The 110,935-nt window shown below is 42.9% G+C and overlaps 15 protein-coding genes across 38 annotated transcripts; 9 read left to right on the top strand and 6 right to left on the bottom strand.

The window, feature by feature from the left end:
• The first annotated feature begins 1,031 nt into the window (after positions 1-1,031).
• On the top strand, positions 1,032-14,790 carry LOC108140704 (F-box/LRR-repeat protein 7). Its single transcript, XM_017263659.2, has 5 exons — positions 1,032-1,459; positions 11,163-12,025; positions 12,358-13,152; positions 13,634-13,813; positions 13,882-14,790. The coding sequence occupies exons 2-5, from the start codon at positions 11,224-11,226 to the stop codon at positions 14,415-14,417; spliced, it is 2,313 nt and encodes a 770-aa protein (XP_017119148.1). The 5' UTR covers positions 1,032-1,459; positions 11,163-11,223; the 3' UTR covers positions 14,418-14,790.
• Positions 6,089-7,241, top strand: LOC108140706 (PI-actitoxin-Afv2a). The gene is given in 4 exon segments (XM_017263662.2): positions 6,089-6,195; positions 6,262-6,885; positions 6,954-6,968; positions 6,971-7,241. Coding segments are annotated over 3 exon segments (312 nt in total). The 5' UTR covers positions 6,089-6,195; positions 6,262-6,788; the 3' UTR covers positions 7,171-7,241.
• LOC108140705 lies at positions 14,791-15,637 on the bottom strand. The gene has a single exon (XM_017263661.2). The coding sequence runs from the start codon at positions 15,585-15,587 to the stop codon at positions 14,796-14,798; it is 792 nt and encodes a 263-aa protein (XP_017119150.1). The 5' UTR covers positions 15,588-15,637; the 3' UTR covers positions 14,791-14,795.
• A 336-nt stretch (positions 15,638-15,973) lies between these two features.
• On the top strand, positions 15,974-16,878 carry LOC108140413 (mitochondrial import inner membrane translocase subunit Tim16). Its single transcript, XM_017263131.1, has 2 exons — positions 15,974-16,446; positions 16,504-16,878. The coding sequence occupies exons 1-2, from the start codon at positions 16,284-16,286 to the stop codon at positions 16,764-16,766; spliced, it is 426 nt and encodes a 141-aa protein (XP_017118620.1). The 5' UTR covers positions 15,974-16,283; the 3' UTR covers positions 16,767-16,878.
• Positions 16,879-17,292: 414 nt separating this feature from the next.
• On the top strand, positions 17,293-42,964 carry LOC108140533 (synapse-associated protein of 47 kDa). 17 transcript variants are annotated; one of them, XM_017263342.2, is made up of 12 exons: positions 17,294-17,739; positions 18,009-18,079; positions 18,148-18,553; positions 27,234-27,281; positions 34,321-34,569; positions 36,882-36,979; positions 37,286-37,386; positions 37,462-37,736; positions 37,800-37,918; positions 38,708-39,010; positions 41,946-42,177; positions 42,340-42,964. In XM_017263342.2, the coding sequence occupies exons 3-12, from the start codon at positions 18,342-18,344 to the stop codon at positions 42,380-42,382; spliced, it is 1,680 nt and encodes a 559-aa protein (XP_017118831.1). In that variant the 5' UTR covers positions 17,294-17,739; positions 18,009-18,079; positions 18,148-18,341; the 3' UTR covers positions 42,383-42,964. The 17 variants fall into 17 exon arrangements, 15 of the variants coding, with proteins under 15 accessions (XP_017118836.1, XP_017118835.1, XP_017118842.1 ...); XM_017263344.2 differs by lacking the exon at positions 18,009-18,079; XM_017263347.2 differs by having other exon boundaries at positions 17,293-18,553; positions 34,321-34,560; positions 36,882-36,958.
• Positions 28,433-32,995, bottom strand: LOC121467610 (the record flags this gene model as incomplete). The annotated part of the gene is given in 1 exon segment (XM_041709527.1): positions 28,433-32,995. A coding segment is annotated over 1 exon segment (165 nt), but the record flags the coding sequence as incomplete, so codon positions are not given.
• On the bottom strand, positions 33,131-33,767 carry LOC108140535 (RING finger protein 151). The gene is made up of 2 exons (XM_017263358.2): positions 33,391-33,767; positions 33,131-33,316 (listed from the first exon to the last, which is right to left on the bottom strand). Exons 1-2 carry the CDS (start codon positions 33,547-33,549, stop codon positions 33,275-33,277), a joined length of 201 nt encoding a protein of 66 aa, XP_017118847.1. The 5' UTR covers positions 33,550-33,767; the 3' UTR covers positions 33,131-33,274.
• Positions 42,965-44,707: 1,743 nt separating the features above from the next.
• On the bottom strand, positions 44,708-46,416 carry LOC108140536. The gene is made up of 2 exons (XM_017263360.2): positions 46,152-46,416; positions 44,708-46,100 (listed from the first exon to the last, which is right to left on the bottom strand). Exon 2 carries the CDS (start codon positions 46,079-46,081, stop codon positions 45,095-45,097), a length of 987 nt encoding a protein of 328 aa, XP_017118849.1. The 5' UTR covers positions 46,082-46,100; positions 46,152-46,416; the 3' UTR covers positions 44,708-45,094.
• Positions 46,417-46,451: 35 nt separating this feature from the next.
• On the top strand, positions 46,452-47,401 carry LOC108140410 (zinc finger CCHC domain-containing protein 10). The gene is made up of 2 exons (XM_017263127.2): positions 46,452-46,648; positions 46,716-47,401. Exons 1-2 carry the CDS (start codon positions 46,602-46,604, stop codon positions 47,206-47,208), a joined length of 540 nt encoding a protein of 179 aa, XP_017118616.1. The 5' UTR covers positions 46,452-46,601; the 3' UTR covers positions 47,209-47,401.
• Positions 47,301-47,816, bottom strand: LOC108140411. The gene is made up of 2 exons (XM_017263128.2): positions 47,652-47,816; positions 47,301-47,597 (listed from the first exon to the last, which is right to left on the bottom strand). The coding sequence occupies exons 1-2, from the start codon at positions 47,760-47,762 to the stop codon at positions 47,388-47,390; spliced, it is 321 nt and encodes a 106-aa protein (XP_017118617.1). The 5' UTR covers positions 47,763-47,816; the 3' UTR covers positions 47,301-47,387.
• A 337-nt stretch (positions 47,817-48,153) lies between these two features.
• LOC108140632 (retinoblastoma family protein) lies at positions 48,154-50,846 on the top strand. Its single transcript, XM_017263552.2, has one exon. It carries the CDS (start codon positions 48,274-48,276, stop codon positions 50,632-50,634), a length of 2,361 nt encoding a protein of 786 aa, XP_017119041.1. The 5' UTR covers positions 48,154-48,273; the 3' UTR covers positions 50,635-50,846.
• Positions 50,847-51,254: 408 nt separating this feature from the next.
• LOC108140631 (SWI/SNF complex subunit SMARCC2) lies at positions 51,255-56,108 on the bottom strand. Of its 2 annotated transcripts, none has more exons than XM_017263550.2 (8): positions 55,889-56,108; positions 55,673-55,798; positions 54,509-55,433; positions 54,126-54,456; positions 53,284-54,061; positions 53,014-53,224; positions 51,702-52,715; positions 51,255-51,643 (listed from the first exon to the last, which is right to left on the bottom strand). In XM_017263550.2, exons 1-8 carry the CDS (start codon positions 56,003-56,005, stop codon positions 51,513-51,515), a joined length of 3,633 nt encoding a protein of 1,210 aa, XP_017119039.1. In that variant the 5' UTR covers positions 56,006-56,108; the 3' UTR covers positions 51,255-51,512. The 2 variants fall into 2 exon arrangements, with proteins under 2 accessions (XP_017119039.1, XP_017119040.1); XM_017263551.2 differs by having other exon boundaries at positions 51,702-52,523.
• A 448-nt stretch (positions 56,109-56,556) lies between these two features.
• On the top strand, positions 56,557-66,678 carry LOC108140602 (TATA-binding protein-associated factor 172). Its single transcript, XM_017263511.2, has 7 exons — positions 56,557-57,066; positions 60,188-60,266; positions 60,333-61,246; positions 61,471-63,605; positions 63,668-65,718; positions 65,776-66,016; positions 66,074-66,678. The coding sequence occupies exons 2-7, from the start codon at positions 60,256-60,258 to the stop codon at positions 66,506-66,508; spliced, it is 5,787 nt and encodes a 1,928-aa protein (XP_017119000.1). The 5' UTR covers positions 56,557-57,066; positions 60,188-60,255; the 3' UTR covers positions 66,509-66,678.
• A 3,130-nt stretch (positions 66,679-69,808) lies between these two features.
• LOC108140577 (box A-binding factor) lies at positions 69,809-88,624 on the top strand. Of its 6 annotated transcripts, none has more exons than XM_017263453.2 (8): positions 69,809-70,044; positions 77,634-79,975; positions 83,768-84,248; positions 84,312-84,531; positions 85,658-85,881; positions 86,204-86,368; positions 86,653-86,809; positions 86,898-88,624. In XM_017263453.2, exons 2-8 carry the CDS (start codon positions 78,561-78,563, stop codon positions 87,995-87,997), a joined length of 3,762 nt encoding a protein of 1,253 aa, XP_017118942.1. In that variant the 5' UTR covers positions 69,809-70,044; positions 77,634-78,560; the 3' UTR covers positions 87,998-88,624. The 6 variants fall into 6 exon arrangements, with proteins under 6 accessions (XP_017118942.1, XP_017118943.1, XP_041565416.1 ...); XM_017263454.2 differs by having other exon boundaries at positions 69,809-70,347; XM_041709482.1 differs by lacking the exon at positions 69,809-70,044 and having other exon boundaries at positions 77,280-79,975.
• A 2,939-nt stretch (positions 88,625-91,563) lies between these two features.
• LOC108140636 (box A-binding factor) lies at positions 91,564-107,686 on the top strand. Of its 2 annotated transcripts, none has more exons than XM_041709483.1 (6): positions 91,564-91,814; positions 103,084-103,403; positions 103,913-104,864; positions 105,681-106,176; positions 106,835-107,153; positions 107,217-107,686. In XM_041709483.1, exons 2-6 carry the CDS (start codon positions 103,084-103,086, stop codon positions 107,311-107,313), a joined length of 2,184 nt encoding a protein of 727 aa, XP_041565417.1. In that variant the 5' UTR covers positions 91,564-91,814; the 3' UTR covers positions 107,314-107,686. The 2 variants fall into 2 exon arrangements, with proteins under 2 accessions (XP_041565417.1, XP_017119044.1); XM_017263555.2 differs by lacking the exon at positions 91,564-91,814 and adding an exon at positions 98,048-98,541.
• The last annotated feature ends 3,249 nt before the right edge of the window (positions 107,687-110,935 follow it).

The following is a 110,935-nucleotide window of genomic DNA, read 5'->3' as shown; positions in this document are numbered from 1 at the left end:
GCGCTGAACTTGTTTCATGCCACTTGGGCTTAGTGTGTGCCCGATCCCCTCCATACCAAGGCCCCCCTCCCTTGGCCTCTTAAATGCTGTAATAAGCCAACAACAGCGGCCAGAAAACATGTTTATGAAAAGAAAGAAATTCCATTGCAAACAAAAGCGGGAGGGAGAGGGCAAGAGGCGTGCGCTGCGCATGCGCGCCTGTAATCCAGCTCACACACACACACACACACACACACACACACACACAGGCGCACCCGTGCGTGCTCTTAAGCCTCTTTTTTCAACTTTGCTAGCTGGGATCTTAATGGCTCTCCCATTGCGCCTCTCTTCTCGTATGCCAGTTTAGCCCACAGGCATATTTAGTTATGCCATGGTGGAAAAATGTTTGCAAGCAACGCAGTTAAGCAACAAGAACGTAAAAGTAGCACAACATGTTCAACAGGCGGTGGATTTTAATGGGGGTGGGGGGAAGCCAGGAGTTTTAATTTAAGGTGAAATAACTTAAAACTGTGGTGAAGTAGGTTCTTCATTTTGAAATATTTAAGAACCTCACAACTTTTAATATTTAAATCTCCATCTCTCAGATCCTCTTAAACTTAAGCAACTACTTTGATTTGCTTGACTTACGGTTGAAGGAGAATTATAGAAAAGCAGCCAAATTCATTAACACTTTTTACTATATTACTGGGTAAACAAGGTTTTTTTTAACTCAAAGCCACTTAGTAGAATTCCCCCGCCTTTAGGTATGCAACACTTTGTTTAACAAGGAATCTCAAGCTATTGTGGGTTTTCTTACATAAATATATTTTCTGTTCTATTTTTATAATTCATTAGTTTTTCAATATTTAGATTTTCAGAATTCAATTTTCAACTTTTAAATTCAACAAGTTCGTTACCTAAGTTTTTTGATTTTTTCGCCTGGCAATGCCAAACATATGTATGGTGGGTTACTCTGGTGGATTTGTACCGTGACCAAGAGAGCAGCTAGCTCTCTTTGCGGTCGGTAGGCTATGAAGACTCTGCAGCACGACTCGCACAGTCAATTGCCATTTACCTGTCGACGGATCCGGATCCAGTGCCCGCGTCCAGGTGTCGTCGAAGCGGACCAAATCGAACCTCAAGGCGCCGCTCTGCGTTGCGTGCCTACGTGTCCTAGGTGTGCGTGTGTGTGGGACAGAGTGCGCGAGTGTTGGTGCCGTGAGTCAGTGAGCAGGGAGCGCTAAAAAAGATAACACAAAGAGTAGAGCCACAGTAAAAGATCGAAGCGCACACACTCTCATGCGACCTGCAATGAAAATAAAGTAGAGAAAAGAGTGTGCCAGTGTCAGTGTGTGTGAGTGGTGGAATAACAGAGAAAATAAATGACAATTAAATGAAGCTGCAAAAACTGCCAAATAAACAAAGTGCTATGCGATGCATAAATGAAAACCCGAATGGAGTTACCTGTATAATCATCAAGGTAGAGCAGGCGATCACAACTTATTAAATTGCAATTCGAGATTCTGGTTTTCAGGCCTCTCTTTCGATCTTTCCCTCTTTTTCTCTCCTGCTCTCTCTCTACTCTGTATGGCTTCAAAGGCATATATTTTTTAGTTTTCTTTATTAATATTGCACGATCGTAAAACTTTAATGGAATTATTCGTACGCCCATTCCCCGTGACACCACGAAAAAAAGGAGGAAAACTCTCGACCCCAAACCAGTTACAAAAGTTGTCACATTAAAATCACACCTTTGGAGATATATATATTTATTGTTGTTGCTGCTGCACCACTTTGGCATATAACTCGTTCGCGATACAACCACCGATGCAGCCTCAGATTCAGATTCAGATGCACATGCAGATGCAGATACACCCTCTCGGCCAGCGGTTGCATGCAAATTATACATGTTGAGGAAGTCGGGATCTCTCGACTGGTCATTAACTCAACTAGGAGTTGCTGCAACGGATATGTTTATGGCCAACTGATTGAATTTCATCCTCACACAAACACACACAGACACAAACACGGACGGCATCTATCGCCTGGCAATTATCCGCGGAACGACTTTCCTTTTTCCCCCGCTAAAATGCCCATATTCATATTTTTCCCGGAATTCTACAGTACATAAATAGATAATTCCTAGCTCTTTGGCACACATGTTGGCCAAATGTTTTCGGCTCTTCACATCATTAGCAAAGTGCCCGAGGGTTTGCCCCTGTAGTTCGGTTAGCTGGAAACCATATTCCGAAAACAGAAACCGAAACAAGCAGACAAATTTATTATGTCTGGCTTCACCCTTGTAATTTCTGCATGTTAAATGATTACAAATTGGTCATTTGATATCACAACATTTTGGCATTCGTGTTGGGGTCGCACTTTCCCAGCCAGCGGCGAATCGAAAGCGGCCAAAGATCGCCCGTTTACTCGTGCATTTACCAACAATTTCAAATATTTCCTCCATAAAATGTCAACATATGCGCATTGCAATGACAGGCCAGCAAGACAGCAAGCGAGCCACTTGGCCATTTGGAGAGGCAATGCAATCCACAATCCAGCAGTCAGCCATGGCCCGCAGCCCAAATCAAAGCCAAAAAGCTTTCAAGCCAAAAGGCTGCCGCCATCGCCGCCGCACCATGGAAAAGCCACTCGCCGATTTCATGAGGTTTTCAACATTTTTTTCCTTGTTTATTTCGTATTTTTATATTTTTAACTCCCCGGCTGGGATCCATTAACTGCGCAGAGGACCTTGGACAAACCATTTTAAATATTTAAAACATGAAACATTGCTTAGGAAATCATTAAAACTCTGTATTTAAATGTAAATCTTAAATTACATTTATCTTTAAGTTATTTATACTCACGATATTTATATTTTTTTATTAAATAACATTTGTTTATGATTATTTCGTTCAGAGACTAATGACCCCAGATTGCGACATATACTTGTAGTTCAAACTATCTCTATATTTATCACATGTTGCTTTTATGAAAGCGACTGAAATGGGCTAGAAAACCAACCAAATATAAAGCATTTAAATATTTTTGACATATAATATTACCAAAGAATTTATAAAGAAATAGATTGGTTAACTATTAACTTGGTTTATATAATTTTGACTGTCTTACAGCTGAATATTACTTTATGTTTTCCTAGGTCAAACAGTTCAACCTGTCATATATATGTTTGGATCTAAATGTACCCAAGATGTAACCCATTTGAAGATTGATAACATATTATATTACCAAAGAATTTAAACAGCAATGTGTTGGTTAAGTTGATTGAAAGGTTGTAGTTGCTGACTGGCCTTAAGCAGAAGTAATTACATTCTTATGTTGCTAGATAATCTGATGTAGTTAACAAAGTTTATAGTATTCAATCTGTTAATTAATCTTTTATTTTTATTGCAACAGAAAACAGAGGTTTTGTATATAGTTAGTCCCCCCTACTTTGACCTAGCTTCCACAGAGTATTTCCAGTTCGATGTAAACCTCAGGCTAATCGACTTTCCTTTCTTGTCCGCAACTCTTGTTGTATGTCTCCCTCCGCTGTGTGAGTACGGGTATTTATGTGTCTGTTTGTATGATTTCATAGCTCTTGCAACAGTGCAATCAGCAAATACTAAAATGCAATGCGACGTATTTTTTATTATTTATTTTTTCCTTTATTTTCATTTTTTTTGCGTTTTGTTGTTTTTGTTGTTGTTGTTGTTACTGTTATATTGTTTTGAAGCCATAGCTCGCCGCGAATCGTGGCCAAGAGAGCTGGGTTGTCGCAGTCGCAGTCTCTCACGCCACAAGCGACAGTTTTGTATTAGAAACGGCAACTTGTAGCTGCAGCTAGTTACGAGCTTGACGATTACCTGGCTGCGGGGGGAAAGGGTGGTGTGCGGGAAGGTGGAGCGATACAGGTGGGCAGGGGGCGGCGGGAGGCACTGGAATGTTGTTTCTGCTGCTAGTTGGCAATGTTGCCGAGTGACTGACATAGTTGCTGCTTCAGTTGTAGTTTCAATTGCTGCTGTTGCTGTTGTAGCAGGGCATTGCAGGCTGAACTTTAAAATTAAATTTGTCAAACAATTTATGTGTAGCATATTATATGGCAAAAACAGCTGAAGTTGTCTATGCGGGCGTCTTTTGGCTTTTTGCTTTTGGTTATGCGGGCCACCAGAGATATAACCTGTTTCGCTCTCTTTCTCGCCGGATTCCCGAGTGAAAAGTGGCCAATACTCAGAGACAAAACGGTGCTTTTCTCTTGCACTTATCACTTGATCAACGCTATCCCTCTCTCTCTCTCTGTCTCTCTATCTGTCTCTCTTTAATGAAATGTAATTTGAAAAATTGCGCGCGGCAAATTGTTGGCTTCTTGTTAGAGAGATCTCGTTGTCTTGCACAGAATCTCAAATATTTTGTCTTAATTAAAATTTTCCGATCTCCCTGTCTCTTTTTGGCAGCGCACCAGGTCCGTCTCTTTTCGAAAAGTCGGGCAACGCTTTTAGATAAATTAACTCTGACATTTGGTCCGTCAAGCATTTGTCGCTTTTTGCATTTGCCCGACATTTTTATTGGACTTTGACTTGGATTTGGCCTGGATTTATGTGTTTCTGATTCGGGTATCTCGACTGTGGGGATCTGGAGATTAGCCGTGCCATCATTCACGTCCGCAATTGTGTTGGCCCCGTCAACGTCAGCGCTGCCCCTGGAACAGCATGTAATTTGCAATGAGCTCGCTTCGTTTCTGGGTTTCATTTTGTGATTTATTTTGCCTCCGCTGGATGTTTAAATTTGGCTTAAGCCTCGCTTTACCTACAGTTGCTGCCAAAAGTTATTTTCGGGACCATGGGCAGAACCAAAGACTCAGGCAACGAACTGGCTCGCCTGGAATTTGAATTATTCTTGAGTCGGCTGGGAAACTGGCCAAGAATCTGTCTTTGATTGATGACAGTCTCAATGTTTCAATCGTCGGTGCTCCTCTTCACGGTTGTTATGTTCACGGCCCATTATATAAGATTCGGTTTAATTAGTTCGACTAAAATCGGCGCGTTCTACTTTAATGGCTTGGGTGAAATTTTAGTTACAGATAATGACGAAAGAAATGGCACAAAGCCATTAAATAAATTTCACAAAAAATAAAGAGCAGCCAAGTTTAATTTTGATGGATAGAGCGTAGTAGTCGCGAAATCAATTTATATAAATATTAACCATTTTTTTTCACTATCAGATCAATCAGCGCTCAACAAAAATGAGCGATGGCAAATTGGAAATCTAAACGAGTTTTTCCACAGTCACTGAGCACTGAGCAGCTTCCTGAGAAAGTTTTTTGCCTAAGTAATTGAGATTGCAGAATCTACAAATTGAAACTAAATTCCAATAATTTACAGTTACCGGGGCTGAGATATATCCTCAGATATCGCATAACTTTGAGTCAAGCTCAATGCTCTAATTAATTCCGCTACCACAATGAATGTTCATTCGTTCCATTCAATACTTTCTACCAGATCAATCTCTTTCCCCAACTCCGCATCTACGGCCTATTCAAATGGAACCTTTATAATGAATGCCTATTTATACATGCATTGGTAAATATATAGCCCATTTCAAAACGCCGCCCATACATATTTAATAATACAAAACACATTCTCCTCTCTTTCTTTTTGCAAAAATTTCAAATTCTTTGTGAACTGTGTCAACTTTCAATTCTTTTCATCTTTTAACATTTGCATAGAGACAACAGAAACACGAGGAGGAGCCACAGAAGTGGAGTTCATTTAACTTAAGTGAACGGTTAACCAAATTCAGCTGCTGCTGTTGTTGCGCCAAATTAAATGTGTTAAAATAAATATTTAGGCAACGCTTAATTGCTGCAGAATGCCATAAAATAAATAAAATGCAGACTTTTTATAGGTAGTAAGTGGGTAAGCCAGTTTTTAAATGATGTTAACTCTGCTTAATATTATTAATTGCAAAATATTCGCCGATAAATTTACTTGATGAATAAAACAATGTTTAATACAAATACATTGTATACGCTTTGTGGTTTATTTATACGGTATTTAAGTTAAGACTTTTATTTGGTTTATTAATTCACCTATAAAAGCTGGTTGATATTCTTACCTTTTGCATTTATCAAGTAACAAGCGAGTCCCACATAAATCATGCTGTTAAAATGGCTATATCTGGGTCTGATCTTAATCGTTTTTACTCCTCACATCAGCAGTCGTTAGTAGAGCTTCAAAAAATATCCTAAAAATTTTTCTAATCTGTAATTTTTTAACTTAAATTTAGGTAAAGCAATCTGTTTTTTGCCGAAAAAAACTGGCATTGGTAAAACTTCTAAGATAAAATGGTACTATGACACCAATTGGGAAACTTGTCGGAGATTTAGGTTTTTTGGAAACCGAGCTAATAGAAATGCAAATAACTTTAGTACATGGAGAATATGCAGGTTGAATTGTATGTAAAGTGTAATTAGAGGAAAAAAATATTCAAATCGTAATATTTAACATCTTCTTATATTTTAAGCTAATATTCATTGTGATTTAAACAAGTTTTCCTGATAACTTCTGTTAAAGAGTTATTTTTTTACCTATAGTTGTAACACTCTGTTAACAGTTTTTGTAATAAATTTTCTTTTTCTAAAAGCCGAAAATGTAAGATCAAATAAATAGCAGATGATATCGAACGACAAAGTATCAAAATATTTGTTTATGATTAGCACTCCGAAACGAACAGTTAAGTTTGTTTATAGCACCTGATTTAATATCGGCTGGTAGTTTGGAAGCAAACGTTGATGGTATAAAAGCCATTAATAAATGTTTGTTCATGTTGGTTTCAATTGTTTCACCATGCTGTTGAAGTTTTCGTACCTTGTTATGCTTTTGGTGTTCTATTTTCACCTGACTCATTCGAGTAAGTGTGTTCTTTGCTCAAAATTATAGAAATGGTATTTCTTAGGCTGATCTCAAATGTGGTTTTAGTTAAGCGAAGATGCCTTAGCCGCTGGGAGAGGGCACAGGAAAAGCCTACCTGCGCAATTGGTTCTACAACTCCACATCGCATAGGTGTTCAAGGTTCATCTTCTTTGGCGGTGCGAGTAATGGCAACAACGTTGATACCCAAGCTCGGTGTCGCAAAATGTGCCTAGCCCAACTGCCTATGTCACTTAATATTTCAGCCAGTGATGATGGAGCTTAAAAAGAACAAAGATTCGAATCAAGTACAAAATAATAAATGAGACTTAAATAAAAGTTAAAAGTTAAGGCGAAGCCGGCTAATTGCATTTTGTGTGAAATCGCTGAGAAAATGGCTTTGAAGCTGCGCCCATATTTTTTTACTGGCATGCGCAACAAATATTTTTTATGTCTTTTGCTTGTTTTTTTTTTTGTATCGTAAAACTTGTCAGCGCCACCCACTTTCTAAGCAGCGCCGGCTAGTCCCAGAGTGGGTGTCTATTTGCCTAGAAGGTGTTAGGCGGGTGCGCTGACAACCCAATGGAACCGCATCGGCAACTTCAACTGCAACAGCAACCGCAACACCAATAGCAATAGGAACCACAGCAGCAACATCAACGTTTTGCTAAATCAAAATTGACACTATGCAAAAAGCCAACCCACAGAGCGGCACTCGCTGCAGCAAACGGTAGCCACACACACAGAAACTCACCGAAGCACATGGCTTTGGGCCAAGACTTCGGGCCAGGCGCTCAGCATGCCGAGCCATGGAGGCCAAAAGGTGCCCGCTGTCCGTGGCGCCAAGATGTGGCTGCTGCCTTTTGTTGTTGCCTTTCGGCGTTAGATTTCAACCATGTGCAGACAACGGTCGCCACACACAAACGCTGAAAATAGCAGTTATTAGCTTGACACAGCGCACAGTGTGCCGAATGGGGTTTACGAAGAGATTGGCTCGAAAATGTAATCACAGCGGTGGAGAAAATCGATATATTCAATGAATTTATTACAAAACTGGCCAAGAAAGAATTTACATACTCTTGTTATATGCATTCTTTATTCAATGAAATTATTATTAAAATAAGACTAAAACCATTTACAAAGTTGAGAACTTTTTTAACCATAAGTAGCCAGTCTGGCATTGGGTTGAACATAATAATATTCATAATTGACCTGATTATAAAGGCTTAAAACCTAAATGAGGACTATTAATACTTTTTATTTCTCTTACTAATTTGACTTAATAACTTATCCACTTCTTAACCAATGTGCCGAAGCAGTCTTGCCATGTTCGAGTGCACCGTGGGCACCAGCATGGCGACATTTGCTCATTAAGCATATTAAATAATTAGTACTTGTTGTTGTCATATTTTATGTGCTCGTTTGTGTGCTCGCTGAGCTTACTTGAAGAGGCTTGGCTTGGCTTGGACAGGGGAGTATGGACAAGCACGTAAAGATGGAGATAGGAACATCGACACAGATCGAGATAGATACAGATACAGAAACAGATACAGACCTAGACCAGTTTCCAATAGATGTCCGCCGGGAGCTTGGCCTTTGCTGAATTTTTTAATTTTTATTTGGCCCATAAAGATTGTGAAATATATATGCGGCTTAATTGAATGGCAATTGACTGAGCGACTTGACAGATATAAAGGTAATCCGTGATATTAAATTAATTGTGAGGACATGCAAATGTAATGGTTAATAAAATATAAACGGTAATGTTATTGTAATTAATTTAAATAAAATGTATAGAAATAAATTCACGCATCGTAAAGTCTCAGTCATTAATTAAATAATAAATGTAAAGGCAATCTGGGATATTAATTTAGTTGTGAAAACATGGAATTCAAAGTGGCCATAAGCCTATAATTTTATTTATATTTAATTTGGATTAAATGTTTGGGATTGCATTTAAGCATCGTAAATGATCGTTCAATAAAATTAAAATGTATTTCTTTCTCCTTAGGGCAACTTTCTTCTTTAGCCGAAGTCCTAATCTTAGCCCAAAGTGTTCATCAACAAGAACTTTACAAACTCCGTGGGTTGTTTACAACACCTAATGCGTTACTAATGATATTTCAGCCCTTCGGACCCGATGACAAAGAATAAAACAAACAAAACGAATTACATTTGCATGTAGATTTATAGATTTATGCAAATTCCATGCTGTGTTGCCCAATGAACCATTTGACACTTTTGTCCACACACCGAGCGTGCTTTATTAATTATTTATTGTCCAGCTATTGTGAATTATGGCAACGGCTGGCCGTGGTCTAGGAAAAAATCAAATGCTTCTCGAGTGGAGTGGAGTGGAGTGGAGAGGAGTGAAGTGATCTCTGGTTCGGAGCACATTTTCCTTTCTTTCTTCGGAGATTTTCGTAGGGGTTTCGAACCAGTTGAGCGACATTCCATATGAGGCGCGACAGGCGACAGGCGGCGGCTCCACTTCACATCGGATTCGGATTTGGAATCAGTTTTGGTTTTAGTTTTCGTTTGGGCTTGGTTTCGGTTTTGGTTTTTGGTTTCGGTTTCGGAGATGCTAAGATTAATCAGCTGCCATAAGCCAAATGACAAGACATATTTCTGTCGGCTCTCCAAATGTGCTAGAGCCCCGTGTTATTATTGCTGCCTATTTGTGTTTATTTATGGCGAGGCCAGAAATGATACAACACAAAAATCGAAATTAATTTCAAATTTGATTACAATAAAAATAAAAATCAAGCCCAGCTCGCAGCTCCACTTGTGAGTAGTTTTTGATTTACTCGTCCCAAAGTATACCAGCCCCTGCCCCTTCCCCTTCCCCGTTTTCCGTAGGTGTGCCCCAAAACGCGGCCCCACCCAGAAATGCCACGAAAATTTGAAATACATTTATAGTTTTCTATTTAGATAGCTTGGCTTGAACGAGTTAAATATGTAAAGCCCCCCTTATGACAGAGAACGGTTATGGCTTCTGCCGCCAGATCTCTTGTTTCCGACTTGCCGAATTGGGTTACTTTCGGCTTAATTTAAGGTCTTAAGGTTAGGCCAAATTGCGGATGGCCACAAGCCAGCCCACGCCTTCTGCAGCCTCTTCCTCATACCATATCCCAAAAGCCAAACTGGTTCCGGGACAACAACAATGAATGGAGGCAGCCAGCCGCGACTCAATGGAAATGACAGCATACGTGTGGCCAAATAAAAGATATATTTTGCCCGTACACATATAAGGCGGCCGAAAAAAAGCTAACCAATGATTTGTTCGGAGCGTGGGCGATCCCCTTATTAATTGTGAAAATATGTACGTGCGCAGAACGATTTGTTTGCCAGCATAACCGATAATTCCAACAATCCCCAGCTCATTTCACCCACAAGCCGTATGCTGGATTTGAAAGGTCAACTGCACTAAAGATTCGGAGGAGTGGTTCGCGTATAAAAATATATACATTTTATGACTCCCAGTTATGACTCTCCATCGCCGCCGTTTCCCCTAATAATTGAGATTGGCATGCAGACCCACAAAAGGCTACCCACACACATCCAAAAGGCATTCCGTGTTCCCATGGCCATCGCAGATTTGAATTCCATTTGCCAAGCTGCGACAGAGACGTTGGCTCGATTAATGATTCTTTGACTCGGTTTGGCAAACTGATATTATGCCAATCTATAATTCATATAATTTAATTACAAATGTCCATTTAATTTATTGTAAACTTTCTGGGAATGTTAAATATTAAAATCGTGCTTTAGGGTGTGTCATTTGGAGCGAAGTATACTTACTTATATAAAATATATAAGAAATGCTTTTAAAGTTTGTCATTACTTTTCACACATTGAAAACCATTTCAATTTTAAAAGTTAATCAACATATATGGGCTATATATTTTCTATAGGTGCAATCAAAAAAAAAAATAAAAAGTTTAGTTTTAATTAGCGTGTCTTGAAAATAAACTACAGACAGTATTAAAGTATAAGTATTAATTCAATATTAAAAAATATGTAGTAACACCCTTATTTTTTAGTTTCATTTCTATACCAAAGAGTCTAAAACTGTAGTCTAAGGCCTTAAGTTATATTTTGATAATTAAGAATGAAACAATAGTTCAGTTTTTGGCTTTTGGTGTGCTTAGTAAATGGAGATACAACTAAAGATGCCAAACAAAACTTCCCTTATTACTTGCCTCTTCTAGTTATAGTATAATTAAACTTAAACGAATCATTGAATACCTTGACTAATATCTCCTTTTTATTTTCCAGACTTCTACGCCATTCTAGAGGCTTCTAGCTGAGAGATATATCCCGGAAAGAGGATCTAACCATGTCGCACAAGACGAGCAGCCGTCGCAGCAGCGACCTGGAGTGTCCACTAGCCTCATTGGGCCGCAACAGCAATGCGGTGCGCGACCACTACCACCACCCGCATCCGCTGAGCTCCAGTCCGCTGGATCCGCAGGCCTACAAGATGATGTCCCGCAAGTCGCCCAATCCCGGCATGGATGTGGGCGAGACGCAAGGCGACCAGGTTGCAGCCTCCTCGACGGCAGCTGCTGCTGCGGTGCTCCACATGGTGCAACAAAAGGCGGCGACCTTCGAGCTCAGAGGTCGCCACTCGCGACCGGATCAGGCCAACTATGGAGCCCATTCCACGGCCTCTGTGGGCAGGCATGCGAAGAAATCACCCGAACTTCCGGCTCCGGCCTCCAGAAATGTGGCGCCCGTGCCGCAGCCACGGAACTTCCTCACCCTGGAGCATGTCCTGCAGTTCGGAGCCCAGCGACCCAGTTGGATGCACAGCAACAGTGCGGACACGGAGGATTCGAGTGACAACAATGCGGGTGGCGTTGGCGGTGGCGGTGGAGCGGGTGGCAATGGCAGTGGTGGTGGTGGGGCAGGAGGACGAAGACGCGTCCAAGGCGGAAGATGCAGTGTGCCCACTGTGCTGAGCAGCAATGGCAGCGGCAGCAACGGAGCCCAGTACCTGCTGGACAAGAAGATGGAGTCACTCTATCTGGGCAACGCCCTGCGAGCCCTTCCCTTGGGCGCCGAGGCGAGTCAGTACCAAAACGAGCGCTACTACCTGGAGGACTACAGCAGCGGCAGCGGGAACGAGCGACTGCCAGGTTGGTGAACATTACACTAAACCCTTCAAAATTTAAAACGAATAACATTTGTTTCTGTTTTAAACGTCTCAGTAACAAGCGAAGATGATCTAATTTTTTTTGATATTTTCCTTTTTATAATTAATTAAATATTTCAATTACTTTAACTTGCCAATGATGCTTACTTAATAATCACACTTGTCCTGAAAATTAAACTAAATACTTTGGCGATAACATAGCGCCTAAAAATTTAGGAAGGGTTTTTTTTTCAAAAGAACATACCTAGATAATAAACTTGTTCCTTTAATTTGAATTCCAATTTAACCCTTCTGTACCTTCCTATTTTTCCCCAGAACGCCTGCACCATCCGCGCACCTCCAGTCCCAGCGAGACGAGTGGATCGGACCGCTATCTTCTGAACCGGAGCTCCAACTCCAACCACCTGCACTCCAAAGGCCAGAGCCTGTCGGATGGCCTGTGCAACCTGGGCCGCTTTTCGCCCAGTCTGGACCAGGGCTATGCCACGCTGGTCTCGCCCTCGCCCACGGGTCACCACTCGAGTGGTGGGGCGGGTAACGTGACCAATAGCACCACCGCCAGTGGGTCGGGGATCATGGCCAGCAGTACGCCAGCCACAACGCCACGTAGAGGCGTCTCCAGTAACGGAGTCGGCGGAGGAGGAGCTGGCACGGCCATCGGACCGCCGCCCTGGAACCGCAAGGGTCCCTTCCGATGCGGCCCGCTCTTCGATCGCCTGCCCGACGAGGCCGTCGTCCGCATCTTCTCCTGGCTGGACAGCTGCGAGCTGTGCAACGTGGCCAGGGTCTGCCGGCGATTCGAACACCTCGCCTGGCGGCCCGTCCTGTGGAAGGTGATCTCGCTGCGGGGCGAGCACCTCAACGGCGACAAGACGCTGAAAATGATCTTCCGTCAGCTGTGCGGCCAGAGCTGCAACGGCGCCTGTCCGGAGGTGGAGCGCGTGATGCTCGCCGATGGCTGCCGCCTTTCGGACAAGGGCCTCCAGCTGCTGACGCGTCGCTGCCCGGAACTGACCCACCTCCAGCTGCAGACCTGCGTAGGCGTCTCAAATCAGGCGCTCGTCGAGGCGCTCACCAAGTGCAGTAACCTGCAGCATCTGGATGTGACGGGTAAGTGGGGATATCTAATTAAACCCGGAATATTTAAATAAATTGAAAAAGGATTATGTTTATATTAATTAACTACTAATTAACTAGCACCTATGTTCAAATGATTTTTGTCCTTTTAATAGGATTAAATAGAGCGTAGCATTTTTAGCGTTAGGAATAATTTGAAAAGATCCATGATTAATATATTGGATTTCATATACATCGCAAATTGTTGGTATTAAAGTTATTTTTGGAACATTTAAGCCATTATCTAAAATGTAAGCAAAATTTAATTGTCATTGGTCATTTCAAGATGAAACAAAATATGTAGTATTCAACTAGAATTATTTAATTAAATAACACAAGTTACTTCTTAAGATTGAATGCATAATACAAATATACAAAGACTGGGTAACTTTAGTCTGTAAATTATTAATACTCTACTGTATTCAAATTAAAAATCGAAAGTTAACTAACTCTCTTTAAATGTGACATTCCGCAGGCTGCAGCCAGGTGAGCAGCATCAGTCCGAATCCCCACGTGGAGCCAGCGCGTCGCCTTTTGCTGCAGTACCTGGACCTCACGGACTGCATGGCCATCGACGACATGGGCCTGAAGATCGTGGTCAAGAACTGTCCCCAGCTAGTGTATCTGTATCTGCGTCGCTGCATACAAATCACGGGTAAGCTGGTTTTGGGTTTGAGTTGAAACCAAATAAGTGAATAACCTTTGCTTTCCTCACCTTTACAGATGCGGGTCTTAAGTTCGTGCCCAGTTTTTGCGTGTCGCTGAAGGAGCTGAGTGTGTCCGACTGCCTGAACATCACCGACTTTGGCCTATACGAGCTGGCCAAGTTGGGAGCGGCGCTGCGCTACCTTTCCGTGGCCAAGTGCGAACGCGTTTCGGATGCTGGACTGAAGGTGATTGCCAGGCGGTGCTATAAGCTGCGGTATTTGAACGCCCGTGGGTGTGAGGCTGTGAGTGATGACTCCATTACGGTCCTGGCCCGATCTTGTCCGCGGCTTAGAGCCCTGGACATTGGAAAGTGCGATGTGAGCGACGCTGGACTGCGAGCCCTGGCCGAGAGCTGCCCGAACCTGAAGAAGCTGAGTCTGCGCAGCTGCGACATGATCACGGACCGCGGGGTGCAGTGCATCGCTTACTATTGCCGTGGCCTGCAGCAGCTGAATATCCAGGACTGCCCGGTGTCCATCGAGGGCTACCGGGCGGTCAAGAAGTACTGCAAGCGCTGCATCATCGAACACACCAATCCGGGATTCTGTTGAGATGCCCCTTTGGCGGCAGCCACCACAAAGCACAGAGGCAGGCCATACGTGAAGTAGAGTCCAGTTGGGAGACACCAAAATGAAAAAGTGCCACGCAAATGTAAGTCCTCCCACTGGGACTGTCGGGAACCAAGCTCAAGAGTTTTAGTTCAAGGATCATCCAGCAAGGGGTGGGAACTTCACAGAGTTTCAAGCTATTCTCCATAAAATTGCCATCACCTTGCTTAAAGATGATCATCGAGTTTAGTTGTTATTGTAAATTGTAAATACCGAAAGGAAGTTGGACAGGATTGGCGTAGCATAGAACATGTTCAAGTAGACTATGTTTAAGTAGACTAATTCTTGGCGTAATAAATTATTGTCCCCACCAGAAGTGGTCTAGTGCTGTTTCCTAGACTTCGTTTTCAGGAAGTCAAAGATGTTGGGTCTCAGCTGCGGAACATGGTCGAGGATATATGGTGGACGCACATCCATGAGTTCCCGGGTGTAATGGGTTTTGTGTTTGGTCCTTCGCATGCGATCCAATTCGATGGTGGCCTTCTTAGCCTTCGAAGGGTCTTGTTTGGACTCCACATATGGAGTGATCTTTATATTCGTGCAACGGCCCCGCTGCAAATAGTTGTTGGTGGCCATTATAGAACGTATATCTCCGATGACGTCCATGGTCTGCTCGTTTATGTGTCGCAGGGTTTGCAGATCGGCTTTAATCCTGGCAAGCCGCTTGTCCACTGTGGATTGAGTCTTGGCATCACATGGCTTCTGGAGCGGCACGGAGTACCTTGGCATATTCTGGATTTCTTTTGCCTTCGCAACGGGGCCGTCGGTACACGGTTTGGACACCAACTTCTCCGACAACTCCATCAGTCGCACCCGCTCCTTCAACGTGTTCATGGGCAATTTCCGTATCATCTGGCGAAGCTGCTTGTTTTTTTTGGGTGTGAGCAGGTGCTTGTGTTTCTGAAAGCGCTCCAGTCCGCGACGCAGACGTTCCATCATGTCCATCCAGACGTCCATGCCCTTGCTCTCCTCCTCGATTTCCTTCTGAAGGCGTTTCCGCTTGGACCGAAAGTGCCGCAGTTGGCTCTGCAGCAGGAGCACCTGCTTTTGGTCCTCGTAGTGCTCACGAACCAGTCGGTCGTAAGCCTTTTTCCATTTTGGGTCTTGAGACATCTAAGCTAAATTTTGAATTTTAAGAAACGATAACTCACAAAAGCATGACTCTTGTTAGGTTCAAGTCTAAGCTATGCTATCGATTACCAAAAATAACTAATACTTTGATGTAATAAAGCTAAAAATATATAAATGCGAAGTTATCTACCAATCGACTACAAATACATACTACATAAAAAGACAATTGATACCGATAACTAAAAATTGAACGAATGAAAACTATCAAAAGTAAACCAATTTTGGGATTGTACAATATAACAAAATAATACAAAGTAAATAAGAATTTCATATAAGTTAAATATTAACTGTAACAAAAACTAGCTAGATATATTATGAAAATACTCCAGAAAACCTATCGATAGCAATCGATAGAGACTTGTACCATCCCCAGCCAAACAGCTGTTTCGCCCGCTTTTCGGCGCTAGCAAGCTTCATAAATTACCTGGCGAAAGTAATAACTTAAATTTACCTGGTACTAGACTAACATTTTTACAATTAAATCAAAATTATGTGTTAAACGCGCGGTACTCGGTTCGTTAGAAAAGCACCTTTTTAATAATACAATTGGAACAACCGAGGCCAATCAGCTGTTGCGTAATTTAAGCGACACGTTTTTTAAGACTCAAAATTGGGGTGTAATCACAGAGTGCCACACATTTTACGTTCGTACCAAGGAGCAGGAAAAGGAACCAAACCATGGCCAAGTACATCGCCCAGATCATCGTCCTGGGCGCCCAAGCGGTGGGAAGGGCCTTCACCAAGGCGCTGCGCCAGGAGATTGCCGCCTCGCAGGAAGCGGCACGTCGAGCGGGAGGTGGTCAGCAGGGCGACAAGAGCGCCGAGTCCAACCTTCGTACAGGTGAGTCCTGCCTCTTACCATTCCAAAGTCCAATTTTTATTTCCCTCCTCTTAATAGGCATGACACTGGAGGAAGCCAAGCAAATCCTGAACGTGGAGGACCCAAAGAACGTGGACGCCATCATCAAGAACTACGAGCACCTTTTCAAGGTGAACGAACGCTCCAACGGCGGCTCCTTCTACATCCAGTCGAAGGTCTTCCGGGCCAAGGAGCGACTTGACCACGAGCTTAAAGCCCAGCAGACGCGACAGCCGCCAAAGCAGGAGGCGGCAGAAGCGACGGAGGAAGAGCCTCAAAGTAGGGCGAGGCAGCGGCGCTGAGAACCCATTTTGCCTCGCATCGAACTAATTAGCTGATAATTGATTTAAAAACTATTTGTTAAGTACAAAAACCGAAAGTCTGTTGATGTAAATAGAGATTTACGAACATGAAGTCCAGTTTAATTCAATTTAAAAGTGTTATTAGGAGGTTTCAGGAACAGTTATCTTTTAAAAACTTAAGCGGACCCTAAAAAGTATCACAAGCTCAGCTACATGTTACAAAGTTGTTTGATTCCTAAGATGCCTTTTTTTATCAGCTCTCGCTTACAATTTGGAAATACTTTCTAGATGATAATTATTTATTGTTGAGTTTTAGGTTTCTTCAGATATAAAAATGGTGCTTCTAGTAATTTTCTGTACTAATATTGTTGAAATGTTGAAATTGCTTTATCAATTGGGAAATTAGAACTGAAATAATTTGATAATAGTTTTCAAATCAAACAAGTCGATAGATATCGATAGGCAGGGCGGCACTGTAATCGGCCGGCTGCAGTCAGCTGTTCGATGGGCAGCACTGGCTAAGAAAACCAGCCGAGAATAATCGTTATTGCTGCGCAGTTGTTGTTTTTTCAGACGTGTCAATTGTTTGTCTAATTGTACCAGCCAACGACGCCGAAACGCCATCAAATTGCGAAATCTAAATAAGTAAATTATGCGCACATGCGCAGAAATCGAGAAAAGTCATCATTCCAGCGCACAAAGGAGAACCCACCACCAACGAAAATCGCAATATTAAGCTGCGGCGGAGGAGGGGCTGGACTCCACTTTTCCAGGGAGAAAGCGAGAATCCGAGAGAGAAGACTCCAGCTCGGTATTTGAGCCATTGCCATTCCGCTGCTCCGTCAGTTTTCAGAGGACCTTCGAAGTGGGCAGCCGAGAATCCAAAGTCTCCTGGCGACCAAATACCAAATAACAAAAAAGAACCCAATAAAGCAAAAAATCCAGTTGGCAGAGAAAATCAAAAGCTCAAGTGGTAATTGGCACCGAATCAAATTACTTTAGTTGTGCAAAAGGCAAAAAAGGAGAAAAGCCAATAAAACAAACTCGAGAGTGGCAGTGGCGTGTGTCCATGTGGAAAATCGATCGAATCGTAGAGTATTTATCGTGTAATTGTGCCCAATAGTCAGGCAATTCGCAGACCGTTTTATTGATTTTCCCCACCGCCGCCTCGCCAAGTTGCAAATTAAACCCATATTTTCCATTCCCACTTGACGACGCATCATCTTCCATGCCATCTTGCAGCGCGTGCAAATTGCAAGTTAAATGCGAGAATTTACATAACGCCGAGCGTTGTTGAAAGTGAAACTTCTGTGGTGCGAACGAAACACTGAAAGAAAGAAAAACCTATTACAAAATACCATACATATCTGCCTCTGTCCAGTGTAGTAAAACTTGGAGCGCAAGGAGCGGGAGAGCAGCAGTAGCGAGAGAGAGCGAGAGAGCCGAACGTGCGCACGTCTTCCTGGTCAGGACACACACACACATCGACTCCCACAACCACAACCACACCACTAATCCTTGACAGCGAAGGGAGCCAAAGGAGCAGCAGAAGCAGCAGGAGCAGAAGCAGCCAACATGTTTTCGGGGCTAACAAATCAATTTACCTCGCTGGTGGGCGCCGTGAAGGGCGGCGCTGGCGACGAGGATGTGCCCGCGCCCACAGGAGAGGCGGCCGCTCCAGCAGCCGCCTCCACATCCTTGGAGGCCACCTCGTCGGCAGCCGTGGATCCGGAGGCAGCTGCCGCCGCCGGTGCTGAAGGACTGGAGGGCGAGGAAGCTGGCAAGAGGTGAGTGCCAATCGTAACATTTCCCCCGGGTAATCCTCTCCTGCTTCGCCCCATCTTTCCAGTCTTCCGTGACGAGAACGCCAAAGGCAAAGGCAAAGCCAGATCCTGACATGGCGTGCGGATGTGACCTTGCAATTTGTACCTTTTAACATTTCGACCGGCGGTGCACCTCCTGCCCTCCAGTTGATCACAGTTGGCACACTCCGGTTCTCCTGCATATTTCATTGCATTCCGCACGTGCTGACGTGACTAAACATAATTGCTTAAACTGCAAACTAAATTCCCGATAATTTCGTCTCGCTATATAAGTATCTTTATACGACTTCGTTTCTGCACGGTGGGAGTTGATTTATTGCCCTCAACTTTTATGGCTAGCAATTTCAATTTTCAAATGCTTGGAAAATTGGCTAGAATGCATTGCGATTGATGATTTGTGGAATGGAATCTCAAGAGTGCAGAGCCGTGCTCCAATTGCAGAATTCTATGGTTTAAATTCAAGGATTATGTTGAGCTTTGAATAGTTGATTTTCTTTTATTTGAATGTATCCTTTTTAGTAAAGGGCTTATACCAATTACTATTTAAATTCTTTAAGCTCCTAGAATTAAGTATGCATACCTTTCGAACATTCATTTCTTATAACCTTTTGTGTTAGATGCATTGATTTTCCTTGTTTAAAAACTAGGTTGGTTAACCACAAGACAACCCTTGAACTGTCCAAAAAAGGAAAAGAAAAGCTTTATGTCTGCAAGTTCCCGACATCGTTCATGGTTTCCTTCTTTCAAAATGAATGATTGCGTTGCCCTATTTCTTTTCGACCTCTCCGCATCATTTGACCTTCTTCTTCATGCCTTTTCCTGGGCACTTCATCAATCTCTAACACCCAAAAAGTCCGCACCCAAAATTTAAGTTACACTCGTAAGAGTGTTAATGCAACCTGAGGTTCCAGTATTTCGCTTCCCACAAAGACATAACATTTATCAGCGACAAGTGAAAGGAAAATCCAATTATTGGACTGATTTTTCGACAAGTTAAGCCCGGGGTGTCGGATGACCTGCTAATGCCACAAGTTGCTGGCTAATCCTTTAGACAAGCCAAATACAACTAATGCCCTTGTTTTTCACTTAATTTCGCGCATTAATATTTAATTGTGCGAGAGTGCACTGGGCCAAGATGTCGATCCGTGGCACGTTTTGCCAACCAGCTGCCAACAGCTGGTGTCGCTGTCTTTGAAATTTAAGTCCGTGATGTGTCACGCCGATTCAACGGATGCCGATGCCCCTTTCTCCTTTCCCCGCTGTACGGTCGTCCTTTCACTGTCAATTGACATTGACGACTTGGCCCAGCTTCGTGTGTCTTTTTGTATCTTGCACTTTGTTTTTTCTGTGGGTTCCAATGAAAATAATTTGCACGTGGCTCCTGCATAACCACAAAATGTTGAGTCATTCGAGCTAGTTGCTGTCCCTTCGCCTTCCTCCGCTTTGACCACTGGTAGACTCGGTTTTTTGACCAGCTTTTGCTGTGTGCGAAAAAGTGTCACCAATGTCGGCAAGGAGGGGGCTGTAGCAGGAGGATTCAGATTCGGGGGGTGGTGGTTTGGGGGCAGGCAGGATGTGTTTCTTTTGGTGGTTGCTTTCCAGTTTCCAGTTGACTTTTGCTCGTTTTGCGGATCGATACGAGAGAGACCGAAACGAAACGCTATGCCTTACGCTCTCTGCGAAATGTGCACATGTGATGTGGCCAAAACGAGTAAAAACGACGACATGTCGACCGCCTACTAGCATTCACCACGCCTCCACTCCTCCACCCACCACGACCCCTTGTTGTCCTTTTGTCAGCCTATTTAATAATTGTGCATTCAGAAAACGTGTGCGCTGGTTTGTTGCCTGTCTTTTCGCCTTTTCTCCTGTCATTTCCTCTCCAGAGCTCGACAATCAGCGCTAAATCTCTATAATTTCCAATGAATTAATTTATTCAATTTTCAATTTCGCTGTCATGCATACGAGTTGCTTATTATGGCAAGGGAACTTAGCCCCGATTGTGGCCAAAAATCGATCGAATATTACCCGAAAATGGGGCTATGCTGGAGTAATTACCAAATGCAATATTCCCAGTTGTTAGCCCTGCAAAACCCCACCTGAACATGCGTTTGTGTTCTGTGTGTGTGTTTTTTTTCGCCAGCGCCAGGGCCATAGTTGTTGGCGGTTTCAAGGACATTTACGCTATTTGCACTTGCCCTGCTCTCTGGCAGTGTGTTTGTATACGTGTCCTTGCCTTTGTTACTAAAATTATGCCAACAAAAAAGAAAGCAGGGCGAAGTAACTGAGTAAGAACTGTTTCATCTTGCGCCCAAATGGCTTGACAAATAAGCAGGACAAACAAGGTGCGCTCCTAATAAGTGCGCAATGCATTTTTAACGCCGCTTGACACAATTTGCTCGCCAACAATAACAGCAACTTTTGATTGCGGACAAAAAGTTACCATTCTGCATTCTGAATTCCATTCGGGTCATCATTAACAAAACAAAACGAGGGCAAACAAAAGTTAAGAAACAAATATTTGCACATGTTGCTGAGTCTTGGGTCTGATTGAAATACGCCTTTCAAATGCAAATAGAAATTTCTTCTGAAAAAATATAAATATTACATTTGGCCCAAATCTCAACGAAAAGCCGTTCCGCCCACCTGAAGATGGCAAACAGAATAAAAGTCAAAGCAATGGCCTCAAAATAAATAAATATATCGGGGCTAGCCAAAAGTGGGCTAAAGCCACAGAAATTTATCGACACGACATTTGGCCTCCTGAACACACATTTCCCAAGGATATAAAAATATAAATAAGAGACGAACCACCATAGACCGGCGGGAATCCAATTGAAACGCTGCCAAGCCGAATGCAAAATCCTCGCAGGCTACTTAAATTTAAAGGCGGCATTAAAATTTCATGTCAAGGCAGGACTCAGCCGGACATATCGCCTGTGCCATCGCCATCGCCAGGACATAGCGTGGGTGCTAACGACGCCTCGTCCAACCGCCCGCCATTTGACATTTGCCGGCCAAATTAACATTCTGGCCCCGAAAGCAACAATCTCTGTGGTCAGCACTGCACGAAAATGGCTGGGCTCCTCCTTCTTCCACTCAGTGCAATTTCATTTCGGCAGAACCTTCCTTCGGCAGGACCTTAATTGCCGTCTGCGATGTGGGTGGTCTCCACCCGGCCAAAACTATTTGTTTTGTGTATTTTTTCAGCTGTCGCATTTAATTCAATTTATGCTGTCCATTCTCTGTGCTTGAGTCTTTTCTGAAGCGGCTTTGTGTGTTTATTGTTTGCACCACAAATTAATTTTTATACCCTTGGCATTTTGTTTCGTGCTAAATCGTTCGGCCCATATAAATAGTAATTTTTATGCAAATTAAGTGTTTGTCCAGAATTTTTCATTACCTAATTGTTGGCCAGGGAATTTCACACGCGCACACAAAACGAGTAAAATAAAACTTTACGGAAAGTTTGATTTATTTGGCGGGTCGTGTTTCACGTTATGTTAGTTCCTGGGTTTCAGATAGATTAAGTCAGTGGAAATACAATTTGTACAAAAAAGTCCCTGTGTCCCAACTTTAAGCTTTTGAAAATATTGTAATTTAATAATATTTGTAATTGGCTACCCAGTACTGCCTCCATTGCTAATCAAAGGCCATCAAAATGCCCAATCAACTTAACACCGATTTTATACATACACCTTTTCGACCTCGACACGTCGATGCTGTCCGTGCCACTTCTGCCACACCAATTGGCGGTCAATTATGCCCGAAAGTAAAGTGGGTCAAAGGATTTTTATGGCCCTACACACAAGAGCAGAAAAATCGAAAAAGTGTATTAAATTTAATGCTGCTCGTAAAGTGACCCCAGGCTGGCTAAGGTGCGAACGATGCAGATGCTCGACCCACTCGGTTTAAAGCCCAATGAAAATCAGGACACGGCTGAAACATATGGAAATTGAGCATGCCGGAGAGGGGGGAAACATATGTTAGCAGCTTGCCTTTTGCTCGAATAAAGATAAATTGAATGTCCGCAGGACAGGAAAGTGCTCGGCCGGTAGTCAACTAAAGCGAGGGCACCGGAATGCCAGTCACAACTTTCTGTTCTGTTTGAGGCCTTCGCGATAATGTTGCCATGATGCCACTGCAGACGCAGACGATGATAAAGTTGTGTTAAGAGCCAAGACAAGCGTTGGCAAAACATAAATATTAACGGAGCGCGGAAGTGACAGGCCAGGCGGGTAATGGCAACAAACGATGCAACAGACAGGGAGGGCCGGGTACTGTGTGTGTGTGGGTGTGTGTTTGTGTGGGCCGCATCACGCACACACATAAAAGCGACTCCCAGGACTTGCGTCAAAGTAGCAAATTACGGCGTATCATAAAAACGGCAGCCAGACTACGTGCTTTGTTTCTATTTCCCGCTGTCCTCGCAGCATGAGAAATGCTCTGCCAAAAACTTTTGCGAATGTCATCATGGTATCCTTATTTATATGAAATGTAGTGTGCAACTGGCAAGTCTAAACTTTAATAACTTAGTTCCTTCTTGTTCAGCGCACCTAATAAGTGTGCCTGCATACTATCGGGGTTGCCACGGAACTCTCTTACTGCCAAATTACTATTTGGAAATGGTATATATGGCTTTGTTTTGGAAAATTCCCTTAACGAATCGAGCTAAAAATTTACAAATAAGTTAAACAGAACCTATATGTTCACAACCAATCAACAACTAGTTGCTGGCAAATGTACTTTTTTTTTTTAATCTTTTATTAAATAATAATACCAATCGTTTTACAAAGTCAAAACCACAATGAAGATACACGAACTGATTACAAATACGTGTATATTTGCAACTCCCAGGATTATCTGTTGAAGCTCACGTCGGCTATCTGCGGTATTTGGTATCTCATTAAGTACACGTTCACAGTGCTTATCCAACTATGCAAATGGCGGTAGATATCACACATCATTCCCCCCGATTTGCTTTGGGGCCCTGTCAGTCACAATCATAAAGCCAATGGTTCCAGCAAATAAACCGCCTCTTGAGTAATATTTAAAATTTACATAAAACTGGCACGCTCTATAAAATGCCAAAAAAGAAAAGTAATAATACAGAAAAGCGAAAGTAGAAAACATCACTGTTGATAAGCTACCCACCAAAGAGGGGGTAAATCGAGAGCTGTGTGGGTGGCTGGGGGGTTCTATTTGCATTGCGTTAATGGCAGCTCAGTTGCCGGTTTTAAAAGCCAGTCCCAATTGCTCATGTGTCTGGTTATGCCCTTCTGATGGGGTGTGTGATGATTTGGTCGAGTGTAAAACACATAGCCCCAAGCTTTCAGGACGGCCATTTTGTTTTGTGCTGTGGCTCATAAATTTCTGCCTGGCTCTGCAGTTGAAATTTATGGCTGGGCTTTTTCGGGCTCCTGCCTAATCACAATGACGGGGCGTATACGCAATGCCGAGTGTAGGTGGCAGGGACGAGCCATCTGGTTCGACATTCATAGCGACAGGACAATTCATTGTCTCCGTCTCCGAGCATCAATTCCGACCCCTTATTGGCGAACCTAACTCTGTGGCTTTTGTTTCCCGTTGGCCTAATGCAATTCCTTGGCTGAAAGAGGCATAAATGTGTTTAGAGCTGGTATGAAACAAACACGCGTAATTCGATTTCAGCTTCAGATGCTGCAGCATCCTGCTGGCTCCTTCGACAGCCACGTCGCCACCAATTCAATTTTCGGTTTCGCCTGCCACGAGGCGACGCTAACGTGCGCAATTAATTCTGTCAACAACAGGCACCAACAGCCTAGGAAAATGGCTCATGGCCACGTTTTTCTACGTCGCACAATTTGCAATTTAAAAGGCCCCAACAGCCAGCGCCCAAAACTTGCATTTCAACTCTTTTGGGTTAGCCCGTCCAGCCGACAGCGATTTTAATCCAATTTTGTGGGGGACCTTTTTCGGGGAATAATATAACTTTTAATGAGCATGGCTTGTGTTTTGGACGATTGTTGTCATCAAGTTTCTAGGGATAAAGTATCCTTGAAAGTTTCCCTCGCAGCTTTTCAATAAACAAAATTACTTGACTTTACTGCTAATGACATTATCCAATGTAATGTTGCCTCTCGCAGCTTTCAACGACCGATAACACAATCCTTTAAGTGAAAATTCACTTATTCCATGGCTGTACGTGACAGGAAAACCTTTTACTTTACAAAGTTTCGTGCCCAACAGCCTTCTTAAAAGGTTTCTGACTTTATCTACAAATGGCTATCAAAGTTGCCACAGCGAAATTAAAGTCTTGCCGTCTTCTAATTTGCCCTGAACAGCTATATGGTTATATGGAATATCGATTTGACTGTATGTACTCCACAGAGAAGTACATAAATAGTAGGTATTCCCACTTGTTGGTTTGACAGCAGTGACCGCATACCGGAGTCAAAGCATTTCTTAATTAAATGACGACCTCAGGTTGTGGCCCTTTTGCATTAGATCAACTCATGCTGCCATACTGCATCTTTCATTAAATCGGTTTGGTTTTGGTATTGGTATTGGTGTTGGTATTGGTGTGGGTGTGGGTGCTGCCATTCATTCTGCCAGCGATTCATTCATTCATCTGTGACTCAGCACGACACACGCTGTGTGTTGTGCAACTTGGCCGTTAATTGAAAATTGCAAACGGCTTAGTCCTTCCATTTGACTCTGGCTCTTCAAACAGTTTGCTTTGTAATTGAGTAATGAAATATGCCAAGTCACACAACAAAACCAGCACTGTTTCGCTTGCATAAGAATTAAGATAATAGAGCGACAGTGAGAGGGATTGCTGCTGAAAGTGTGCTAAAGGTCAATACGTTGCTGCATCGTGGCGCAGTCATTGGATGCTTCATTGCATGGTGCGCGTGTGGGACTACGCGGCGTATGAGCAACATCGCTGCCAAGTCAAAAATCACCAAAGATGGCGCCAAAACTGTTGCCTACTTACTGAGTTTTATTTTAAGAAAGACTTTCGTTTCTTTTTGTGGGTAAAACGCTTTTAGCTGAATACCAAGTTGGAATTTTGGAAAGTTCTTTTTTTTCTAACACAAGTTCTGTCCTAACAAACCACGTTAAGATGTTGAAACCAATATAGTATTGACTTTCATCACTCTTAGACTTTCCATATTTCTTTCAAACACTAATTTAGCCAGATGTTGCAATCAACTTTATCCTTGTTTCCACTTGAAGGACGAGCTTGTTTTGCTTTATTTATCAAGCGCCATAAACCATTATTATCTCATCAGTTTCAGGCGTACCCTCGTCAAAACTAACGTTGCTGCCATATGTTCCCAAGTATTGGTTTTGCCACGAGAGCAGCAACCAAATGCAAACAGTGCAGAATGCATTAAGTGCCATGGCCCACAACATGGCGTATACTTAATTAGCCATATAATGAACGCCGAGTTATGTAAAAGGACGCAGCAAGAAATGTGATGAAGGCAAATGGCTGTGGCTGACTATTTGCCATAAACAAGTTGGGTGGCTGGCGAAAAAGGGTGGGCTGTGGATGAAACGAAGACCTTTGCTTAATTGAATATAATTTTCAGTTGCCACTGTTGTTGTTTTGCATCGGTTGGCATAAATTACGCATGGCCACTCCTTAACATTGTCGCTCCACTGCCAGCACTGCCAACACCGCCCACCCAACTTCCATGCCGCTGTCCTTGCTGCATGCATTTTGTTGCATTACGTATACGCGACGTGTGCCAGCTTAGACTTTTATCTTGGTTGCCCTTTGTAAGTTGTACGCTATTGCGAATACTGTTGTTTTGCTACTCAGGGCTTGTATCACAGGACCTTGTGGCATTTTCATTGGGTCAAGGTCAGAAACCGATTTGCATTACATTTCGATCTGACAACCTCCCCCGCCCCCACCTACCTGCAATTCAATTCGATTCGATTCGATTTGTTTTGTTTATCAATACGTGCCTGCCCTTGTCGGCAAATTGCTACATAAATATCCGCGAAACATCTACTCACAATTCCCCCGTTGAGTTGATTTATGTTAAGAAATTGTTTTTCTCCTCTCAGCTGGAGATTTACGAGTCTATATACGTACGAATGGCCCACTGGGTCCGCTTGAGCATGAACTTTGGACTTATATTTCACTTTCACGCTGCGCCCCGGCCCTGTTTCGCATTTGTAATAATATCCTTTTCTTAATTAGAGGGTCAGGTCAGGAAGCATTTTAGTTTGGTTGGGCGTTTCGCCAGCCTTTTCTGCTATGTTGGCCCAACACGAAATTATCTAATTAATTTCCCTAATACATTCAAAATCGCTGGCGATATACATCTTCATTAACTTTGGGAACTTTTCATTCTCTTTGCAGGTAATTATGCCGATGACGTACAAACTCAGACGAAAATATAGTGAAAAGTGCAGGAAAGATATAAAAAAAAAATTAAAAAAAAAACTTTTCAGGTTTAAAATTGAGAATAACATTTGTTTGGTCTTTTTTCGTTTAATCTTAATAATATTTGTTTGTTTGTCTTTTAATTTACTATATTGAAATCATTTCAATTAATTTTTTGTAGGCTCTTTGATTTAATTTGAAACTCTTTTGTTATTTTATATTTTTATTTATTTGGTTTTGTACTTATATAATTTCTTTTAGACTTCCCAAATCCGTCTCCCTGGTTGATTCATTAGTATCCGAAGCCACGTAAGTTCATATTGTTTGTAATATTTTATTATTATTACGTTTATTCTTTCCAATTAAACCTAATTAGAAGCCATTATCCAACTCTTTGGCCCTAACACAAAACTATTTACCTTTCCTCTCGAAGTAAGAGGAAAACTTTTTCTCGCAGTCGGAAAATCATTAACACAGAAACTTTTTCTCAAACTCGGCCGCCCATTTAAGCCACCAAATGGCGTACAACTTTGGGTAGAAAACATCATAGGGACTGCAATCGTTGAGTAACCCCCTTCATAATCGCCTAGGAAAGTCAAATACTCATACAAATTGTTGCCCGCTGGCTCTGAAAGTTTAAGTGCGTCAAAGTGGTAGTTCTCACACTCAAATGTGTAGTGACACTTTTTCAAGGACTCGTGCTAACTTGGTTTAACCGCCTGCAGGTTGGCGAAGCTCTCCCAATCGCCGTGAGAAACTCGAGTCGCAACTCTAAACGCTCGCCCACGTGTCGAGCATTAAGTTACCTTGCTGAGGCCCCTTCCTTTGATATTTATTTCAAGTTAATTCATCTCAATCAGCTTAAATATCAAGCTAAATAATTCATTTGCATTTTAAGGGCGTGCTGACTGCGTATAATTAATGCGCATAAAATTCCCAACACTTTGCACCTTTTTGCTACCAGTTTATTTCCGCCGTGCACCTTTGGGCCGCCCTCTGGACTCATGACCACACACACTCATCCGCCATTCAGCTTTTGATTGAGCGAGAGGACCCACAGTCCAGGAGCCAAAGTCCCTTGGCAACAATTGTCCCAACCTTTGCCTTGGGATGTTTATCATTTCGGGGACTGTGTCGCCGTCATTCCCATTAAACTCGGAGCGGGTCAGCGAAGGCTATAACTAAATGTGTGTAAAACCCGAAATTTGTTGCATGAAACAGTTAATCAAAGGGGATATCGTACTATTGTGAAAGGACAGTTGTTGGACGTTTTTATATTTATAAAGTTTTCAATCACAGCCAACCGAATGCTAACCTATTGACAGAAAAGGGGAACAGCATTAAATACTTACAAAGAAAAAACATAAAATAACAGCCAAGCCAAGCCAAGTTTTGATTTTATTTGTTTATCAGAATTTAGTTTAATATTTCTTAAAGTTTATTATATATAAAACGGATTATATGCAAAATTACTTTTTAAAAATTGTTTTAATGTAGTTAAATTTGACTACATCAAACAATTTGTATAAAACAAATTAATATAGAGATAAGGTTTTCTTAGAATAAAATGATCAGAGTATGGATTTGCAAATCTGATGACTGATAGTCATAAAATTAAAACAGTATTACAAATTCGTTGTTAAAATGATTTTTGGCTCCATTTCCAAATACATAAGAGGGTAGAGAAGGAATCGTATTGAAATGTTTATTTAGCATTGCTATGGTTTATTCTCCGCACTCGTTTCCATCAAAAAACCAATACCCTTTGTTGTGGGCATCAGAATGGAATCCAGAGTGGCCACAATTGGCATTCGCCGCAGGTGAGCGTGTTCCTGCAAATGCGAGATGTCTTGCCAATCCAAAAACCAGAACGGAATGAAAAAGGTTTCGATGAGATGGGTATACTTTAGTAAACATGCCTGTCGTTCCACCTGTCAGTTGCATGCAGAACGGTATTTTTCTTTCCGCTTTTCTATTTTTAGACAGTGCCGTCAACTTTTGGTCTAATTAACCTTGCTCATCTTTATTAGGTGAGACTTCCCTGGGAGTGGGACCAAAAACAATCTCCTAATTCTACTTAAATTGTTCAAGTGTTCAATCTCTCACCTTTTTAAAGCTTAGCTGCCAAGTCGTAATATTTTTACGGCACTCGACTTGCTTTGACGATTATGTTTCTTTGTCGTATTTGGGAGCTTATCGCTGTCGTCCTGTTAAATGGATATGGCTTAGGTGCTCGTTTCCTTTAATGCTTAAGCCTCGGTAGCTGCGAAAGTCGTTAGGCAATCATATTAAGTGGTTTAGACATGGGGATTTCGGACAACGAGCTTAATTATGCAAGTATGATTATGTCCAAACGGTGGCAACTATTAGTTGTGGTGGCGTGCAATTACCAACGAGATTCCTGTGGAAAGTACATGTAATTATCGTACTTAAACAAAGCTTAGTTCGAGCAGCTCCAGCAAAAAGGTCAGACTTTATAATCGAAGTTGGTTTATTTTTGCCGGCTTTGTGAGCAAACGGATTTCGAAATGAATTACCAAGCTCCCATCCTGCTCGACTTTGTTGATTGGCCCAATTGGCAGCGGTGCAAAGAGTTTCAATCTCTGTTGGCCAGTTTGTTCATCAATTCTCACTCTGAATAATTTAGGCTCGGCATTTTGCCTCGGCTTGGTTTCCCCTTCTCTGCATTTCCCATGAATATTTAATAGCACACTTTCGCCAGATATTTATGTTTGTGCAGCTCACTCTAATTGAAAATAAAAGCAAATAAAAAACACAGAAAGTAAGTAAAGAAACGCAAAGCCAGGGGATGAGCGGACGAAAAATAAAAACTTAAATGCGGTATGAAAATAGAAATCTGCCAGGCATGAAAAGTCAAATGTCACATGGCCAAATCGTAAATAAAGCGAGGAGGATGGCAATCGTGTCGATGGATGGATGACTCACATTTATGCAGGCGTTTAATGTTGCGTTCATCTTTTATTAATAGCCACACATGGCCATGATTATGTAGATGGTCCTGCATCCCTGCTGCTCCCCAATTTCCTGCTTGTGGTTCTTTTCCTGTCTCGTTTTACAGGGCTGGGCTTATCCGCTTTCTGTTTACCTGCTCGCTGGTAATTTGTCAAATGTGTACTTTTCTCGGCATTACTTTGCTGGCTGTTGCGCCTGTGACAGAGTGTGGCATTTGCTAAATGGCGAGGGTAGCTTCAACAGTATTTTACAAATATATTTTGTCTCAAAGTTCAGGACCAACAAAAAGAAACATACGATTTTTTGTTTATCTGTCGAATTTTTAACTTGATCGTCCCAAAAAATATGCAATGCTTTTTTAAAGTTAAGTGACAAATATTGAAAAGGAATCTTTCTTATACTAAATGACAATTCCTCAAAATATCTTTCTAAAATCTAGCTAAATCAGTAAAGTAAAATCTGCAGAGTATTTCGGACGCACAAAATTAAATTGCTCGAAATGTTATAAGTTTATACTTGCCATGTTAATATAAAAGAAAAAGTTAACTCTACTACTGTCGTAGCTACCCAAAAAACAAGAATGCCTGGTTGGGGCTTACTGATGAAAATGATGATGGCGGAGATTCTTTGGCAACAACTGGAAAGAGGGATGGGAAAGGGAAGCTCAGCAGGTGCCTTCAGCCGGGTATTATTTATTTCTGCTTTATACACGCATTTAGCTTTACTTTCTTTTCGCTTTCGCTGTGGGGCAAATGTAATAAATTTCCTACAAGCATTATCTTTAAATGCAGGCCCATTGTGAGGCGGCAAAACGAAGGGAAGAGGAGATGGAGGGCTCAGAATGACAAGGAATGGTGTTGCCATGGTCTTTAATTATTGGACCTTCAGCTTTGCTTGTCTGGATCCGATTTAGACTCTTTAAAACTGGATAAATCTCGGCTCGATGCCAACAAAATCTCAATCCAATTAGTAGAGCAAGTAGAGGGAGAATATTGTACATACTTCATAGTACTCCAATTAATGGCTTCAGCAATTAAAATGGCCAATTCGCCAGAAAAGAGTGAACGAACTAATGGAGCAACTGCAACCGTTGACGCCATCCTAAGCTGACAATGCAATTTTCGCATCATAGCATTGGGGATCAAGGGAACTTCAGAGTGGGGCGAAGTGTCAAGCTTGGAGGCAAGCACACAAAACACCCAAATCCCCTGCCCTTTTTGCCACACTTGCACTTCTCCCATTGCAGTTGCGATTGCAGTTGTCGTTGATTTTCCTTCGCTGGTTGTTTTCCCCAGCCCAAAAACCCCACTTTTCGCTTTTCCCAGGCAGACTGCAATTTACATAAGTGCCATGTGCGCTTTTCGTTGTTTTGTCATTCACTTGTTCGAAAAGTATAACGCAATGACTCCATGAAAATTTTGAAAAGGGAAAATTGTGTGGACTATTCTACAAAATTCAGATGGGAAAATAATGCAGCAATTTATGGGCAAATATGTTTCAAAAGGTCCGGTGTTTTGTATAAATGTTTTTAGGTTTTTCCTTACAATACAGCGCTGGAATTGAACGCATTTCAATTTCATTGAAAAATCAATAGTTTAGTTTACTACAAGCAAAGTTTCATAATTCTGTGCAGTGTTTATCTTCTGGAAACTTCTGCAATGGATCGCCAGCGCCAGTAAGGCCAATTAATTAGTTTTTACCGGTCTTGTTTACCCCTCGGATTTATGATGAAGATGTCTAGAGAATTGAGGTCAGATTCCGCTGTAGAAAATTCAATTCACTCCTTCTGCTGATTTCTGGCATTGCGGCATGTCGTATTTCTTGTTCTATGTGCTTGCCGCAGCGTTTGCACCAAACTTTTATAATTAAAACTTTTCACGGGAGAAATCTGGTTGTAAGGCAAAAAAAAGTTGGCTGAAAAGAATGGTTTAAAAAACAGCAGAATGTCGATATGAATGCGTACCAAATAATGGATGAAGATCGAAATTTATGATTTCTACTAGGGAGAGGTTTTGGTAATTCCTCAGGAACTGTGAGTGAGCCACTTAAAGAAGCCATCCCTCAAGTGAATGACCAACCACTTATCGGGTTTTCTCGGACTAAGTTATGCAATGCCCAAATGGGAAACCTTGGAGCCATAAATAAGAGCGGAAACTGTTGCCGCCGCTGTCAGTTCAGCAAAACTGCGTAAAAGCCAGCCTCAACCCACTGCTTTCTGTTAGCCAATGACGAAGACATAAATCACAAAGGGAAAACCCAGGGAAAAAGAAAGGAAAATAGAGGAATGGTTCACTTGGAGGCTGGCCAATTGCTTATGATAAGGCGATAGTAGATAGTATATAGATATGCAATATCTTTTCCGGTGTGTTTATCGAGTTGGTCCCCTAATTGGACTGGACCACAGAGCGTATTCAGGCTATTGTTCGACATATGCTTCTTTAATCTCTTGACCCATTTCTGCAAAATTTAATTTGCCGCCACAATTAAGTGCAGTCTTAAAAAGTGTAATAGGGTTTGCTGCTGTTTTATTCGATTTGCGGCAGTGATTTTTTGTTCCAGCTGCTCTGATTTCGCATCGTTGGGCACTCGTTCAACGCGGCGTATGCGCAATGCCTGTCCAGTCGATTACTGGCCTTGCCCCGTCATAATGAAGCATAATGCATATGGATCAGAGGATATATATATATATGGAAGCCGCATTACCCGAGTCGCATAACGATTGAAATCCTTTGCTTGTCATTGTGAGTTTTATTCTATTTTCCCTTATAGTTCAGCTCGCTTTTCTGTGTGGAATGTGCGCGTGCTGTATGTGCACCACCATCCCTTACATCCCCCATCCCCACATCCTAGGCACAGAAGAGGCGTGTCCTTCCTCTCATTCCGCGTCAATTCCCTTCTCCTTGTACCGCCGCAAGCCGAGCATTCAATATTGCAATATGTGCATGGAATATCTGAGCGGCGAAGCAAAATAAGTGAAATAGAAGGAGGAGGGGTCCCCAATCGATTGTTGTACTTGGCTGAATAAGACCCTGAAGGCTTAAGTCAAGTTATTTTATCGCAGTTCCAGGGTTTTTTGAATTCCTTATACTTAAAACAGGGTTTGTCAATTCAAATTTGAACGTTTTAAGATATTTTCAGGTGCTTAAAGAATGTTGCTTTAAAAATGAATTACCATTATTGTTCAATTAACCTTGAGCGGGGATTTATTCAACACTCGTTTGAATCACTTTATAAAGTGCAAGCATAAATCAAACAAATCAACTAACAGATTTTTAAACACTTGTTAACAATTTAAAACAGTCAACAGAACAGAATATAACAATTCGATTTTATGAAAAGAACACAAGTTTTAGGGTGTTGTTCCTCTGGATCTGTGAAGTAGTCAGAGAAAGCGGTCCTTTTATTAGACAGATTCCGATTATTGGGCCAAAATGATTGAACTTACGATGTAGTACTCTAAGGGCGCCCGACAGAGGGGACACGCTTTACTGGGGCTCCGATCGTAGACCTTGCAGAGACAATTCTTGCAGAATGTGTGTTTGCACGGGGTGTTCACCTGCCGACGAAGTTTGCCAAGGCAAACGGCGCAAAATTCATGCATCATGTTTGTTTTTTTTTTTTTTTCAGCTTCAGTTTCTCAGTTTTCAGGTGATTCCTGTGTTGTTTTAGTGACTGACACAGTGTCACAGCCTGGGGCGAACTGTTTGTCAAAGCCATCTCGAGCGGCATTCTGGACACATTGCCTTCCCCACACGCACAACCACACACATGTAGTCGGGCTGTCACGTTTCCTATGGGCTTGTCAGCTGGATTTTATTTATGACTGTGTGAAAATGGTTCAATGAATCGCGCAGGACGATTAACGCAATAGCAACGCGCCTTCAAACAGGGTGCTTCCCTAAGACAGTAGCTAATATAACAAAAAACTATTACACAAGACACACCCTTAAATCCCAACAAAATTTGTAAATGAGCTCTTAAATCTCCGAAAACTATCAGACTTTAGGAAACAATTATATGAATATTTATATATATAATATATATTGTTTCTTCAAGACGAGTATATCGATACAAAAATGTTGCCTTACCTAAATATTATATAGATCATATCAATTAGTTTTCACCCTGTATGCGAACTTATATAGGCACAAGCTGCTGACAAGTGGAAGAGCCTGCTTATTGTTTGACTCAGTACATAATAGATTTTTATCAGGCCCTTATCCAGCGCCACCCACATGCAAGCATTGAATATTGTCAAATTAGGGCAAAGATTGATTGTCATTTTGTCAGTCAGTCTCACTCAATCGCCGAGGATTAAGGACCCGAACTCAGACCCCCGACTAATGCTCCTTTTTTTCTGCCTGCCTCTTTTCAGCGGATGGTTGGGCAGTGCCAAGGGTTGGCTGGGAAACGCCTCGATACCGTCGATGCCAGCCATGCCGTCGATGCCATCGATGCCAGCTATGCCAGCCATGCCGTCGATACCATCGATTCCGGGACTGCGCAAAGCCGGAGGCGCCGAGGGGGCCGAGGGCGCCGAGGGAGCTGCAGCCGGAGAGGGCGGGGCCGCCGCCGGTGGAGCCGTGAGTGGTGGCGAGGATGACGACAAGTCGAGGTATATTAGGTATGGGTGCCAGCTTGACAATGACGGAATTATATACGAAGCAGCCGCTGAAAAGCTGAAAACAAACCAATGCCAAAAATTTTATGAAATGAAGATGAGAAGCGCGTTTGTACTTTAGTTCCTTGGTTTCGTCTTCGGTTAATCTCGGTTTAAGCCATCCCAAGTTTATAGCCTTTTGTTCCAATTTTGCGGGTACCTTTTGTTTGAAGTCGTTGCCGAAAAGTTTTTTTTTCCTTCAAAAGAACCGAAAGAATATGAGCTGAGGTTTAAGTTTTTTTGGTTTTGTTTACAATTAGTTTGCTTAACCAACGGCTGAAGCCTTTTCCACACAATTTACTTATATACTTATCAATATACACACAAGTTTCTCTCGAACTATATAATAACTATTTACTATTTACGATTTGCCTATATACTCCACATCAAAGAGAACTCGCTCTCTTTCACACATTTAGTTGAGATATTGTTGCGAATTTTCACCTAACCAATATATTTATAATTACCTATTGATTTATTCTACACGATTTATCTTGTGCTGGTTCCAGTTTCACTTTTTCACATATTTAATAACTTTTTGTACAAATCGAAATACGATCTCTGTCTCTCTATAAATCTCTTTATCTCTAACCCTATCTTTCTTCCCCATCTGTAAAACAACATTTACAAATTGTTTCCACGTTTTTGTATATAAAACTAAATAATTGAAGAAAAACAACCTGAAATTGGAAATACAACATTTTGTCCCTTTACGAAAGTTTAGAAATTTTTAAAAAATGTTTGAATATGGATAAGTTAATAACTTATTTACAAGCTTTCTTTACTACTTAGTATCTATAATATATTTATAAAATGATAAGTTTGTTATTACTCCAACTTTAAAAATGGACACAATTTTCGGAAAAAAAATGTTGTATTTCAAGAACTGAAATTACCATAACTCATTTCATTCAGCTCATGTTCAAAAACGATTTTCATTTGTCTAAGTCGTGCAACTAGTTTTTCTTCTTCAACACAAAACATTAAACACACATTTGGCAGTCCCATCTTTTCTGTTCTTTCAAACCATTTCATTTAAATTTATTTTTCAACGCGTCGAAGCCAAAAAAAAAAGTATTCTATCTTAATTTTTCGACTTTGATAAATGCCCAAAGTATCAGATTCCATCATTATTGAGCGGCCCATCGAACCAGGTCAAGGAAACCGAATCAAAACCCAGAAACCTATCTGGAACCAAGTCCTATGGCTACGTACAGTAGATAAAAGAAACAAAGCTCAACCCTAATTGTTGTTGGTAGATGTGTATCATTGTCATTATTCCGATCATTATCAGTACCATTATCATTGTCCTTTTATTTCCTTGTCTTCAATGCAAGCCCATCTCGTTGTATTGCTGTGTAGCTCTACCTTCTGTGTATTATTTTGGTGCATTATTTTTATTTCTCCTGGTCTCTTTTTTTTTGAGTAGCAACTAAAAATCCTTCTATCGCTATGTGTTTGTGTTTCTCCGGTGAGAATTCTTTAAAAAGAAAAAAAAAAAAGAAAGTTGCATTCATGAAAATGCTAACTAGTCCTTGCATGACTTCTCAGTGTGCTCCCCATTTTTTAATCATCCTTGTTTTTCTTACGTTAATTTGTCCCCTTGTAGTCTCTGTTTTTGGCATCGTTCATCCTGACATTCATATGAGATTCCGTCATTCCATTTGCATTCACGAATCAAACTGAAAAATACAATATAAATGAATAGCTGTATACAAAAACATGAATACGTGTAAATATACATAAGCGTTATAAAGTAAACCAATATTAAGCTTGTGGATAAATAAAAACAAAATTTTATTGAATTCCTAAATGCCACAAAAGATAATAATATTTCGGGAAACGTAAAAGTAATTTTTACTAATATGTGGGCATTTCTTAGAAAAAAACCAAAGTAAATGTTTAAAGGAATGAAAACAAAAATGATATCCCTATAGTTGGCTAAGAGAGACAGAACCCAACTGATAATCTTACCTATATAAAATACAGCACGTTTAATAAGTGTTGTTGCATGATGATGTATCTAGTTTTTTGTACAAACTATGTTTCAGTTCTTTTTTTTTTTTTTTTGTTTATTGAGAATTCTCAGAATATAAAGTGGGTTACCTTTTACATTTTACTTAAGTTTATTTGGCTTTGCTGTCTGCTGCATGAATTAATCTTGGAGCTTAACACACTATCGTTAAGACTACACGAACACTATTTAATTAAAAAATATTTATATGTCCTTTTTCCATCTCTTTCGTTTCTTCCCTGCCGAAATTGCGTAATCGCAGCGCTACGGAGGGCGCCGACTCGCATCCTGCATCGGGCGGTGGCACGCCCACCGGCGACGAGGGTCAAATCGGACAGGGTAAGGGCGATGAAGTCAAAAGTACGTGTCACACTTTGATTGGTAACCAAATTACAAGAGACAACTTCAAACACATTGTGCTAAATGTCGAATCAATGTCAACTCGACTGGCCAATTCAAAAAGATTGAGATAGAAAGCGGTGACAGGTTACTAACCCCGAGTTACAAGTAGTTTGAACCACCCACCCAGATAACCCGCTCCCCTAGTGAAACATTTACTTTGTAGTCTAGTTTAGTTTAGTTTAGTTGGTAGCAGTCCCTTTTCTTGGGCTGATTGCAGTGAACGGCCTGAAACTTACCGCATTCTGATTTGAATCTGTCCGACAGTTACCACAAAAGTAACACAGCAGGCCAAACACTTTGGATCCTTCTTGTCATCGGCCATCAGCAAGGCTGGCACCAAAATTAAGGAAACAGTCAAGGATAATGTGAGTGCCTGCTAGTGCCTTTTGGGAATGAAAAAGAAAAAGTATTTAAATTGCATTTGACGACTGTTTTCCCAGACCATTCTCGACTCGTTCAATAAGGAGCAGGAGGCCTTCATCAAGGGCCAGGGCGGCGTGGGCAATGGGGCAGCACCCTGGATCGGGCACGCCAACGAGGCCAAGATCAAGGAGGAGATCCTGGGCCTGTCGCAGGATCGCCGCAACTTCGTGCGCGCTCCGCCCGCCGGCGTGGACTTTGAGTTTAGCTACGACACCGCCTATCCCACGGCCATAGCCATTATGGCCGAGGACAAGGCGCTCGAGACGATGCGATTCGAGCTGGTGCCCAAGATGTGAGTATAGCAGGTATATGGTCAGCAACAGAGACGTTACCAAAGACACTACACTATCCACAGCATCACTGAGGAGAACTTCTGGCGGAATTACTTCTACCGCGTCTCACTGATCATCCAAGCCGCCGAGCTGGGAACCCTGGGCGCCGATGGCGTGGGCCAGGCTTCCAGCGGCGAAGATGGTAAGTCGGCTGCAGCTCCTCCTCGCCCCTCGCCGTTGAAAACTCTGGAAAATAGTTAATGCAATGAAATGCAGGTTGAACAGACTGTCTCGCTCACCAAACACTCACACTCGTTACTCGCGCGCTCTCTATCTATCTACCTATCTATCTATCTATCTATCTATCTATACCTTTATCTGTATCTATATCAGTACTTGTATCTATCTGCCCACAAACTCTGTCTATCTTTCTCTAGGTCTAAGTCTTTTGTTTTTGGTTCACCTTATCCACACGCGCCTGTTTAACTTATGATTTCTTCTTAGTCCTTTTCACACACGCTAGCTATCCAAAGTTTTACGTTTTCTCGCTCTCTCTATCTACCTTTTTGAAAGTATTACAACCTCGAGTCCCGAAATAACTAACTTGGCTAGCGTCTGTACTAACCGCCTAAGAGTTTGCTCAAGTCTTAAGTTGAATTAAGCCCTTTGATTTGTATCTGTCCCTCCACCACCTCCACTGGCTTGTGTCGTCGAGGACTCGAGTCCCGGTTTTCGGTTTTACCTCACTCCCCCACTCCGCTCATCTCAATCGCGTCTCGAGATCAATTGAAACTCGCTCCACGAACGTCGCCAGCCGCCCAGCGCCTCACCTCAAATCGATTAACTTTACTTAGTTTTCCTCTTTTTGGTTTTGATTTATTTATGTTTTCTTTTCTTTATTTTCTTTAATTTATTATGATGTATTCCAACACGAAATTACACTGTGAAAACGAACATGACCGTCAAAATCTCAACTGTGTTAAACGATCAGCCAACGAAGTGGCCAATAAAGAGAGCACAACCAAGACTGTCGAACCAGCCAAGAGCGATACCAGTCTGAAAGCCATAGCCGAGCAGCCGAAGGCCGTGATAGAGCCGGAGGTTCAGGAACCCCATGGGGCAGCCAAGTCGAAGGCTCGTGCTGGCAAAGAGCTGGGCCAGAAGATCTCCGAATCGGAATTCGTTTCGGACGACTTTCAGGCCTCCAGCGAATCGGACTTGGCTGAAATCCAAGACGGCATGCGCAAATTGGGCATTGATAGCATGACCCAACTGGCACTAGGCACGACTGATGGTAAGATTTTGTGTTATTTTACTTTCCCTTCTCAGTTTCTTTCTTATTGTTACTGCAGTTTAAGTTACTTTAGTTTGAGACTAACATTATTTGTACATACATTGGTCCCATGAAATCGATCGAACTGAATTTCATTGGTGTTCTGGTAAACACAACACATTCATTCATACACATGCCACTCTTAAAACATCCAAAAATATTACGTGTAGCTGTCAGCTAGTTATATTGCTTAGCCGGCGAGCTTTAGCTCTGTTTTCATCTAGACTTTAGGGAGTTAGCAGACACTCTCATTGCCATTTGAGCACAAAAATGTCTCTTGTCTGAGTCGCGTATTTTGTTTTCCCAGCATACACCATATTCTATTTTGCAAACAAAGCCACACATTAAAATATATATTTTTGTTGTACAAATACAAAATAAACAGAACAAACATTCTAAAACAAACAAAAATGTGTGTACAAATCAAGTGTAAAAACCGAACAATTCTCTTTTTTCTCCTCTGCTCTGTTTCTTTCTTTTGTGTAAATTACATTTTGTATGAAAATCGTTTTTACTTATTATATGACGACCAACTCAAGCTCTGGCATTTAATTACTAAAGCGAATCTATCAATTGAAAGTAACATTAAACCAATAAATATAAACGAAATCACATTATAAACATAGAAATAATGCAACAAAAATATAACAAGAGTATTATATAAACACATATAAATATATTTACTGGATTAAATCGAACTCGACTCAAAAGTTTCGTTTGCCATTTAGCAAATAAAAAAATAAAATATATACATACATTTGTATCATATGGTATAAAATTTGATTTCAAGTATCAAGCAACAGTTTGAGAAAGAGTTAAGCCACAAACCAAATTTCGAACAAGTTGAGTATGACCAAACTGATCAAAACAATCTTATATACTACATATATCCTACTGATACAACTTTCGCTCTCTCTTTGCAATTTCGTGCTCCTTTTTATTCAATTTGCAATTCAAGTTCATTTACAAAAATTAGCTAGATGTAATTTTCGTTATCTCCTCCGTTTCTTCCGATCCAATTCTCATTTTGCCTTTTACTTTTACACATTTCTCCACATTGTTTAAACCAAAAAATATATTCTTAACTGGCCGCGACACAAAAATTAACCTCCTCTCCTAGCAATACACAAAATTTTCCAAAAGTATCTTACCAAGAATATTTGATGATGAATTTGTATGGAAAAACATTTTTAACAAAACATTTATTTTTCTTCATGTATTTCTTGATTTATTTACAAATCATCTTGCAGAAGATTGAATGGATTAAAACCAAAAGACAAAACAAAATGCTAAATCTAAATTTCAAAAAGCAAAAAAATACAACTAACAAAATAAACAAAACAAAATTATACAAAAAAAAATACTACAAAATTGCCCACAAGAAAGAAAAGAAATTGTTAAGCGAAACAAAAAAAGTACTACAACAAACCAAATTATATAAATACTTATACAAATATTCACTTGACAACAATGAACATTTGAGTTGAACCCAGAAAACGCATTATTTATATAAACCGATGAAAGAAAATCCAAAAAATGTTACTAAAAAGACAAAAAACCGAAACCAAATTTTGTGTGGTAAGTTAGAAATTGTTGGTTGAATAAGAGCAAAACAAAAAACAAAAAGTCAAATATATACAAATTGCAACACATTTTAGTTGTGATAATTATCGTTTCCATGTTGGTTTTCAATTGCATAATGTTTCTGTTCAGCAATATTATATGTAAATATTATCCTACAATTCAACGTAGTTGCAATTTCCATCATTTCCCTCAACGCTCCTGTCTATATAATCGTTGCGTATGTTTTAGTATGTATGTGTGTGTAAATTGATTCGTAGTTTTAGCCAAACAATGCTTTATTTTTAGTTTAGCATTTCCATTATCGTTTTCATCAATGTGCGTGAAAGACCTGTTGAGGGCAAGAAGAAAGAAACCTTTAACAATAACTTGATGCTTCTTTAAAAACCGATACGCTTTTTATACTGCACCAATATAAACTCAATCGGGTTTCACTTTCTGAACCAATAAAATCGTACGTGTTTTTTGACCAACTCACCACACAAAATCTATGAAAATAAGTTGAATACGTTAGAAATGTTCTGGAAAAAATTGAATTAAAACCCGAAGAAGCCGCAGATGACTCAGTTTCTTTCCCCTGTTTCTCTCTATCTTTACATGGCATTTTAAGTTAATTGATATTACCACATTTTGTTTGCCAGCTGATTAACCAGTGTGTAAATAAATAATAAATAAAATGTTCAGTTCGCTTGCTTTTTATGCGTAAATGCTGTAAATACACACAAATATTATTTTTGTTGTAAACATTTTTGGTTAACTGCGGAGTGTGAAACAAGAATATATCACACACAAAGTGGTGTTTTGGGACTACAAGCAAGTCATGGACTGGGGAACTTTTGGGTGCACGCTATCCGTCAATTAGTGCTAGATCGAATATATTGTTCAGCCAAACCCTTAATGTTAACCATACTATTTGTCTGACTTTCTCAATTGACTAAGTACAAAAATAAATATAAATTTCCAACTATTTGTAGACGGCTATTATTCAGTCACGGTGCGCATACCCAAACGTATAACAGTGTGTGAAAATCTATGTCTTAGCTATATCCCCAGAGACTAGCCGAAGGTAAACGTAAGCGATGATTGAAATGAGAACAACCATGTACTTGCTTGGGATGGTCACCTAACCACAATTCAATTGCTTGCCTAGACACCTTTGATACTAAACCTATATACCTATATACCAATATACGATATGTGTAAACCATGTATGCTAAAACCTATTATATCCTTACATAAGCAGATATCTGTTACCGAGCTGCTAAGCCACGCATATTCTAATCGATATTCTGCTTGTTGCTCCGTCTTTTGCCAGAGGAACAATGGGAAAAGGATCTGGAAGCTGAACTCAAGGACTACGAGGTGGTCGACGAAGGCGGCACTGACGGCGGCGGAGGAGGACGCAGAAAAGGCAAAAAGGATGCCCAGGACGAGGCAGGGGCGGAGGCGGAGGAGGACGAACCGACAATATCAAACTTGCGCACACGCTCGACTAACAACGATTGGGAGGAGTACGCAGATTTAATTGAGGATACCGATGATTTAAAGTAATTAAGAGCTTATATCGTAGTTTCTTCTAAGTTGGCTCTAAGTTTATAACAATCTTTACTTTATCTTTCTTTTCCTTCCTTTCCACCCTTGTTTCGTCCTTGATTGATTACCCCAATATTGTTAACCCTATCAAAATACAAACATATTTGAAACCACAGAACTTTGAAGTGCCTAAAGCGCACGATGTTGGGCTATCCATGAGACGAGGCAGTCCCCCCAGCGCTCTTCTAGTGCCAGTGGTCCCCAGACATATCACTGGGGGCTTGCCTTGGGGTGGCCTATTGGAAAAGTTGGTTAAGATACTACCCCTTCACACCCACTCAATTATTGGCCCCAGAGCAAGACGTTTTATTCAGTTACCTTCAGACATGATATAAGACACTAAAGCAAAAGAAAACGATTTTATTCAATCTTAACGTTTTAAAGAAATCAACCAAGCCCAGCCCAAGCCCAAGCCCAAGCCAATCTGGTATTCAAATATATCTACTATATTCTCTTTTATTTGGTTGACACAACACCGAGTGGCAGCGGTAGAGGGAGTCGTCGGTATTACTTGCCAATTGTTCAGCACACGAAATCCGAAATGTGGCAGTCAGTAACCTATCAATAAGTACTTATATAGACACACAACTATGAATGCAGGCTAAACGAGAAACTAGCTAATGCTATAAATGCAGATCATATTTCAATATAGTGACTAAAAATTGAGTAAACAGAACAAGCTTCAAAGGGAAAATTTTGTTATTTATATTTATAAATAAATTATATATAAATATATATAAACATATATATATATATATATATATATATATATATATACAGATAAATTAATGCATTTGAATTTAATGTGTAAAAATTATTATAATAAAAGTATAGATATAAAATATGTAAAGATACGAGAGACCCAAAATAAAAGTTGAAAATTTGAGTTGGAAAATTCTCAATAATGCTCTTTTCTTTAGAAAACTTGCAGTTGAAAAACAAGCGAAATAAAACCTAGTAATTCATTATTTGAGAGCAAGAAAATAACATTCAAGAGTATTATTTCTCCCTCAAATAGTTTAGTCAAACAAAAATATTAATTATCATTGATTAATGCTTAAACACGTTGAAAAATAAATAGCAATGCATATAAATAAAAAATAATTGTTTAGCTCAATTTAAGGCGCGCCAACAAGTTTTCTTTTCCGAACATTTTTAGTTCGAATCAAACTTCTTTAGGATTTTTTCTATACAACTCTCACTATGCTGTTCCACTAACAAGTCACGAAACTTCCTTGAACGTAACTAAAAACAAAATGCCAAAACAATAACATACTGAATTGGACTTGAAAGATCAAGAAACTAAAAACGCAATTAACAAATTACAAATAACAAATGAAAAGTAAATGCAATTATAAACAATAAGCAGTTCAAAACCTTTGAAACAAATATATACACATATATATTTATATATTTCACTAGACAAATTTTTATGCATAACTAAAAACAAAACAAATTCTATATTATCAATGTTTTTGCTCTAAATGTCTAACTAATTGTTAATAAAACCAGAAATCGAATTATTTTCTGCAGACAAACGTTATATGATAATGCTATGAATGTGTAATTATTTGTTAGCAGTGACGAAATATATTAAAAGCAAGCGGACAAAACGGAAAAGTAAAAGTTATGACATTAAACTGTATATTGTACATTTACTTTTAAACAAATGAAATGTATTTACACGAAACGGCATGGAATATGATAAACTAAAGAAATTTTAAAATTTATATTTACTTTGTGCGTTTTTAAACATGTTGGCGACACAATGACAGGCAAATTAGTGCATAATAATAACAATAAATATTAACAATTAATGATAAATGATAAATAATGTAAAGATGTTGACAACATATGTATTTTACAAAGCAGAATAACCCAACTCCCAGACCCGATCCTCACCGATTCCCAAAATATATATCAAGTCCCTGCATTGAACCTCTTACACATTTTTTATTGTCTGCAAACAGTTTATTATTAACCCGAACATAACGAAAAACAATTAAATTAATGTTTATGAGCAAAGTTTGTTGGGCAGCATTCCATTAATATAACATTGCAAAATGAAATAAAATATATGTATATGTACTAATTAAAGTATATCACCCCCGATACGGAAAATAATTTAGTTGTTTAATGATTCATAATATTTAGACACGTGAGGATGCCCCGTAGCAGCCTCCGAATACAAAAATAGTCAGCAGAAAGCAGAGACACTCCTTGAAATGCCATAGAACATTTTCCACTCCAATGTAAAACCAAGCGCAGAACGTGGAGTTTCTCTGACGAGAGCACCCTGAAAACTAAGCACAGCAAACGGAAAATAAATAAAACATTTTGTGTAAAGTTTGTTGACAGACCGATGAACACATACGAGTATATACATAATAAATATATATGAGAACAATTTAACGAGATTAAAATCAACTAAAGTAATAAAGGGAAAGTGTATAACTATTAAAACTAAAGAAACAACCCCAGCTCTTTTATTTCAATTTTCGCATATTGCATTCAATTTATTCAAAATAATTTTCGACACATAAATTACAGGACCTAACACTAAACGGATTAGACAAATAACAAATTTTTGGACAATGCACATTGAATTAACAGCGGGAGTTAATAAGCATGCGATTGTGTGCCAATGGCAGGCCAATCAAATAATTTACAATATTACATTTGGCTAAAATCTGGAAATCTCATAGGTGCCCCCGTATTTGCGGCGCAAATACCTTCAAACGCGAAGCGGGGATAGAAATTGGCTTCGATTGACTTACGGCTAGTAACACAATTTTAATGATTTATCGTTGCCCTTTCACCCTGGACTAATTTACACACATTTTGCTAGACAAAATTGCCTCTGGCTGCGGGTCACCAGCGCGGACTTCGACGGTGCGGCTCGGAACGTTCATATTCTATGCTCTTAAGACGGCTGCTCGCCTCCAGCTGCTGCACCGGAGCCGGTCGGCCACGATGTACAATGTCTTTCCATATCATGGCCAAGAGTATGAAGAAAGCCCCCACAATCTTGTTCAGAAACTCGATCAGCTTGAACACAATGGGAGTGGCTGTGTGGGTGAAGCGACTCAGCTCGAACAGGAAGCGAACAGCGAATACGCCCAGGAATCGTAGGGCCAGCGCTGCTCCACCCAGGGCAGAGAAGATGAGCAGCCCCAGAAACCGAATGGTGCCCAGTATGTTCCTCTTGTTGACATCGTTGGCCATGAAATCGTACACGGTCTGTTTGACTCCATCGCCCCACTGTTGCAGCACAGCCAGGAAGTCGTTGAGACCCAGTTGAATTTGCTCCGCCATCTCGTCTGCCTTGGAGGAGTCTTCCCCCGCTGTGATCGCATTGGAGGCGTTTCTCCTATTGGACACAACAGATCTCCGCGGTGTCATTAGTGGCTCGGGCTCCACGGGCCGCACCATCTTGAGTTTCAGCTGGACCTCCTGGTCCCTGAAGCGCAGTGTCTTGATGCTGAACCAGTACTCCCCAAAAGCCAGGTCGCTAATCTCCGTCCAGATGCAGGTCTCCAGTTGACCCGGATACGGCGTGTGCTTGTAGCTGCCACAACTTCCGCTTGTGATGCCCACCCACATGTTGGGCACGAAGCGCTGGTAGAACCTCTGCAGCTGACCGGCGCTAGAGTGCAACAGCTTCTCCAGCTCCCGCTCGCTGCGCTGCAGCACCACCACGTCTCGGTAGCCGCCCACCTGCTCCACAAAGCAGCGCTCCAGGTAGTGTCCACGGAAGAGCCGGGATTTGAACAACTGTTTGGTGAGCTGCTGCATGGCGAGCTCCTCGGGCGGCATGGGGCGCCCGTCCGCCTGGGTCACCACGGCACTGGTGTCCATGGTGTCCAATGGGAAGCGACTGTAGAAACCTCTGATTAATGACCAGCAATTAGCCTGCAGCGACCCTTACCGAGTGGTAGTAATTGGACTTTGCTGCAACCACTTTCGCCGCTTAGTCAGCGCACCGTTCTTTGTTATTGTTTGGCTAGGCAATGTGTGCCAGTCGATTCAGGGTTAAAATAGAAGTCAGCTGGTGTTTTTTTTTTATAGCTTTAGCACCGTGCATAATTGCACGGCGGTATAGGCTTAATTAAGTCAAAATTTACTCATTTAAACAATAAACAGGTAGACAAAAATTCAGCAAGCAGCTGCTGGGTGTCGATTAACGATAACAATTAGGGTTGCCTCCCCAATCGATTGGCCGAGCAATCATTTCACAGTTGCCCATCGCTAATGTGACGAAAAAAATTATAAAAAACATTTTTGATACTCATTTTTCCCAGCTTTTCCACCCGACCACTTTGGTTTTTCACCCCACCTCAAGATTTCCTCCCAACACCGACTGCGCGAGTGCTTCAGGATGACCTTGGTGGGACTAGCAGCCCGCAAACTGGCGCAGAAGAAGAGGTAATGCCCATTATGGAGGATCCCAGCCGGCTTCTGGTACTAACCTTGCTTTTATTTCGCATCACAGGTCCGCGAAACAGGCAGCCGACTTTCCCAATGGCATCCGCTGCCAAAAGTGCCTGCAGATAGGCCATTGGAGCTACGAGTGCAAGGAGAAGCGCAAGTTCGTCCACCGTAGTTCACGCACCAAGCAGTTGAGCAAGCATTTGGCCCAAAAGGAGGCCGAGGCGCCCAAGAAACCGGCGGAGGGGAACCTGGAAGAAGCGTCCGCTGGCGGAAAGAAGGTCCGGCGCAAACGAAAGCCCAGCAAGAGCTCCTCGTCCTCTTCCTCTAGCTCGTCGGACAGCTCGGATAGCAGCAGTGAATCGGACTCGTCCTCCGGATCGGATTCAAGCAGCTCTAGCTCAGACTCGGACGACGACGATGGCAGCTCCTTAGCTTCCAGTGGCAGTGATTCCTCTTCCGACAGCGACAGCAGCGAGGATCAAAAGCAAGGAGCGCCCGAGAAGAAGAAAAAGCGAGCCGAAAGTTCAGCGGAATCCTCCGAAGATCAGGAATAATTTAGCGACCAGTTTTGGTACCGTAGCGTATAGCTTTAGTAGTTTAGTTTTCCCCAGCACCCTCTCCCTAAGACATGGATCTTTTAACCGAATATACTGTATTGTGTTTACTATTTAAGTCCTCTAAATGTACGTGGTTTGGTGAAGTTCTAGCCAAGTTGCTGTCTATAATAAACGTTTTAGTCCGAGTCGATTTCCTCGTCGAACTGTCTCATTTGGCTGAACATGTTCAGATCAATTTTCTGGCTATTGATGTGCTGGGATTCCATTATCGGTGGGATTTGAGGTTGTTCTGCCAGATCTAAGCCCAGCGGATCTCTTGCGGGATTGCATTCCATTTGAGTGTTCTGCAGACCCACGACCTGCGTCTTAAGATGCAGTTCATCCACCTGTGGAACATTTCATTGTGTTTAAGTTCACAAAAACATGGTAATCGTTAATACCTTTAATGAGTTTAGAGCCTCCTGGATGACGGGAAGCACTTGCTCCAACTTTTTTTGGATGGCAAACAGTTCAGTTTGCTCTTTTTGAAGAACTCGATTTGTTTGCAGCATTTTACAAACAAACTTTTAACCCACTGATGACCGATGAGTGTGAAAGATAGATATCGCGTTACGTTGATAATAGGTTCGGTATTTTTAAACCTATGAGATTTTCAATCTATGAGATTTTAAAAAGCTATTTTAAATAAAAATATAATTGTCACCCCGTAATGCAAAAGTAAAAAATAAAAATGGTAAATTTATGTTATTAATATTATATTAAATTAATATCCTTAAAATTGTTTTAGTTGAAGAGGGTTAAAAAATATTAACAGAGTTAATAGTCCACAGGAACAATGGTTTAAGTTTCAGCTTTGGTGTGCTATCGATTACCTAATGCGAATGCGTCTCTGCGCAGGGCTGGACTTCGATAGCAATGCCGGAAAAGTATACAGCAATCGAAATCATTCGCGCCTTTCAGAAATTTGCATTTGTACAGTCAAAACAGAGATTCGCATAAACTCCGCTGAAATATAAACAAAGAAAAGAAAGCAGAGAAGTAAATATAAACAATTCTTCCCCAATGAACACCTGTGAAGCGGATGGAGAGGCGGAGGCGCTGGTGAGGCGCTTCTCTGCCAGCTGCGAGCAGTTGGAGCTGTATCCGTGGATTCAACAGAGCGCCCTGGCCACCTACCGACGTTTCGATGCCGCCGGCGGACTGTCCACCAGCGAGGGTGAGGTCCAGGAGTGGCTATGCTGCGCCGTCTACAGCGAACTGCAGCGGGTGAAGATTCGGGACATCCGACGGGAATCTCAGAACGCCACAACCAAAGGGAACGAGCCCCTGGCCAAGAACAACTGCTGGAACCTGTCACTAACCCGACTGCTGCGCGGCTTCAAGGTGAACGTGTCTCAGTTCCTGCGCCGCATGGAGCACTGGAACTGGCTGGCCCAGAACGAAAACACATTCCAGCTGGAGGTGGAGGATCTGCGTCGCCGGCTGGGCATCACCTTGACCCTGTTGCGGCACTACAAGAACATCTTCAAGTGCATATTTGTGCGACCCGCAGAGGATGCGGATCCGGACTCCCTGGCTCTTTACCATTCGCTCTACGAATTCGGCTGGCTGCTCTTCCTGGTCATCCGCAACGAGTTGCCCGGCTTTGCCACCACCAATCTGGTCAACGGCTGCCAAGTGCTCGTCTGCAGCATGGACCTGCTGTTTGTGAACGCTCTGGAGATGCCGCTATCCGAAGTAATACGCCGTGACTTTGCCGGAGTGCCCAAAAAATGGGCAAGCAAGGACTTCGACGCTTCTGTTCTTAACAAATATAGCGCCCTGAAGGCATTGGGAGCACTGATTCCTGAGCTTCCCCTGAAGGGGGTGCAGCAGATGAAGAACGCCTTCTTCCACAAAGCCCTCATGCTGCTGTTCATGGAGCAAAGTCTGGTGGGCGACGACACCCACATGCGGGAGGTCATCAAGGAGGGAATGCTGGACATTAATTTGGGCACCCTAAATCGGAAATACTCCGGCCATGTAGCCGACATCAGCGAGATGGACGAGCGGGTGCTGCTATGCTTCAATGAAGCGAAAGAGCGCAAGAAGGTGTCGCACAATGCCTCGTTGCCCGCATACCAATCCAGTTCCTCCTCACCTTTGTACAAAAAACTGCTGGCGCAGGACCTGCCACAATGCCTTTCTGCCGTTATAAGAAAAGCGTTGCACAAGGGCGAAAACGGAGAAAATGTGGTACAATATATAGAGCAGACTGTTAAAAAAATGGATCAGACCTTTGCAGCTGCCGCCAAGAATTACCTGAATGCTGAGGCGGCCGGAGCACGTTTCCGCCTGGCCAGAGGTCTTTACTCCAAGTTTTTAGTAAAGATTGTGGCCTCGGAGCTAGCGCTGAAACCCCAGCTAAAGATAAGTCAGTTACTGAGACAGCGCACGTTAATCACGACCCTATTAGCCTGTTGTCTGGAACTGGCTCTCCACGTCCACGACGAGCAAGTGGATGGCCTTAGGTTCCCCTTCGTCCTAGACTGCTACTCCCTGGATGCTTATGACTTTCAAAAAATACTGGAACTGGTGGTGCGCCATGACCAGGGATTTCTGGGCAGGGAGCTGGTCAAGCATCTTCATGTGTTGGAGGACAAGTGCCTCGAATCGCTGATCTTCCGCAAGAGCTCACAGCTGTGGTGGAACTTGGGAAAAGGCCTGCCCAGCTATCAGGAAGTCCAGTCGGTTGCGGATGGCAAGGAAAACACTTCCCCAGGAGCGGGCATCTGCCTGCGCAAGTTCTACGGCTTGGCCAACCGGCGACTGCTCCTTCTCTGCCAGAGCCTTTGCCTGGTGGACTCCTTTCCGCGAATCTGGCACTTGGCCGAGCACTCCTTCACCATGGAAGGCGGCCGGCTGCTGCGTAACCGCCACATGGATCAGCTGCTGCTGTGTGCCATCCATTTGCACGTTCGGCTCGAGAGCCTGCGCCTATCCTTTAGCATGATTATCCAGCACTATCGCCGGCAGCCGAACGCCCAGAGGAGCGTTTACCGCGAGGTCGACCTGGGCAATGGCCAAACAGCGGATGTCATCCGGTTCTACAACAGTGTGTACGTGAGGAGCATGGGCCATTATGGTCGGCACCTGGACTGCGAACAATCCCGCAAATCGCCGCAACAACCGAAAACGTGTCTGGGCATTCTGCAGGAGACATCGGCCAACGAACGGCACATGCTGGCGAACATAAGCATATCCTCGCCACCGCCGCCCAAGATTTGCCAAAGCGGATCCTGCTCCAGTCTCCCGCCGCAATCTCCAGCCGCTTCGCCACTGCCCACCTCGAACAAACCCGGCCTGAAGAGAGCTTCCTCCAGCGGCGATCTGAGCGATGTCAAGCGTCCCAACATCTTGCGGCGTCGCACCTGCTTTGAATGAAACAATCTGAAAAATGCATTATGAATTGGCTACATTTTACGCAGCTACCCAACTCATTGTAAATGAACCGACTGCTCCATTAAACTCAACCTTTAATAAAATCAATGTAAAAAAAAATATTATAATATTGAGCCTAAACCGCTAAAATAACGCAAGCCACATATTTAAAAAAATGTTTTTTTAAATGCGAATATAAAGAATATTTAACTACACAGCTGCATGGTTGTTTAAATATCTACAAACAAAAATATCTTTAGTGCAAAATACACGTTTTTCAATTAACAGACAAAAATTGTTATATGATTATAAGAATGGAAACAAACTTCGGCGGGTCGAAGCTCATATACCATTGCAGACATAACAAAAATGTATTATTCCAAAAAAAAACAAATATATTTGTCGATTTTCTGACACATTTTTCAATGGTTTCTATAATTTATATTAGGAAAACAAAAGAAATATATTTTAAAAGATTTAGTTTAAGCTACCTACACTGTTTAAACGTTTAAGGACTTAAGTAATTCAGTCCGAGTGCAATATGAAAGCTTAACTCGGAAAATTTAAATTATTATATGCCTGTAAGATGTTAAGTATAAATAAATAAATACTTTCACATTAGGTATATTTAAATAGGTTTTTATTGAATGCCAATTTTGTTTCGACTTTGAAACTTGGTTCAAAACGTTTGTGCAACTGCTTGTTCACGCGACTGGACACGAGACAAAACTGACATGAAACGGGGGACGCGTCAAGATGCAGTCCATCTCTCCTCAGATTACACAAAAGAGTTGGGCTTAGAGTGGAGTATACATAATACATACTGAGAGCGTACGACTTAGAGCTAGTTACTTTAAAGTTTTCTGGCTTAAAAGTAGGAGTTAAGAAGGTGGAGCTCCACCGGCGGCAGGAGCAGTGCTCGCTGGAGGAATGCTGGCGGATGGTGGCATCACTGATCCAGGTGGTGCGCCGCTGCCATCTGGCACCGGAACGCTGCTCGGCGGTGTGGTTTCTACGAGAGGTTAACAAAAGTCAATACAAGAAATTGAATTTCAGAATTTCCTTCTTACCCATGGGTACGGGGGCCTGAGATAGCGCTGCCCCTGCTGCTGTTGGTCCGCTCTGATCGCTGGGGTTTGTGACCATGGCCGTGGGACCACCGGGCTGCGGTCCACCGGCCAGCACAATGGGCGGCGGAGCTACGGATCCGACTATGTGCGGTGGCAGCGGCTGGTGCTGGGCGGTGGGCCCCGCCAGCGGTTGGGACTGAGGCGGCAGCTGGTGGGGATGTGGAGGCAGTTGCTGCTGCTGCGGCAGGTGGGGATGCGGCGGCAAGGATTGCTGTTGCTGCTGCGCCTGTTGTTGCTGTGGCTGTGGTAGCTGCTGTTGCTGCTGAAGGATCATGTTGCCTGCGGCTGCCGCCTGACCCTGTAGTTCCTGCTGCAGGCGGTGATGCGCCTGCTGGCGCGCCCGGAACTCTGCCGCCTTCAGCTGCTCCAGGTGGAATTGCTGGCGCTCAGTGATCAGCTGCTGGCGCTGATACTCCAAGCCCTCGCGCTCTCGCTCCATGGTGGCCTCCAGCTCCTCGAAATGGCGCAGCTTGATCTCCAGCTTCTTCATCTGCGTCTCGACAAGCAGCGCCACCAGGGACTTGATCTTGCGCTCCTCCAGGGCGGCCAGGTGTTTGGCCTTAACGGCTGCCGATGCCAGAGCAGCGGCCGCAGCCGTCTGCATGTTGTTCTCGCTAAAGGTTCCGTCCTTGGCCGCCGCTACCGGTGCTGATCCCGTTCCCGATCCTTCCTTGGCCTCGCTACCGTCCTTCGTCTCGCCATCGCCACTGCTGTCCTCCGTCTTGATGTCCACATCGCCTCCACTGGCGGAAGCGGCTGGGTCTGTGGGTGAGGATTTGTTTGATTTGTCTGACTTGGTGGCTGACTTGTCGCCCGAGGGCGAGGAGCCGGACGACTCCTTGGGTTTCTTGTCGGTGTTGTTGGTGTTGCCTGTCGCTGATGATGATGTGGAACTCGAGTCTGTGTTCGTGTTGGTCTTATCCGATTTCGTTTTGTCTTTGGACTTGGCATCGTCTGTAGTTGTTGTTTGTTATTTGGGTTGTTGGTGGTGGTGGTGTTGATGTTGATGTGAGTTTGGTAGATTGGGCGCAACACAAAAACGAAACAATATACGAATACAGTGCCAAATGGAGAACAAATTGCGAATTTTGAATGCAAAGAATACAAAACAAACAAACAGGCAACCAACAAAAGAAAATACATTACATTTGAATATCGGTTAACACGAAATTAGGTTAAATTAGACTTAACTCTGCTTTTAACCGATATCCATTCAATCCACTTTAATCGACTTATCCTAGTTTTGCCTTACCGTCTTTCTTGCTTAAATCCTTCATTTCCTCATCAGAACCGCCAGCGGATGCAGGGGCGCCTCCTTCCTTGCCCTCCTCGTCCTCTTTGTCGTTTCCAGTACCGGCGATTCCGCTGTTGGCCAGCCCGAAGTTTGGATTAAACTTGCCGCCTGCCGAGGCCTTCTCCACGTTTTTCATGTGGTTGTCCATTATGGTCGCGGGCACCTCATCCTAAACCGTAAAGAGTTAAGATTATTTCAGATCCTGAACAGCTTATCACTGTTAAATACCTTAATGGCTGCGAATTCCTCCATTGCCGCCTTGGCAGCAGCTGCAGCCACGCGAGGATCGACCACAGATGCCAGGAATGCCACGGTGGACATAATGGGATTGCCACTCTTGCTAAACGGAATTGGTTGGCAGCCCAGGGGACCTAGGAAACCTCCATCATCCTCTAAATAGGGGTCCTCGATGGGCAGCCGCAGGAAGTGCAAGATGCACTCGTCCTGCGTGCGAGTACCCACGTGCTCGCAAACCTTGTTCCAATCGTCTTTGTGCATCTCGAGGCCCTCGAGCAGCAGCAGAGTCTCCTGATCGGTCCACTCTCGCGCCATGCTGGCCGCAGTGCGGTTTCTCATGGCCGCTGGCTTTTTGGCGTATTGATCCAACTTAAGACCAAATTGGCTTACACCAGAACTCAATCCTCCGGCACCGCCGCCGTTCTCCAGAGCCTCTGTTTTGATGCCGGTCAGGCCACCCTTGTCACCTAGCTCCAAGCCACCTTCCTTGCCCAGCGGCTTCTTGTCCAAATCCAACAGCGTCTTGGCCGCCGACGGCTGCTGCGTCTTTTGCGGATTTATGGCCTGCAGGCCCGATGGCGTGTCCGAAAGAATGTGGAAGTGGGAAGTCGGAGGCGGGCCCATGGGCGTGGGTCGCAGATCCGCGTCGATCTGATAGTTAATTAGCCCCCACTGCTCCAAGAAAGCGTGCACCCGCATAATGGCACACACATCTCCAGCCAGGTTGCGCCTGCAGGCAGTGCTGGTCAAATACTCAGTCGGATTGAGCCTGTAATGGTTGAGACACATTGATGTTAGTTCCATCATCACATAGAAATATGTAACACACGCACCTGTAAGTGTCTATCATAAAGTTCCTGTAGGCCATGTAGATTTCCGGAGTCTTAGATTTGTTCTTGCTGTTGAAGAACTCCGGCATGGCCCGCTTCTCGATCACATGGATGGAGTTATAATCGAACCAGGCAGAGTATGAGGGCACGATAATGTGGTGCGTTTGCTCGGTCACATTATCCTCCATGTCCTCTTTGGCCGACGAAGAGAACTCCTGCGTGTTACTGTTATCACTAGTCTTGCCTGTCTGCGAGTTGTCGCCGTCTCCGGTGGACATGGCTTGAGCAGCGCTTCCTCCAGTCATCTCGTCGTCCAGATCGGTCATAGTTCCGCCTATATATGTAAGTAGTGAGCTTGGAATACCCTTCTAGATGATCAGACTTACCCTTAATCGGCATCATGTCGTTGTCGCCCCTGGATTTGCCGCCCGGAGCCGGACTAGCGGTCGACTGCAGTGCGGCGTTGGCCTTGTGCACCTCCTGGACGTTCGGCTCGGCCGGTGGATCGTCCAGATCGCGGGTTAGATCCTCGTCGTCGTCGTCGTTACGTGACTTCTTGTGCACCACGGCGGGCGATCGCTTACGCTTGCCCGGCTTTGAGGTGGACGCCGAGGTGGCTGGCGATGGGGAGCGGCGCCTCTTTTGTTTGCCTCCACCGGAGCTGGCAGTGGGCTTCTTCTTCTCGTCGCCAAAGGACATGATATCATCGATGGACATGCGCTGCTTGTGCGTCTTCTTCTTTCCCTGCTCGTCCACCTCGTAGTCCTCCTCGGCCATCCATTCGTTGTACTGCTCCAGGTCCAAAATCCAGGAGGCAGACACCCGCCAGCGCTCCGCCGGCGACTCGGGATTCTCCGGAATGTGATCCGGAAGGTCAAAGTTGTTCACAGCCCAAGAATCGTAGGACTCTGGAAAGTAGTACCAGTGCAGCATTACATGGCCGCCGCGCTTGAAGATCGGCCGTGCGTACTCGTCGGGATGCGGATCAACGATGGGATAGACGATGTGTGTGGCATCCTCCTCGTCCGAAACGATCTCCACGCGTCTGTTGTCCAGAATCTCGCGCAGTCGTCCCTCGAAGCCCTTCTCGATCTCCGGCCTGATGTAGATATACGGAATGCGGTAGAGATCCGCCTCCACCAGCGCCTGTTCGATCTCGATCAGCAGCTGGATGTTGGGGTCCTTGCGCGTCGGATTCTTGCCAATGGAGAAGTCGAACTTCTTGCCGCGCTGTTCGGCACGAAAGCGGAACATGGTTGAGAAGATGATACACAGGCCACCGCCGCTCTTGAAGTCGAGGAAGCAGCGCATCTAAATAGAAAAGCAAAGGCGAAATTTTAAACTATAGTTTATGGGGTCTTTAAAAATAATTTACTTAATCAAAACTATTTATAAATTTAGAAATTTAAACAAATAAATAAGTCTTTTAGAACTAGACTTCTAATTAATCACAAACTAAGCTCTTTGGCTAAGAGAAGGTTAATATTTACGTGTACACACGCAACACTGGGCACCCTGTAGCTTTCACACACAGGCTCACCAATACTAACCGGAATTCTGGTTGCCGGCGGCTCCGCCGAATTCTTGCCCAGCTTGGCCTCCACATATTGCAGGAAATGGACTAAGAGTTGGGACAAGGACTCCTTCGTAATGGGCTCCGAGCTGTGGGCCAAGTACTGCAAGAAAAGTCATTTCAATACGCCGTGTTTTTTTCGTTGCCAGCCAGCGCCATTTTTGTTTGCGGCGGCGTTGTTGTTGGTACGTACCTTCTTGCAGTTCTTCTGCAGCCACTGACGAATCGATTCGAAGCCCTGCAGAGTCTCCGGAGAATGGAAAAAGTCTATATTGGGACTTCCGTCCTTCTTGGGACCCAGGGAGTTCATAATGCTTCACTTTTATGGGCTTTTTGTCAATTATATTCGCAGTTTTTCACGCCAAAAAAGCCAATAAACGTTGCGCTGATAAAAGTGTGACCGCGCGAGATTATCGATGGAACCAGAGTGACCTGACGTCAAAATATACCATAACGATTATTTTATTTTCAGTTTTACATTTTAAATACCGATATCTTTTCCAACCGAATTACGAATTTAACTAAGAAACTACATATTCTAAAGGGTTTGCTTTAAATCATTGGATCGTCTTCAAAAATGTTGGGAAACCGATAACTTTAAAAGAAATGTTACGAAAATGTTATAATATATAAGATGTCAGAAAAACTATAATTTTTTACAGACACGTTAGAAAAACGATCATTTTTAACATATCTGTTGAGATGAGACAATTGAAGAGGTGGAGAAACATTGATGTTGCCCCGCCAAACATCGTTGAAACCGATTTGAAACCATCGATGACATCGATGTTTCTCCACATCTAGACAACGGCTCCTTGCTCCGAAACCAACATGGCCGTCCCGCTCTCGCCGCCTAAAAAGCGTATGCCGTGACAGCAAGCCACACACTATAAATGCGACTCGCGACGGGCTAACATGGCTGCTGGGAACCGAAATCAAAATCTGAGGAATATCGTGCGGTCGGAGTGTGTTTGCATCAGCGTGAAGCCCAGTGTTAAGCTAAAACATTGACTGCCTCGCCCTCGGCTTGCCCGCCAACCGCAGTTGCCGCGTTCTAACGTAGATCGTTCGTGAGTCCGCCGCGCGAGCCAGTGTGCGTGGAAAAAATCGATGGTGCGTGAGTGCGAGTGAGTGGGAAGGCGATTGATTTGTGACGCTGCTAGCGAAAAGCAGCCTCCCCCTCCGTGCGTAGACGGCCATATTACCGCAGCATCGATTGTACAGTTTTAGAGCAAACAAATCAATTAGAAAATGCAGAGCGCATGAGTTGAGTTGTGAGTGGGCGCCCCACAAAAGCTGTCTGCTGTAGCACCGCGAAGGGAGCGAGAGCGAGATATACAAAGGGAGGAAGGAGAGCAACGATTGCCAAAGGTGGGTGATATGATATTCGGGGAATGGGAGTGGAAGGGATAGTCTTATCCTCGATTGCAATGGCATTTATATGCTACTTATATACCACTATCGCTTCCGCTTGCGTATGCATGTGTGCATGAGTGAGCGTGGGGCCAGAGGGCACAATGTGCTGTGATAAGAGAGAGAGAGGCAAATGAGGGGAAGCGAGCGCCAACGCAGCAACACAGAGGAAATCCTTAGGCGAGAACACAAAAACTTGGCCAATTACTAGCTCTTTGTCTCTGGCTTCTATCCTCTCTCTTCTTGGCAGCATGTTCTAGTGCGCGTATTTTTAGGCGCAGCACATGCTCAATTTGCCATCCGCTATTTGTGTCGTCCATTTGTTCATTCATCGGGCTCTTTTTCCAATTTCAGTGGGTGGCATTTAACAATAATCCCTCCATGTGTTGTCCACGTCCACAATAAGGTACGTTCGGTACACAGAAAGAAAAACTTTAACTTTTGAATTTGTTATTAAAATATAAGTATTATATTTATTAAACTGAAATATATAAAAATGCACTCATATAATATGTCCAAATATATAAAATTAGATCAAGTAAAAATAACTCTCAAAACAAAACAATATAAAAAATGTAAAAACCTATTCAAATTCATACCTAGCTTCCATTCTCTCTGTGTACAATGCCAGGCGGTACAAGCACCTGTGTTTATTTATGGTCCGCTGCCGTAATCGACTGCAGCCGCCGCTTCCCTCTCTCTTTCGCTACCAACAACTTGGGGTAGGGCACCTGAACTAGTTTCAAACGGTGGAGCTCGGCCTTTTCAGCTTTTTCGCATTTGCCATTTTCCCGCCGTTCGCAACATCTGCGGCATTTGTCACAGTTTCTTTTGAGAACATTTAAATATTCAAAGTTTACTTGCCGAACTTGACTTCGGCGATGATGCTGCTCAAATTAAGCACCTCGTTGTTTAATTCGATCCCGATCGCTGCTGCATTGTGCGAAATATGCAGCGACAGCTGTCTCAATATTGGCCAAAAGCCCGTGCAAATATTTGAACTCTTCGCAGCTTAAAAACAATATCGCGATCAATACTGAAAGTGTGCTACTTTCGGCTAAACACAGTTTGCACAATTGTCCCCGGATTCCTAGAAAACAGATCAAACGCCTTCTATTGGCTACAAAGAAAAAATAAATAATATTATTAATAGTTATTAGAAGAAATGGTAATGAATAAGTATACGGATTACCCGACAATCTTGCTTGTTGTTGGCGGTAAATTAGTCATATATTTAACAAATCCACCCCCAATAAAGTTATAAAAATATTGAAAGCTATATTGATAAAAGAAAAAATTAACTCATTTCTAGCTTTTCACTCGTTGTTAAAGGGAAAATGTACACATAAATATGCAATGCTCAAGCAATATTGCCAACGATATAGTGTAGCCTTATCTTTAGAGTAAATAAATGACCTAGCATTTCCGCCAGTCCCATTTCTTTAATCAGAACAATATAAAAACAAATCTATAAATACAAAAAGCTCGCAAAACTTGCCACAAAAATTTCGAAATTCATATGCCTCTACCTAATCATTTTAAGACTGCCAATAGTGATAATAAAAAAGCGTACTCATTCATGGCTTATCGTTCGGTGGCAATGTATAATGTACAATGGCTAAAATCAATGATTGAGATTGCTTCTTTCGATGTTCATCTAATGGAAATTTAATTACCCGGCCGGCGAACCGTTTTCCTGAACCGCCCCTCAGTGGGTGGCTTCGACAAGGTCGCTGACAAATCGAAGTACAGTAGATTTGTCGCCGATAAATTGACTTTATGGTTGGTCGGATAAATTCATGCGACATGCCATACAAACGATTTCATTATGACTTTTACGTCGTTGTTAATATTGTTTTTTATGTAAGTTTGTGTGTTTTATTGGCTTGATTACTTCTGGACAAACATTGACAATATATTTGCACGTACCTCGAAGACTCATCATGCCTTGTTATTGCCCGTTCTAAGCGTAAATATATTCTTGACTTTTAAGTCTTCGCCTTGGTTCAGTGAACCGTGATTTTACCAATTTCTTATCTCCCGCAACACGCTGCATTGATAAGAGGTCTAAAAATGGAAAGCTTTCAGAGTCATTTTAAAAAATCCGTAATTTCCTTAATAGAGGTTATAAAGCCGGTTTTGCTCCGCTTAAAATCAACTGAATCGTGGATGTCCCTTAGTGATTCGTACGTAATACGGTTCCACTGGTCCGGAACATGGAAATTCCGTAATTTGCTCAATTGTCACGTTCTGCGCTGAGCTGTTAAGAACGCCTCAGAGGCCACAACGAAGACAAATTTCGCCATTCACGTTGAGTGACTCAATTTATACGGCCTAACCCCACTTGGTTACCGAGTTTAATAATGTTCCCAGGAAACCCTAGCCAGTCCATCGAACCACTTTCTTTGGCTTTCCTCGACCACGTGTCCAGTGTTTATTGGACTATTGATATCCGTCGAGAAAGGCTGAATTTCGAGATTGCGACAGACTTTGGGCTGAGCCATGCGGTCATTTTACAGTACAGCGCGTCACAGCTTAATAACTGTCGGAATGTACTATAAATTGTCGGAAGTATCTTAATAACAGGCTTCCCAGAAAAATAGATCTGCTCTGCAGCTCAAGTTGGTAGTTTGACTAACCCTTTAATTTAAATTTCACATTGGTGTACAAAGCCTATATGTTAAGCTTGTTTACTTGAATTCAGTTGTAATAGTAATTGTAATTTTCACTATATAAACGTTTCTTTTTTATAAAAACAAAAGTTGCACAGAAGTTCTATAGAAGTTTATAAATCGGGTTGTGAGGATTTTCCTTTTTCTTTTTTGTAGTTTAAGTTATAGAGACAACACTTCAGAATGTTTTTTTTCGCTTAACGCTATTAGCAATTTGTTTCGACTGTGAATTTTTTTTTTCTGACGCACTGAGATTGAGTAATAGAATATATTATAGAGAGGAAAACCAATAAAAAATAATCTTATATACATATAAGTATATATATAAATATGTGTACAGTTGTATAACCTAATTTTTCATGAAATGCTTAAAAAACTTAATTATCAATATCCCCTTGTACTTTCAGATTAGTTACTTAGAGCAGATCTTTTAGATCGACGGATCACAAAGCGTATCACAAAATATCATTGTATAATGACATCTAGGTATGCATTAAGAAACGTGGGGAATATAATTCACCTTTCACCTTTATAATATAACAACCTTTGCAGACTCGACCGACTGTTCATCTTATTGGAGACCGGCTCCACAGCGGCCACTCGCCATGCGGCGGCCAAGCAGATCGGCGAGGTCCAGAAGCTATATCCACACGAGTTGCATGCCCTGCTCAACCGCCTGGTGGGCTATCTGCACAGTTCGTCCTGGGAGACACGCATTGCTGCGGCACAGACTGTGGAGGCCATATTGAAGCAAGTGCCGCCGTGGAACCCGGAACTACAGGTGGTGCCCAAGAAGGAACGCACCGGCCCTGATGCCAACACAGCAGCAGCTGCAGCCGAGGAGGACAGCTGCCAGTCAAGCGGTTCCAGCTCGACTTCGGCCAGCGAACGACTGCTCAGCTTCGATGAGTTCGATCTGCAGCAAATCCTGCACAAAGGCGCCCGTCTCATCGGCTCCGAGGGCAACGAGTTCGATGTGCAGGAGGAGCAACCGGCCAGCGGCGGCGGCGAGGAGGAGCGAAGTTTGGCCAGCCGCCTGAGTCGTCAGCGGGCGGTGCTAAACGACAAACTGGGTCTGACCACGGCCGCCAAGCTGGGCGTTAATCTTACCGACATGATCACAGACGAGGATGTGGCGCTCACCAGGAGTGGCAGCAGTTACAATGTCAACGCCGAGAAGCTTCCTGTAGAGCACATACTTAACATAAAGCCAGCGGCGAACGGTTCTGGGCAAGCTCAGCTAAGCTGCCGGGAGATGAACCGGGCCAAGCGCAAGGCCCGCCAAAACACAGGCGTGTCAGCCACCGTGGTCACGCCCACTTGCAGCAGGCGCAACTCGAACAGTAACCACAGCACTGGAAGTAACCACAGCAACAACGGAACCGCGTCCCTGGCTGCATTGGATGAGCCGGAGAAGAAAAAGCTGAAGGCAACGGAGCGGCAGGAAATCTTTTACAGTCTTAATGGTGAGTGGGCGCAGAAAGATTAAAGACTTAAACAATTATAAAAGCTTAAGATAATGAAATATAATTCTATTTAAAATTCTGTTATCATTTCTGCACAAAGTTCAAGTTGCAAGTTCATAAGAACCAAAATAACAAATCAATTTTCTATAAAGGCCTTGATTGAAAGTGATCGGTTGTAGTATAATTACTTACAATTAATTTGGTATTCACACTTTAATTCACAGCCGCCGTGCCAGATGCCACAGGCACTTGGGTGGATGCCGTCTCCTGGCCGTTGGAGAACTTCTGCTCGCGCCTTTTCATCGATCTCTTTCATGCCAAATGGGAGGTTCGCCATGGTGCGGCCACAGCTCTGCGGGAGCTGATCAACCAGCACGCTCAGGGAGCGGGAAAGACCGTACACCAGAGCCACGAACAGATGGACGATGCGCACAGCCGGTGGCTGGAGGATGCCGCCCTTCGCCTGCTTTGCGTGCTCTGCCTGGATAGGTTCGGCGACTTTGTCTCGGATCAGGTGGTGGCACCGGTGCGGGAGACATGCGCCCAGGTGCTGGGCACCCTGGTGAAGGAGATAAAGGCGTCCAAAGTGCAGCGGATCGTGGATATTCTGCTCCAGTTGATCCAGCACAAGAACGAGTGGGAGGTGCGGCATGGTGGTCTACTCGGCCTGAAGTACGTGTTTGTTGTGCGCGAGGAGCTGCTGCCCATTTACTTGCCGCAGTCCATCTCAAACATCCTAGTTGGTCTGCTGGACGCTGTGGATGATGTTGGCGCTGTGGCTGCCGCGACCCTGATTCCAGTTTCCTCCTGGCTCCCCAAGCTATTGAATCCCGCGCAAGTGTCCTCCATCGTAAAGATGCTGTGGGATTTGCTCTTGGACCAGGATGAGCTCACATCTGCTTGCAACAGTTTCATGGGTCTCCTGGCGGCCATTCTATGCCTGCCAAAAGCCGCCAGCTGGGTGGAGATGGAGCCGATGGCCATGCTGGTGCCGCGACTGTGGCCATTTCTTTCACACAGCACCAGTTCGGTGCGGAGGTCCACGCTTCAGACGCTCATCACCCTGACCAGTGCGGATAAAGTGAAGTCGGAGCCCAAGGAGGAGGAGGAGGAGGAGGAGCAGGCTAAAGACGAGCTGGATCAGCAACAAAAGATGAAGCTTAATTTTGGAGTCAGCGACTGGAAGTGGCAACTGTTGCAGCAGGCGCTGCGTCACATATATCAGCGTATTCTGGTCGAACCGCAGGCGGATATACAGGCCCTGGCGCGTCAGGTGTGGTCCAATCTCATCGAGCATGCGGATTTGGGTGCTCTCTTGCACGCCGCCTGCCCGTACGTGTCCTCCTGGATCTGCCTTTCAATGCAGCCACCCAGACTAGCCTTCGATGCAGGGGTTCTGATCAGAGCTGGCGGAGATTCGAGCAACGCAGGAAGCACCTCGCGGAAACGAACGCCCCGCATAGGCGACGATCTGGGCGGAGCCATCCTGGCGCACTCCAATGCCGCTCTGAAATTGTATCTGGGTGGTAGCGAGGCCACGCCACTGGAGTTGCGGGAGGCGAACTTTATGCGGGCTCGCATTTCCTCGTCGCGGGCGCTGGGAGCTCTCTCCCATTACCTGGTGCAGCCGGCACCGGGAGTGGTGTACACCCCACAAACCGAAAGCCCCACGGACTGCTATACGAAGGTTTTGTTGGGCCACCTCAATGCCCACTCCGCTGTGCAACGCATCGTTTGTGGCCTGATTATTGCCTTTTGGGCACTGGAAGATGAGCCAGTGCGACCAGGACCGCCGAATCTGCAGGAAAAATTACATCAGTGTGTGAGCGAGTACGTGTACTACGATGAGGTGGCCATCTCGCTGACCCGACTGCTGCAGGAGGCCCAGGACTTTATTGCCACGCTGAAGCAGAACAAAATCCCCATTAACGACTTCAACAACGCCAAGATTCTTACGCTGGAGCAAATCGAGGCGGTGGCCACCACCTTGAGCGAAAATCTGCGCAGCTATCCTCTTAAGCCCAAACTGTTGGACATGCTAGAGGAAAGGCGGCGCAGCCTGCAGGCCTCCTACCAGCAGACGACCAGTGAGCAGAGCGCCTACCATGTCAGTGCGCAGGCGGCACTCGCCGGCGCCATCTGCGCCCTACACTGCCTGCCCGAGAAGCTGAATCCGGTGGTCAAGCCCCTAATGGAGTCCATCAAGCGGGAGCAGTGTCTCCAGTTGCAGCAGCTGTCCGCCGAGTTCCTGGTCCACCTGATGGATCAGGTCTGTGATAGAAACCCTAGTCCAAATAGCAAGATCTTGAACAATCTTTGCACTCTGCTTCGAAGCGATCCCGAGCACACTCCCAAATTGGTAAGGAAACTTTAAGTTTATTTCACATCCACTGTATAATCCTTCATTCGAATCTCTTGCAGGTAATGCCACTGCAGACACTGAAGCAGACTCAGCCAGGCGATACTGGTGTAACTAACAGCTGCGTTTACTACGGAATCCTGACCCTTGCCCTCCAACAAGCAGTGACAACCACAAGCAATAGGGGCGGCGGTGGAGGAGGAGGAGGCACCACTCCCACGACTGTCACCGCTAGCCGTGGCCCTGGACGACCGCCCGCTGGGGAGGCTCTAGTCCCAACCGCTGCCGCATCACACGTTGAGCTGAAGGCACAGCAAGCCAAGGAGACGGAGGCGAAGCAATGCCGCATCCAGCGCTTGGGAGCCGCCTGTGCCATAGAGAAACTGTGCCGGACATTCGGAGAGCACATCGTGGACAAGGTGGCTGTATTCCAGCAGTTGATGTTCGGCAAGGTGGAGCAGTTCGTGAAGGAAACGTACGATTGGCAATTGGGCTGCATCCTGCCAGATTTGGGAGCATGCAATGAGCTAGTCAGCTCCCTGCAGCTAATCGAGACAGCCGCTCCGCATCTGCATGCTGCACTGCATCCGCAGATGTTCGCCCTGCTGACCCCGCTTGGATTTATCGTTTGTCATCCTCTGAAGGCGATTCGCCACATGGCCGCCCGCTGCATCGCCGTGCTGGCAGAGATCGATGCCTGCCAGACCATGCAGTTTGTGGTGCACGACCTGGTGCCGCTGCTGGGAAAGATTGAGCGGCTCATTGAGCGCCAGGGGGCAGTGGAGGCTATCGAACGGGTGGTCAGTCGACTGCAGATAAAGGTGGTGCCCTACATCGTGCTGCTGGTCGTGCCCCTGCTGGGAGCAATGAGCGATCCCGATGAATCAGTGCGTCTGCTCTCGACCCACTGTTTCGCCAATCTTGTCCAGCTGATGCCACTGGACGGAAAGGCGGAGCAGTTGAAGAGCGAGCCGCTGCAGGCGCGCAAGACCCGCGACCGCGAGTTCCTCGACTACCTGTTCAATCCAAAGAGCATTCCCAACTACCAGGTTCCGGTGCCACTAAGCGTTGAGTTGCGCTGCTACCAGCAGGCGGGCATTAACTGGCTGTGGTTCCTCAACAAGTACAATCTGCACGGCATCCTCTGCGACGACATGGGCTTGGGCAAAACGCTGCAGACCATTTGCATCCTTGCCGGGGACCACCTCCATCGCCAGGCGGCCAATTTGGCCAATCTGCCTAGTTTGGTCATCTGCCCGCCCACATTGACCGGCCACTGGGTGTACGAAGTGGAGAAGTTCCTGGCCCAGGGATCTGTCCTGCGTCCACTGCACTACTACGGATTCCCGGTGGGCAGGGAGAAGCTTAGGAGTGAGATTGGAACGAGCTGCAACCTGGTGGTGGCTTCCTACGACACAGTGCGCAAGGACATCGACTTCTTCAGCGGTATTCACTTCAACTACTGCGTCCTGGACGAGGGCCACATCATCAAGAACGGCAAGACTAAGAGCTCTAAGGCCATCAAGCGGCTGAAGGCCAACCACAGACTGATCCTCTCTGGCACGCCCATCCAGAACAACGTACTGGAGCTGTGGTCGCTGTTCGACTTCCTGATGCCGGGATTCCTGGGCACCGAGAAGCAGTTCGTGCAACGCTTCTCGCGCCCCATTCTGGCCTCGCGGGATGCCAAGAGTTCGGCCAAGGAGCAAGAGGCCGGAGTGCTGGCCATGGAGGCGTTGCATCGCCAAGTCCTGCCCTTCCTGCTGCGTCGCGTCAAAGAGGACGTGCTGAAGGACCTGCCACCCAAGATCACCCAAGACTTACTATGCGAATTGAGTCCGCTCCAGCTTCGCCTCTACGAAGACTTTAGCAATAAGCACCTGAAAGACTGTTTGGACAAGTTGGGCGACTCGTCGACGCCCGCCATGGTGACGGAGAATCTCAGCGCCAAGACGCACATTTTCCAGGCCCTTCGCTACCTTCAGAACGTGTGCAACCATCCCAAGCTGGTGCTGCGCCAGTCCGAGGAGCTCACTCAGGTGGCCAGCCAGCTGGCCCTTTCCAACAGCTCACTGGACGACATTGAGCACTCTGCCAAGTTGCCGGCCCTAAAGTAGGTTTAAATGTCATGTTTGTATAATCTATATTCATATTTAATATCTTCCAACAGACAACTGCTCCTGGACTGCGGCATTGGTGTGCAGACAGAGTCGGTTAGCCAGCATCGAGCGCTGATCTTCTGCCAGCTGAAGACGATGCTGGACATTGTGGAGCACGATTTGTTGCGTCGGCACCTGCCCAGCGTCACCTATCTGCGGCTGGACGGCAGCGTGCCCGCCTCCCAGCGCCAGGATATAGTCAACAACTTTAACAGCGATCCCAGCATCGATGTCTTGCTCCTGACCACTCTGGTAAGCAATGGCGTACTCCTCTACTATCGAACGCACTCAAAAGTATATACATTTTAGGTTGGTGGCCTGGGTCTCAATCTGACGGGTGCCGACACGGTCATCTTTGTGGAGCACGACTGGAACCCCATGAAGGATCTGCAGGCCATGGACCGAGCCCACCGGATCGGTCAGAAGAAGGTGGTTAATGTCTACCGGCTGATCACGCGTAACTCGCTGGAGGAGAAGATCATGGGGCTGCAGAAGTTCAAGATACTCACCGCCAACACGGTGGTGAGTGCGGAGAACGCCTCGCTGCAAACGATGGGCACCTCGCAAATCTTTGACCTCTTCAACGGAGGCAAAGACCCAGGAGCAGTATCGGGATCAACAGCCCAGGCCCACGGCGGCATGTCCATGAACACCATCATCGAGAACCTGCCGGAGCTGTGGTCTGAGCATCAGTACGAGGAAGAATACGATCTGGGCAACTTTGTGCAGGCACTGAAAAAGTAGACTACCGCTTCCCACTCCAAGACTTCCAGTAAAAGTTCTGCTCTAGGCTAGGTTGAAAATTAATAAAAACGCACCTAAAAATCATTATTTTTCGATATCGTTTCGGAAAGCTGCCCTCTGTTCCTTTGTAATCCCAAACAGAAACTAATAATAAAAAAGTTTGAAATAAACATATGCTTTTGTTTTTAATAAATCCTGTAAGAGTCAGTCGTATTTTTTAATTTATGCTGATTAATTGGCACACTCTTGACATGCCTCAGTCTTTCGGAGTTCTTAAAGGGAACTAAACATAAAGTGTTGAATACTTTAGGGCTGATTTCAAAATGAATAAGGGCAAACAGGACAATAATATGTCTTATTATCATAATGATAAAACTTAAAGTGTATTGGTCTTGAAAAGTCGCACATTGTTCGGAATAAATCTTATCAGCGATGCCCAATACAAATGTTTGCCAAACAGAATTATTGTTTGAGTGCATAGTTTGCCCAGTAAATATTTTCTCCTGTCACCCACATTAAGACACCTAATTTCACTCTTATCGATTGTTGGCATCCCCCGCATTCAAACTTATTGTATTGACTAATGTGTTAATAATGTCACAACTTATCTGATCAGTTGAAGTCGCTTTTGTGTTTTATTTATCGCTGGAACACTTTGGCAGAGCGGCGGGTAATATTTTGGGTTGCTCTCGCTGGAATCTGGTTGGCTGTGACCCAAGTACCTTGAATTTGATGGGGCTATCAGTGGTGCCAGCCCATTAGGAGTGCCTGCAGCTAAGTAGCTATAGTTGACCCCTTACCACACAGCATTCTCAATTTATTTTTTCAATTTTGTTCGGTTCTGTATCATACAAATCCCGGCTTATCAGTGCTCCGTCACGATGAAATGGCTGCGGATTATGGCATATAGCACACATCCATGGCGTAGATTATTTATGTCTACGCGGGGCGCTAAACGCGACCCGACCATAATGGAGCCTGTGCTTCAGTATATTCATATTAATAATTCCTGCGAGCATAGAAGGGATCGGGTGCTTGGTACAGGAAAGCCTTATCTCTAACTTGTACTTATGTATGTCCGTCTTCCCCTTTCTTTATATGAATCCCATTTAAATGGTCATTATTATATTGTATTTAAAGGCCCAGCTCAAACAAAACAAAAGCAAAAGCCGAGCCAGAGTCAGAGTCAGATAAGCCACTATTTTTCTCCCGCTATCCTACACTGTAGAAAATCCATAAAGTGTGTCCCTAAAAATTTAGTGATTTCGATTTTGGATTGCTTTGTTCTCTATAGAATGTCTTTAAAATTATATACTGTTTACTTTAAACATACCTTCATTTTTGTACTATTATCACAGTGCACTAATTTGGAATTGCTTAAAGACTAGTTACAAAGGCCATTAAAGATCGTTAATTCCCAATACACCTCTGAATTATGTATAAATAAATATATGTATATTTATATATAAATATACATTTTAAATAAGCTAATGCTTAAAACAAAATGTAGGTCACATGGCCATTTATTGAAATGTTTAAATTCCATACCATATTTTTGGTTGACGAAAATCAGATGCCAATATTTTGCGAATGCTACTGCATTTTCCTCAGTGTGTTCCCTTCCTTGTTGCCCACTCACTTTGGCCTTTTATCTTTCGACCACAATGCATCTTCCGGACTTTGCTACTGCTGCTGCTGCTGATAGCTGGATGGCCCAGGCCAAAAGCAAAAGAAACAGCAACACCCGAACCCGCACCCGCACCCGCACGCTTGCATCCTTATCGCTATTCCTCCTCCTTTTGCTCCTCCCCGCATTGGTGACCCGCACCCCGTGGCCAGGGCCTACTCCTCCTACTCCTCATACTCCCACTCCTCCTACTCCCACTCCTCCTACCCGAGTCGGATCTTCGTCTGCTGCTCGAGGAGCCGACTTAAAGTTTTCCGCCAGGTTATTTACCTCCTTATCTTCGCCAGCATTGTTTTCGCCTCGTCACCCGCTCCTCACTTCTGTCTTCTTCTCGCTTCTGATTCGTTCGGTTTTATCAATGTTTCTGTTTGCAATATGTTTGTTCTCTGCTTTTTTTCTGTTATTGTTTCTTGATTACTGGGCCTGTTATCAATCCGCATGACGTCACAAGAACCGGCATTTTGCTATTTGATAGGAATTCCCTCATACTTTTTATCGCCGTTTTTGGGAATCTTGCTTATATTGTATTTTTCTATGAGAAGCAAACCAGACACTTTGGCATTTCCCTGGCGCATTCATTGTTTATGTTTTAAATTTAGCTATACTGTTGAAGTTTTATCTCAAGAGGAGTGAGCAAAAAAAAAACGGGTGCGACAGATAAACAAGGTCGTTTGTTATCAGTATTTTAAAATGGGGTGGAAGCACATAGTCCAGGCAGACTTAGCACTTGTTTTTCAATTACATAATCTTATTTAAACATCAAATTTAAAGAAATTATTTTGTTATTTGTCTTTAATTTATATTCCGCCATATTCAAGCAGCAGTCTGATTTAAAGTTACTCGGTTTTCTTTTGCTTAAATTTACTTCATTAAAATAGAACAAGTAATTATTAGCTTTGTTTCAAGAGATCTTCCAGATTTTCCCAGAAATATTTATAACTTTTATATTAAAGCCATTGGGTCTTTTTTCATAGCTATGCCAGGGGTTTATGAGCAATTAAGTTTTAAAATTACCTCTTTTCGATGATTAACCGGTGGAGCGATAGTGGCAATCGGGTCGGATTCTCGGCGTTGTCGTCACCAAATCGAAATCTGGCCAAGCCAGAGTTGATAAGGACTCGGACTGGCATATGGCATATGTATACTCGCCAAGTCGGAGAGTTGCCCCGATAAGGATAGTCGCGCGACCGGCGCGTGATGCAACTTAATCAAATCGTGTTTTGGTATCGCTTTCGCCGCCTTTGCCGCCTTCGCCCCTCTCACTATATCTGTGCCGTCATCCTGCTCGCTCCCGTGTGGCGGCTTTGCGATGGCGTCTGTGGGGCTGGGATGGGAGTCGGAATCGGGATGGGAATGGTAATCGGAATCGGGCCCGGCTCAGATAGCCATATCTTGGCGGCGGCCAATCAGCGGAACCGGCGACAGCCAAACTACGCCTAAGTGCCGTGTACACCGCGCAATGAGTTCGACGGTTGCGTTGCCGATAATAAATACAATCGTTACTTTGCTGTTGTTGCGTTTTTGAAAAGGTGATATGAAATGTGCTCTGATAAGTTTTAATCAAGAACATTTTACTCGCATTGCTTTGGGTGGCTCCGGGCCGAGTAGCATTTGAAAAGTTGTAGTAGTAGGTCGGAGCTCGGATGCGGGTCCGGTCCGATCCCATCCAGCGCACCGGTGTGGATGTCGATTCGTGGGTCGTGGTCGTGTCCCGGCGATTATCACAGATGATCACAGTGATCTGGCGGGCGTGAAACCAAAGAAAACCCGTTTGGCGTTGACAAATGGCAGGAAAGTTGCGCCGGCGCAAGGGAAATCCTTCAAATGTGTGTTTAACCACAAACGCGACGTGAGTTTAACCAACATAATCGGCAGTCGGGCGCCTGGGAAAGCCACCCGCCTCCTCATCGTTCCTCCAAAGAGTTGTGATCCGTCGGCGTGACCTGTGTGACACTTTCATTTGCCGGGTTAACGCCCCCTCGCAATCCGGGCAGTATCGGTGCCGAAAATTGTACGCTTGCTTAGCGCGTGAGATCGCCAGATGCCCGGAGTCGGGGTCCGGTCATCATCATCGATGCAAACCACATGTGCCGCACGCCCCTCATAATGAGCGCAACGGATCTGAACACCCAATTCTGGACCTAGCCGAAATGTATTTCCAATCGTTGCCGGAATATGCATGGGAATCTGGTCTGGACTGCTCCGTCTGGTCCACTTTTAAAGTTCCCCAGGGTCGAAATGAAGCCGTGGGGAGAGTTTGTGTTTGATTCAGCTTTTTATAACCAAGCAAAACGCTCGAAACCTAGAATTCCGTTTCTGGAATGCTAAAAACTCGCGAAATATGGCTTGCTAAATGTCACATGATTTTGTATATTCAAGGGAGGAATTCCATTATTAGTCATGTTATTTTTGTGCGTTCGAAATGCTGTTTAAGCAAAGAGTCATTTAGTTTTGTGGCAAATTTTACATTTTACACATTTTCCTTATCGTGAGCAGAATAGATATTTTTACTTTTGAGGATTAATATTTTCAATTAATGATTCAAACAGATAAAGCAGAAATGTACAACATCCACGTCATAATAAAATCAGAAGTCATAAGTTTGCAACGCTAATAAATATGTACGAATATTTTTATGCAAAAGTATGGAACAATATGTAGATTGGACAAAACAACAAACTGAAAAAAAACAAAGAAAAAGTAGCGATGAAAAGTAAAGGAAGACTGAGGGACTGAAATGGAACAGTAGGGAGAATTATGACGATTACATGAAACCAGCATGACGATCAACGAACCCAAAAAGCACAAAAACTCTGGGCTCCGTCCATCCGAGGGGTGGGGCATTGCCTCAGAGCTCCAGGCAGTGTCATCCAACAAGTGGCCATATATACTCGTACTTGTACTCGTACTCGTACCATTTAAATTGCGCCCATGTATGTATGTCTATATATGTTTTGCTATATATGTATAGCGTTTGGAACGACTGAAAAACAAAATGCGAGTCAATTGCCGGGGCTCGTTCCCTGGTACCGCTCCACTCGGCGGTCATACAAGTTGCCTCTGCGGTCGTTGAGTTGCGGCGACGACATCAACGACGGCCTTATCAACGGGCATATACAACAACAACTACGGCATGTACATTAAATATGAGTAGGGAAAAATAATAAGAAATACTTATTCAAGAAAAATAAGCATTTGTGAAAAGAATTCCAAAACAAAAGAAATAAATGTAGTAAGGCTTTATACTATACACCCATAAATTCATACTTATACACACATGACTTCCTGCCATAGGTCAGCCATATTGAAAATTAATTGTACAAAACAAATAAAAAAAACCTACATACATAATATAGGCAAGCTAATTCTCGTACTTAACCGACAATTGCCTTTTGTTGTTCAGCCAGTGATTTTCCAAGGAAACCCTGGAGTGATCCCACCACCACCTCCACCTCCATCCAATGCCCAATGCCCAATGCCCCTGACACGTGCATCTCTCTATAGCGAAATAAGCATCGGCAAACAGTCGGGGGTTTACTTTTGGGTACCATGGAGGAAACCGCGACAACAAACAGCGCGAAATCCAAAACCAAACCGAGGACAAACAACCAACAATGACAGACAGTCACATACATTAAACATTAACGAAACACCACAGAGCCAAGTAAAATTGTAGTATAAAAGGAATTTTTTTGAAATTCCGAAACGCAAACAAAATGCACGGCAAACAACAATCTTCCAAAGACAAGATACAAGATACAAGACGCTCGTGTTTGTCTTAATTGTTAATTGCTCTGGCCACGTCCACATCCACATCCACGACGTCCCTGTCCCGATTTCGATCGCAGTTTTAGCTCGAGTTCCAGTTCTCTGTGCTCTGTTCTGTACACATCCATAACCATATCCATCCACAGAGTGCGCCAAAGTCTAGGAAAAACCGCACCTACTCCATATAAACATATAGTATGCACAGTGCAGGGGATGAGCAGTATCCGCGCGTGTCTCTTAACTGGGTCTTCAATGAGTACCTGTTGCCTGGTTCTTACCTGGCGTAATGTGTGTTTGACAGGATATGGATATTCCCGGTTCCAGTCCATGACCAAGACCAAAACCCAAACCGAAAACCGAAAACCAAACCCAAGCCCAGTCATCGTTCCGACTTACATTGTTCTACGCTGCCGAACTTTAATTGCCCAACCTTACTTTCACTCTCCGCATTTGTTTGCCGCATAAAAATTAATGAGTTTAGGACTAAAGTGGAGTGTCCGTTTTGCGTTCGCGTCTTTCATTCATAAATTTCGGTCCTGGAGTGGGAAATTCCCGAATGCTGATTCACTCGCCATTCCTTTCATGAATGGGAATGCTCTATTTTCACATCTATTTTGGATTGGTTTTTAATGGGGGAATTCCATTTATCTGATTGATAAATTCCCAGGGGCCGCATTTGCTCTTGCTAATTGTAGCCCTAATAGGATTCTTTTAAGGTTCTTGAGGTAACGAACGATTTATAGCTCAATTCGGAGAGCGATTAATTTAATCTATTGATATTATTACTTACTGTTTTACTAATTCTGCTTTTAAATGATATTGTTAAATTAGTTTGTGACGTAAAAATTACGCATATCCAAAATTCTGTTTTCCACAAAAAAACCATGTTAGTCTGAAAAAAAAAATTTTAGAAATAAGTGACGATTACTTTTAATTTAAGTTATTTCATTTAGCTACTTCGACGAAAATATCATACAGCAATTAAAAATCTATACTGTGTTAAGCATGATGCTTCAACATTTTAAAGAAACAGATAAAAATAGTTAATAGTTAAATAGTTAATAGTTAGTTAGTGCCACGGCGTACTTGCTAATCCGTTTAAAATTGCCTCCAATGGTTTCCCCATTAGTGGCCCACCCACAGCGAGTGTCACTCAGGCGGACCATTAAAAAATCATCAAACCAGCAATATGAAATATTTTTGCTGTGGACGCCCTAATTATAAAGCGCCAGCGCCAGGTACGTGGCTAAGGACGAAAAGTAAAAACATATTTTCCAAAATTATATAACCCAACAAAGGAAGAGACAATATTTTCCCTGACGTTGTCAGCGAAAACAAATTCATAATGCTGTTTATTTGCTTGGGAAGAGAGCGAAAGGACCTCGAAAGGACGAAGTGCGGCAATAACAATAACAACCGCATCCCCTGCGATTCCTGTCCTCTTCCTTTGTCACGATCAATTTGTATCGTGTCGGCGCGTGTTGCCATTTTGTCCTGTTTACCTTGCCACAGCCAACTATCTGCTATCTGTTTACCTGGTGTTCCCAGAACGGGAATCCTACCTGAGCGGGCAAATGGCAGCCGTCTGCGGCTTGGCCGGCCGATTAGTACTGATCAATGCGGCTTAATCGTGGCTTCTTGACAGTTTCCTTTACCAAGTCTATTTAAATAGGTTCAATTGCTCTTTTTTGTTTGTCTGGCTGTGGGAAAAACTTTTCACAGCCGCCGCAAATGTGTAGGAAATATGTTCGAAAGAGTCAGTCGGGAATTGCTGCATTAAGTCCTTCTGACCATATTACCTAATGATGGTCTAAGTGTTTACTCATTTAATTCAACGTCGCATGTGCCGGTGTTGACCCTACAAATTGGATAAGTAAGCCATGTAAGTTTTGTTTACATAAAATTCAGAAAAATGCTTTGACCGTTAATGGCATATGAAAAACAGAAGTTTCATTTTTATTTAAAACGTTAGATGCTTGAATATTAAATAATACTTTACTTTCATACTTTTTTTTGAGATCAAGAATTTTTTTAAAATACCAAGTTCAACTTAAAATAATTTCAAATGTTATGCTTTTCTATTTATATTCCTTGTTTTCAACCCAAGAGTTACATAATATATGGATTTAAAATTCTGAGCTTGTTAAGGCTAAATAAAAGTTAAAATTTATTAAATGGTGTGTTTTGCTTCTTTTGCAATTAATGGTATGTTTAATCAATACATATAATTTTTGGAAAATGTATTAAAATAAAATTATAAATAAGATTAATTAATTCTTTTATGTTACAGTTTTAACATGCTCGTATCTACGCGCAGCATCTGTAGATAACGCAAAACAATTGAGTTGGTTATTGTTGCATTAAAAGAGTGTTAAAGACATGTTCTCCATGGTCGTTAAATGGGTTTTGATAAGAGCAGAACTTCAGGGCGGACCGTAGGCCACTTGAATTGGGTGCCTATGTGGAGGGATCTCTTCGGATTATTGTCGGAGTTTTATTCGAATGCCTACCACATAACGATGCTGATAATTGGCGCTTAAGGAGTCAAACGACTTGTATCTAAAGATAGGGGAGTACTCACTCAACCGAGGGCTCGAAATGAAATGGATCCTCGGCGTATTGGATTACCAGTGCAATATTTATGGCCGCGATGTACACGAAAATATTAAAAATGCATAAATACATCGGCACCGAAACTATGGATGATGATCGTCCTGATATGTGAGACACTCGCCACAGTTGACACTTGTTTGAGGGGAGTGGAGCGGGGAACCTGCCCCGGGCAACCCATTTTCGGGTACCATAAATATGTCAAAATAGTTCGAAGCCAAACTTTGTTCCACAAAACCCTACCACTCGTTTGTACGTGCGCGTTTTGTTGTGGTCTCGTGGGATATACAAATACGAATGTTTCTGTTTAAATTGGCCCTCAGTGGTTTTTTAATGTTCCGGGTACTATATAAACCTTATTAAACGACTTTTCGCCATAAGCAATGGGCACTCGATATGCTCACAAGTCCGGAGAACTGTGCCACGGCTCATTGACAATCGGAGATCGAGTGTGAAACGGGGCACCGCCTTGCCCGCAGAGCCAAAAGATTATCCTTTTTAGAGGACTTGTAATAAATCACATCATTAGCATAGCATCGCCAAGGCTCGTTGGGTGATTTATAGGTTCGGGAGATGCCAACAAGAGTTCTTCATGTTTGTTGACACTCCACTCCTCCGAAACTCCGCCTCACACACCAGAATTCTTCGATCTTTGAGCCTGGCAGAGCACTCAGCCCTGACTCACATAGTGAATTGTATTCCACCATTTATGTCGGGGCTTTTGAGGCCGCCTACCGTTATTTGCATTTGTACTCAATGCATCCCGTTTATAGAGGCCCAGACTTATCGCAGCTAACTAAGCATAACATTGCCAGCTTGGGGTCACAGGAGGAACGGAGCAGGGGTTGAACTCCGAGGGGGGGTACAAGTAGGTGGATTCAGAAGTCAAGTGTGAGAAAGTCTTATATGGGGCAGCCAACTGCAAGGTTTTAACTAAAATAAGGGTCGACAGCTTATAAGAAGTTCAACAATAGATCAGAACTATGAACAGTTTTCTAACTCAGATCAAAAGTTTCATTGTTGCCATAAAATTGTTTTTCGAAAAAGAAGACTAATCGAATAGATATTCGTTACATATACTAAAGATTTTTTAGGCTTTCAAGGTCTTTTATTCTTGTTGCTGTAGGGATAAGCAATTGACATAAACAGTGAAATTAAAAATATTTATTTGAGAAAGAGATCTTTAACAGAAAATGTATATAATTACAATAATATAATTAATATTGTATACATTGTAATATATTTAGGTCCTCGACATGCGCGATTCGCGTGTTATACTGAGCCGATTGCTTTTGTGACGTCTGTGGCAGTTTTTCAAACTTGTCAATTAATAATTTCAAGGTTAAAGTTCCATTGTGGATCCCAGCCACATGCAGCAAACGAGCTCGAATTGAACATTTCGAAATGTATACTTGTTTTTGCTTTGGTAGAAAAATTCAAATTTTACGTCCCCGTTCGAGAGTGTTGCGGCAACCGAAGGCGAACCAAAAATATTTTATAAAAAAATTAACAAATAATATAAATGAGGCGAACGCGGAGAGGCGTTAACCTCAGTCCCCATGTGTCTAGGGAAAGGTCCGGTCTAATTCCCCACTTCAGTCGCGCTTGGAAGCGATCCCAAGAGCTTCTTATCAGCTTCGAGTTTTCGAGTATTTAATAACATACACTTATTTTGTTTTAAATGTCCACAAAGGTTAGGCGATTTATGTCTAGGTACGAGTAGTCATGTCGCGCTGTATTTGGGTCCGTATGTACCATTTAAATTCGAATTCCGATTTGCTTTTGGAGCAGTGCCACTTGAGTGTCGCCTGTTCTTTCAATTGACCATTGATCGTTAAAACGTTCTCGAAATGTCCAAACAGATCGTTGGTGCCGCCTATTCAAATGACGATAAAAATGTCATAAAATCACCGAGCAAGTCTCCCAAAATCCCACTCGAAAGCCGTTTTACGACTCATCATGGTTCAAATGCAACAATTTTTTAATCAGCCATTAGAGCGCAGCTCAAGTACCTAATTTTATGATCGTTTTTGAATATTTTTTGGCGACGCGTCTCGGGAATTGGCAACAGGCAACGGAGCCGGCGATCCAAAGTCGTGTTGAAGTCTGGGGGAAAGTCTTTCCCTCGGAATTTTCTCACTGCGCGACAGCAGCGTTCACTTGTCTCGCTGCCAAGATATGTCCTTTGCCCGGGTCCTGAAATTCAACACGCGTCTCGCCTGGATTTTAATGTTCGTGTCCTCGCGATAGGCATGAAAGTGTGTTTGGGTTCTGCGACTCCCCTTCCTATGCGCATGCTGTTCTAAAATTTTAGAATAATTTCGTAAATGTATGCCTCTATGCCCCTTCACTTATAACTCGATCTGATTTATGCGTAAATTTTACGTTGGATTTGTAAAATTACCCATGAAGAAAAGTATAGGTTATTGGCCACAGCCAAAATAATGGAATAATGTAGGGATCGATTAATTTTGCTTAATCAAGTGTAACAAGTTTTTTAATTGTAAATGTATGCTTGTGTAGTTTTTGGCTTAAAATCCAATTTAAAAAAGTTTTTGTTTTTTGGCTGACATAATAAAACTCTTTTTTAAAGCAGATAATTTTCTAACCAAATATATTAAAATAAGTAGTCTATAATGATTTTCTTGTAAGACTCATATTAATTTACCCATTGCTTAAATTTTTTTCCCGTTTGAAAAGTTTTCTAAACAGCTAAACTTAACATTATTTTATTGGATTTTGATATAGATATTGCTTGAAATTCGTAATGTTTTGTTGACCATAGTTATAATTCATGCTGCATCTTGTTCTAATATTTATTATTTATTTTTATTAATATTGTTTAAGTGTTAGATTTTATGAGTTGCCAATTTGTTAAACTCAGTTCATATTATTCTATCTATAATTAAATTCTTAGTCTAACGTTGCAGCTTAAAAATCTCAATAACACAAACGTTTATTGTTGTTGTACGACTCTAAACTCATTTAAAATTAGATGTGACTTTTATTTAAATTTAAATGTTACTTTAACAAATTATTTTTTTTTTTCATATTTTCCAGATTTAGCATGTACTTATTTTGCGGTCGCTGGCAACCGCCAGTCAACCAACCACAGCAACAGGGGCTACAACAACACCAATCGAGCAACAGTTGAAGCCGAGGCAACAACAACAACAACAATCCGGCATGGCCTCTGCTTCGACTTGCCGCCCACCCCATCCCGCTTTCAACGAGCGTTGTTGTTGCTGTTGTAGTGAGAGGCGTAGCTAAAAGCAGGGAACTCACACTTAGGGGCATTGGTGAAAGCGAGAGGCAGCGAGCTACCCCAGGCGAAGGCAATTAGTGCGAGAAAGTCGGCAACAGCAGCAGGCGAGGCACAAACAAAGCCATCGACGCAGCCAAGGAAGAGCGTAGCCAAAGAGAGGACTCCCCAAAAGAGAGGGAGAGTCAGAGAGCGGGAGCGTGGGGCTTGTGTATCCAGGCATTTTAAGCCGTGCACAGAAAATAAATATGTATGTTTAAAATGTATGATTCACTGGATCTTTTCATCAACTTAAAAATACCAATATATTAAATAACAGAGTTGGAAAAATACAAATTACTGTTAATATTATTTTAGCAAATTTAATCTTAAATCATGACCTTGGTTAGATTGCTTTATATATGTTCCTAATTTTTATTTGTGTACCCACAATGAATATGATTGCGAGTGAAGCTCGTGTAACGGCATGTGGAGCAAAGCACATAGCAAACACAACTGTAGTCAATGGGGAGAGAGGAAGAGAGGCTGCTGGCAGAGATTTGTTCTCGATTTGGTTTTCTAAAAAACAATTTTAATGAGCTTTTTTGTTTCGAGCCGTATTATGAATTTCGAAGCGCAAGCCACTCAAATCAAATCAGTTTGTTTGAAAATCGCGCCGGACACGGACACGTACGTGGATTGCGGCGGAGAGTCCGGGCAATCGAGTGGAGTGTATCACCGGAATCATGACCAAAACGACGAAGCCCAAGGAGAAGGCGGCTGGAGCGGTGGGAGCGGGAGCGGGGATGGGGGCCAAGGCGGGCGGCGGGAGTCTGCTGACGAATGCGGCGGACAGCAAGATCCGTACGGCCAAGTCCAACAACAACAAACGGCAGCCAGGACGATCGGCGGCAACAACAACACCAGCAGCAGCAGCAGGATCAAATGCAGCAGCGAAAGAGACGGCAATAGCGATCGAAGCGGAGCCCACAGAGGCAGCGACGCCAACAGCGACGCCGACCGAGGCTGCGACGTCCGCCGCAGCGAATTTATCGACACTTGAGTCCGCGCGCTCGCAGGCTCACACTTCAGTTGTCAGCGAAACAGCAAGTCAAGCGGTAACCACAGCAAACGCGTCGGCAACAGCAACACAAACAGCAACAGCAACACAAAGCGACACACCAGCAACAACTGTAACGGCGATCGATGACGATCGCAGTGCGATAAATAATAATAATCAGCCGCAGAACGACGCGAGTGAAAGTGTTGATAATAAAATCAAAGTGATCAACTATGCGCATCAGGCAGAGGATCAGCAACAGCAGCAACATCCACATCCTAACCATCATTTCTACGAGCAGCAACAGTTTATTAGCCAGCAATTGATTACCCATCATCAGCAGGAGCAGCATCTGCAACAGCAATCGCAACAGCAGTCCCAGCAGCAACACCTAGCGGCACAGGAGCAACATCAGGCCGGTTGGCTGGCCTATGACCTGACCAGCGGATCCGCGGCAGCAGCAGCGGCTCATCATCTCTTTGGCCACTTTACCTATCCGCCCACACATCCGCCCGCCCAGCTCTACGAGCACTACGCCAGCACGGATCCCATAATGCGGAACAACTTTGCGCTGTACAGCGTTTACGCCGGTGGCGGCGGCGGAGTGGGCATGGCCAGCCACGAGCATTTAGCAGCGGCGGCGGCAGCGGCAGCAGCAGCGGCCCAGGGCTCGACGCCCAACATTGACGAGGTCATCCAGGACACGCTAAAGGACGAGTGCTTCGAGGACGGGCACAGCAGCAACTATCATGTGCTGACTTCGGTCTCGGACCTGCATCCCCTGAAGGAAGCCAGTCCAGTGTCTGGCCTCTACTCTTTGACCGCCGAGCAACTCCACCAACAGCAGCAGCTGCATCACCAGCAACAGCAGCAGCAGCAACTCTACCACCAGCAGCAGCAGCAGCAGCAGCAGCAGCACCATCACCACCACCACCACAACAACTCCACCAGTTCGGCGGGTGGCGATTCGCCGTCGTCCTCCCACGCTTTGTCCAACCTGCAGAGCTTCACCCAGCTGACCAGCGCCCAACGTGACAGCCTCTCGCCAGAGAACGTTGGCTACTTTGGGGCCAACCAGCTCAGTCCCAGTTTGCAGAACAGGTGAGTCTTTCCTCCGAGCAATGAGCTCACTATCACGAAGCGGTCGAGCGCACGTGCCTTTCGCCCGCTTGGCGACACCGTTAAAAGTCATGATCGGAGCACCGATCAGCGATCAGCGATCACCTAACAGAGAACAGCGCCGGCTGATTCATATTTCTCCCGCCTTGGCGCGTTGTTTCTCGGGCGGAGTGACGAACCCACAACAGAGCCCATAATTGTGGCTCATTGTTCCAAAGCTCAAGTTGGGGTCTATTTCTTCTCCTCCCAAGACCCAAATCCAAGCCCAAACACAGTCGGTTATGGTTATGGCGTTATGGCATTCTCAGGTGGTTTACTCAATGTGTGGAATGCAAAAATCTGTTCCAGTTGCGTCTAGCTAGTTAGTTAGTTGGGCTCGAAGAATGTGTTTCCATCGGGACAACAAAAACATAAACAAAACACAGTTGTGCTGCCATCGCAGATGTCCCATGTAGAGAGCATTCCGGGCTTGACGTCTAAATTGGGGTTGAGTTATGTTAGTGGAGCAAAAATTCAAGTAAAATAGGAAGCTACAATTAAATAAATAAGAATGATTAAAGTTGAATCTTTAAATCTAACTCTTTTTTACTCTGTTATTTCTGTTTATAGTTTTTTAATATAGTGCTGAGCTTTAATTTTTGTTTACTTATCTTTAGTACAGCATATATCTTACAATCTTTTCGATAATTTTATTATGCTTTGAGATTTATCTCTGACGAGACGACTTCCTCGGCTTTTATTAGTAAAACTAACCTTGTCCAAGACCAAAATAAACAATGCAATAATTGCGAGTTTTGCATTTGGCATTTTTAAAACCGCCTGTGTCTTCCCCCAAGAAATCATCTGCGAGCTCGAAACTCAGCAAAAAAATATACAAATTGCCGGTCAAATTTCGTAAACAAGAATATGCAATGTCTTAATTATTGACGCATGGCTTTTCTGAGTCATGAGTTTTTCCGTTAGGGATCTTAGTCCAAGCAGAACCAACTTGCCCAACAGATGCAGGAATTCTAAATGGTTGACTAAGTTTCTTTCTAAGGTTTCGACCAGCATGAGATGGTTAAAGCCGCACGTGTGCCGTTTGTTGCCACTTTTGGTTTGGGACCAGCACGTGCCACAAACTGAAGCAACTTAGCTACCAAAAAACAAAAAGGGGGCGTGACCCGCATTTGATCGAGCAGTCGAAACTCGGCGACTTTCAGAGCCAAAATGAAAATGCAAATTGCAATTGTGGCGCATATTTCTAGCTTGTTTTGGGTATTCGGTTGCAAGCTCTATTGTTTTGTGTGAGGATACCTTTCGAGTGTGTGACTGTTCGAGAGTCGGCGTAACCGAAACCCATCCCGTGACATAGAAACCGTTGAATGAAACTGAAACTCGGCCACAGAGAAACAGCTTCAAATGCTTGGCAAGACTCTATTTTTCCGTGTTCAGGGTACCCACTGCTGACTCAGCAACCCCCGAGTTTAAGTATACCTTAAAGCGTTAAGGAGAGTGGTACGATGGGTGTAATGGGGTAATTCTCTAACGATCGGTGGGAGGCAGCGGACCCAACGCACCCGCACATTGTCGAATCCAATTTACTGACTCTCTTTGGTGATGTATTCGTTTTCTACATTTTGCACTTGGTTTTATTGATTCATTTGTTTTTTCTATGTTATTACTTAAATTGAAAACGTGTTTTCATTTTATGTTTAGCTTTAACATTTATTTTTCACAAATGGGTTAAGAATAATAAACAGTATATTATTCATTTCTGTGAAATAACCATACTGTAAACATTTTTTCATTAATATAATCCTGTTATAAATTCTATATCATATAATAAATAGCATCAAACTATTTTTATTTCACTTTATAGTTTTACCTAAGTTACCCAGCTTTTTCTTTGAGATTTTGATGGTTTCACACAGACGGAAATATGCACTTCTATGATATATCTGGTAACAGAACAGCGCTGAGACTCGAAGATTTCAAGCTCAACTGGCGGATGATGGTGTCGCCGATGTGCTCGGCATTTCGTATGTGACTTTTCGGTCAGTTTTGCTATTGTGACAGTAAGAAACCAGAAGAAGATATCACGCTGCTGGCCAGCTCACATACCATTTTCGCCATACATACATATGTGAAAAACAAGAAGTCGACGCAAAATACTCACCTGCAACAAACAACAGAGGCAACAACAACAGAAATGAACGGCAGCGGTGATAATTTATATCGTTGTCGTGCATTTTTTGTTGTCACCCAGACTTCCTATATATGCAGCTATATAGGTATTAGCTATAGCTAGGGCACCTCGGACTGAAAATTCTGCTGCTGTTATCAGGGAGCGTGAGCATCTAGCTGAAAGACTTGAGCGTATAAATTCTGGCAACAAAGAGTAAATTATTTGCAAGCCGTTTGTTTGATAATTGAATTTATATATGAAGATATCGTTTTTTTCGGTTAAGTTTATTCTACCTTTTTATCGTGTTGTGTGTGTGTAAGACTGAGATTTTTTTGGGCCGTCACTCACAGCAACAATAGCAATAGCAACTGCAGCAGCAGCAGCAGCAGCGGCGACAACTGCAACTGCAACTGCATTGACATAAAACTAAACCAGACTCGAGTCATTATGCAAACGCGCGTGCCCCGATTCGGTTGTGCTTTCTTCTCCGTCTCCGACTCCGAGTGTTGTCATCAGTTGCCCAGCTTCGTCCAGAGAACTAAGCCCGAAATAAAACTGAAAACTGAAATAAAAATAAATCAAAACGAAAATGAAACGCTAAAGCTGAGCTGAGCACTTCCGCGTGTTTCCTGTGTTGCTGTTCGAACATAAATTGAATATTGTATTTTTTGCAAAAAAGGGTTGTACTAGACCATGGAGAATAATAGTTGATTGATCTCGATTGTACCCGTGTGTAAAAAGAGTGTGTAGCCCATCCAGTTGCCGGAAGCTTAAAGTGTGCACCTGTGAAAACCAAATCCCTAAATTATCGATGCTTGAATTCTTATCTTCCTTAGATCAAACAAACTTTTGCCTACCCGGCAATTTGTTTCTCCCCACTTTGTTTATAGAAATTCTTTCCGAGATTTGGCAAAAATATTTGCACAGGCTTCTGTTAACTAAGGCTAACAAACAAACAAGCAAACGATTACATAAATTTTTTGGCGTAAACAAAGCTGCAAACACTTTTATTCTTTAATTAAGAGTTTTATGGCCTCAACCGCACAGCCACTACGGCAAACAGGCCAAAAACTGGACGCTGGTGGTCCGTCAAAAGCAAAACAACTCATTCTTGTAAAGTAAACAATAGTCAGGAAATGTTAATAGCGTCTTGAATTTCTAACAGTAACAGTGCGACCTTAACAGCGGACTCAATAGCAGCGGCGGCTAAAAACGCGCCGTAAACGCGGGATCCGATGTTTTTAGCGTTTTTAAACGCCTGAAAAAATTTTTAACTTTTGGAAAAATTAAAAAAAAAATATTGTTCAAAATGTTCTTTTCGAATTACAATAATATGTATTTGAAGAACTATTGCTATAGGTAAAGCTATTACAAATAAATGGTTTTAATTTTATTTAAAAGGGTTTAATATTTAAAAACAAAAAATATGCGTCATTGTTTTTTAATAATAAACCATTTTATATAAAATTAAAAAAACAATTTTTTATCAATAATAATAATAAGAAAATGCTATTGTTCCTATTAGTGTTTGAATAATTGTGTACATCAAAATTTTGTATTATTTTGTTAAAAGACTAAATTCCATTACTTTCGCTGCTTCATTACAGCTCCGTTTATGCTGGATCTTTGCTCACCCAGGCTGCCAATGGCATTCAGTACGGCATGCATTCGCCCAACCAGACGCAGGCCCACCTCCAGCAGCAGCAGCTGCAGCAGCTGCAACAGCAGCAGCAACATCAGCATCAGCAACAGCAGCAGCAAAATCACCACCACCAACAGCATCACCACAACTCAAGCAGCAGCAGTCCGGGTCCAGTGGGTCTGCATCATGCGAGTTCCTCGGCGGCCACAGCGGCAGCGGTGGCGGCAGCCACGGCGGCGGTCAATGGACACAACAGCTCGCTGGAGGACGGCTATGGGTCCCCAAGGAGCAGCCACAGTGGCGGCGGGGGCAGCGTGGGGGGCGGTGGCACCTTGCCAGCCTTCCAGCGGATCGCATCCGCCAGCAGCGGCTACGTGAGCGGTGTGGCCAATGGCTCGGTCAGTGGTGCCGAACGTTATGCTTCGATGGTCAATTACCGTACTCAGGTGAGTGAGGCCCCCTCCAGTCAAGGATTCCCCTAACCAATCTTATTATTTTTTTTTTTTAAGAACGAAGGCTGGTTCGACCCAATGAATTACACCTCTGCGGCAACCGGCCAGGCCCAGTTGGGCGTCGGCGTGGGTGCTGGAGCCGGAGTGGTCACCAATGTGATACGGAACGGTAGGGCCATTTCGGCGGCCAATGCAGCAGCCGCAGCGGCAGTGGATGGAACCACGGGTCGCGTAGACCCGGGCTCCTTTCTGTCCGCCTCGGCATCGTTGTCAGCAAGTAAGTATCTGTTTAAATTGGTACGCAACAAATTAGGCTAGAGAAATGAATGAGCAACTCACCAAAAATACACAAACCAAGATCCTTTTCGTTTGCCTGAGCCGAAATGGAGAGGATTTTAGGTAGAACCTCACACACACACACACAAGGCGAGAAGGAAACCCATTGCTGGCCAGCTATTTGCATAACCTGAGCAAACCCAAACTGGGTCAGGAAATGGAAATAGTGGCCAACTGTAAGCAGCTGTTGTCATGCTCACACATTTCCTCATCTCTTATGTATATAATAAACAAGTATATTTAGTTTTAAGTATATGTCTTTATAATAAATTCAATTAATTTTATTTCAACTCTTGAGATAAAACCAAACCAAAAAAAGAAAAAAAACACCACAAAAGCAAATCCCATAGAAATACCAATCTAAATATTAAACACACACAAAACAAACCAAAACCAAAAACAAAACGCAAAACAGTAAACAATCCAAACCAAATACCTAGCTAAAACCTTATGACTTATTTCGATATTTCTATGTCAATCTTTGAAGCATTATTCGATGCCGATTATTTCACTGAGGGGCGAGAATGTGTCAATTGTGGTGCGATTTCAACCCCATTATGGCGACGCGATAACACGGGACACTATCTGTGCAATGCCTGCGGCTTGTACATGAAAATGAACGGCATGAATCGACCCCTAATTAAACAGCCTAGAAGATTGGTAAATGTCTAAAACAAATTCACAACTACCAGCAATTATTACTAACCAATCAATCAATCAATCAAACAAACAAACGCTTTTGTGTGGAACAAAATTTCTGTGTGCGAACTCAGTGTTTAGTGGGTAGAGAAGCTTATAGAAATCCGCATCCGCCAGCCTCAGCCTCAGCATCACCACCCACGACTTCCGGCATCCGACCCCCGACCCCTGACCCCCCGCTCCCTTCAAAGCTCCAAGAGAGTGAAAAAATTAATTGAATTTATTATTTATTACGAAATGCCAATTAGTTTAATATGCGACAAAAAAAAAAAAAACATACAATGGAAAAGTGACATCCAAATCGCAAATGAATCTGCTTCTGCTTCTTGTGTACTACAACCAACAACATTCTGATTGCTCAATTCCAGTGGCCGCTGAATCAGGCGGGGATTTCTATAAGGCCAACTCATTTAATGTGGGCGGCGGTGGCCGTAGTAAGGCCAACACGAGTGGTGCCGCCAGCTCGCAGGCATACGGCTCCTGTCCAGGCTCGAATGCAACCTCGGCGACTTCGGCGGTGGCGTCGGGAACGGCGGCAACTGCGGCGACGACGCTCGACGAGCACGTTAGTCGCGCCAATTCGAGACGCTTGGTAGGTCGCCCATTAATTACCGATACCGATACCGCAACCAAAAACCAAACCAAACAAAACCAAAACCCAACCTACCAACCGAAACCCCCCGAAAGCCAATTCACTAACAGAGAAAAGCGAGTAGACCTAGTAGAGCCACTAACCTTGTCCAGAATCAATGCTAACCCCCTTAAACTAACTTGTAAACCCGTAATTTTGTTTATCCATAAACCCGTAAACCACAGATCTGCCATAGAAAACGTTGTTCCACACGAAAAGCTACTGCTATTTGAGTGTTTAATGTCCGCATTGACTAATCCATTGCCGTCTTTCCCAAATGTAGAGCGCCTCGAAGAGAGCCGGATTGTCCTGCTCCAACTGCGGAACCACGTACACTTCGCTGTGGCGCCGTAATCCTGCCGGAGAGCCCGTCTGCAACGCCTGCGGGCTGTACTATAAGCTTCACAGCGTGGCCCGACCGCTGACCATGAAAAAGGACACCATACAGGTATGTATCCATGGAGCATTCATTCAGAACATAAGCTTTAGAAATGTATTCACCTATATTTGCATTTCTCATTGCCCAATAAAACAAAGTCTGTGGGAGCAACATACATATGATATTTAAGCCAGAAAATTGTTATATTTACTATATTTACCATTTGGAAGAATCATAGAAAGTTTTTTATGAATATGCCAATTATAAAGTTTATTTTTTTTAATTAAACATAGAAACATATACTAAAATATAGTAGCTTGAAATTAATTAGTCTATATCGACCGCCATTACAGAAACGCAAGCGCAAGCCGAAGGGCACGAAGAGCGAAAAGTCGAAGAAGCTGAAGTCCGCCTTGAACGCCACCTTGGAGAGCGGCTCCTTGGCGGCCAGTTGCCACAATGTGGGCCTGGGCCTGGACAGCAGCCAGCTGGGAGTGGACGTCAATGAAGGTGAGTTGCGATCACATACTTCCCGTTCTGTGTGCATGCCTAATTCGTGATGTTTGCTTTCTTTTTGTTCCTCCGCTCATGTGGTTAGATATGAAACCACAGCTCGACATGAAACCATACACCTCATACTCATCGCAGCCACAGCAACAGCAACATCCGCAGTACCAGCAGCAGCAGCAGCCGCAGCAGTTGCTAATGGCTGATCAGCACTCATCGGCGGCCAGCTCGCCACATAGCATGGGTTCCTCCTCATTGTCGCCATCAGCCACTTCACATCAGCATCAGCCACATCAACATCAGCAGCAGCAGCAGCAGCAGCAACTCTGCTCCGGGCTGGACATGTCGCCAGGCTCTAACTACCAAATGTCACCCATCAACATGCAGCAGCAACAGCAGCAATCATGCAGCATGCAGCAACACTCACCCAGCACGCCCACCACCATCTACAACACCCCATCGCCCACTCACCAGCTTCACAATAACAACAACAACAACAATAGTTCGCTCTTCAACAACAACAACAACAACAATAGTAGCAATGAGAGTAACACCAAACTAATACAGAAATATCTGCAAGCTCAGCAACAGAACAGCGGCTCCAACAGCGACCAATTGCTGGCCCACCTGTTGCCGAACTCGATTACGGCAGCGGCAGCAGCAGCGGCGGCGGCAGCAGCGGCAGTGATCAAGACGGAGGCCATGTCGCTCACCACCTCCCAGGCCAACTGCTCCACGCCGTCGGCGGGGGCGGGAGCGGGACTGGGGCTCACCTCAACACCGACCACGGCATCGAGCACATTGTCCTCGCTGAGCCACAGCCACATTATTAATCTGCAGAATCCCTACCATCAGCTGCAGCAATTGGGGCAGACGACGGGCATGACGCTGTGCAAGACGACGCGAGCCTCACCGCCCTACTACCTGACGCCGGAGGAGGATGAGCAGCCGGCCCTGATCAAGATGGAGCAGATGGATCAGCAGCAGCAGCAACAATCGACCTCGCTGGACGAGCACTACGAACTGGCCGCCTTCCAAAGACAACAGCAACAGCAGCAGCAGCAGCAACAACATCTTCAGCAGCAACAGCAGCAGGCAGTCGCGCTTTTGGGCCAACACGATCAGCATGTGGCCAACTATGCCATGCACAAGTTCGGCGTGGAGCGGGAAACGCTGGTAAAGATGGAGTAGGCGGCACACGCCCAGCATCCGGCTGCCACCGTCGGCACCCTGACCAAAGATTCTGTTGTTACATAAATCTCATAGCTCCAAAGAATTTATAGCCCTTAGTCTCCTGTATACCAAGAGCCGTTCTCAAAGAACCCTCGCCTATCTAAACTCTATCACATCATTAGTTGTACATACGGTTTAAGCCAGTCGATTGACATTTCCATTTTTGGCGTTCGAATTCGGATGGCCTACTACTCGAAATTTGTTATTAAATATTAAATACTAGTTTAATTCTTAGCAAAATGCAAAAGGCATAATATCAATTCAGATCCTAAGTTAATAATTTTCGTTTAAATTTGTTATCGAATCGAAAACCTTTTGAGATTTATTACAATCAAATTCCACTTAGATATAAGGCACTTATTTAAGTTTAGCCAGCAAACAATAACAAAAACGAAAAAAAGAATGCGAAAAACAAAAACAATCGAAGTAACCAACAATCTCATGCAATTTAGTTAGTAATTAATCTATTTTTTATACCATTATCGATAAATATTTAAAGCAATTTAAGTTTTAGTCTCGTACAACTTTTCACATCATCTTTGCAATATTAATTTTATTTCTTTTGAGCGAATAAACGACAATTGTCTCTGAAATGCCCCCAAAAATTTGTTTTCTATTTAAATATTATAGGAGCCTTAACTTCCAACAAGGCGTATGTGGAATTTAATTTGAGTTCCTTGTGACATTCTGATTTGTTCACAGAATCCTGAAAGTATGCTCCAGAATTTTTGCCCACCATAATTGCCCAAAAAAGTATGCTACAAATTGAGACCTTACATGTAATGTAAAATAGATTCCACTACATTGCAATGTATTGTTGTAGCTAGGTTGGCATCACTTATGGATTTAAAATTCGATTTTACAATAAAATGACTCTAATTGTAATTACACTAAAGTTATTTGTATGTATTTAAAACAATTAAATTTATAAATATGTTTACAAGCTATATTTTGGCGTTCAAATTCGTGTTTAGAATGCAGTTATATTATCTCAAAGAAAAAACTGAAATTATTTGCGACTAATTTACTTATGATGAATAACTAGTGAAGAACTAAGAACAAGATATCACAATAAAAGTATGTATGTGATAGAACAATTTTACATATATTTATTTAAATTTCTTCTGTCCTTATTTGCGCTTTCCAAGGGTGACAAGGTATATACAAATTTCAACTATATATAATATATATATATATAAAAAATCATTTTAATAATTTTTTTAAAGAGCAGTGAGTGTTATGTATCAAATATCCCTATTTTATCCCCTTCAAAAAAATAAACCTTTGTTTCAATATTCAAAAAAAAAGTCCCAAAGAAAATTAATATAAATTTAGAAGAAAAAACACACACACGTTATACCAGATTTATTAAATAATCATTTTTGCAGTTCGTAAGTCAAGGGGGGAAAATAGCTCAAATGCCAGCTACTCAGTGCCACTCTAGAAATGTACAATTACAGGCAGGAACACTTAAATAAGACGGAGAGTGTGTGTATCTAGATGTGGTGGGTGATGGGGGATGTACGCGGGGGATGTGTGTGTATTATATTATTTTGTGCGCCGCCATTTACGAAAGCGACATTTTCAGTGATAAGATAACGTCGCATTGCTGGGTCCCCTCCGCTCTGTCTCTGTCTCTGTCACTCCCACACCCACCCTTTACCTCTCCGCTTCCTCTCCCTCTCCCTCTCGCTCTATTTATATTTTTCGCTCTATTTCTTTTTTAATAAACTTTCAGTACGATGGTTGCTGTTGGTTTTTTATGGGAGTCACGCGTTACAAAACGACAACAGCAACAAAATCTGAAAGTCATTTCATGTGGCAAAACAGTTTTTGTTTATTGCTAGGGTTGTTTGCTCGCCGAGGGTGGGGATCCACCAGGGAGGGTCTGAGCTGGTGGGTGGCAGTGGCCGTTGGGAGTGGGTGGTGGGAGGCAGCCGCGCCTGGCTACGTGACTGTACAAAAGTGGCTCATGTCGCGGGGGCTTTTTGCTGGAACGGCTCGTGCAGCGCTCAAGTGGTGCTGATGGTGCTCCGTCCAGCGGTTTGATTGATACCACTGTTGATTAGCCGCGAAATGAAGTCCATCCACATGGAAATACTCACATTGATAAGCATTCTTGGGCTTCCAAATTAATTCCAAACCTCTCAAAAATGGTTTTCCTTAACCTATCTTGTGATGATTGTTGTGGCTCAGTGTTTACTATTAGTATCTAAGGTCTAATCGGTCATTGCACAGATCTATTCGCAAATCTTTCACTTAAGATATTGCAAGTTTTTTGGGCGCCAGTTCAGGGTTTCACTATCAAAACTTTGGACAAATAACTGAATGATAATACCAACCGCATAGCCTTGTCTTGAACGATATCAAAGCTAGCTCGATAAGATAAAGAATGTTTTTTTATTTTTAATCTTTCTGAAAATTTAGTTTCCATTTCTGGCTACCTAGTTAGTTAGCCTAAACATAGCAATAAAGCCTTAAATTATGAGTTTCGTTCATAAAAGTACTAAATAGGTTGAACAAAAAACTGTACCTCACTTATCGTACAATAAATCGTAAATATTCATAAATTAAATCTGATTAAAATTAAAAATATATCTTTGCTGAAGTAAAATTCTTGTCCAGCCCAGACTTCAACCTAGTAATTAAGTAAAGCATATTTTTAGCTTTCTGTACATATTTATCGTTGTTTTAATATAAATAGTCCTCTACTCTAAATACATTTAGTTCTTTTCTAAAAAAAAGTAATAATTTCATCTGAAATACATTCAGCAAATATTGTAAAATTTCATTTCATGTTTTGCATGTTGACAAAAAATACATACTCGCATATAGTATTTGAGTAACCCTAATTTACTAAGCTATGGCAACTTTGAATCATTGTTTGGTAATCATTAGTCTGAATTTGTTTACTCTCATTTTATAGGAGCTAAGACCGTAATGTTTGCTATAAACAAATAAGTCAGATATTTGTGCACGAACTAGGCTAGATATATTTAAGTCGTTATAAATTATATATGTACATAGATACATATATAAATTTTAAGCTACATGCGATTTTTTTTTAAAAAAGTTCTATATAATTTGATAAATTAACCATCACAACCTCTAAAATACAATTTTTATAACGTATATTTATCAAAAACTCTTGATGGGATGTTTTATCCACAATCAAACAAATTTAATTCTAAGAAAATAATATACTTTAAATAAAAAATGCAAGAAATACTCATGTTGATGAATTCTTTACCAAATGAATTCTTATCACAGTATTTAAGTTTTTGAAGACTGGTACCGAATTACACCAAGGAGATATGTACCGGAATCGAATGCGGGATAAAAAAATCATGTTCTAAAAAATTCATCTGGCTTATTCCATGATTGTTTCTAATAAGAGCACAAGGTTCGCTGTAGCAATTTACAATTGTCTTTATTCTCAGTCCTGCAGTTTGATTATATGTATATATATATCCTCAGTTTGCTTTAACGTTTATAGTACACACACTTGTAGTCCGTAATTTACGATGAGTTCATGTTCGGCCTGACGCTCGACATTTTATGGCTCTATTTTTTTATTAGACGCGTTTTGTTACTCGCTTTTATTTTCGCACTTTTCTGGTTAGTCACTTTACGATCTGGCTCTTCTCGCTCAGCTCAATGTTATAACTAATTATTATTATTATTTTATAATTGTGCCACGGATCGACTGGGGACGGAGCGCGTTTTAATGGAAAGTGCAAAACTTACTGTGCCAGCAACGAAATAACCACACTCGGTAAGATATCTGAGTATATATGATTTTTTTACATGCCCATTCCATAGATAGGCAATCTGTATCTGTGGCACGATAATGCTTATAAATAAGATAATATGATTTGATAATGGTATTTACCATATGCAGAAACCGAAGCCGCAGGGCAGCTCAGCTGGGTTGTGTAAGTCGCTGGGTTCTCTGCTGACTCTACCGGCTCTATAATGTACAAGAAATGCACGATTTCCTTCGATTTCCCTGTCTGCGGTGCACCTAATTAAATGTTTGACATCTGCCTGATTTATTTAGCGTGAAAATGCTGAAAATGCCCCGATTTCGGGCCCTATGGCCATACCATATATGGGTTCAGGTAGTATTCGGTTCAGTTCTGAGTTGTGCAAACAGATTGCATTTAGAGCAGAAAAACCCCCCACCTATGCTCCTCTGTTCCTTTCTGTTTGCTGTTGACTTGACTGCTTTTTGATGTCTTCTTCGGGTGGTTACGTTGCTGTTGCTGCTTTTTTTCGTGGCCTTATCGCCAACTGACGTTTGTACTTCAGAATGTGTACTTAAGATAATGAAAATGGGGAAGAAGCAGCCAGGCCTCGAAACGACACCAAGGGGGCTACACATCCACATCAGCAGCACCTCAATTGGAAAGGAATGTCACCAGGTACGATTTGAACTTTCAGAATACCTATATATCTTTAACGGCTAGACACAGACGTATTTGTGCCATAGATCATTTGGGTGGATAAGATCGATAGAATCTTATTTTTTGGGACAGAAAACTGCACTTCATGGCGTTTGGCGATTTCTTGGAAATTATTTTGAGGTGCTTTTGTGGTATCAGGCAGCAGTTAATAAGCATATTGTAATCTAATCAGCGGATCGTTAATTAACTTCCAAAGTTGACTTTCGCTTTCTCAAGTGTTACTTGAGCGCTACTTTGGCAGTGGAATTTTATACACAATGCCCGGCAGTATCTTATCGATGAGCCAAAGATCAAAATTTCAATTCCCGAAAAATACCGCAAATGTTGCACAATTCTTTGGAAGAAGCCTCTATTTATAAATGGCTGATTTCGTTGAGTACAATTTGTGGATAACTACTAATCCAGTGATCCGTTGTATATTGCATATATTTCTTCACACAACATGTTTTTTATTTCGAATATCACAGCACAGTTTCACAGATTGGTATCCTTTTTTATTTAATTATTTCGGGACGAACGCGCAAAGGCAATGTTTCCATGTTGAAAATCCCAGTTACACTCACCAACTGTGATTAGATTCCATGCCGCTGGGCGTCCAAACTTAAGGAATTACTGAAAAATTCAAATTATTATCGCTTATTATCTTGGGACATTATCAGTTCAAACACTGATATACTGATACAGACCGCGGGAGAGAGAGCCATGCCCAGAACCACAACCAGAACCAGAAACAGAAACAGAACCCCGACCCAAACTGGAAGTGGAACCTTAACTGGCTGCAGATACCCCAAACTGATACCGATATCCTACCAACGGCAACAACAACAACCAAGCCCAATTGATAGCAAATCTTCATTATCTTATAAATACGACTGCATTGGTGGTCGTGTATCGCTAAAAAGCCAAGATTAGATACTTTTATCTAGCTGGGTCAACCTCGTCCCCATCCCTATTCCGCCCAAGAAATTGGCGACGTCACAGATAGAGTTCCCGTTCCCCACTATCGGTTAAGCAAATTGCCAGTCCCACGCGGATGTTTGTCCAAGAGCAGGAGCGGTGTAGTGTAGTGTAGTGGGAGCAGGTTAAGTAGCCGCCACCGATTGACTTACGATTTCGGTCTGTTGGGGGCCTGCCCCGGGAGGAATTGGAATATCTCCCTGTTTGCCAGTTGGGTAGTCGAAATCTCTGTTAAGATACGTTAACTTATCTAAGGCCACTATCTATTCGCAGATATTCGATATGTCCCTCCACGTGTATACACATAACATATGTATATATATATACGGCTGTATTAGAGGCGTCGGCGATAGGAAAAATCGCTTTGGTTGATAGGAGCAATCAGCGGAGTTTTCATTCCATAGCAGCATTTCCTCAGGCCGTCGCGGAAAAGAGACATCGCACCACGGGCATTTCTATTTCGATTTCGACTCAAATTGGTGGCCACGAAAATCTAACCATAAATTAATCATGGCTAAAACATCAGTCATTCGAGGTTTCAGTGAAACCGAAAAAGCGAACAACAAAATGTCACCGCTCATAAGTAATAAATAATGTTTTGAATGCGTTTTGGGGTCGCTGGTGTCGTCAGTTAACCAGCTACCCAGCTACCTACCCAGACCCAAAGTCAGTAGTACCCACTCCAAGTGGTGATCGCAATCAACCCCAGTAGCCATGATTGTTAACGTTAATGGCGTCGATGTCGTTGCTGTTGTGGCTGTTGTGACTGGACTGCCCTCGTCCCTCGCCCCACGTTTCAGTCCACACCCCACAAAAGCCATGCCAAAACAATGCCATGCCAGCAGCAACAACAGTGAGCAGCTCTCGCGGATTATTATGGATTGTCAGTTATAATGTTGAGTCACGGCCTGGGCCCATCGGCAAACAAAGGTGCGTATACTGAACAAACGCGAAAGCTTCGCACCGAAGACGCTACTGCCAATCGCAAGTGGCTGGCACACATTTCTATCTAGCTATGCTCTTGGGGAACCAGTATGCCACATATAATTTAATTAGAACTTATGTTACTTCGCCATTATAGCATATTTGATATTACTGTTCTGTGGTCTTCCTTAAAACTGGAATCATTTATCAAAACAAGGATTCTTCTTGTTCTACAACAGCAAGAACTTAATATATATTGTGTTATTGTTAAATTTTCATAATGAAAATAAAAATATAATTAATATCTCAACATTAAATTAAAAAGGAGTAATTTACTAAATAGAGTTTGTCATTGAAGGAATGCAAAAATAAAGTAGGCTTTTAATTGGAAAATTCCATATAGTAAAAAAAGGTTTTAAGCTAAAAAATTCCATAGAATTTTTTTGTTTAGCAACTATGCGGGCATAGTTTTTTAAATTTTGCTATTGTCGCACATTATCTTAAAATTTTTTAAAGAATAAATTGTTTTTTACGAAACCATTGGAAACTATGTATACATTTAATCTATTAAATTGGCTTTGATGAACTATGATTAACATCGTTTTATTCGAATTCCAAAATTATTTTCGAAGCTTTTAAGTTTGAAACACAATTGATTCGAAATTTATTTTTCTTAGAAAAAACATTTTAAACTCTGTAATTTTTGTTCAAACGTAAGGGTCAGAATAAATAAGTTTACGAAAAAGGGTATATTAAAACCGCTCCGACGAACTATGAGTTTACAAAGTTGTATTAAAAGTAAAAAATAATTTTTGGGACTTTTAAGCACCGTGGTGTTTTCCATAATAACTCTTCGTTCTTCTCTGATATGCAAACTTTCCCCTGACTCATTCGCAAGATACATCAGTGTCGGAGTGCCCAATCCATAAATATTCGAATGAACATTCGTTAACCCAGTGACAACTCGTTGTGATCGTAAACAAAGAAGGCTTAACTCTTTCACCAGCTCCTTCTGGCGAACTGAACCTCCTGTTCCTCCAGTGGCTAAACTTTGGGGCCTGCCAATGCGGAGTGCGCAGTTCCATTTTCATAACTCATGTCCGAAATGTCGGTAGCGTGCCTTTGCCAAATGATTTATGACCCCGTCGGGTTAATAGAATTTACTTGAACCCAATTTGCCTGCGGTCGAGAAGCGCAGAATGCAGCGCCGCAGGGGAGAGCCATTACAGCACTTCCATTTCCATTCCGCCTTTATTCGATTGAGCCACGCCATTGCCGGCTGGCAGGGATTGGGCAACCATTCGGGGTTGGATCAGCCTGGGGGAGTGGAGTGGAGTGGAATCGGATCGCACCCCTGCCGATGGCTATAATTAAAACTATGGCGCACGCCTTTGCTGGCATTGTGGCGTTCAGTTTCCAAAGAGTTCTTCCCCTTATCAGAGCCAAACAAATGTATAATAATAATTTTATTATGTCAAAGAAAGAAGAACATTGTACCATTCCAATATATAAATTAAATTCCGTAGCGTCATTGCAGCCACAGATCGGCGATACTGTCAACTGGCCAAGAACACTTGTGGGTAGATAACTTTTTGGCTTTGCCTTCTGGGTGCTTGGTTTGTTTTGGCGCACCACTTGAAACTGCACGGATGTGGATGTGGACAAGTTGAAGGGTGTACCGTTGCGATATGCCGTGGTCAGCAATCTTAAGACTCTGTCTCTGTGCTGCCGCCCCTAAGTCTTGCGTCTTAGGGTCGTAAATTCGCCGGCAAAGCACCTAAAGCTAGGCGCGGCGGTGCCATCAATTAGGGTATTAATTGCCCTGCCCGGCTCTGCCAGGCCAAAAAACCACCTCGATGAGTCAGTCGATACCCAGTGGGGATTCAGTTTGCTCAGGGGGCGACTATAGCCATAGTCCTCCTCTCGCATTAATCGCCTGTAATGTTGAATTCGTGTAGCGCCATTTGTAAGACGAGGCCGGGCGATCGAAACTGGCATTGCTGTCAACTTTCTGAGTGATTAATCACTGCCAAGATATTTCGCGACACGCAGCAGCAGCAGCAGCAGCAGCAGCTACTATTAGATACTTTTTGTCTGGCGGTTTTGCTCTTAAGATTTGCCCATGATTTATGAGCCACATGAGTTGCAACAATTAAAATTATCGCACCAAGTGATTTCAATTCATAGGAGAGGCGGAAAGTTGCCCGTAATTGTGGCATTATGAGCAGCTCCAAAAGGGGAACTCTCCGCTCCGCTCGGTTGTGCATGTTAATGGCCGTCATATATCTGCTTGTTTTATGACTTATAAACTATAAACAATTTATGATTTGCTGGGCCAACTTGGCTGGGTGTCCAAGATATACGACTAACTCCCAGATTGCTGCTCTTCAAAAGAGTGAAAGCTGCGAGTATGGATGAAGGGGTTTAGCTATATGAGGAAAAATCAGCCAATTTATCACAATGCCTTGGTGATTAATAACGATTTTGTTTACCGATTTGTATGGTAAATGGAAAATAACGGGGAAATTTTAGAAGGAATCAAAAAGAAAACCAAAGTGGCATTATAAATATTTAAAATGTCTATATTTAAGAACTAGCCTGACAAGGTAAAGCAACTAAGGTATATTTAATATTATTAAAAACTTAACGTAGGGATAACAAAGTGAACTAGGCATGCCTTCATTTTTCAATCAAATATTAAATCTTGATTTTTAATATGTGTAACATGGGAAAATGATTTCAGAATAGAAATTATAAAACCATATTGAAAGTTTAGCATTGAATTCTCTCCACATAAGACATTTGGCTACAAAGTATCTGTAATGGGTTGTTGAAAAAATGTATCCGAAATCTGATCGAGCACTCCACTCACTCGGCCACTTCAGACTCAATCTTTATTGTGGCTGGTGAAATTTCAGAGACTTTGCCATGTATTTGCAGCACCTGATCCTCGACCACGTGTGTCCCTGCCTCCCGTCTGCCCCACCCCGTCAGTGTTCATCAGTTACAACACTCGAAGGGCGACTGTGAAGTGGGAAATTGGGGAAGTGGTGCGCAGTCGGAGCAGTCGAAGTTGTCAAAGCGGCCCACATTCGAGCGAGTGCTCGTGGGGTCATATAAAGCTAAGGCCCATGCCCATGCCCATGCCCATGCCCAGACCCATGTAGAGACCCACATTCCGGGCCCAAGCCCGATCCGATGCCATTGTGTTGACGTTGACTAACGTTGGCCGTGTTTATTAGTTTGCCAGAAAAGTGTTTTATGAGTGCAATTAGAAAATGCGCTAGACTAAATTGCACAATTGACAAATAGCTGGGCTGGTGAGGTTGGGTTGGAGGTTCGGGGTTTGGGGACAGGAATTGGAATCAAATGTATGTGGCTGTTGGGTCTCTTGACGCCACGCTTCGGGACTTCGGAACATCGAAACATCGGAGAATGGGAACTTCGTAACAACGTTACTTCGGCCGAGCACGCAGGCGCAATTTGTATCTCACGGATACTTATCGCATCGCAAGGCACCAACACTCGGGCCCTGGCTTATCGCATATGAGGCGATAAGATAACCAATACCAGGTCGTTTGCTACGGAATAAATCATAACGCTGCCACACGGACAGGGCCGCACACCCACACAGGTGTGGGTCCGCCCAACCGCAGAGGTGCTGTCTGCGCATCGGTGTGGGTAGCTAATTGGGCGGCAAACGCGCGGCACAAACCGCATTGCGTCGCCGTCGTTGTTGTCATCGCAAGTGAGGTGCTCAGAGCTCAGGTCCCAGAACCACCGCCAAATAGCACTATTCGTATCACTGCTTACCGCTAAAGGTTGCGCGCGGGCCACAGCCACAATCGTTCCACGGATGACAGCACCACATTCACATCCACATCCAGATCCAGATCCAGACCAAAGTTTTCCATTTTGCGCGCCACTTTTCTGGCCGCCCAGATTGGAGTAGCAAGTAGTAGTGACCCCAAAACACCTGGACACGCCGTGCAAGTGATAACTTTTGAAAAACAACGAAACGAAACAAAACACAAGCGAGCTGAATTCAAGTGATAAATAAGATAAAACGCTGGAACAAAGCCCAAGAAGTACCCAAGAGAACTCAATTTGATGGTCTGCAAAACTATCTCAACGAGTGTGAAAATGCAGCTGAAGGTGGGTAACGCGAAACTATATGACTTCGGTATCGACAAAATTACTATAAAAATTGGCAAAGCAACAAAGAAGATTTTAGTGAAACAAAAATGTGTGAAAAAATATAGCATTTGGTTGCTTTTTTACATTAGTTTACCAATTTTTTTTCAAATTCCTTTTTTAAAATACTTAAGTTGAGAATGTGATCTGGCTCATTTGAAAAATTAAGCAGCTAAACGGGAACTTATTTAAATACCTTTTTTGGGACTCAATTTACGAGATCTCTATAAGCATATCTATCATTTCAACTTGGTTAAAAAGACAAGATCATAAAAAGTTTTTAACGTTTTCTCACACAAGTTCATTAAGCTAAATAGACAAGCCATAAAGAGTCATAAAATCCCACTCTTAAAGTTTATAGATCAGCCGCTAAAGACAAATAAATATTTATTTATTAATTAATGGATAATTAAGAGCTTTCAATTGACATTTCACATCCTTGCAAGTGGTAAATCGGGAAACGATTTTCGGCCAGTAAGCGGCAGCAGTGTAGATTTTAGTTTCAGTCCTAGCGCCGGAGAATGAGATAAGACAAATTGATTTATAATGACTCATCTGGGATGCAGCGGCAAAACTGCGACACTTATTTTTTTTTTGTATCCGCTCTTAAAAGAAAAACCGAACCCATTAAGAAAACGAAAACGAGAACGAAACCGAAAACGAGGCAACAAAAAAGCAAGTTAAATGTGGAAAGATGGCTTATCTTTATGAGGCCCAAATTCAGCTGCGATCGGAGGTGGCGTCAAAATACCTTTGACAAAAATAAAAATTTTAAAACACGCTAGCCGACATCGACAGCGTCGGCCAGTTGCCTCCACTTCATTCATAAAAAAAGGATGATACTTTTCTGTTTGGGCACGGATAATGTGAAATTTATGTCAATCTTATCACCTCGCTTTGGTCCTGGCTCTCGTCCTGGCTCTTATCCCTGCCTCGAGCCTGTCCTTCGGGGTGGGTTTATGAATGAAGCGGCGATTGCCAACCCTTGGCCCATTTGGGGGTTACTTTTCCCAGCCGGAAGTGAATAGCTGGCCAATGGAAAGCCAGTCCGCTAACAGTTTCTCGATGGCGGCATCGATGGTGATAGTGTTGCAGTTCCAGTTGCAGATACTTTTATTAGACACGCGTCGCCAGTTGACAGGCCATGGCTGATAGGACGAGGGCGAAGGTTGCGCTTGCGATTGATGGCCCCTTAATAGAGCTGTAAATGCAGCTGGCAGCCGAACGGCTTATCTCACTTGCGTTGGCCAACTGCAATGGACTTTAATTAATCGGGGTATCTTCTAACGATGGGCTGATAGAAGCCGTCAAGAAGTCCTTTTATATAGCTTGGAATGGGTATATCCAAAACGAGTGCTTAGCTGAATGCCTTTGAATTACATAGTTTTATAGAACGAAATTGTCTTCTTGAAAAGTTATACCTAATACCATTTTACTTGTAAATATAAAAATTAATTAAACATGTCTTTAATCTTTTGAATTTAAAGTAAATGAAAAAACTGAATTTTTGTAGTCTTAGTTTTAGATTATTTAAACCGATGGTTTAACAAAGAAAATAAATTTGAACTAGTATCATTAGCATAAATATTGAGGGCCTTCAAATCACTTTTTTGTATACATTAAATTATCTTAATTTATTTTAAAGTAAAAAGGTAATTAACAAAAGAAATGAAAAAATGTGCCCTAAATTAACCAAAAAAAAACTTTCTTTTAAAATGTATTCATTTGTATGGAATAGCAATCGCAATATGGTGGTACACAAAATAATTTACTTTCTTTGAATTGGTACAGTTCTGTTAACAAAGATATATAAAAATATATTTTTAAATAAAGCTATTGATGTATATTGCATTAGAAACTCTTAGATTAAGATAGAAATTTAAAACCACCAAAGGTAAGGACTTTCAAAGAAACAAAATCCGGCGTATTTACCTATAAAATATATACTAAAATAATCAATAAAATCTTTTGAACTGCAAACATTACTGCCAAATGTAATGAAGCAAATTTAGAACTGTCAAAAACCTGACCTTCAGAGAAACAAAATTATGCATTTCAGAATTAATTATAAAAACTAAAACTCAATTAAACTATTTGCACTGCAATTATTACCGCAAAATGCTATTAGATGAGGTAATTAAGTACTTTATACCGATACAATGCATTAGTAAATCTGAAAGGCTCTGAATGCTAATGTTGGGTCAGAGCTGCCCTCAAGATTTGCTCAACCACAAACCCAAGCTCAACAAAAGCGAAATGAGGTGCGATTATACTATATATAGCCAATATCTTTTGTTTATATAGATAAAGTCCGGGCCTGTGTGTACGTGTGTGTGTGTTTATGGGGGGCTGTGGGTGTGACTGGGCAGATTTCATTCATAAGTTCAGCGGGCACCACACCCTCGCAACGGGTCTTGACTAAGCCGAGCAAATAGCACATGCCACTCGCGGCGTGATGGTGACAAACAACTCTTGCCCAACTTATTGTAATTCTTGGATTTATCTGTATATGTATCTGTATCTGTCCCTATTGATGACGTATGTACCTGGTATATACTGTACGGGTGCGGGCGGGGGATTCCAACCATGACCTCTCAGTCTCAGGCCTGGAAGCAGCAGCAGCAGCTGATTATGTACATTGATAGCGCCCGGATAAGATATTGTCCGTATCGTTCGACCGTAGTATCTTAACTTTTTCGCGGTACATGGCACGTGCATGGGGGCATACCTATCGTACTACTATATACACACCAAAGTCGGGTTTATCTGCAGTTGGCCAGCCGATTGTCAAAGTGACGTTTGCACCACATTATCTCGCCCTCTTTCCATCCAGGGAATTCTTTGAACTTTGGCCAAGACGGCGGGAAAACCTCCGGCAATTTCAAGCTGCAATGCACTTACTTTTCCAAAGAACCACTTCCCCTTCTAATTCTTCTAAGTAAGTAGCTAAACTTTGTACCTGGTAAGCGGGTTATTTTTGTATTTTTATGACTTGTTAACTCATCGTCGAGTTCAATGATTCATGCTTGACCTTAGCTTGTATCCACACATAAAATGTATCAATCATTTGTGGCAAGTCAGCAAAAAGTTCTGCGTAAAATGAATCAATTATAATTTACCTAAAGGCAATTACGAATTTGGGGTTTACTTTTAAGGCAAACTAAGCTAATTTTATTTGAACAACAAATGGAAGACAAGGTCTTGCTATAAGTTACAATATCTGAATTATAAACTTAGGATGTAGAAATTGGTAAAAATTTAAAAATAGTGTCTTACTTATGTATCATGTATAAAAGTTTCGATTTTCGAATCATGTCTTTAAACAACATTTTGTTTAGGAAGAGCTCATAGTTTATGTCTTTATTATAGCAAAATGTTGAAATTGAAAAGGAAAGGATGATAATTAATTATAGGGATAAAATATTGTACTTTTAGGGGAAGATTCAAAATGTTATAAAGTTTATATTTTTTTCAAAGCCGGAAATTTAAACATGTTTACAAGAAAGAATATATTCTTCTTTTAGACTTCTATGATCATGATCCAAATCACGAGTTTATTAACATACATTTATGTGGTTTCTTAAAATTAAAATGAATTCTTTTGCCTTTTTTTATTAGAAACAATAGTTATACAAATTATTCTTTTAACACCAACTCGTTGGCTTGCCATCCTTGAATACTGCAATGGATTTCCCCAGTTGTATGTGCACTGAGCATTGGTTATACTCAAGCACACACACAATAAATGGCACATTTATAGCTACAGTAAAGGTGAAACCCACCTGAAAGCCTGCGAGCAATATGGCACTTGTCAAGAGCAGGCTGGCGGCAAATTCCGGTCGGGTCGCATCGTGAATCAGGTGACAGTGACGATCGAATGTGTTGACACAAGTTTGAGGATGGGGCATGGGGTACGGGGCTGTGGTGGAAATGGATGTGGAAGTGGAAGTGCCACCCCCAACGGAATGAGGTCATAAACCCAGGCCAACTGACGTACGGCGGGGAAAGCAAAACGATTTTATGGCCAACTTTAATTTCCGCCAAAAACAAAACAAAAAAAAAACCCGAAAACTAAATACACAACATAAATGAAAACGAAACCAAGACACCGCCGCACTGAGTTTAGAGTTCTGTGAGCAAATACTTCTTTTGGTGGAAATGAAATGGAATAAAAGTGAAAAATGTGTTCGACAATGTTGACACGGAGCGGTAGAAAGGAGAGGGGCCGTCTTGAAGCCCGTCTCCGTTCGTGGTACTTCATGGCTGTGGTTGTGAACTGTGGGTTGTAGGCGACAAATTGAGCTGCGAGCTGTGAGCTGTGAGTCGCGAGAGCGGGCGGCCTATTTGAAGTCCGACTCAGTCGTCTTGGACTGGGCCCGCGTTTGTTGACTTTTGTGGCGGAAATCGAGGCGGCCAGTTCGCAGTTTGCCTGGCCGGAACTGGAGCCACACTTTTGAGGCAAGCCGAGCAAAACATTCAACACTTGTCGCTTGCTCATTGCAGATGGAACAGCAGACAACGCAGCAGCAGCAGCAGCAGCAACAATTGCAACAGCAACAGCAACAGCAGGCCGTTCTGACCAAACAACAGCTCCAATTGCTGGACAAGATCAAGCTCGAGTCCAGCAACGGTGCCGAGCAGCTGTCCCAGCAGAGTGCCAGCAATCTGGAGGAGCAACAGGAGCAGCAGCAGCAGCAGCAACCTGCTACATCGGTGGGCGTGGTGGTGCAGACCAGCCAGGCGGGGATCAGCGAGCCGGAAGAGCAGTACGTGGTGGTGCCGCGTGGCAACCAGCGGAGAATTCTCACCACAGCGGGCACACTGTAAGTATATAAATCGTTTTAAGAGAGCTTACCCAAATGATCTTAAAAGAAAGTGCATTCAAAATTGGAGTACCGAAATTAAAATTTATTTTGCTACGAAATCAATTCTAAAACTTAACGTGAGAAGTTGGTTAAATGAATTTAAAGCAAAAGAAATAGAACATATATCAATCCATCATTTAATTCTAAATTCAATTAAAATTAATTTTTATATATACAGCTTTAATGTTTAAAAAAAAACAAATTAAGAAAAATTAAGTGTTTTAATTTCAAAATGTATTTCGTGAGTTGTATAATATTTAAATCCAATATCTGTGAGTTTTGAGCCCGCTATTTTAACAAAACAGCATTAGCTGAGGCATTCGAAAAATCAAACGCTTATAAGTAAAAAGGTTCAACATTTTTTCTAGTTTAAATGAAGAAGCCAATGGCTAAAACTATATAAAATTCGCTTGCTGTAATTGCAGAACCTTGTTGCATCACAATCTTTAATATTATTATGATTTCAGTGAACTAAACGAAGCTCGCGAGGGAGAGCCCAGTACAAACGCCAGCAACGCGAGCTCAGGATCTGCTCCGGATAGCCACATCGAGTACCAGCGCAGTGCGCACCACTCACCCGGAGCCACCCACTACGTGCAGATGGCACCGCGAAATGCGGAGGTCCCGGAGCAGGTGGGAACCGCAGCCGGAGCACCACCGGGTGCCATATTCGCCTATCCCTCGGGGCAGATCATCTGCAGCGGCGACGATGTGACGGCCATTAAAATAGAGACCATCGAGAAGGGCGAGGCGGCGGGAGGGGACTCACAGCAGCAGCAACAGCAACTGCAGCAACACCAGCAACAGCAGCAGCAGCAGCAACAGCAATGTCCCACGCCCAATGGCGGCAGCTACGGCGAGACCATAGTGATTAGCGGCGGGGCGGAGGCACTGCAGCATCACCACCAGCAGCAGCAGCACCAGCAGCACCAGCACCAGCAGCACCAACACCATCAGCATCAGGTTGCCGCTGCAGCGGCGGCGGCCTCGGCCCAGGCGGTCCACATTGCCACAAGTTCGCATGGCGGCACCGTGCGCTTCGTCACGGAGGACGGACGCTTCACCACCGCCGGACCGGAGACGTCCGCCTCGAATCTGTACTACGATGCGCCGGTGGTGGATGGCAGTGTGCACGCCAACGAGTCCAAGACGTACGCCGACCTGGGCAACGCCTACACCCCGTTCCCGCCCAGCTCCAGCTTCAGCGGCAACAGCTATGCGGCCGCTCTGCAGCCGGGCAACACCATCTACAGTGTGCCGGGCACCGGGCAGTTCCTGGCCAAGTCCGAGTCCGGCCTTAACCAGCTGCGCCAGGCCGGACCGGCCACCTTCCAGACGATATCCTTTAACGACAGCGGCAACGGCATCGAAACCTTGTGGACGTCACCCGCCCCACCGGAGTACCAGAATGTGCCCTTCGTAAGTATTAACCAAGACCAGTTAACGGAAGTAAAACTATGAGCCCTTTACGTCGTAATTGAAATGTTTTATTTCAATGAAGACAAATTTATAACATAAGTTACCAGACAACTCTTTGGCTTGGCTCAACTGCTAGAAACTCTCAAATTAAATCATAACGTTAGCGCCTAAAAAACAATTTCAAAGATTTAAAGATAAAAGATTATAACGACAGTTAACTAATTTAAACCATTCAAATTTAAAAAGATAGTTTTTTTTAGGTCTTTTAGGACTTTTTAATTCTTAACTTAAATTTCAATTTACGTAAGTAAGTTTTTGATTGATTCAAACCTTGCCTTTAATCGAATTTGCGATTTTATTATCAAGAACATTTAAGAAAAAATGCAATTCGTTCTAGCTTAGAAACAGTACATTTGAGTTTTTAGTTTTTGAATTTAGACACTTTGTTTTGGATCAAACGCATTTGTAAATTCAAATTCTAAAATAAAAATGTTAGCAAACTAAAAGCTTAAAAATTTAGGGCCTAGAAAAGCAATTGAACTCTCTTTAGCCAGACACCAGACCTTTTAAATTAATTAATAATTATTTAATAATTAATAATTTGCTAACAGATCTTTAGTAAGTTTTTGACAAAATGTTCATGTAAATTATGAATTTTCCAAATTTTTAAAAATATATAACAGTACATATAATTTTAGAAACAGTAAATTAGAATACCAAAATTAAGTTATAAATTTAGATTGTACTTTCTCGGCAGGGTATCTTTAACATTTTTTTTGACGCCATCAACTAACTGATCTTCTTTGTGCTCCCCAGAGCAACTTCCACCCCCAAGTTATTGATGAGTACGCCACCGGGAACATGTCCACCACCCACTGGTCGCCCGCCGGGAGCATCGGTCAGTACGACGGCAGCTTGGTGACGACCTCGTCCACCTCGTCGCCCAACCACGAGCTCAAGTGCGAGAGCTGCCACTCGCCGCTGATGCGCAAGGGCTCCGAGCTCTTCTGCACCAACTGCTCGCCCTTCATGCGGATGGCGCAGCGCATGCCCCAGCGGCAGGCGAAGCCCAAGGCCGCCGCCGCCCCCAACAACCGGCGCAACGGGGTCACCTGCGCCAACTGCCAGACCAACTCGACCACCTTGTGGCGGCGCAACAACGAGGGCAATCCCGTGTGCAACGCCTGCGGGCTGTACTTTAAGCTGCACAACATGAACCGACCGCTCTCGATGAAGAAGGAGGGCATCCAGAAGCGCAAGCGCAAGCCAAAGAACAACGGAGGGGCGCCCATGCACCGGGCACCGCTGCCAAGTAAGTATAATAATCAATAGGTGATCAAAAGACTAAATGTTATTAAATTCAAATTTAAAAATTAGAAGAAGAGAGCCCTAATTTTTTGCGAGATATTTTTTATTTACAAGAAAGTTCTTCTGCCTAGAGAACTTATTTTTGAGTGACTATCACTATCACTAATAATTTTTGAGGATATAAACATTATTTTCGCTTTTATAAATAGATCCCTTTAAATCTTAAAGATATAATATGTTATAAATTAGCCAAAAACTTTAAAAAAATGCCATTTTTCCAAATAGGTTTTCTAATTTTACAAGAATAAAAAATAATAGGAAAGTCTTTAGCTTTAACCAATTTAAGATTATATATATACTCAGTAATTTTTAAATAACATAAAATATGAAGATTATGTGCTTTCTCTTCTAAAAAGTTTTGTAGTTTAAGATTTCTTTCTCATAAACTTTTTACCGAGAGCAACCAAAGTAGAAAAAACTTAAGGCCTAAAAAATAGTTTAAAACGAAACAGAAACACTAGCAAGGCTCAAACTTTCAGGAGCTACTGGAGTCTTAATTTGTTTTACATTTTGCTACCATTACTCTAAAAGTATACAAATACTTACCCAAACTTTAACAATACTAATCCCAACGCTTGGCTTGTTCCTGTCTCCATCACCAGGCATGTCGCAGGGAGTCAACCTGATGGCGAACAGTCCGCTCTACCCGTCGCAAGTGCCGGTGAGCATGCTGAGTGGCCAGCAGAACGCCAGTCCGGAGCTGCACGACATGTCGACGACGGGTCCGGCGGGTGGGCCCCGGGTGGTGGCCATCGCCCTGAGCTCCTCGGCCCCGCCCACCTCCGACGGCACGCTCAACATGTCCGCTCGTCACCACGTGACAAGTGAGAGCCAATCGCCCTACAGCCAGCAGTCGACGCCGCAAAGCCAGTCACCGCATCTGCCCAACACGGTGGCGATAAACCGCCAGATAGTCCAACCGTAAGTTAAAGATCTTCCTGCAATCCCGTTCTGATTTCTCATGTTTGGCATCAAATCCCACAGAGTACCCACCATCGAAAGCGGTCGCAGTTCCAACAGCGAGCTGACCCCCAGCGTAATCACGCGCACTGGACTCCCAGAGCGATCATCGAATAACTAAGCTAACTTTCTAACTAACCTTAACTTAGCTACAAACTAATGTAATCTAACGTAATCCTTACCAAAATGTCAAAATTGCCAAAATATTTATTTAAGCCCCACCCCCCTAGCCATATAGGATGTATAGAGCCAAGACCAATGTCCCAGTTAGAGGAATTCTTGACCGTCTTCCTCCCTTTTAGTCAACTGCTTGCAGCAATTATGTAGTTTGAAATGATTTGTGCCAACCACTTAGGATCACTGCGGATCGCAGCGCTGTACTCTAGAGGTAGTTTAGCGAAAAACAGCACAACAACAGCCCATAAAGAAGCCTACGATTTTGTATGTTTAAGCCTCTTTTTTAATTCAACAAAATAAATAAGTTGTAAACGCAAGACACTCGGGACTTTGATGGCTCTACCAAAAGGAGGCGAGGGACCTCGCCGAAATCTCGTTATATTTCATTGTCAACAATTTGGCAGCCAACCAAATTGATCCAAATTAATTTTAATGACCCCCACAGACCACAGCGCGAGACCATAAAATCTTAACAAGTCGGAAAGCAAAAGCCCCGGATCGCTTGGCCCAGGAGATGAGATGGAGACCCCTGGAGCAGTGTCTAAATAGCGATTTGGTGTCATCGCTTAAAAGCCTGTCCAGCGCACAACGCCGCCGCCGAGTAACGCCACCGCCTGCAGCCGCTGCCTTTGATCTGCTGATCCTCTGTCGGCGGTATACTATAGTATGGGTATGGTAAGGGTATGGTACGGGTATGGTATGGGTATGGTATGGGTATGGTATGGCAAATATGCCCTACGGCCCGAAGATGGAGTCCAGTGTAGTGCAGTGTAGCCAAAGGAGGTATAATATTAACGCCTTGGGTTGGGGTCTTCGTCTTTGTCCGAGCCTTCTTTTTGTTTTTGGCGTACGCTCGATCAATTAGGCAAACTTGTTTTACGACCGCTTTTATTAGCGTCCGCTCTGGCCGGCGCTCCAAGTTTACCGACTCCAAGCGGAGTCCAAACTGCGGCTTAAAAGGAGACTTTAAAGTTGTGGTTTCGGTTGTGCCTTTGGTTGTGTTTGTGTTTGTGGCTGTGACTGTGACTGGGGGACTGTGGTGCGAATGAGTAATGAGACGGCGGCCCCAGCACCCGGCAGCTATGGAATGTGTTGGCAAAAATTATGTGCAGCGTCAAGTTGTGCAAGTGGAATGGAATAACTTTGAGTGGAATGAAACGAAATGGTTCAGACTAGAGTGATGGAGATAAAAAGCCTCAGGCATCTGGTTAAAAAAATGTATATATATAGTATTCACTTTATTTTCTTTTTATTTACCTAATTATTTATATTATTTATATTATTTAATTTACTCTTATTTATATTTTTTTTTTGGCCGAATTATTGACCTATCATATTTGTATTTCTCTAAAAATTATTGTTCCACATTCTAATTTTGGGTTTTTGGTATTGTTTTTTAAAAGTTTAATGAAACAAGCATAAGCCAACAATCAAGGAATCAGGTAAAAACAAGTTTGGAATAACGGAAACAAAGAAAACAATTGTATTTTTTGTAAAATTTAATTTTTTAGGGTGACTTTTGTACACTAATAAAATAAGTTTATAGGCTTTAATTTAATTTTGTTTTAATCTGCTGATTCTCCGTCAAAGTAGTAGTAGATCCCATTCCATTTTGGTATTTTTCCTATTAAAAAAATTGGCAATGAAATTATTTTTTGAAATTAGAAAAAAATTAAGTTAATTAAAAAAAAAACATTTTTAAAATCGGCATTTATTGTAATTGGTATTGAAACTAATTTAAACAGCTTTTTTTATTGACAACCTTAGCTTTCGATCCACGATCGTTTGTTTTCCTGATATGTAAATCAATAATAAATAAAAGTTTTATGTTATTTGGTCTTTACCTAAAATTCCTCTCCACGATTTACCGACCTGGTAAGCGAAGCTACTGCATACGCTTTTTAATTAGTCTCGTCGGACACATTCAGAATATCGGAATCGCAATTGTATTTATGCTTTAATAACTCTGCAATCCATAATAAGCGAACCACTAATTGCTGCCGCACCTGTGGCCAGCGGCACATCCTCTGCGGCAGCGAATTAAAACATTAGCGGCCAACCTGTTCCATTTCCCATTTCCTTGGCGACGTGTGGGGAGCGGCGGGCGGAGGGCGGCGGCGGGACCGTAAAATAATAATTCAATGTGACAGGCAACAAGATACGACAGCGGGCGCCATTTTTCAGATGCCAACACGCCGCACGCTTCACGCCCCTTTCGCCGATCTCCTGGCACACTTACCATGCAGGTTGCAACGCTCTGACACTATCGCTGCAATTATGACAGACGTACAACGGCGCAAGAAATGGGGAACCCGCCGCCGGTGGTGGGAGGGGGGGGAAAGCGATCCGCTAATCTACAGAGCCTTGCATGCATTTGAATTTCTATTAAGTTAATTGCAATTGGCCAAGGCGAACGCGCATTTGCTCATGTCCAATAAAAGTTAAGTAACGATTGTTTTTTAACACAGAAAGAAAAACATTGTACTCAATATGATAAACTTCAATTCTTAAATATATATTTTAAGCATATTATAATGATTTAACCTCAACTTTTCTATCAGTAAATACATCTAAAATAAATCCTGACTTTACAATGCTCCCTTATCAAACTAATAAGCTTTTTTTCATGTGTAGATAGGATGTGGATAGAATGGAGGGATGGGCAGGGTCATTCAGTGGGGCGCATAAAAGCCAACATAAAGTCCAAACTGTCAACTCTCCCACTCCCTTTGCATTTAATTAGCCAGCCAGCGTTGACCACCTAGCACGACGGCCTCTTGAACCCGCCTCGAACTGGATCTTGATCCCCAAAACCTAAAGCCGGGTTCGAGGCGCCACTTAGTCAACTTCAAAGTGCGGCCGCACAACCGCCGGTTGGTTGGCTGGATGCGTGCATCTTGGCCCGACTGCAAGCTACTACCATCATCATCGTCATCTTCATGGCTGGCATTACAAATCGACAAACGACACGAAAATGCGCTTTAACAACGCGCAGTTAAAATAGATAAAAGCCGATAGTCGGACGCCGCCAGCCAACTGCAAGTCCGTATGGAGGCCTTTGGGGCAGTGAAAAGTGGTCAACCCTAAGATCGGGAACGAATGGGAGTATCATTTGTTTTGGCCAAAGCTCGGGAGATCTAAAACAGGCAGATTATACTAAGAAAAAATGGTTTCTATTAGTTACCCATATATTTAGGCTTTCCCAACATTTTAAACAGATTAATTGGATCTACAGTTCAACTTGATATGATATCTAGAAAGAAATATTGGTAATCTACTAGTATGATACACCAGAGCTAACTTAAAGCATTTTTTTATAAAGCTCCCCAATTCTCTTTAAATTCTTGATTTAAATTATTTTTGGTGTGTAAATAATTAAAATTTTTAACTAAAATTGTTTTATTTAGAACATGAAAACACAAACCTCTTCTGGATTAAGTTTAAAAAAAAAGTACATTAAGCTTAAAAGTATTTACCTAACATCTTTCTCAAGTTTATTTTCCCTGCTTATAATTTAAATTAAAAAATAACAACATTTTTAATAACTAAAACAAGATACAAATTAA

Source organism: Drosophila elegans, unplaced genomic scaffold (genome assembly GCF_018152505.1).
Source record: "Drosophila elegans isolate 14027-0461.03 unplaced genomic scaffold, ASM1815250v1 contig_476, whole genome shotgun sequence".
In the NCBI taxonomy this organism is placed as follows: Eukaryota; Metazoa; Arthropoda; class Insecta; order Diptera; family Drosophilidae; genus Drosophila; species Drosophila elegans.
This window is presented reverse-complemented; position numbering and strand designations above follow the sequence as displayed.

Coding starts and splice junctions, on each gene's coding strand:
- LOC108140411 (XM_017263128.2), bottom strand. CDS start 47,762: ATGCTGCAAACAAATCGAGTTCTTCAAAAAGAGCAAACTGAACTGTTT. Junction 47,598..47,651: donor AGGCTCTAAACTCATTAAAG/GTATTAACGATT, acceptor AATGTTCCACAG/GTGGATGAACTGCATCTTAA.
- LOC108140631 (XM_017263550.2), bottom strand. CDS start 56,005: ATGAACTCCCTGGGTCCCAAGAAGGACGGAAGTCCCAATATAGACTTT. Junction 55,434..55,672: donor CGCCGGCAACCAGAATTCCG/GTTAGTATTGGT, acceptor TTTTCTATTTAG/ATGCGCTGCTTCCTCGACTT. Junction 51,644..51,701: donor TCAGGCCCCCGTACCCATGG/GTAAGAAGGAAA, acceptor AACCTCTCGTAG/AAACCACACCGCCGAGCAGC.
- LOC108140413 (XM_017263131.1), top strand. CDS start 16,284: ATGGCCAAGTACATCGCCCAGATCATCGTCCTGGGCGCCCAAGCGGTG. Junction 16,447..16,503: donor CGAGTCCAACCTTCGTACAG/GTGAGTCCTGCC, acceptor TCCTCTTAATAG/GCATGACACTGGAGGAAGCC.
- LOC108140632 (XM_017263552.2), top strand. CDS start 48,274: ATGAACACCTGTGAAGCGGATGGAGAGGCGGAGGCGCTGGTGAGGCGC.
- LOC108140704 (XM_017263659.2), top strand. CDS start 11,224: ATGTCGCACAAGACGAGCAGCCGTCGCAGCAGCGACCTGGAGTGTCCA. Junction 12,026..12,357: donor CGGGAACGAGCGACTGCCAG/GTTGGTGAACAT, acceptor ATTTTTCCCCAG/AACGCCTGCACCATCCGCGC. Junction 13,814..13,881: donor TCGCTGCATACAAATCACGG/GTAAGCTGGTTT, acceptor TCACCTTTACAG/ATGCGGGTCTTAAGTTCGTG.
- LOC108140602 (XM_017263511.2), top strand. Junction 61,247..61,470: donor AATCTTTTACAGTCTTAATG/GTGAGTGGGCGC, acceptor TTTAATTCACAG/CCGCCGTGCCAGATGCCACA. Junction 63,606..63,667: donor CCGAGCACACTCCCAAATTG/GTAAGGAAACTT, acceptor AATCTCTTGCAG/GTAATGCCACTGCAGACACT.
- LOC108140577 (XM_017263453.2), top strand. CDS start 78,561: ATGACCAAAACGACGAAGCCCAAGGAGAAGGCGGCTGGAGCGGTGGGA. Junction 84,249..84,311: donor TGGTCAATTACCGTACTCAG/GTGAGTGAGGCC, acceptor TTTTTTTTTAAG/AACGAAGGCTGGTTCGACCC. Junction 86,369..86,652: donor TGAAAAAGGACACCATACAG/GTATGTATCCAT, acceptor CCGCCATTACAG/AAACGCAAGCGCAAGCCGAA.
- LOC108140636 (XM_017263555.2), top strand. CDS start 98,497: ATGGTCTGCAAAACTATCTCAACGAGTGTGAAAATGCAGCTGAAG. Junction 104,865..105,680: donor AGTACCAGAATGTGCCCTTC/GTAAGTATTAAC, acceptor TGTGCTCCCCAG/AGCAACTTCCACCCCCAAGT. Junction 107,154..107,216: donor AACCGCCAGATAGTCCAACC/GTAAGTTAAAGA, acceptor CAAATCCCACAG/AGTACCCACCATCGAAAGCG.
- LOC108140535 (XM_017263358.2), bottom strand. CDS start 33,549: ATGATGCATGAATTTTGCGCCGTTTGCCTTGGCAAACTTCGTCGGCAG. Junction 33,317..33,390: donor CGCCCTTAGAGTACTACATC/GTAAGTTCAATC, acceptor ACTACTTCACAG/ATCCAGAGGAACAACACCCT.
- LOC108140705 (XM_017263661.2), bottom strand. CDS start 15,587: ATGTCTCAAGACCCAAAATGGAAAAAGGCTTACGACCGACTGGTTCGT.
- LOC108140533 (XM_017263344.2), top strand. CDS start 18,342: ATGTTTTCGGGGCTAACAAATCAATTTACCTCGCTGGTGGGCGCCGTG. Junction 37,387..37,461: donor AGGAAACAGTCAAGGATAAT/GTGAGTGCCTGC, acceptor CTGTTTTCCCAG/ACCATTCTCGACTCGTTCAA. Junction 42,178..42,339: donor GAGGATACCGATGATTTAAA/GTAATTAAGAGC, acceptor TTGAAACCACAG/AACTTTGAAGTGCCTAAAGC.
- LOC108140410 (XM_017263127.2), top strand. CDS start 46,602: ATGACCTTGGTGGGACTAGCAGCCCGCAAACTGGCGCAGAAGAAGAG. Junction 46,649..46,715: donor AAACTGGCGCAGAAGAAGAG/GTAATGCCCATT, acceptor TTCGCATCACAG/GTCCGCGAAACAGGCAGCCG.
- LOC108140536 (XM_017263360.2), bottom strand. CDS start 46,081: ATGGACACCAGTGCCGTGGTGACCCAGGCGGACGGGCGCCCCATGCCG.